Source organism: Neopsephotus bourkii, unplaced genomic scaffold (genome assembly GCF_033783945.1).
Source record: "Neopsephotus bourkii isolate Nb327-2 ecotype Australia unplaced genomic scaffold, CSIRO-AGI_Nbou_v1 NB_565, whole genome shotgun sequence".
Classification (NCBI taxonomy): Eukaryota; Metazoa; Chordata; class Aves; order Psittaciformes; family Psittacidae; genus Neopsephotus; species Neopsephotus bourkii.
Window position 1 is genome coordinate 886,217 of NW_026901066.1, and position 115,737 is coordinate 1,001,953.

The 115,737-nt window shown below is 39.3% G+C and overlaps 2 protein-coding genes and 1 long non-coding RNA gene across 4 annotated transcripts in view; 2 read left to right on the top strand and 1 right to left on the bottom strand.

The window, feature by feature from the left end:
• Nucleotides 1–7,510, bottom strand: part of RAD51AP2 (RAD51 associated protein 2) — a 10,440-nt gene extending 2,930 nt beyond the window's left edge. The window contains exons 1-3 of the mRNA XM_061351227.1: nt 7,190–7,510; nt 2,106–6,091; nt 547–648 (exon numbers count right to left, since the gene is read on the bottom strand). Of these exons, the coding sequence (XP_061207211.1) occupies nt 547–648; nt 2,106–6,075 (4,072 nt within the window). The 5' untranslated portion in view covers nt 6,076–6,091; nt 7,190–7,510. The remainder of the gene's footprint in view (nt 1–546; nt 649–2,105; nt 6,092–7,189) is intronic.
• Nucleotides 7,511–31,146: 23,636 nt separating this feature from the next.
• On the top strand, nt 31,147–114,112 carry VSNL1 (visinin like 1). Of its 2 annotated transcripts, none has more exons than XM_061351184.1 (4): nt 31,147–31,399; nt 69,372–69,538; nt 111,982–112,197; nt 113,139–114,112. In XM_061351184.1, exons 1-4 carry the CDS (start codon nt 31,147–31,149, stop codon nt 113,334–113,336), a joined length of 834 nt encoding a protein of 277 aa, XP_061207168.1. In that variant the 3' UTR covers nt 113,337–114,112. The 2 variants fall into 2 exon arrangements, with proteins under 2 accessions (XP_061207168.1, XP_061207169.1); XM_061351185.1 differs by having other exon boundaries at nt 31,266–31,399; nt 69,376–69,538.
• Nucleotides 34,194–64,041, top strand: LOC133211079 (uncharacterized). Its single transcript, XR_009725103.1, has 3 exons — nt 34,194–34,370; nt 60,459–60,557; nt 62,767–64,041. It is a non-coding gene; the product is annotated as an uncharacterized LOC133211079 (long non-coding RNA).
• Nucleotides 114,113–115,737: the final 1,625 nt, after the last annotated feature.

Genomic DNA, 115,737 nt, shown 5'->3' on the forward strand with positions numbered 1-115,737 from the left:
CAATGTTTTAGTATTTCATTGCAAAATAAACCAATAGCCTTGTTTTACTAAACATTTTCAAGTGTTAGGGAAAAAAAAAAAAAAAAAGAAAATCATGCTTTCTGAAGTACTAATAAATTGATTGGCAATATCCTTCTGAATTTCTTTCTATGGTATATCCAAAAGTGCAAATCTTCCAAGAAAGGTATATCAAATCACATTCTCCTGGTAGTGTATCTTCACTATATCACAATGACTGAAGGCCCAAAGAGGTTTGTTCAAAATGGCTCAAAAAAAAACCAAAACAAAACAAAACAAAACAAACAAGGAACACCACATTGTTAGGAGTTCTTTTCTTCTATCCAAAGGACAAAACCTCTCATCTGCATGACTTGCTCTGTGACCCAAGCCAAAGATAGGACAGTTTCCTAGTAACCTACAATTAAACAAAATGCGATTGCTATAAAGAGAAAGTTATAAAGAGGAGTCACAAATACAAATGTTTGAGAAACAAGTTTATTAGCACTGGTATTTGTGGTATAAAGAGCAGTGTAATATTACTCTTACCTCCCTCTTTCTGTAAATTACAGGTTTGGTCCTTAAGATGCATGCAGGATAAAAAAGCAGGGTCCCATGTGTATGGCTTTCTATAAGCTGTATCATAATAGCCTTAAAACAGAAACAGAAATACATTTAAGATTGTAACTATTTTCCATAAACAAATAATTGTTTGTTTCATTTAGTTAGCAATTTGTGTTTCTTGTTGATGTAAAAGGTGTATGTGCATCTTACAGGAAATATTAATGAAGCTAGGAAGCCTTACACTGAGGTGCTTGTCAAAAGCTATCCAAGCATCCCAGGAAGATCTCTGCATAGATTAAATGATGCAGTTTTAATCCTCTGATGACATGTACTTTTCTCCACTTGGATCTTTATTCCACACTTCAGCAGGAAAGCAATCACTGAGAGAGCAACTTATCCAGTATCTGTTAGGTTTTCATTCTCTGGGACAAGGCACTCAGGTGTAACTTGCAGCACATTCTACTGTGAAAACTCCATTGAAGAGAACTCCCTCTAGGGCTTTTCTGTGACACTTTTCCAATCATTTCACAAACACTAATTACCTTCATAAACCCCCTGCAATCCGCACCTAATACATTTAGAGCCAACTCCCTGAGAAATTTATTTCGATGCCAAATCTGAGATGGCTGTATTTTAATCAGGTATTTCACCAAATATGACCAAAGCATATCTCTTATTGATTTTATCTGCAGCTGTGAGAACCCATCACTTCTGCAAACTGAATTTCACGTACAAAATCTAATACGAGCACTGTTGGAAAAGCACTTGAATAATTTATTTATCATACAGGAGCCATCTGTAAAAGAAGGTACAGCATTCAACTGGTTCTTGGAAGTGTTCAAGGTTAGTTTGGACAAGGCTTTGAGCAACACTGCAGCGGGGGGTTGGACAAGGTGAAATTCAAAAGTGCCTTCCAACTCAAATTATTCTATGACTCTATTATTTGATTACATCAGTTGTAAGGAAACAGTTGTCTCCTTTGTGAATACTATATCAGGTTTTAATGGAGTCTTTTCTCTCTATGAATGTGCACCCCTGGAGGTGTTCAAGGCCAGGTTGGACAGAGCCTTGGGTGATAGGGTTTAGTGTGAGGTGTCCCCACCCACGGCAGGGGGATTCGAACTAGATGATCTTAAAGCCCTTTCCAACCCTAACTATTCTATGATTCTATGATTCAATGAGCTTACTGAGTCTTTGACTCTTTCAGGGATTTTAGGGCTTATCAGGATGAAATAAAGGACAAAAGAAATAATCTGTAATGGCATTTTTATTAAGATAGGTTTGAGCAAGCCTGAAACTGGCTGACTGAATTCTGAGCTACAACTGCTATGGCACAGTGTGCAGGCATGCAGCAATAGCATAGGCTTTTTGCATTTGGCTATTCACAGACAAGTACCTTTGGTCCAACAAACCTTTTGCATTTCAATGAAAACTCTGTTATTGTCATAGAATTATTTGAGGAACACACCTTTACAGCGAACCAAATATTGCATAAAATTTAAATTTTCTTATTAGCATAATAACCAATAGTTCTTTGTGCTTACCTTCTGCAGCAGGTGAATGTAGCAATTCTTCAGATGACACTGTTGAAATACAACATTCCTCAGATGTTTTCTGATCTTCATTTTCATTTGACATCTTTTCATTTAATGAGCTTCCATTACTGTCAGTTATGTTTTGCCCTTCTATAGCACCACAGATTGTAGGAGAAACACTTGTCACTTTTTCATCTATCCCCTCAGAATTATTTAATTCACAATAATTGTTGTGTGAGTTTGTTTCCAAACTAGATAAAGTGTTTTCATTTCCCTTGCTAATTTCATGAAACATACGTAGCTCTTCTAGCACTAAATCAAATTTTCTCTTCAGTTCAAATTCATATGTTATTTTATTTTCTAAAGGTAAATACTGATCTTTTACATCTTCAAGAGATCCATTGTTTATTACGGATAAATGCATTTCTAATTTCTCTTCTGCAGCAATGAATGTTTTAGCTTCATCTTCTGAATATGAAATAATCAAGTCATTCATTACAGTCTCACATTGACTTTCATTAGTTACATGCATTTGTTCATCATTTATCTTTTCCTGTTCTTTTACATATTCAGGATGTTGTTCCAAAGTTGCTGGCTCTGAACTGGCTGTTTCCTTTGTCTGTGTATACCCTTGCAAGGAAAACTGCACCATTTCTTTAGCCAGTAATGGCAAGTGTGTATCTGCCATGGCAGGACTTTCTATGGTTGGATATTGAGTAGCAGCAGGATTTTTTTCACTTTGTTTTCGTTTGTCTGCACTTGAGGAATTCCTGCAGTGTCCATCTTCACTTACTACTCTGTCATTATTGACAAAACAGCTGCTGTCTAATGGCAAAGTGACAGACAGATAAACATTTGAGGAACTAGGAAATAATTTTTCAAAATTTAAGTAAGTATTTTGGTTTTCTACTTTTTCTTCTTTGTTTGTTAAATGTGGACTATATGTATCTATTTGCTTGCAAGATTCAGGTTGGTTATCTTGTAACAAGAAAGAATTACATTTTTCCATGGCTGGTTTTGACTGCTCAGGTAGAATTAAAACATCATCTAATTTAGCCGGCAAATTATGAACCTTTTCTGAACTGGTGACTGGATTTTCTTCAAATAACCCTTTTTTGGCAGAATTGTCATGGTTTACAACTACAAACTGGTCAAACTCCTCAGAATCAGTTGTAAGGGGAATTTTTTCATATGTGTCAAAAACAGAGAAAGATTTTTTTGAAAGAAAATTATGATAATTTATTTGCAATTCTTCTGACTTAATATATTCTTTTCTGTCAGTATTTATATAACCAGAAGTGTCCAAGTATTTTTTCATAGTATACATGACTTCATCTGTGACCTCATTTGTAGATGTCATGATGGTTCTGTATTCAATTGTTTCATGTTTCTTAGTTTCACATAGAGCAAAAGCGAAAGGTTTAAATACTTTCCTATGAAAAGAAGTATTAAACACTTCACTTGGTTTCTTCTCCTGCTTTACTGGTATTTCCCAATTTGCACAGCTACGATTTACCTTTGTGAATTTTAGTTCTGAATGGGCAGGAAAGTAGCTCCAAAATCCAAGATTTGCTCCTATCAGATGTTGTACTTTTGTGATATTGCAGCAATACATCTTGTCCAGTGAAGAACAATCAAAAGCACCCTTCAACAAGATTACACATTTAGCAACTAAAATTTGCTTTTTCATACCATTTTTGTGACTGACTGACCTCAAATAGGTACTAAGCCTTTCACTCTCCCTGGGTAAGAGGTGGTGCTTTCTGACATGTCTTCTCTTATACAATCCACTTTTTTGGTCATGAAAGAGGGTTCCTCGTTTTAGGATGGTAGACTCTTGTTCACCTAAAGATGTAGAAAAATGTCTTCTCTGGCATTCATTATGAAAGGCAAAACCAATGCTTTCCATGGATTTGGAATTTAAAAAGCCTGGATAAGTTTCTTTTTTTTTATAAAATTCTGTGTTTTCCATCAAAGCATTATCTGTGCATGAGTTTAACTGATTTTGTTTTCTCTCACATAAAGGCTGTTTCTCCACTTGCATGGACTTTTCTTCTAGTGTATTTCTGCTACTAAGAAAGGAAGCAAGAATTGCTTCAACCTTAAAATGCTTTGAAATAATAGCCAGCAAACAAATGAGTATTTTATTGTTGAGGTTCCTATTTATATTGCTCTTTACTAACTTTTGAGCATCACAGTGCTTGTTTAATATTTCATGAAAATGAAACCCAGGTGTAACACTGTAATCCTGACACATGGGCATATCTTTGTATGGAGATTCAGGCCAAGTCCTGACCCATCCAAACAACATGTTTTGAAATGAAAGCTTCAATTTTAACATTTCCTTTCCCCTAAATATATTGCAACTCACTTTCATAACTGGAAAATTCTGTGCAATAGTGCGACAACAATTCCTTTCAAATATCATAGTTTTAGTTGAGTATCTTTTGAAATAAAGTATGTCTTTTGTAGAGAGTTGTGATTTTGCTTCATAGAAACTAACATCAGTGTTGGACTTATGCCCATCACAGTCTATATCCAACTTACTTTTCTCTAACACTTCTGTTATTACTGGAATACTTGTCTGTATATGATGAAATGTTCCCGCATTCTCATTAATGCTCTTCCTCCCTGTTCTTTTCAAAAGATCATTACTGCTAACACATTTCTTATTCTGAACATTTCTAGCACTAATGTAAATGTGAATCTTTGACTTCTGGTCATCATCACCTTCTGAATTCTCCAGCAGTTGATCTTTGAATTCATTTTCAGCAAGTGTCTGATTAAATTCAATATTAGTGCCATCGCCTCTGAAGTAAGTTACAGAGACTCTTCCTCCTTCTGCCAAAGCACTGTGCTCTTGTTTGCTAATTGGTGGGAAATTATTTTCCCCAAGTTCAGAACCAACAGTTGAAGCTTTTACAGTACTTTTATAATTTTTCAGTTCTTGTTTCTCTATTTCAGATATTTTTTGTACACTGTGTATCTGTTTAGACTGTACCAAAGATGGTTGGGCTTGAAAATTCTTCCAGTCTGTCTCCTTTAAGAGAGTTGATATTGTTTCACTATTTGTTTTACTTGAAATGCAAGGAAGTTGAAAACTGGGGATTTCCAGTGGTTGTATACTTTTAAAGGGTTTTAATGTTGGAATGGAGTATGAGGAAAGATTTTTTTCTTTACTCTCTCTTTCTGCAGTGATTTCATTATCACTACTGCAGTAATATTTATCTTCTATAGAACACACTTTTTCCAGAAAATTATTCTTCTCATGTTCTATGTGTGAAAACACAGAACTGGTACCACATAAAAATGGAATTTGCAGGAGCTGGTATTGTTTCCACTTTTTATCGAAGACAGACTTATGATTTAACAATTCCATCTGAAATGAGTCTCTGTTTAAGGGTGTAACTGAAGAATTTTGTTTGAATTCATTTTCACTCTTTCTTGTATTGTTTTGTCCTACATTGCTGTTCCGCTGCACTTGGGGTGGATTTAGTACCTGCAGGCTTTTACAAGTGTTGGCATCACTCCATACACTGAGTGACTCTATTTTGAGAGGCTGTCCACGCACATTCAATGAAATGCCATCTTCTGTAGTACTCTGGTTTTCATTTTCAGAACTGCATTTTTTGAAGGACAGCTTATTTTCTGATACACTACATGGCAGTATTTCATTATTACAAGTTTGAAAATGGACAAAATTTCTCGTACAAGTTTTTCTTGTGTCACAACTTTGCTTCTGTAATGCCCAGTTGTTCTGCCTTTCTGATAAACATACAGGTTCATGTGGTGATGTCTGGTATCTGTTCACACAATGTGTGCTTTGCTCTAGCTTTTGCTGCTCCTCTTTCTCTATGTTTTTTTGATTACTTTCTATTTTAATTCTCTTTGGGTATAGGTAGCATTCAGTTTCATCTGACGTTGCAGAAAAAAATTTTTCAGAACATGTACTTTCCATGCTCACTAATGTAAGCTCCATACTTCCCAAGGCAGTCCTGAAAATTAAAGAAATATTAAAGTATTAGGCATAAATGATCTTGTAATGAATACCAAAGTGTACAGGACACAAAGTCAGTAATACTATAATCTACCCACTATCACACTGATATTTGTTCCGCATACATTCCAGGCCTGAGAAAAAAGCAGGATCACTGAACAACATTTAAAACCAAGATCTAGAATTTAAGATAGAAGTAATTTACTAAAGTTGCAAGGTTATGCAAAATTAAAACGGGTGATAATTTTACTGTGTCGCCAAGTTAAAAGAGATTAAGTGCATTTCTCATGCATTTGTCACACTGGTTTTTTGCCAAAAATTAACACTGTGAACAAATACCAAGAAAATAAAGCCCACTGATGAACTCTTCAGGATCTGGGGAGTGGACTCTTGTTAAAAGCTGAAAGAAATTGACAATCTTGTCTTCACTGTGTGATAATTTGTAATGTGGAAGTGGAGGCAAGTATATCAGAAGTCCCCTGGTATGACAAAACACTGTATCAGATTGTATCCCCATACACAAAGAAACAGCGGTGTCCCAGGCACAGATCTTGATCGTTAAACGTACTGATGCTGAAGCACATGTCTCTTCAAGTCAAGTGCACTCAGCAATTCCATTTAAAAATTGATCTACCCAGTGTGTAGAACATAATTTGCGCAAAATGAGATTTCATAAATTGAGGGAATTTATTATACTTGCAGCAGACTGGTTCACCACTATGTCTGAACAACCCAGTCACCGTGCTGAGGTGACCTCAGCCAGCCAACAGGAAGGCTCTCAAAACGTTTCATGAAGTATGTAATTGACAGAATTAATTTGTTAACCAGGGCTGCATGATTAAAGAATCAAGTGGCATTCCTGATTTGACAGGTTTACTTCTGTAAGTGCACAGGAAAACCCATTTTGGCAAGAAACCCTCCTGCGACTGCGGGATATACTTGTGAAGTGCTGAGAGCAAATGAATCCTGAGGCTTGTGGTGTTTTCGCCTCCCTCCCCCTTGCTGCAGGTGACAGGACCCCTCTGTCCTGCCCCTGAGGTGATTCACCTCTCTGGCAGACAGCAACCCTGCTCTCTCTCTCCTCTCTAAGTTTTACCGGCAGGAAAGCCGTCTCTCCTTCCCGCTTTGTACAACCTCTTGTAGGCTTTTATTTTAAAGGATTTTTAATTCCGTCCCTGCAGCAGGGTGGCTTCCCTCTCTCAGCGCCCCGACCCGCCGTGAGGTACCTCCTCTAGCTGCATTCCCCAGGAGCGCGGAGGTCTCCCTCAGCCCGGCTGCCCGCCCTCTCCGGAGGCTGCCTCCTCCCTGGGCTCTGCCTGCCAGGCACCCCGCTGCCTCCGACCAGGACCCTCTCGTTTGGGAACCCTAAGAAGCAGGGCTCGCCCCTCACACCGACCCGGGGGACAACCACCGAACCCACCGCGCCGACTGCCCCACGGCGAGAAGAGCCCCTGGTGGCGGGAAGAATTCCTCCGCTCCGCTCCGCCCCGCCCAGACCGCCGCACTTCGCACGTACCTCGCAGATCTTTGCGTCGTCCCTAAAGCGATGTGTCCCTCCGCCAGAAAAGAAAGAGGCTGGTGCCTTCTCGCCCCTGCTGTGATTTTTGTGCCAAAAGCTGCAGGCTGAGGCGCATGGCTCCTAAAGAGGCTGTAGAAACTGCACTTCTGTTGGAAAATCCTTTCTTTGGTGCCACCGACCACAGCCAAGCAACCTGCCACCAATTATTTCTACAGTTATTATTTTCCAAATTGCATAACTCCAGAAGCAGGAGATCCTGCATGTGCAAACACTCTTGTCTGCAGCCCTTCTCTGCCATCCCACCAGAAAAGGCATTGCTTCCTTTGATTCCAGAATCTAAGGGGCCCTACAAGTAACTATTCCTGTAGCGATAGAACAAGGGGTAGGACACAGGGAAATGGCATCAAACTGAAAGAGGATAGATTTAGGTTAGCTATAAAGCAGAAATTCTTCCCTGTGAGGGTTGTGAGGCACTGCAGCAGGTTCCCCAGAGAAACTGTGGGCGCCCCATCCCTAGCATTGCTCAAGGCCAGGCTGGACTTGGCTTAAAGCAACCTGGTCTAGTGGAACTTGCTCCTGCCTGTGTCAGGGGTGTTGGAACTGGATGAGCTTTAAGGTCCCTTCCAGCCAAATGATCCTATGATTCCTTTATTTATTTATTTTATTTTTCCTTCACAGTAGCATGCATTGATTCAGCCAAGGCCTTTATTCCAAAAATAACAAGTATTCATGCAGCTTCGTGCTTTTGAAATAGGTGTTTCCTTTTCAACCACTGAAATTTCATGTCAAAAAGGTTCCTTTTTTGAAGTCTGCACTAAACCAGCAGGTTGCTTTAGTACCGTTAAGGACTGGCTATAAAAATAGAAACATCCTTAGGGCCTGTGGCTGCAAATATATTTTTTTAAAGGTTTATCATCCATACTACTGTGAACAAATCCACTGAAGCCCAACAGATCCATTGTTCCTAGTAGTAACGTTACATGCAGGAACCATATAGAACTAAGCCTTAAAATACCTTTCTCTTCAATATTTCTGCTTTTGTTAAGTAAATCTGGCTAATAACTGCCTTCTAAAACTTAAGAAATGTTATTAATTGAATTAATCTTTATTTAACAAGGTACAGTTCCTGTCTATTTTTAAGCAATAAACAATCTGACTGAAATGAATTAGATTGCATTCACATTTTAAAATACTGAAAATGGAATGGAATGACGGTATAAACATATACACAAGAAATAGTTTTATGCATGTAAGAGAGATGCACCATGACACTTACGTTTGATACTCCTCTGCATTGGAATAGCATCTAGGAAGCATTCCTGGAAGACAAATTACTGTATTTTTTCTGAAGGGGAAATGCCGCAGTGTTCACAACTGTTTCTAATGTCTTCTGAATAGAACATTCCCCCATTTGCCTGTCAGTGGGAAGTCCCTTAGTATGCATGGCAGGTTGCAAGTAAAAAGGAGTCAGTTTAAAATTACTCATGCCTTTGAACAGTGAAAACAATCAGAATTAAATGAAAAATAAAGGAAACTGCCTTTTTCTTGCATCTACACAGCTATAGATCAAGATTGTTTATTAAACCCCATCCAGTTGTTTCACATCTATGGTTTACTTTGTTGTTTATAACTTAGACACCTAGCATAAGCTGACAGACTTCCACTGAAGCATATCCTGTATGCTCTGCACTTTTCAATTTGCAGCTCACAAGAAAAGTATACTACTTGTTTACTGATAACACAAAATGAATATAGCATTTTCTACTAATGGAGTGGAAAAAAGACGTAACTGCTTTCTTGCTACTCAGTTCAATAACATTTTAACAGGATTCAGACACCACATTTTGGTTTTTCATAATTTCAATCTCTTTCAATTGATTACATCACCACCACAGTTATCAGGTATATAACTATTGTCTCATATTGCATGTTGGCCAAGTGGGTTGTAGAGCAGCCTTTTGACAAAGTCAGCTAAGAAGTTTTGGGTTCTAATTGAGTAAGCAGTTCTCAGAAATACTCCTTCACTAAGTCTCTCACAAAAAGTCTGTACCTCTCATTCTTCTTTTTTTTTTAACTCAAAAAAGAAAAACATTGCAAAATATTAAAAAAGAAAGGTCAGGAATAAATATTAGGAAATTAAATTAAAAATCAATAAAAACAGCACCAAAAATAATTATGCTAAAATATTATAATCTTGATTGGTCAAGTGAAACAGTGCAATTTGGCTTAAGTCCTTTATCTCAATTTAGCCTTGTCCTTACAATTTATTGTAAGTAAACTGCCTTTTTAGAACATGAAATTTCAAGACTGAAAGTCTGTTGTAATTCATCATGTTTCTATCATGAACTGTAATGCTAAAAACTTTCCACTGTCAAGGTAGCTCATCTTATAACACTGATTCATCAAAGGTTGGAACTAAGATTCCAAAGGGAATTAACTGCTTTACCAGGAAAAGATTAATTTTGATACCTGTTTTATGAGCAGGACATTGGTCCTTAATGTTCTTAAGACTGTATTTTATAAATTAGCTTTTTCTTGTCATCCTACTGTCACATGTCATGCAACCACTACATCATTAAAAGTATTCTTTAAAAAGTTGGTGTGTGAAAATACTTCCTATACTTCTGATCATAGCTGCTGTATCTGCGGCTCTAACTCACATACTTCCTATCTATCCGTGCTTTGAAATAGCTTAAAGGAAAACTTTAGTCCTTCCCTCTGTTCTAGAGCAATCCATATTTTCTACTCTAACTGTTAACCCAGCTAAATGTTCTTATATAATTAAAATAAAACTTCAACTTTACCCAATGTACTTAAAATCACAAGGAAGTTAATGTCCCTCTGTATGCACTGCATACATGTAATTCCATATTCTCAACAGCATGTCCATATTGACTAAGAAAGAAAGAGCATCACGTAGGAGGTACACTATGTTTCTGTCAGCTTTCATGTGTATGCAAGCAACGGTCCTAGTGTGATTTAGTGATGTGTTGGTCCTTCAAAGCTGGACCTGGAATAAAACTGTCCTGAAAATCACAGAGTCCTTGAAAAGTTATTGAGTAAAAGTTTACTAACTGCTCACAGGCATTTCTTCAGATGCCATTATTTTTATATTTCCTCCCACTTTTTATATTCCTTTTTGTTTCTGCCATCATAAATGGTGACACCTCATTCATGATGAATACAGTCCTCAGAAAAGAAAGAAGGTGTTCCAAAAAACATGGTTATTTTCTCTCTTGAAGCCTTATAGAGAGCTAAATTGAAAGGAAAATACTGCTGTAAAACAAGGGGAACAAAGTGTGTGAAGATCCACTGTGAGACATTCAGAAAGCATTTTATTTAAAAGTAATAGAGAAGTACAAGACATAGCCTCTCTTTAGCTCTTGGGAACAGGAGTGCATTTGACACACATCCTCCTGTCCCTGCACTGGTCTCACTACTGCCTGACTGCCATGATGATGACTTGGATTCTTTGAAATTGGTTTGGTGCTCTGATTTCTGCTGGTAACAAACTCTTCTGTTGCTTTCAAAAGGAGTTCTTTTACATCTTGAGGGATATAAAAAGAACATGCTTAAGGGGCGTGTAAGAACTTAAGCTAAACCTATTTAACTGTAGGGTGAATCATACCCCTCTATTTTGTCCACTACAGTGAAGTCACTGTTTGACTGCCTCATGTCCTATGCATTTGACAGCTGTCACTTTGAATAAAAACTGCTGTTTCTTGGACTTGATATTTTGGACACATTCTCTTCCCATTATCTGACGCACTGTTTCATCATACCGCTCCATTGCTGCAACCGTATCATTCTCTATTATATTAACCCCCTGTACAATCCTAAAGATGTTCTCATTTTCCAGATGAAATACCATGTTTGCAGCTTAATTCCAAAACAGAAGTAGCAAAAAAGGAATTTTGTATACACAGCAGTAACCACAGAGATACAAAGGATATTCATCCAATTTTATCGGCCATTATCCATCTTCTTTACAAAGGACAGTGAAAATAGTTCTGTCTGCCAGACAGCTCAAAACCTCTTTGTTGAAAGTTGCTGCTGAATTCAGGTCACAGGCATTCAAAGCACTTGGAATGCAGTGTTGTTCTTTTCATGCTAGCAGGGCAATTAACTAAATCCATATGACCCCTAAGCCTCATTTAGTTTTGCTGAAGATACTGCATAGAGTATACAGGCTTATTCATAGAGCCACAGACAAATTTAGGTTGGAAGGAACCTCTGGAGATCATCTCAATCATCACTGCTCAGAGCAGAGCCAGCTTTCAAATTGCATCTAACTCAAGTCCTTGATCAAGCTGCTCAGGGCTCTTCTAGACAAGATCCAAATATTTCTAAGGTTGGAGATTCCCCAGTGCTTCTAGGGTGCTTGCTACAAAAAGCTAGTTATAGCACTAAATTTTAAGCAATCCATCTTCCCTTTTCCAGTCTTTGTCTTCTTTTAGTCTCTGTGCTTACCAAATGGGAACTAACTAAACCATCTATGTGTAATACATGACTAACAGGCATAGCGATTCACTAAGTCTTACAGTAATACCTATTTCTGATAAAAAGCTAGTTAAGAATAACAGATTACATTTAAATAAACGAGTCTTCTTTAAACACATCATGAAGTTACAAAATACTTACACATCCTGCTTTACTCTTGAATAGTATTTACAGCTAAGAGGCTACATTTCAGAGTCACATAGTTAAGCCAAGTGTTAGCCATATCTGCTTGTCAGTAGATTTTAATTTACTTGGAAATAAGCCTTGTTAACAACAAACACAGCACCCCTTCTGCCATTACTAACTGGGTACAATGCAGAAGTTGCAGTTGGCTGCTCAGGCAGCTTTTCAGTCAAATGAAGCCATTTAAGAGGTGACAAATTATTGCAGAAAATCACAAGAAGTACTGCCTAAGTTGAAAAGTCCACAGTGTAAAAGCTAAGTGTGAGCTGTACACACGTAACATTCTATGTAAAACATCCATGGGTAGTGATAGGACAAGGGGTAATGGGTTAAAACTTAAACAGGGGAAGTTTAGATTGGATATAAGGAGGAAATTCTTTCCTGTTAGGGTGGTGAGGCACTGGAATAGGTTGCCCAAGGAGGTTGTGAAGGCTCTGTCCCTGTCAGTGTTCAAGTCCAGGTTGAACGACGCCTTGGGTGATATGGTTTAGAGCAAGGTGTCCCTGCCCATGGGAGGGGGGTTGGAACTAGATGATCTTAAGGTCCTTTCCAACCCTAACTATTCTATGATTCTATGACATCTGTGAAATTTCACAAGATAGAGTTCCTGTATAAGCAAAAGGACAACAAAATAGGTAGCCTTGTACCTTAAGGCAATACAACCAATACAGATTACTGATTTTGCTTCCTGAACTTTCACACAGAAATAATTGGTAAAGTGCATGATGAATCATTTCATTACAGTTTGGGGATGTATCAGAGGCAGGAAAATAACAAACTCTTCTAGTTCTTTTGTCAGGGGAATTCTAAAGTCTTGTTCAGCAACTTCCCATCTAGTTGCTTGAAGTTATCCAGATTCTAATGGATTTTAGTGTCCTTTTCATTGGCAAGAACAGATGAAAATTAAGTGTACAAGATGAAAGTGCCTTTTGAAGTAGAAAATTAACAACCGAAGTGCACTTTGAATAGAGTGTATTTAGTTTACATATGGCCATCAAACTTCATATGAAAACAAAATGATGGGCTTGACAAAAGTTTTATTTGTTCTCTTTTATTTCTGAAAGACCTGTGGGATCTATGCTGCTTGACATGCCCATAAATTACCTGGAAAACTATGTAAGACATATCACAGTTATTGGAGGTACTCGAAATTATAGCCGATTGTGGAGAATCCCAGAATCATCCTGAAATACTGAATGACTGCAAAGTAAAACTACAGATAAATTTCATTATTGACAAATGAAAGCTAATATGTAGAAGAAAAGTAACCCTAACTGTACGTGCATATTTAGTATGTCTTTACTAGCTATTACTACTCAGACAAAAAGATATAGTGGAATTTGCAGACAGTCTCTGAAAACAGTAATTCAACATTCAACAGCAGTGGAAAAAAAGGAGAAAAAGTAAGAAATTATTGGGAAAACACTACTGATAGTGTATTTCTATAATCCACAGTATGTTCAAATCTTTAATAGTGAGTGGTACTCTGTTCATTCCACCTGTAAACAAATGAAAAAACCCAAACCAACCAATCAAACAAACAAAAAGATAGAACAGAACTGGATAACATAGAAAAAGCATGATCAGTGTGAAAACTTTCATATGAGAAAAACCTCAAACATACTGAGACTTTTAAGTGAAGAAAAGGGATGATTAGTGGGAACGAGATATGAGTCTATAAAGTCAATGGTAGCATAAAACAGGGGAAAAGAAAAGGACTATTCATAGAAATTTCAGAGTGGCTATATTGGTTCATACTCAGGCCACTTCAGTCCAGTGTCCTATCTGACAGCACTGGAAAGCTTGGGCATGTTGCAAAGAGAATAAGAACAGGATAAAACATGTGCATCTCCTAAGTCTCAGTCCACAACGATTTCTTGTTTGGTTACTGTCTAGGTATTCAGTATTTCCATGGATTTCTATATTCACTAGATTTCATTCCAGTCTCCCACTAATTCCACATAAACTTTTAGCACCCACAAAATTTAAGAACAAAGGATTTCACAGTTTTAACTTCAGTAATTTTAAATTTCTATTTATTTGGAGCCAGTGCTCTGTTTTGATGCCTCCCTCTCTTGTATTAAGAAACACAGTGAACACTCAATCCCTATATAACCCTGCCATGCTATTCACGTTTCTCAGACCTCTGTCACAGCTTGATCAGGCATCTGTTTTCCAGGTTGAAGAATCTTATTTGGTTGACCTCACAACAGAAGTAACTCCATACCTCTGATCATCCTTGGTGCCCTTCTCTGAGCCTTTTTTAATTCCACCATATCCTCCATAAGATAAAGGATCAGGAGTGCATGCAGTGGTCAAGTTGGTTCACATATTTATGCAGCAATGTATTTGTTTTTTATTTCTTTCCTAATAATTTTAACATTCAGCTTGGGTTTTTGACTTCTGCTGATCACTCATATTTTCACTGAACCATCTATCATATCTTGAAGAGCTGGCTTCTCTGCAATAACAGTCATTTCAGAGCCCATAATTTTAAATGTGAAGCTAGGACTATATTTTTCCCCCTCTGCAGCAGTTTATGTTACTTCAAATCGAATTTCAACTGCCAGTTTATTGACCCATCTCACAAGGTCCTTCTACAGTTCTTCAGCTGTGGTTCTCATTTTTACAACTCTAAGTAAGTCACTTTCATTGGTAAAGTTTGTCACCGTGCTATGCATTCCCTTTTCCAGATCATTTTCAGATGTGTCATGTAAGATATGTGTGTATATATCACATTTCATATGTGATATAAGAAACTCCTTGCAGGACAAGAATTGAGGTGTATCACTAAAATGAATGCTCCAGAAGAATAGCACAAACAAAATATAGTCTTTTTCATGTATAATTAAATTGTGCAACTAATGGTAGCATGTACTGATGAGGCTCAAAGGCTTCAAGACTAAGATAAGATTCAGAAAGGCTACCTCCACATCCTATTAAGCACAGTGCCTTGATTGCAAACCAAGAACCAAAAACCTGCAAAATGTTGTTGTCAGAAACTAGAGAGAACAAAGGACTATTTAACATTTGCAGTGTTTCTTATACACTTTCTCTAAGCAACAAATACTGGCCACTGTTGGAGACAATATACTGTGCCCATTTGTAAACAGATCAGACATACACATCCAGTACACTAATTTTTCCATTCTTTGATTAGATGTATATTTCAGATTATTATTAATGCTTTAAAAATATGCTGTATTTTTACATTTTCAAGAAGATACTGGATTCTGAAATGTGCTACTAATGAAAAATAATCAAATCTAAATATTACTGAAATAATAAACAACTGGCCCTAAAAACTCTATGGATGAATATCCTCTTTAAATCTGTCAAAGATTTTTGAATGAGTTCATCCTTTCATTTTTATTATTCCTGTTTGAACTAATTAAAAAAATGTATACCTGTCCAGTGACAAAAAAAAGAAGGTATGCTGATCTTTCAGGAGGCAGAACAGCATAATGGTGTGCTTTGTTCTAATGATACCACTTTTGATTATGAGAGCAATAGGCTGGACTTTGAAGAAGACATTATTCCACGGCAGTTACATCCCATAAGTTTTTTAAAACTATAATGTCTTATTTGGACATCAGAAACTGTTTCCTGTAATGGCATTGCAATCGAAGACATTATACTTGTTAGCAAAATATCTACTCCCAATTATTCAAATATGCAGTCAATGACTAAATCTCTCTTCCAGACACATGTTCCTCTGTTCATATATATGAGCCATGATAAATATCTTCTGAATTCTTTAATTTAGTATGATTGTAACAAATTTGGCAACCATTAAGCAAGATTTTCATATCAAGAAATAAAATGTATTGCTTACACTGTAAGCACTGGGAATTAGCACATTACAATTGACAGATGCATTATTTTTTCTTTTTTATTCTCCCCCACCATCCTGATCTAATAAATAGTATTAGTTGTATGCATGAAATGTGGGCATAAACTACAATTGTTTAATCAAGTGTCAAAATCTGTTTGTTGGGGGTTCACTTTTGGCAGGCAGATAGAACTAAAAATAAGTAGCTGAAGTGTGTCACCAAGCATGTGGGCAACTTATGTGTTCCCTGTTAATTTTGTAAAGTCTCCAGATGTCATGGCTGTTAATATAAATACTGTGGGTGAAAGCTGTTCCTGTTTTCTCAAACACTGGAAAAGATTAAGCTTCTGAACTACAGGAAAAACTCTTATCCTAGGTCTTAGCTGTCACTCCAAAATACGATTTACTATCATCAAAAAAGTGAAAACTTTTTTATAATGTATGCATCACATCTGTAGAAGCCTTCTATTTTGGAAACTGAAATTCTTATGTTTCTTTTATTCTAGGTTGCAAAACATCTGACAAAAGTGCATCTAGGAAATCTAGATGAGGTATATCTAGTACAGCTAGATCAGAACAGTGAGTAACGTCCTGATTTAATGTACTGAACTTCACTTTTTCTGACATAGTTTGCATAACTGAGCTTTTAAAAACTGTCTTTTCATGCATTTATTATAGAACCATTGGGAGCTGATTATGACATATTGTGAATAAATTATCGACTATATTTAAAATGATTGCTAAAAGACAAATGATGTAAACAAAGTTGACAAAGCTAAAACCTGAAGAATTACAAAAGCAGGAATACTGTTGCTAGTATTTGAGGAAACTGTAGGCTATAATGATGAAATACTCTAAATGGCTCAGATTCAAAATCCAAATATTTTTCCCTGCAGAAGCACAATTCACAAATCTGTTGATTTTGCAGTATTCAATAGTAATACTTGGAACATCTTGTGCAGTATTTTTAAGTGAAACCAAGTAAACCTAAAATGTTTTATCCAAATTAATTTTAAACATAATGGATGGCACTTTCCTCTTACTATCTTTTAATGTTATCTTAGTCTGAATGAGATTCTGTAGTTACAAGATATATAAAATACTGTAAATTGAGATGCGTATTTTAATTTGTTAGCATGTAAGACTGTGAAGTGTAGGAAAAACAAATAACGTGGTATGTGAAAGAATGGGGGTGATGATAAAAAATGTTATAAGACCATTAATATGAGCAATCCTCTACTTGTCAAAAATAAATACAGTAAAAATAAATAATATCTATTCTTATTTTTAGGAAGCCAACAGCATAGAATGCTTCTGTTAGGCAATGGTTCTACACCATAGGAGCGATATAGAATTCTTTTTATTTCTTTAAAGCTGCAACAGACAATAGGTTGTTATGATAACAATCACTGGCCATTTTCTCATTTTCTTGGAAAAAAATACTGGCTCTTTAAGTAGTTTTATGTATAAGATGCTTTCTGACATGAAGTTACAGTGTCGCTACAGTGTTAATTTATATACATATATTTCTTTACAAAAATCTTCTTCACAGACACAGGGAAACACTTGAAGAAAGGAAAAGTACCTTATGTAGGCAGACATAAATATAAAACATACATTCATCATACATTCATCATACATTCATCAGCCCTCAGTTCTGCACATTGAATGGTCTGGATGGGGGTATAATTTCCTGTGATCCCAAGTTTTCCTGACAGTGCTGTAAATAGCAAGAGCATTGTATCTGTCTTCAGCAAGCCCCAGGAATCAGGCATAGAATACAGGTAGCCAGGCTATTCCTCTCCACTATTGCACAGCATGTAGTGATTTGATATAGCTGAAGGTCAACACTATAAACGAGACATCCTAGCAACTGGTAAGTGGTTTCCACACTGACTGCTTGCTAAAACAAGTGCTAGACTATGTTGATTTAATAAGCAGTTTGCTTTTGAATTCAGCAATTATTCTTTCTAATCTACTTTACTATATTCCAGTGTTGCTAGTTTGGAAGAGAGATGGAATTTCAGTAATATTCACGGTAGGAATAAAGATCAGTTAGTCGTTTTTATCAAATCTCCCTTTTAAAAGTTTTCCTTAAGACAGCCTTAGGTGAAAAAAAAAGGGGGGGAAATTATGGCCATGAAAAAGAAATTGAATAAGGCCTATAGGTCCATAAATTCAGGAAGAACTTAATGTGCTTTTTTCAAGCATATGAATCAGAAATTTATGCTCAATAAAAGCATTAGGGAGAAAAAACTTCTTTAAGAACATGGAACTTTTTCTTGAGGTTCATGGTGAACACTAAAAAATTAGACAGCTTCCAGCTCCTGCTCGGTCCAGTCTCAAACATGGTCAACTACCAACGTATGACACAAGGAAGACTGCAGGCATTTTTTTATACAAAGTAACTTGCAAACTAATTGCATCATTCTCACATAAAAGATACACCAATTATATATATACTTGGATAAATTTATTGTGTGTATGACAGTTATGTACATTTATATACATTTTAGATAAAATGCATTCTTATGGGTAGATACAAGTATACATTAAAAATGACAGTTATGTAGGTCTTTAGAAAATTCCTGCATTCAAATCCCATTTCAACTATGGATAGAAATTTAGAATAGACTCAAGATAAGCAAAGCAAGTTGATTAAACATCTATGAAATAGCTCTGATGTCCTGTTAAACATCAACAAATTGGTGAAACAGACCAAGCCACAGAAAGGCTAAAAAAAATCAAACCACCCAACTGCCTAAAAAAGCAAATTAAGAAGCAGATAAGTAACAGCCTAAAAATTTTATAAACTAATTTTGTAAAGACAATAAATCATTTAACACATGAGACTGGGGAGTAAATAATGTAGGTTTAACGTTTTCATGTGTGTCTGCAGTTGCATATACATACACGAATTACGTATATACTAACTCACATTTAAACAACACACATAGACCATAACATAAATTTCTTAAGAGAAATAACAACCTCAGTTATGCAACTGTTCACATTAAATTAAGTGGGACAAAACACTTGATAGTCTATCATTAGTTCGAAATGGCATCAGAATGAAGTATCGTGAATTACAAGTTGTTTTACAAAGGCAAGGAATCTAGAACACATTATGACATTAAAACCTAAACCACTGCTTTCTCAGGATATTGTGCCTGAAAGAGATCATCCAGTGATAAACAAATGAGGTCTAAACTCTTTGCCCCTTCACTGTGGAGCTAATTATCACCTCACTTCTGTAATTTAAAAGTTGCATGTCCAGCATGGGAAACGCTCATCTAGACAGTGATTGATGTTAAGTCTCTAAGACAGAAAAGATGTGTTGCCATGCAGTGGTATCTCCCCAGCTATAGAGAGACTGTAAAATGATTTGCAGTATATTACTTTTTTATAATAATGATTAGATTAGGTAGACTTATTTCCCTCTAAACTGCTGAAAGATCAACATGCTGCAGGTCCAAGAGGTAAACCTCCAATTAACCTATTACCCATTTCTTACCAAGCTTATCTAAAAGATAAGATTAAAACCAGAGTACTGATTAACAGACTGTTAGAGTCAAATGATGGCACATGGACTGGATCTCCCGATGTTTTCTAAAACACATTACGTGCAGAAAAGGGAATAAAACCTAAATTAATGCAAATTCAACAGTGAAGCAACTGGGTCAGCAATACAGGTCCCACAGATTTGAGCACCAGGACTGCCACTTTCACAATTAGCGATTTTTCTTATCAGTCTGAAAACTACAGGGTGCTTTTCATGTAACCTAATTTAGGACATCTGCATCTGAGCTAACCACTTAAAGTTCCCTTTATATACAGCAGAGAAAATAGGCACTTCTGGGCTGACATTAAATTTTATTTTAGATGTTTAGGAAGAGATAAACGATTAAAAATGTCTATTTGTTTCAACTGACTATACTGGCAACATAGTGCAACTAACTCAAATGTAGAGGGCTACTCCAATGTCTAAATTTCATTAAGTGAATCTTAGCCCATGTGTTTGCAATTACATGCTAATCATTTGAGAAGTTATGAAATATTGCTTCTAAAAAGCCTGGAGACAAAATAAAGCAACAAAAGATTGTGTAATGAACTGCATTGCAGCATGCAAGGTCGTGAACTTTAAAATATTTGTGTATAGGAAGCAGTTGGACCTGGGGGTAAATAAATCCAGACTCAGGGATGCATTAGCTTTTACTATCCCAAGTAAGCTTGTTCAGGATTAGGAGTCTCTATCTGGAATAGTATTAAGAAATAGAGACATGTCTTTTGACCAACCCTATCCTTTTACTGACTGTTAACCAGTAGTTAGGCTGCCAGTTTTCCACTAGGGCAAGCTCAGCGGGATCACAGGGAGAAACTTTATCTTCACTGAGACTGATGCTTGCAACAGGCGTTTAGTCTGAGCCATCTGGGCTTCCTCTTGAGTGTCTATATTGTGCATGCCTGCAGAATTGCTCCACTCAGAAATGAAAAAGCAGAACATGCTCTGCATTTATTAGCAGACAGCTCTTCATGGCAAAAGGAATAAGGAACTACATCCCTCCTCTGACTCCTCCATTCATAAAACAAGTTAAGAGCACAGGAATTGTATGTTGTAATTGGCTTCAGGAAACCTCATAGTTAAGGTACTGAAGAAATGTAAAGAAATGTCTGTCTTACCTATATACATCACAAAAGCACATACACATCCTAGTATATGTGTACAGCATGTGATGAAACTGTCTAAATATGTATGCCAAAGTGCAGTAAATGAAAGGGAACAGGTCTAAATAGGTTTGCTGTGCTCAATACCCAGTTCCTGTTTAGTTATTTGAAAATTATTTGTGCATACAAATTTTTCAACTGGGAAAATATTCTCTCTTTTGACTTAAAATAGCCTTCAGAATAAAGCATTTTCCTTATAAAATTATTTTTTTACATTACCCAAAGGCAATGGATAACAGGTATTATATAGGACTTTGGGTCTAAGGAACCTGAAAGTGCACAAGTCCATGGGACCTGATGAGATGCATGCATGGGTCCTGAGAGAACTGGAAGAGAGAACTGGCAGATGAAGTGGCATTATTTTGAGAAGTTGTGGCAGCCCAGTGAAGTTCTCACTGACTAAAAAAGGGAAAATATAAGACCCATTTTTTAAGAGATAAATAAAAAAACAGGGAACTACATGCTAGTTAGGCTCACCTCTTGGCAAGTTCACAGTCCTGAATGTGAATTGGGGCAATCCAAGCACAAATACAGGCTGAGTAGAGAATGGATTGAGAGCAGCCCCGAGGAGAAGGATGGGAGATTAGCAAGACCCGGCAGTGTGTACTCACAACCCAGAAAGCCAACTGTGAGATGTGCTGCATCAAAAGAAGCATGAGCAGCAGGTCAAAGGAGGTGATCCTGCCCCTCTGCTTCTCTGAGACCCCACCTGGAGTATTTCCTTAACCTCTGGTGTGATTCGGAGAAAACTCCAGGAACAAACTTGCCAACAAAGTTTTCAAGCTGACAAGCAGGTATTCTTTATTGCGACACGGGGTATAAATCCTCCTAACGTGTGTCCCCGTATTGCTATACAAGCCACCCTTATATAGTCCCTGGGCATACATACATATTCATGAGGCTACGTATGGATTACATCATTTTCCAGAGAGTTCCCCGCATGCGTACAGAATTGTGGTGGTGGTCTCTGAGGGTCGTTTACTTCTTCCAACAATCTTCATCACTTCTGGCAGCCTTTGAAGCACGCGCAGTAGATGCTCATACCAGTTTAATTGGTTCGTTAGCACCAGAGACATAATAATCCTCCTATCCTCCTACTTATCAGTTAGTTTAACTATAGCCCATCCTGGACACCTGCCATTCCCAGATACTCCTTATCCCTGTGTCCTGTTCTTCTAGACTGTTTTTCTTAAAACTAGGCCAACTATAACGATTTATCTTGTGAGAATTCTCAGTATGTTCTCTAGTTGTACTCTATTTTTTTTCTCTATGTATCATGCACCTCAGTAATTTTCCATTGCTACTGTTACAAAGCCATCAAACTTAACATTACTTAAAATTACTTATAAAAGTTTCTATATGCCATTTTGTGATTTTGTGCCCCTTTGTCTCAGGTGTCCCCAGCACAACAGGGACATTAACCCGTTGGAGCGAGTCCAGGGGAGGTCACAAAGATGATCAGAGGGCAGGAGCATCCCTTCTGCAATGACAGACTGAGAGAGTTGGGCTTACTCAACCTGGGGAAGAGAAGGGTCCAGGGAGACCTTAGAGCAGCTTCCAGTACCTAAAGGGGACTACAAGAAAGCTGGAGAGGCAGGTTTCACAAGGACATGCAGTGACAGAACAAGGGGGAATGGCTTTAAGCTGAAAGACAGTAGATGTAGATTAGGTATCAGGAAGAAATTCTTCACTACGAGGTTAGTGAGACACTGGTGGCACAGGCTGCCCAGAGAGGCTGTGGCTGCGCCATCCCTGGCAGTGTTCAAGGCCAGGTTGGATGGGGCTTTGAGCAACCTGACCTAGTAGAATGTGTCCCTGCCTGTGGCAGGGGGATTGGAACTGCGCGATCTTCAAGGTCCCTTCTAACCCCAAACATTCTACAGTTCTGTCATTATATGGAGTAAAATATATTCAGCATTTATAGAATAGAATCATAGAATCATAGAAGCATCATAGAATCATAGAAGCATAGAATAGTTACGGTTGGAAAGGACCTTAAGATCTTCTCGTTCCAACCCCCCTACCATGGGCAGGGACAACTCACACTAAACCATGCCACCCAAGGCTTCGTCCAACCTAGCCTTGAATGCTGCCAGGGATGTAGAATTCACAACCTCCCTGGGCAACCCATTCCAGTGCCTCACCAACCTAACAGGAAAGAATTTCCTCTTTATATCCAATCTAAACTTCCCCTGTTTAAGTTTTAACCCATTACCCCTTGTCCTGTCACTACCGTCCCTAATGAACAGTCCCTCCCCAGCATCCGTATAGGTCCCCTTCAGATACTGGAAGGCTGCTATGAGGTCTCCACAGAGCCTTCTCTTCTCCAGGCTGAACAGCCCCGACTTTCTCAGCCTATCTTCATACGAGAGGTGCTCCAGTCCCCTGATCATCATTGTAGCCCTTCTCTGGACTTGTTCCAACAGTTCCATGTCCTTTTTGTGTTGAGGACACCAGAACTGCACACAATACTCCAAGTGAGGGAGGTCTCATGAGAGTGGAGTAGAAGGGCAGGATCACCTCCTTCTACCTGCTGGTCACGCTCCTTTTGATGCAGCCCAGGATATGGTTGGCTTTATGGGCTGCAAGCACACACTGACAGCTCATGTTCATTTTTTCATTGACCAACACCCCCAAGTCCTTCTCCGCAGGGCTGCTCTGAATCTCTTTTCTGCCCAACCTGCAGCTGTGCCTGGGATTGCTCTGACCCAGGTGTAAGACCTTGCACTTGGCATGGTTAAACTTCATAAGGTTGGCATCAGCCCACCTCACAAGCATGTCAAGGTCCCTCTGGATGGCATTTCTTCCCTCCAGCATATCAGCCGAACCACACAGCTTGGTGTCATCGGCAAACTTGCTGAGGGCGCACTCAATCCCACTGTCCATGTCAGCGACAAAAATGTTGAACAAGACTGATCCCAACACCAGTCCCTGAGGGACACCACTCGTTTCTCCAGTCCTTGTTAAATCTGATTAGAGGAGATTATAAATAATGGTAAGTTAAAATACCTAAGGCCTCTATTAGTCTCAGGGTTTATTAAAACTCATCCAACTCCACATTGCTTTCATTTCTTTGTTGTTCATGCTGTTGTACAGTGTTACAATATACTACTGAGTTAGCAGCATCCTGCAGTCTTCTAACAATGAGCTAGGGGCTATCCTTTTTTTCACAGTGAGTTGATTTTAAATTAATTTAAACTTACTGCATGATTTTTGGTTCACCTCCACTGAATGTCTCATTATTGAATAAAACAGCACCAGGGAATGACTTGAATTGTGATGACCAGCAATTTAGACATCATGTAGAACATGGGTACAAAAATCATGATCAGTAAAGAATATGAAAATTAAAGGCAGATTAATGACACAGTGTACAGTACTGTATAATATGAAATAAACTACCAAATTATTAAAAATGAAATAGAAATCTATGTTGAAGTTGAAAAATTATTTTATACACATAGCAAACAGTTGTCATTGCTATATAATATCTAATTTGGATAAGCTAACAGGAGCATGGAATAATGCATTAATTTTTTTCATTCATCCCCAGATACATCAAGCAACCACAGAATAATAGCTAGAAAAGTTGATAACACTTATTTGAGACAACAGTATTGCAAAGGATCTGCTGCATTTGTCTGAAGTATTCTGGCTTGCTACAGAATGATGTTTATGACAGCAACATGAGACTGTTCCCCCTTTTGCTTGGCTTACTTTGCTACCAGTGATAAACAAATCACAAGAGCAACTAAAAATATTAAAGTTCCCTTTCTCCTATATAAGATAACGAGCCACATTTGAACTTTAAAATATCATATGCAAACAGCTACCCTCTATTTTGGTAAACCCCTCGTCTGGGAGCAGCCAGCCATTCTGGAAGAGGGCTTGTGCCTCAGGTAACAGGCTATTAGATGCAGCAGACAGCATGGTAGATTCCAGGGCTGAAGGAATAAAGAGTGATGCAGCATGATCACAGGACCCTAAGAGTCTTACTCATTGAATATAATAATCTGTTAGCACATGGATACCCCAGGTGCTCCCTGAGGTCTGACTTTGGGTGATGGCTCTTGAATTCTGCAGCAAGCACAGATGGTGATGGGATATACTTGTTTACAAGCTTAGAAAGTGGTTGTTTGTTTTCTTTTTCATTTTTATCAGAAAAGAATGAAAATCTTTACAGTCATTTCAGTATGAATATTTTTCATATTTTTATATTATGTCTTAATATTTATAAATTCATATTTTCAAACTTACTTGAAATTACTATGCTGGTACTGCACAGCTTGTTTTCAGTGTGGCACTACCTTTTTCACCACTGAATATGAAAAATGGGGTCTGTATTAATACTATGGGTCAGTATTTTTTCATGTATCTAAAGCCCTGTTAACTATGGAAATCATTGTAATGGGAAGTTACAGAAACCACAGATATAAATTACTTAATAATGACAAATTCATGCCTAAGAAGCTCATCAGTGCCTGTTAAGTATCCTTCAAGTGTCCTGATCCAAATATACACTCCAGCTCTGCATGTTCCTAAACCTGAAACTACTAGAAAATGAGGTGTTTTTGCAAAAGAAACATTGGCTTTTGATAAGCCTTTCTTAATCTGACATCTCTGATACCAGGTACCAGACTAGATGCTGTATGATGTATTTCGGGGAGAGAAGCAGAAATGTGATCTTGACAAACAGAGATCTTGGCAATAGAAAAAAATGACCTAGTATTAGATGTGAAAAGCCTTGCTCTCATTGCAAATGGAATTATGAAATAATTTTTCAACGTTTTATTTAACATCTCTTTTCTCTGATTAGCACGTCTGTCTGTTGGGTTTGAACTTATTTTATGTCCAGTAGCTTAGTTTCTGAGATGTATCTCCACTTTTAGCAGTAAATCCTGCTTTTGCGATTATGGGCAAAGAGTGCTGATTCACTGCTGTTTTCTTAAATCAAATTATATTTAAAAGTATTACTTATGAAATACAGACTGTTATGAGAAGCCATTGTGTCCCACAGTGCAGTTTCATTATATAAAGATAACTACCTACATGTCCACCCAGATCTGAGTACATTTTGTCCATAAGCAAGTAAACAGTCCTGCTGCAACTTTTATCATAGAATCATATCATAGCATCATAGAATCATAGAATGGTTTGGGTTGGAAAGGACCTTAAAGATCACCTAGTTCCAACTGCCCTGCCACAGGCAGGGACACCTTCCACTAGACCATGTTGCTCAAAACCCCATCTACCCTCCCCACCATTTTTTAGTAGAAAGTACATTCACATGACACAGCATGGAAGTGTATTATAAACCATACAAAACTGTATGAGAAACATTATTAATAAAAATTATGTCAAAGATGCAAGAAAATGGAGTAAAATAATCTGATGTCCAAAAAAAGATTAGGTAGCATCTTGTTTGTTTTGATTCATGATGGTAAGATTAAGTATTTCTTAATAAATCTGCTAACCTTGTGAAATTTGTGGCGTTTTCCTTTATTTTTATATTCTTTATTATTTACTATTATTTCTATAGCTGCATTCCAATGTTTTACTTGTCACCAATATAATATTTTCACAAAGGACAATCACTCATGGATCAAATAAGCAAGGAAAGCCCTCTTGGAACATCTCAAGACTGCATGACCATTTTGACTTCACAGGAATTATTCTGTACATGTAAGAGTTCTGACTTGAGCAAAATGGCAGAGGAAAGCACAATGCTATGTTTAGGACATCTGTAGAAACTGAAATGCTTCTAAGTTTTGTCATTCCTATCCTTCTAAATCATTATTTACTTGAATCTTCTCGAATTTCTAAGCCACTTGAATCTTCTGTTTCTCAGATCCAGAATGTCAACCTTTTATTTCCACTTGAGAAAACGCCTAACTTAAAAAGAGCAACTGGAGCAGCTTCTCTGGGAAACAGCCCTACTGAAGGGAAATCTGGGCTTGTGCCATTTAGCTTTAGACTCTTCATTTAGGTGCCTAAACTCCAATATATTTTTTTCTTGGCTTTTGGTAGCCAGGTTCCAAGTCTGAATCACCCTGTCAGGGTTTCTTTGTGTTTTCACTGACAGCAGAGGCAATGCAAGGAAACAGGCAAGTAATTTAGCTATCATTAATTGTAGGTATCTAAAGTTAGGCACTGCATGTGCTCCCCAGTTGACTGCATTATCCCACATCAGAGATGATGTTACATAAATGGTATTTTCTTTACATTTCATTCCATGAGACTCAGAAACTGAAGACTAATAAATAATCTCATTAATAAAAAGACTGAAGTATAAATTATTTGGTTTGACACATACAAAAGGGATGTATATACATAAAATCATTACATTTCATAAAGAAGAAAAATTGGATTTATTTGTAAAGTAAGTCCATTTTGGTTTATCTGCCTTATTAGGGGAATTATTTAGAAATGAATGACAGATGAATGTGAAGGATAACACATATACTTAAAATGTAATATTTAATATAATTTTATATAGCACATTAAAGCAGCAAGACAATCTACAGTCACTTTGAAACTGATAATCTCAGCCACGCTTATCGTTTGCTTTTGAATATCAAGAATCTTACCCTTTTCCAACTGCAGCGTGTTGCAGCAGCTTTATTTAATCATAGAGCCTTGAAGCAGCTCCCTTCTGCCAGTCCTTGCAGCCGCATTGCTGCTTTCAGTTCCCCATGTAACAGACAAGTGTATTTCAGCGTGTAGAAACTGCATGAAGGGAACACAGAAGGCAGAAAGGAAATAATTCCTTCAAAAGGCCTAGCAGAACATAAAGTATACGGCTACAGAGGTAGATACAGATATTTATTCTGGTGTTGATTCTCATAAAATATATTTGCAAATATATTCCTAGCAACTATTGAGCATAAAAGGGAAAGAGGAAAAGGGAGCCTCCGAAATAGTATTCTGCAATTAAACTGGTGTCTGTAAAACAGGAGGTCATGCTAAATAAATAAATAAATACCTAATTACCACTAATCCACCTACTGAGACAGTGATTCCTCTCAGAGACTACTGTGTCTTTCCATATTGAACTCTCAGCTCTGGAGCAAAGAACAGAGAGAGAAAAAAGGACAGGAAGAGCCTCGATTTTGTTTGATTTTGAATTTCCCTCTGGAGATGCCTATCTATCTCCCTTGACAAGATCAGAGGTTTAGGGCATCACTTGGCTTCTTTCAAAGGCATAAACAGAATGTTTAGGATTCAAAGCCTAAAGGAGACCCATGTAAGTCATGGTAGACTGTAAAATGATTATGTTCATTTTTGTTCCTATATTCATTCATAAGCTAAGAATTCTTATATTTACATTTACTAAATAGAAAATTTGGGCAAGATCCTCATTTGGTTTAAATTGCTGTAGCTCTGTTACAAGCTTTAGGTATAAAAGCTTTTAGATATAAGCTTTATATCTGTGCTTTAGGTTCAAAAACCACTTAAAGTTGCTACATGTCAACAATTAGTTTCATTTGCAAAATCCAAAGAACCATTTAGCAGGAAAACAAAAAGTCCTAAAACTACATGTATGATAGAGAAGTGCCACAGATTTAATTTCCCACAGTCCAAAATACATTATTGTCATTTACATAGATTAAAAATGAACATTAAGTAGCTGAAGATGCCAGCAGTCTGAACTGGTAAACTCGTACACCCAAGTTACAAAAGCCTCCAGTGATTGCTTATGGTGTAGGACAGCACAGTATAAGGAACATCACAAGAGAACAACTGTTGACAATGCCATTCTTACCTTTTAAATGATAACCCTATGCATGGTTTAATAGGCAACATTAATTAAATTGTTGATTTACAGAGAAATGAAGGGTTTTTGTGGGCATTTTGGACTAAGCAGTAATACTGCAAATGGTGAGGTTTTATATATATTTACTTTTCAAATGGCATTTTGTATTGCATTGTTACTGTACCAGAGTACATGAAGAAAAAAAAAAAAAAAAGCCAAAGTTTTCTGGAATAATACCTCAGAGTACTTCTTTTTTTGAATGAGCATTATGTTTTCAAATGCATTTGAAAACATAATACATGCAATCTGAATTTACCCAGAATTACCTCATCCTCAGCTAGGATGGTTATACATGAAAACGTGACAGTATCTTCTGCTTTTTAGAGTAGACAGAAATTCTGCCACTGGATTCAATGGGGAAAAAAAAACACCAAAAAACAAACCCCAAAAAACACAGACATAAGAAAAATCCCTTTTAAATGTGCTTTAGCCACAATGTCTTAAAATTCAACCTATAATTTTTGCTTTTTGCTGACAAGCAAATGGTCAGCACCTTTTTGAAAAGGATGACCCCCAATGATATTGAAAGGCACGTCATCAATAAGCACCAGTCTCTTAGTAGACGACCCCAAGCTAGCTTTCAACCAGCTGACTGAGATACTTGCTGTGAAGCAGCAGCAAAACCCATCTAAGGCACCAAGGAAATACCTGGTTTTACAGCTGACACGGAGCTCTGCACTGCCATAGCTACCACTCCTGCCACTAGAAGAGTTACCAAGATGAGATGAAGTCATGCAGTAAGTGCTATGTGGACACAATCAAAATGGGTCACACAGAATTAATGTTGCACTGTGATGCTAAAAAGACAAACTTACAGAGAACTGAACGAGAGACAGAAAATATGAGGGAACAACATGGTTCAAACTCATCAAGCAGATGCCATAGCACTCTAACTTTCATTATGCTAAAGATGATTATTAATGATCTGGCAGGCCAAGCAAGCAATGAGGTAGCAAAATATGAAGATGACAGGAAATTATTGATATTAATCAGAACATGTAAGGCAGGGATTTTGGAGATACTCAGTGAAGTTAATCACCTCCTAACTGTTTGTTTGTGCCAGGTCTGGAATCAGCATAAATTCTTAGCATTTTCAGGCTGCATTTTTGCACACAGAGAAAATAAAAAAACATGAACTGAGGGAGAGGAAAGCACTGGGAAATTAAAAAAAAAAAAGTGTAAAACTTTAAAATTATTGGCTTACACACAAAAAGTAGTTCTGGGTGCAAAATTGGTGATTTTTAATATCACATAAGGATAAATTATGAGTTCACTTGTCTGCATTAGCAAGCTGAAAATACTGTAGCTTCCTGTAAATGTGTATAGTAACTAACACATCAGTTTGTGTTCTAATTGAAATTTTCAGGCGTTTCAACAATAAACTTACTACCATCATGTACCATACAGTCTTCATGTTTTTATATTTTTCCTAAAATTATGAGTAGCAAGATAAAAATGGACATGGTTTGGTCTAAGTCCTCTTTCTTATGCATGTGATTATTTTGCCTGCCCTGATGCATCCACCCATTTTCCCCAGTGTTGTGCTTAAGACATGCTAAATATGCTTAATTTGTGTAAATGGTCAGCCAGAGAACTTGCCATGCATGACAGTGAACATTTACCTATGTCTTTGCCATAGAAGCGTCCTACCAACTGCTGTGCAATGTCTAGTGAAAGAGCCTTAATCTTCACTCCTAACAGAAACTACTATGAGGACAGTGACCACAGCAAGGGAAGGGCAACATTAGTTGCATTCTATATTGAAGGGTGATACTGGTTTCATTTTATATGAAAGGGTTGAATAACACCATACAAATTAAACCGTCTAATAACTTCCTTGCTATTGTAAGAAGCTTATAGAGAAGTGCCACCAAGGAAACCGTGACTTGTCACACAAGATGATGCTTCCACACATCCAAGAAATTCTTCCATGTGAGGGTGGTGAGACACAGGTTGCCCAGAGAAGCTGTGGCTGCCCCATCCCTGGCAGTGTTCAAGGCCAGGTTGGACGGGGCTTTGAGCAACCTGGTGTAGTAGAAGGTGTCCCTGCCCGTGGCACAAGACTGGAACTGGATGAGTTTTAAGAGTCCCTCCAACTCAAACCATGCTGTGATTCTATGACAGCTACAGGCGGCTCCATACGTGGGACCCAAGTGCCATCAGCCGGGAGCAGCCCACACCGTGAAGCCTTCTCCCCGCATAAACGACGGCTACGGATGGCTCCACGCATTGGGTGGAAGAGCCACCAAATGAAGCTCAGCGGCAGGGCAAGGCCGCGCCCCTGCCCATGCACGATGAGTTTTGCTCGGGTCCCTGGCAGTGACACTGCGGCCGCCGCGGCTCCGCGGAGGGACACGCACTTGGCGCCGCTGCCCGCCCCCCGCTCTGCCCCCAGCCCTCCCGCCGCCAACGCGAGGTCTCCTCCTGTCGCGCGCGCGCTCCCCCTCCCTCACGCCCGCGGCGGCGGCGGCGGCCTCGCGCATGCTCGGGCGGCTGGGCGGCGCGTGCGCGCGGGGCGGCGGTCTGCAGTGCGGGGCGGGAGGGCGGGCGGCTCGCGGGGCGGGGCGGGGGCGGGGGCGCGCGGCGGCGGTGGTGCGAGGTGCTGCGCGAGGTGCGGCGGCGCAAGCGGCTGGCGGGCGCGCAGCGAGGCGCCGTCCCTCCGGCCCCAGCACCCCGGCGGGACCCAGCGGCCCAGCGCCCTCCTCCGCACCGCGGACAGCTCTCGGCGCCCTCTGTAAGTGCGCCACGGTGGTCAGGCTGGGGTGGGGGGTCCGGGCTCCGCACCCCCCGCCGGGCTTCGGGGCGTGCGGGAAGCTTCGTCGGGGCGCCGTCAGCAGGGCTGCCCGCCGGGCGGAGAGATTGGAGCCGGGGACGCGCTGGCTCGGGCTGCCCCGCGCGGTGTTCTCTTCTCGGGAGGACAGCGGGGGCCGGGGCGGGGGCTGCCGGGTCGACGCGGCCGCTCCCCATCGCTCGGGGGTCCTCCGCCCCGGGAGCAGGGAAGTGGATACGAGCGAGTGGTCCTCCCTGCTGCGGGCGCGGGGGTGTAGCCTCATGGGCGGGATGAAGGGCAGTCGCGCCCGAGGCTATTTGCCGTCAACTGTTGCGAGATAGGAGACCGAACCCCCGCCTTCGATCCGGATATCGATACCGGCAGCATCAAACGGACGCATCGATCTCTCGCTTCACAGTTTGCGCCTGGAAATTGTTTCGGGGAAAGTGAAGTCTTTGGCGTTCTTGGGCGTTTGGAAAGAGCCAGTAAGGAAAAAGATAATAAACCCTAAAGACCGTGCGAAAGCGAAGAGCAGGAGCAGTCCTCGCAAGGTCATCACACCCGCGGGGAAGGCAGGAGTGCTCCCGGCCCTTGTGGCCGCCCTATCGCCGTTGTTACTGCTCGTGAGAGGGGGTTTATTTCGTTATTTCGTTTTATTCGGCACACGGGGCGGGCGCAGGGCGAGCCCCGGGCGCGGCGGGAGGTGCAGGCGCGGAGGTGCCGCGCTGCTACCGCGCTCTCGGGCACTGCTCGGAGTGAAATGGAGGTGGGAGGAGATGACACAGGCTGGTGTACGGTCCCAGCCATCATCTCCCACACGAAGGCGTGAGGAGGAGGAGAAGGAGACGACGGGGAGAGAATTCATATCCAGAGAGCAACACAAAAGGAGGAAGGAGCAGGTTGAGGCAGATCGTGAGCAGCCGTGGGGAAAAGGGAGGCGTTTTCCGCTCTGAACCGCGCGGAGAGGAGTGGCGGGGCTCCGCGAGGTGCGCGGCCGCGGAGGGACGGACAGTAGGTGTGGAGGGGGGGGTCAGCCCGCCCGTCGCAACTTTGCGCGCAAGCCCCGCTTGGAAACGAGTTGTACGCGGGGGGTGATGTGCCGTGTGTGCGGTGCCGGGGCCGCTCCCCTAGCCCACGGGGATGCCGCACCGGGACACGGGGCTCTGCGCTGGGCGGGATTCCCGCCGCCGGCTCCGGCGGGGTCGCTGGAAGGGCCCCAATAGCTCTGCCTTGCCCCCTGCAGCTCAGGTCCCCGCACCCCCGGTGGAAGGGTCCACCACCATCACCCCGGGGTGTCCCGTCCTTCCCCGGAGTTCTGCACTCGCCCCACTGCTCCCACTGGTGACCACCCCCTAGACGGGCAATGCCTTCCGTGCATGAAGCCACCTGCAAGGTCACCCCACAGCCCCTCTTCTGCATCTTGTCCCCAGCCCCACTGAGCTCTTCATCTGCTTGGGTGTTGTGTGTGTCCGTACTCCCCCAGCGCTCCCCAGCCTTGCCCCAGCCTGGGTTGGCAGCTTCGGCCTCCGACGTGGGGAGGAATGGTTGGAGAATGGGGAGGGGGGAAGAGGGAAGGAGCCTGATCTTATGCAACTGCAGCCCCCCCCGCGGTCCCTGGAGGAGCCCGTTCAGGAGTTTTTTTAGGAGGTGGAACGGGGCTCTCTGCCCTTCCAGGGCGAAGGGGAGCCCGAGTTCGGCTGTGCGGAGTTACCGCCGGGGGAACTGCGCTCCCAAATCCTGCATCGCCCGAAACGGTGCAGCGAGGCCGGGGGGTGAGGGTGAGGAGGCGGCGGCGGCGACCACCTCCACCGGCAGGCTTTTCGGCTGAAAAAGCGTGCGGATAACAGGGTAATTAAAAACCTGCCCTTTCGTTAAAACTGAAATGTGATTACTTGCACATATGAACCTCGGCCAATCAGCAAAAGGCCAAATGTAAGAATAAATTCCACGTTCTTGCAAAGAAGATGATAATGTAACAGATACAGGTGCTTCTCCCAACAATTCTAGTGGCAAAATATTTATAGCAGTATTTTGTAGTGACCGTTTCTGTGGATAGGCATTGTCTTCCTTCGTATATTAGAAAGTTCATCTCTCAGAGGTACCACCATCTCTTTATGAAGAAGAAAAAGAGGCACGTATTTACTAACCGGGGTATGATAAGGAACAGATTCCTCACGTTCAAGTAAAACTAAGTATGCACAGCCTTTGTAAAATACATATTCACTGTCCCTTTCAGAAGGCATGCTTACTAGTAGTTTGTTTCTATGACACATTTTCAGACTCGTTAGCTTTCACTGCTACCCACTACTACCCTTTTTCAAAAAAAGAGCAATGTTTATTTAAGACCATTGGTTTACTTGAAGGGTCTTCCAGTTAAGTGTTAGAGCAGCACTATGCATTTTGTGGACTGTGATCAATTTTAATTAATTACATTTCACGTCTTCATTCAAACAAAACATACTGTGGACTAATGCTGCTGTCAAGGAAAAATAAGGAGATACATTCTTGATCCTTGTTATGTATTATTCCTGCCTTTTAATTAAGGACTGGATCCTTATCTTCTTGTTCAGCCACAAACCTCTCTGGCATAGAACTGCAATATTTAATCAGTTTTTTAGGTCGTCCTGTCTTCTTGCCCCATACAAATGCATACCCATACATAGAATTGCGCCAGTGGTTTTTCACCATGCTTCATGTTCTGCAGCATCCAGTTATTGACAGCACAATAGCCGTTTGTCGAGCGACATCTTTGTCAGACTCTTAAGGCATTACATAACCTCACAACTGCAGAGCAGTGCCAGGGATGTCCCCACTGCTGTTGGTTCCATTGTACAGGTCCCGCTGTGCATTCCCCTGATGTACTACACTGACAGAGTTATAGCATATACCATGCCACAGTTCCAACTAGAAGAAAAATTAAGCCCTGGCCAGAATAGTAAGGTAAAGTCTAGGTGGGATGTGATGGGTAGGACAGGGCAGAGCAAAACAGCACAGCTGAGGATTGCTGGTTCAGCCTGCAGGAATCAGGCTGGCTGCGTGGGATAGAAGCAATGGAATGAAGCTGGCATTGGATCTGTTTGGGAAAGCACTGCATGTGTCCCAGGGTACGACACCCTGCTGACTGCAGCATAGCTGGGCTGCACTGGGGATCCCCATGCGCCTTCCAGCACCATCTTGCTCAAGGGCTCAGGGAATGAATGGGCTGCAGCACCAAGCTCCTGCAGTTCCCTTCTCCATGTGTTGGGATGGTATAGCCCTCTTGACTTTTCTGCCTGTACTCAATGCAGCTGCAGGCAAGATCTGAATCTAAGAATCTAGATTCCTTTTAACAAACACATGAATATGGTGAACTTTGTTACGGGAGCTTCCAAAACTGTTTACTTTTCAAGCTGTTGTCCTGGTTCTGTTTTGCACTTTTGGAATTCTAAATTTATGTCTGTCTGCACTGCACATTCCTGAGTTTTTTTCTGTTATATTTGTGCCTCATGCTTGTGTTTTATGTATTCACTTGTGCAAATTTTACAGATTCTTGTGGATTTCTATGATTTCCAGGAGTTTATGTCACTTGGGCACACAACGCTGGCTCATCCTCCAGCTGTGAATTAAACAGCAGTTGAAATTAGAAACTAAACGCTAATTGAGATTAGAGTTAGAGCATTTTAAATACAATAGGCAAATTTCTTTTTAAAGTGCCTGGAATTGAAACACGTAGCACTTAACATGAAAAACTGTGCTCCTTGTCTGTGATGTCAAACATTTTCAGCATTGGCCTTCATCCCTTTATTTTTAATTTGTTTAACCAGCATGGGTTGGAGCTAAATTTCCTTTGTTGTTAGAATGGTCTAAAAAGAATCGTGTTTCAGAATTTAATTGCCAGTAGATTTTGCACTTTCCTTTAATTTTGTATTACACTAGGAAAGAAGAGCAGCCGTGTGGTCTTCACACATTATTCCTCAAGCCTAATTTTGACTCAGACTTCACTGTAATGAGCCTAGACTGTGTTATCTGTCCCCCTTTTCTTGTGGGTCCCCATTACTTGCATTTGCGTACTTTTTAATATTCTGCACATCTTTAACCTTTTTTGTTCTTCCTTTGGAGTGTAATTTTGTTTTTTCTGTTTGTGTACCTTCATTGCATCTTTGAATTGCTTTTCTCTTCACCAGTTATGTTCTTCACTGTTTATTTCCTTTATTCTGTTTATTCCCACTTTTTATTTCACACACTGTTTATTCCCACTTCCTTGGGAAAGATCATGTCTTACTCTATAGCTTCTCTGCGTGCCATCGCTGAAAGCATTTCTGATACCAGAATACAGCAGACAGGGAAGACCATAAGCATATATAGTGCTCTAAGATGTAAGGGTCCAGATGGGCTTCCATCACGGGGAGGCACTTGCTTACTTCAGTTCTGACTCTTATCTTTATTCATAGAAAGAGAGAATCTTATCTTTTGAATTTTATACTATTGCTCTGAGAGTAATATCTATAATCCCTTTCAAAGATACAGAAACAGATGATAAAAAGGATACTTGTTTGTGAAATACAAAATCCCTGGGTAGTGCTTCAAATCCTACTGCTTTTTAAGTTATAAGTTGCTAAGACTATTGATGTGTTTTTTCAAATTTGTGTTTTAAACTTTATGCGGACATAATCCACAGGGTTTCTGCTTTCAGGAGCTTTTCCACATCTAGATATGAATATGACCCAAAGGACAATAACACACATGTAGGAAATTAAAGCAGATTATTAGAGATGGTCTCATAGCTGAAGGTTGTAAAAAGTAAGTAGTTTCAGGGAGCCAATTGAAGGAGAGGAAGAGATAGAAATCACTTGATATTCCATTTCACTAATGTGTTTGTTAAAAATATCAAGCTGGTTTTCTTTGTGATTATTCCCCTGAGGAGGCTAAGGAACAGAATATGTTTCATAAAGTAACTTGTAAAACCACAGTTAATTGAAATAAACAGTGTTCATTGGGTTTGTGATGACAAATGCCTAAGTAACTTAAACATGATATGTTCTAAAATGCTGATATCGAGGACAAAGAAAGAAGTATTAAAGAGATTGGAGATTCTCTGCCTGGAATTGGAGATTCTCTGCCTGGAACAAATCCCAGAGTCACTTTTTCAATCCCAGGTTGCACAAATTTAACAGAATGTATTATAGCTTCCCCAGTTTCACTGTTTTGAAGAAGCAAGGGTTTGCTACATTCTTGAGTTTGTCAACAACCTACGATTTTTAAAGCCGTGAGAAGCGATAATTTGAGGTTATCAAGTGAGTTTTTTACTAGGAAAATAAAGAATTTAAAAATCACTTTATGATCAGAAAGCCATTTGGGGAAGAATATCTACACAATCAACATTACAAGAATCTAAATTGATGTGCGGGAAAAATCCAAGCTGTAATGGTGATTTGTATAGCTTTAACACTAATATATATGAGACACTAAACTTCTTTATTAAAATGATCTTTAATCACTTTTGGCTTAAAGCAGATGTAGTTTTAAATAATTGATGATTTTGGAAAAGCATCATTGTTTTTATGCAGCTACACTGTATACTTTACTAAATACCAGAAAGAATCATTTTACCTGTTTCTTGTTCACTAAATTGACTTTCTCAAAGTTCATTGGTGAGAAGATGTGAAACTGACATCCATAATGGTATGATGTATAAATGGCTTTTTAACTGTTTTGTTTTCATTTGATCCTACCACGGTATTTTCATATCATAGTTAGTCATAACAAAGTAATGAGATATTGTTTACCTCTGAATGACTTGAATCCACCATTATAATAACAACCAGTGGGATTACCTTGGTTGTTCAAACTTTGATAAGGAATATACTGTCAGCAATGTACAAGCCATAATCTGTACTCAGGAAAAAAAAAACAAACTCTGATGGTAATTTACAGAGCTTTTAGGCAAATACAAGGTTTTAAACTTTTTGATGAAAGCTACTTTACTTGTAGCTAAGTAGAAAGGCGTGTTTTAGAAAGCTTTTAGATTCATACATGTTTAACTCTGCAAGGGCAAATAACATGAACCTTAACCAACTGTCTGGCGGAATCCGCAACATTTGACTCAGCAATGCTTGTCTAGTCTTCTGTTCATGAAGCACATACCTTTTTGTTTTTATTGAAAAACAAACAAACAAAAAGCCAAAAACCAACCAAAAAAACCACCAAAACCAAACAATCCCAACCAACCCAAGATCAGAGGTAATGGCTTTTACAAGATCAGAGGTAATGGCTTTTTTTTTTTTTGGCAGTTCTCCCTAGTATTTTGTAGTAGTTAATTATCCTTAGTGTTAAAACATGCGCTTTGGTTCTTGTCTTCTTTACCAGTTCTTGAGCCAATCAATCTATGAAGTAGTTGAAAGAATATTAATCTTAAATAGGTAAGCTATTGAGCCAGGTGCTTGTAAAATACCTATGACTTTATTTTAGTATCTAAAAAATAATTTCTCTTTTTCAATAAAAGATTAGTCTTCCACCTAGTGAAAAACATTTTTATTCAAAAGTGGATATTAAATCACTCACTACAAGATGGAATTAAATGGAAGTGAGGAGAGCCGAACGTTACGCTTTTTGTGGACTGCATTTGAGAATATCTGTGTATTTAATTAGACCTTGTTCAGAATGGAGTCCTCTAAAATTAGAACATCTTGTTTATAAAAGCTCTTAGAATACAGCATATTTCTGTGTACTCTTATCTGCTATATTTAGGAATACAAAGTAACTGAAGACTCATATTTGGCATATTAGCAGTTTGAATTAAAATGCTTTTGTTTTTGTAATAGAAGTTCGTATATCTAGGAAAAAAATGTGATTTTGAAAAGTTGGTAAAAGTGAACATTTTTACGAGGTCTTAACACTGAAAATAAAATCAGCTTATGTAATGGATAACACTCAAAAAGTTATTTCTGCAGGTATTGCTGATGCCCAGCACATACACAGTTGATGTTCTTATATACTGTACTTTTTTAAAGTCAATTTTCATTTGAATGTTTTTGCTTTTTTTTTCAAATGACACAAATGAGTACCTGCATTCAAGGATGGTGTTGAAATACCTGTTTTGAACTGCATAAAAGGCTTTCAGTTTGAAAGTATGATAGCCTGAAAAGGAATTTTAGTTTGATGCATAAGACATTGGATTGTACTGTCACTTTTTGCAAATCAGCCTGATTTATATGAAATGACTGTTTCTTCAGATGCCTTCTAATGAAGTTTGACCTGTATTTTTCACCTGTTTTGGGGTTTTTCGTCTGACTTGGATATATTAGTACTCTTGTATCTGATCACATTAGCCACATCGTAAGGTCAAAGGATGTTCTGCAGTGTGCTCCAGTGAGCTTGGAATCTGTTCCTTCATAGCCATTCAAAATGAGAAATTTCAGAAGATTAGCATCCTTTTTGGTCTTCAGAACATTAGGTGGTTTACCTTGTTAACACTTACATATAACACATCCTTAAATTAAGAGAGTCAAAGAAATCACAAATTGTTTTTCCAATATAAGTACATAAAATATGCCTGCTGCCTTCTGACAGTGAATTTCTAATGATTCAGCTGTATTACTCAAATGCCAGAGTGCTTGAGAGAGGTAGTTTCTAAGGCTTCATTTTCCTCCTCAGGTATGGTAAGTAGATCACAAAGTAGCCTTCATCATTTTTCATTAACTAGTTTTGCTTACAAGAGCTGTCTCTTGCTGTGGTACACATTGGGTGAGTGCTTACCTATTGAATTCAATGGCTGTTTTTTATTGATATTAATTCTTGTCTGGGGAAATAGGGTTGGAAGGGGTTATGAGATTTTAGATTTTTCTCAAATGTCTGCCACAAAGAGGTGCTACTGGAACACAGATCCATAAGTAATATAAGTTTCTACATGGTTTAAGTGGTGAACATTACTCATTCAGGCTTCCCACTCTGTTATGAGAATTTAATCCTGAAGTGTCAGCAGTTACTAACTCTGCTGCATGTCTTATCTCATCCCTTAGCCTTCACTGATCCCTTTTCCCCCCCCTCTCTGTCTCTGCTTCCTTTCTTCTTCGATTCTGCTCCAACAGTCTCCTGCTGCCCGTCTCCCTCTCCCTAATGATACCTGTGTTTCACCATAGGGGATGCCTCCCTCATCTTGCATTTTAACTGTGGTTTTGTGTTTGGTTTTTAAACTGTTAGCTTTATAAAACAAGGATCTGTTCTAGGAAGTGCAGCTGCAATGTACAGTGATGTTTATACAACATATAAAAGATCTTGTAACTGCAGCCTGTGCACAAAGATGCATGTTCAGGGGTTTCACAGAGTGACATTGAACCAATCCATGTCTGATAGCAGCAACTGGGTCCTTCTCCTGCAAAGCTAATTAGGATATATTTATTCTGCAGTCACTAGGTTGTGAATAATTAGGATATATTTATTCTGCAGTCACTAGGTTGTGAATGAAATATGCTGACATACTCAACCTATCCCTAAACCAAATATATGATGTATCTGCAGCAAGCCAGACACAGCAGTACAGAGCTTAGCTGTACTCAAGTCTTCATCCTGCTCTTGAGCAGGTTATGCGGACTGCAGCACGTTCTGCTTTGTCCTGGTGGGGCTGGTTAGAGTGGCAAAGCCAGGAAGATAAAAGCTGGCTCAGGCACGCATCTACTCCAGCTGCAGGGGCTGTGGTGTAGTCACACCTAGAGCATGTTCTGAACAGCTGGGTTTGTATGCAGGTATCTCTAGATATAGATAGGTATTTTCAGGGAGAAGTCTGTAAGAAGTCATGGTACAATGCAAACAGATGTTGAATACGGCTGTGTTCTTTCTGTGTATCTCTCCTCTTTGTTGAATCACTCTCTTCAGTGCCCTGCCTCCCCGTACCTCAGTGTAAGGCCCAAGGGAGCTGCTTGTAAATCTGCATAGTAGGAGCACAGCCTATGTAGTTATTCTTCTTTTATTTTTTTATTTTGGTTGTGTGATGTTGGAGTGGGAAGATGTGATACAGAAGACCAAAAATGTTACAATAATTTAGCATAACATATAATGCATTTTTTATTTCTACATACTGTTATCAATGGTCCCCTTCTCAGTATGTGCATATCACTTAATGCCATAACATCCACGTTGTTAATTAGCTTAACAAAATCTATTCATACAAGTTCTTCAGTCACAAAGTAGTTTGCTTTCTTTAGACAAGAATGAGCTAGAGAATTGTTTGCTAGTTAAATGCTATTCCTTGTGAGATACATTACATTAGTACCTCCAAATATTTTTCACTGAATATAATTTTTTTTTTCATGATATGCAACTGTAAATACATGAAAACAGTTTGACAGGGTTCTGAATTGTTGTATGAGAAACTCATGGTAAATATAAAATAATAAAGTAATTTGTATTTTGGTATCAAACAGTCCTATCGTTACTTTGTATTGCTGGTTTAATGTTGATGAAATGCAGGTAGTCAATTTAAAATCTAAAAAAAAAGCGCCAAACCCTGCAACTTCATGCACTTCAAATATGTGAAAAAAATCCCTGTGTCTAACTATAGCTTGAGTTTTAGTGGGTGTCTTATATTCCATAGTTGGCTGAGGAGCAGACAGAAAGATACCTTGAAAATTCCACTTTCTTCCGTATAAATTGGAAGGTCTTGCAATATGTGACTCACTTCAGCTGTATGCATCTCCCTGTCACCAGTAGAAGTGTATTAGTGATGACCAATAACAATATATCAATGTCAGCTCATCTCCAGATAAAAGGAAGAGTTCATGAAACGTTCAAGGTTGCTCTGGGATTATATGTTACAGAGATACGGAAATAGTAATTCTCAGCATTGCCTGGTAAACACAACCGTTTACTGTTGTCATCAATACATTCAGAAGGACTTCAACATCCGAAGCTGTGTGAGACAACTAACATACTACCTATTTCTGCAATTTTGCATTTTGTCACTCAGAATGGTAATTTATGAGATTCCTGATTCTAGGAAGACCGACACAGCAGCTAGTGGCCGTTTTAGTCTTGTACTTCTGTTTTCCATTGAAAATCCCTTCAAGAAGTCTGCAGATACAAGCAGTTTTTTGTTTATTCTAATGATCGAAGATAGTGGTATCACTCTGAATGCTTGAGTAATGAGGTACTCTTTTAAATATTGAATCTAGTAGAACAAACAAACTAAGGGATCAATTTCACACAGATTAAAGGGGCAAATTTATGTTGTGTCAACTGTGCTATGAAAATTTGCCATGCTGTAATAATTCAAATTACAGTAACTGTAATTTAGATGTGGCTGTACAGCAAAAGGAAGTGTATGCCATTGGTGGGCAGTGGCATTAGCAGTGCTGTTCACAAGCACAAACATCAGGAAATACTAGGGAGCAAATGGAAGTATGGCTTGATGGTGCTTCATTATTAAATGCTACCATAGAGTTGAATGCCAACTGGAAATTTCCTTTATGAATCAGTCCTATCCTGAAGTAACTGGACCAAAGTCCCAGGTCACACAAATGGGACTCATTCTGTGAGCTGATGCATCAGATCCCTACTGGAAAAACTGGATCAAAGAATGGATTTGAATAGTGCAAAGAACTTCTTGAAGGACCAAAACACTTCCGTGAGTGATTAGATTTAAATACATGGGAAAATCTGTTGAACAGAGTTGACTAGAAATGTAGGTGTAAGTATTTAGCTAGCTCGTAGCCTAAAGGAGATGAGACTTGCGGAAAAGGAGAAGGTGTGATCATGAATCATGTTAGAGATGTAGGCAGGATCAGACCTGTGAGGATTTCAGTGCTAGGGAGAAGACATTTTAAGTGAATCAAAAAGGCAGGGGGAAGTGAGGAAAAGGAGTAGAATAGCATTTGAAGGTACCAGAAGGCGAAGGTGTCAACATGTAGGAAAGACAGAAGAGTGGAGACCCTCTCACGAAAAGGGTAATTAATTAGAAAATCACCAACGGATTCACCACTTCTCACATTTTTTTTTTATGTGTTATGAGAAAACTTTGCAGGGAAAAGCCTGGATATCCAGGAAACACTGAATTTAGTGATAAATCCAGCTGATTCTTGCAACTTTTCTTTGAACTGCATCTTCAGATGTAACGATAGCCAGGCTGTATCAGAACCATACTAGGACAAAAGCGTGACAGGTGCTTAGAGGAAGACTTAACTGAGATGCCACTAGCTAGCTAGGTGAGCTGTGGTGACTACTTATATGTATGTGTGAGACGGGTGATAGATGTAGCAGTTGGGGAAGAAGAAGAGGAATTGAAATAGTTTTAAGTCACATGCAAGTAAGTCCTAAAAATGACCAGAGGAATACCCCTAGTGCAGACTCCCTCTGGCAGTGAGTTCTGTGTGGGCGCAGGGGAATTTGCTCATCTAGAGGCATTTGAGACATGAAAGTAAGTGGGGAGAAGGATTGAAAAATAAAATGTGAAGCATTTGCATAAGACTTTAAATTTACTCTCATTGTATGATTCATTGATCTTATGATTGAGCTACTGCTTTTAAAAGTCATGTTTTTTTCTGTAAAAAGCTGTTAGTTTGAGGGTCCTGATTTTGAAGTATTTAAATGACAAGTTGCTCATTGTTTTGCAGTTGTATTTATGTGCTATGTAGTTTTTCACCGCTGATGTCAGTTTTCAATGGGATATGACACCTACAGTATTGGCAAATTTATAGAATTTGATGTGATTTCATTCACACTGTATTACATGATGATGCTGAAGACAGAAACGTGACTTGTGCAAGAGCTCTTAGAAAACTGAAGGCAAAGCGGAGGGTGGAATCCAAGACACTGCTTCTCATAGTGAATTGTAGACCATGTTTTGCCTATCTGATCACGTGTTACAGTGAGGTTCCTTTCATGGAAGGAACTTAGTTTGCGCTGCTGATAGGAAAGAGCTTGACTAAAACCTCAAAACCCCTGCTTCTAGTTGGAAGACAAAGTAGAAAAATGTTTGGCATTTGCGTAAATTTTTCACTCTTAAGCCACAAATGTTTTGGTCCCACTCATCAGTAGAAGCCAGTCTCTTCCTCAAAAGACCTGTCTATAAAGTTCAGGTATCATTCCTACATTGGTGATTGTTTTCTGCATCTAGCAGTGAGATGAGTAGTAGAGGATTTGCTGGTGTGGTGACCACGTTTGGTATTTGGAAGGAATGAGGATGCAGACCTAGAAATTCGGATGAAAGCAGTTTCCCATTGGACTTTTGGTGTGATACTGGTCTGTCTTGACTGAAGTGAAATGCAGTGCCTGATTACCCCAGCACCAGGTGATCTATGGTCCTGACAGTGGGAGGGTTAATGGTGGCACCAGCTTGGGCTGATGCTCTTTATGCAGCCCAACCTTTCCTGGCTGGGTTGACATGGTCACCGAATCACATGCATCTGTTAGAAAGGGAAGCTTTTCCTGTTGCCTTGCTTTGTTATTACCACCTGTTCTTTTGCAGGTTTAGCTCACTCGAAAGATTGTTTTTTCTTTTCTTGGTGAAGAAACATGGCCAGTATTTTTTTTTTGCCCTACCTTGCATGTGCCATGCAAGTCCTAGAATATACACAAGACACTAAGCAAGGAGCTGTTTCCAAAAATGAGAGAGGTTTTCTTTGGAGGGTGTAACTTTCTGGCAATGGAACTGGACTGTCAGATTAAAATTGCCATGTAATCCTTTCCTGGAGTAATGGGACCAATACAGAGTTGTTACTGTTGTCTGCCTGTGACCTGTTCATGAGGCTTGTCTTTCCTCTTGGCTCCCTGAGGTACTTGTTTTGAAGCTAAACAGTGCAGTTTACAAATACTGGCTATACTTATAAATTCTTACAGAAGCAAGTGCTTGTGTGTCACTCATGAACTAAAAATGAAATAAAAGTATTAATGAACTAAAAGTAATAACTGTTTTAAATCTTAAATTTAAATGACTAGGCCACCATCACTCTAACTTTGGAATAGTTATACAATGGCAATTTGTTGTCTACAGTGGTATTTACATCTCTCCTGCGTTCCTGTACTTTTGGTGCTGATACCTCAGTCAGGTGGTGGTGTGATAATAAGGACCCACTTGGGCTAGAGCTAATGAGGAAGTGGGCTGCAGAGCATGGATTGGGCTTTTTTAGTAGGCAGTGAGGAGATGCATGTCTCTGTTATTTTTATGTTTTAATTACATTGGATTAATTACAGAGTACATTTACATACAATTATTACATCAATTCTATCAGTTTAGCTGTGGTCCTTAACATATTTTCTTCTTAGGTTTTTGCATAATAAAACACAGGTGTCAGGTCTCCACTACACACATGAAAATTGTTCGTGCATGCAGAGTTGTCAACATGCTATGAAAGAATAAGGTCCCAGATCAGTTTCTCTTTTGGATTTGAAGTTATCTTTTAGAAAGAAGCATATGACTTACTTTTTGTCAGTTGTATGCTTTATGGCAGACTAAAAAGTGTTAGATCTCGCCTATAATACATAGTTGTATTTCATTTTAAATAGGCTTTGTGGCTTTTTTCCTTGAACATGGTAAAGCATTTCCCAGAAGTCAGTTTGTGAATAAACTGGAATGTAAGGATTTCTCAGTGCAGTGAAGTAAACAGGTATAACCAGTCGCATTCTGCTAGTCTCCGGTTGGGCCGATGATTTGTTGTTACAGTAAGAGTTGGCAGCAGTAGCTATTTGTTCTTGCTTGTTTCAGAGGGGAATGGGTGTGAAAATGTAAAGACTGAGACCTGGTGAAAGTAGGGCTTTGTTAAAGTACTAGAGCAGAAGAAAATGAAAGGTACCTATTTTATGTGGAATGGTCCAGAAATTGTGTGTTCCCTGTTTTTCCTTTGAAAAATCTCTATTTCTTTGGCCAACTGTAGGTTATCATTACTTCCCATTTCTTATTGTGGCAAAATATTTAAAAGTGGAGTTATTTGAGCACCAGTCACACTGGATATGAGCCAATTCAACTCCATCAGGCTCCATTAAGTTGTTACTAAGTGCTGTCAGCCAAGTTCAGATTATGTAAGACAGAAGATTAAAATCTGCCATATATGAGTTGGTTGTACAATTTTTTTTTCAGCATAGCAAGACTCCGGAGCTGGTACAGCAAACTTTTCAGCTTAGGTGTGTATTCTGAAGGTAGAACTTCACAGTCTGGTTGTAAATAGCTTGCCAGTTTTATTCTATTGTTGTAGTTTCAGACCATTCAACAGGACTTTTTATCATTCTAAATGAAAAATTGAAATGTATGGTTTAACTGGAGCGGGACTTTGCTTTGGCTGGAACACCCCTGCATCCCATGGGTAGCTCAGAGGGCTCAGTTACTTGATACTTTGCTTATTTTTCTGCCTGAGGCACTTGGACAGCACATGCCTTAATGTGTCACTGCAGTTTTGCTCTTTCCCAGGGGGACAGATGAACAGGCAGGCAGGAAACAGTGCTCATCCTGTCTCTTTTCCTGGGCAGCATTCATTGATTAGTAGGCAAGGCAGCTGCCTGCACTCTGCCATTCCTGCAAGGATTTCTCTAAATCCGCTTCCCCTCAGCCAAAATAAAACCAAGCCTCAAGGAGTGGAAAAGCAGAATATGGCTAGTGAGAAGCATCAAAGAGCCCTTCCTGTGGTGAGCAGATGAAGTAGCTGTTGGAAAAGGAGATTATCATAGGAATATATTCACTAGCATGAAGCTTACTCAACCTATTTTCTTTTTTCTCTTTATCAGATGCTTTCTTCTGGTTTTATGTCAGGTAGTAATCTCTGCATCTGTGATGTATATATATATATTAGCTCATGTCTAGACTGCTTTGGAGTGAAGTAAGTACTTCCTTGGTTGGAGAATGAATGGTGTGAAGTAAAGCACAGAGGGTGCTGCTGGGGTCCTGCTTCTGCATCTGGTGTGGGCACAGCCAGCTAGCACCTGGTGTCTGCCTTAGGTGGGCTGGGGAGAGCTGACCTGGGAGCTGGGGGCACTTTGGCAGTCCAGTGCACAACTCATCTCAGCACCCACTGGTTTGATGTGACAGTTGGCACCAACCATGAAGACTGTCCAAACGAATAAAGGCATAAGATGCCACAGAAAGCTTGAATGATAACGCATTTTTCCTAAGAAATAGGCTGCATCAGTTATGCCACGGTCACAAGTTTACATTTCCCCAAGGTCTGTGTGAAGCTTTGAGGAAGTTTCTTACTCAGCTGTTTCACACACTCAAGATATTGTGCCATTACCTCTGCTTTGTCAGTTGGCTTCAGAAGAGCCTAGATTATTTTTCTCTACATTATTCATGAAGAAATTTGCAAAGCTACCTTCTACCTCCATGCAGAACCTCTGTATGGTATAGTACGGAGTATAGAAAATTTATGAAGTATTCAACACAGTGTGCATAGCTTGTGTGGGGATCTCAGGATCTGTGGGGAATCTTTTAAAATAGATATAACTAAATTTATTTTTAAAAGAATTCTACAGCTTACTGCAGAATCTGCATAATTTTGATTATTTTAATGTAGTAATTCTCCTTCCAGTGCAGTTCTTATAAAATCCTGTAACAATCAATTTACTATTGATTCAGTTTACTATTGATTATCCATTGAAATCAATAATAATATGAAATTTCTTTCTGTAAGTATATAGGCCCATTGGTCTTATACATTCTACGTAAAATGAGAGATCATGTTTGTGTAGTGAAGCAAATAGCAAAGAGGAGCTCTCCTGTTTCTTATGTTCTTTGGGAAAAGCTATTCCAAAATAGTTCTTTGTATATGTGCTCTTAGTCTATATAGAATTGTTATTCTCTGGAAACATAACTGTGTTAATAGATGATTTACTGAAGGTTAACAAGGGGATGAGAGTGTTATTACCTTGCATTTCTCAGCAATACCTTTTGTAGTTCATATGCATTCCTGATTTCAGTCTGAACTAATACTCAAGTATAAGCATGTCCATAGTGATTGAGTCATTAGAAGAGTTTGAAAGAGTTACAGAAACTTCAAAGATTGCAGTTATCAAGGCAGTAAAAGCAACTCTCTATATGTAAGAATAGAAAGCTAAGCTTGAGACTGAAACCACAGCCCCATAAATGGACTTACTGCACATCATGTTCCTACCCACAAAATCCAGGAGGTAATTACCTGGCTTAATGAGGCACAAAAGAAGGGCTGTCCTAGGAAGAAATTACCTCATCCTCGGGTTGGAACTAGGACAAAATTTACCGGTCCTGGGAAAGGTATGTTTACCTTTCTCAGGGTTTCCATGCTGCTCATGAGGCAGTTGGTGGTTAATATCTCCATTTTGTCTCAGTGACACAACCAGCCTCAGTTTTTTTCCAAAAGCTCAACATAGTCTGAAATGCCACCGTGTGACCCGTGAAGATTGCTACTTGGTTAAGTGGAGCTTGAAGGACAGCCTACGAAGTTTCCAGGGTGTAGGAAACTTTAGGAAATACTGACAAAATCAGTGTGTTGAAATAAATAGTATTCTCTGGCTCTTTGTCTTAGTTTGAAAACATTACTTTTTATGGCCACACATTTTCCAGTGGGAAACACTGCAGTTCAGGGCAAGCTTTGTCTAGACTTCCCCTGGTCTTAACTCCAAGAAACTATTTGGCTCCTTGTTCACTGTAACAATGCTAGAATTAAATTCTCTTTTTCTGAAAGAAAATCGCCCCCTGATTTGGTGCCTTAAGCTCTTAATGCTAGTGCAGTCAGAGATCCACATCAGCATTTTTTGATGGATAAATAACTTGCATTGTTTCTCTCTGTAGCTAATATCCTAACTCAAGTATTTTATCTGTAGCACATTCGATGGTATTTAGTTACCTAAAAAGTGCTCTGTCTGAGCATACCACAGGTATCTAGATAGTGGATGTAGTTTTGCTATTTATATCGTAGTGTTCTACAAGTAACACCATGGTGGTTCAGAGTGATCTATGGCCGTAAAGCTGTAAAATAACTCTCAACAGTTCATCTTGATAGTCTGTTGAAATTGGACTGCTGTGGCTATACCCCCTTCATGTTCACTGCCAAGTTATATTTTATCCTGAAATTCCACAAGGAGACACTCAAAATAAACACTACGCTAGCAACAGCTTGCATTATCTTTAAGGCAGTAGCTAGCATTGTCTTCACTTTAGCCTGTCTATGGCTTTCTTCATTTGAAAATCCATGAAGTTTGACCTTTTGGATACATTTTGCTCTTACTTATTCCCCCTGTTGACTACAGTGGAACTGGATGAATGTGAGTGAGAAGAGAATGGGTATATCATAGATGCTGGCCTGTTATGACTGAATTATCCCTGTTAGTCCCATGTTGCCCAGCACCAGCCACATTATAGAATGTGTATATCTTCATTAGCTTGCTTTCAGGATAGAAAAAGTACAGCTATTAAATTTGTGTTTCAGTTTTCTTAGGAGGGAGAAAAAAAAAAAGCAGCCTGGAAATTACAAGATTATTCCAGGCACCATTTCAGAGATGTTCAGCCTTTTTGTTCTGCAAATGCTTTTTCTTTGCAACTGCTTTTGAAAATGGTCTGATCTTGTAATTCACTGTTAAAACCTAAAGGTGAATGTGATCAAAATAGCCAGTCACCAAGGTCAGAATACCCTTAAATCAGAGAGGTTTGCTAATTTTAAGCTTTATTGTTTTTCAGAAAGTAGTGTCTTTAGAAAGAATAGGTAGAATGTAAGATTGGGACAATATGAATGCACACACGTCGCTGCCAATGAAAGCAAAGCTCGCAGGTCTAATTTTAGGCTTTTCAGCCTTGGTATTGTTCCTTACAGCACAGTTATTTTCCATATGATACAAAGGAGTCCTTTTTTCAAGTTTTATAAACTGCTTTAGAAGGCAAAAGCAAGGACAAAGTGAGTACATGTCATGGTCGAAAGAAAATCAAAGAAGCTTAACTAGGTTAATGATGATTGCAGTGCCATTTCTATATGGAAAGGACAATTCTCCAAGAAAAGCAGGAATCTAGAGAAACATGAGACCTGGAAGTAAAGCGAGTTACACAGTATCTGAACTGGGACTCTTGGGTGTGACTGGATTTGCTTCAACCTGTTTAATTAACTGACACTATGCTTAGGTGCGTAGTAACTTGCTCCTCTTAAAATGTCAAAAGACCTGTGCTGTTTGGAGAAGTGGGACTTACAGCGTATCTACGTATATCTGGGTGCTTGAAACTAAGCATTATAGATGCAGTGGGATATTACAACTAATTCGTTATGTAACACCAGAGAGATGCTATTTTCTAAAGGTATCTTTTACTTACACATTCATATAAAACAAGTTTATAGAATTAAAGAAATACAATACTGTAGAAGTGCTTGTATTCTTTCCTTTATATTAATTACCAAGGATTGGAGCTAGTTGGTACTAAGTCATTCCGCATGGAAGTGTCAGGAAGTCAGTGGTACTAACCTGTCACAACTACTAAAAATATCTTTAAAATTGTTAGCATAGTCCCCATCTTTCATCCAAGGGAAGCTTATTAACTCATTGAGTGTATGACAATGGCCATAGAAAGACCAGAGAAATCAGAGAACATAAAGCTGTATGATTTTTTGTTAATAAATCTGGACCCCCCCAAAAGAGCAGTTTGAAACAGGTTGGTAAGAGGCTGCATGGGCAGAAAGACAATTTCTTGGAAAGTCTGCACAGGGGCTTGCTGTAATGTCGATCTGGTGTTTTGTCGCACAAGTTCAGCCAAGATCCAGTGCCTCCTCTGGACTTCACCAGCCATGTAGTACTTATGTTCGGGTGATGAGGGTTGAAACACAGTTTAGCTGTAGGCTCTGCAGTTGTCCCCAGACCAGGAGAGTCAGCTCAGCCTGAGCTCAAGGGGTGGTATTTCTTATTCATGCCATTCTAGTTGTCTAGAAGTTAAATGTTTAGTCTAAACTAATTGTGTAGGCTTTCTTGTTAGGCAAACAAAAGCAGGCATCTCCAGAGAGCAATTAATCCTACTTATCTTGTATGCATATTTTTAGCATGGGATGAATTGCCTCTTGTTGAATTGGGTTCCTGTTTCTCTCCATTGCACATTGGAGCCTCGATGACTTATTTAGATTAGATATCCAGCTTCTAATGGCTACCACCCAGGTAAAAATAACCTGGATTAATCAAGTTCTCTGCTACTGACTACGTAATAACTTCCCTGTTACTATTCTGTGCATGATTTGAGGATGCTGTGGTGAAGAAGAAAAGTCTTCTCTCAGTTTTCTTTGCAATAGTTTCAGATCATTTGGCATTAACAGTATAATTGCTCATTCTTCTGTGGTCCCTAGTCATATGAAAGTTTTAAAAATTGCAACTGATTTTTTGTTATTTATTTTCATCAATAATAATAAAAACAAAAGCCAAAACATTTTCATTCTGTCTCTTGAGGAAACTGATTAAGCTACAGACTGGCAGTTTGATGTCATTCTGGATTCTGGCCAGGTTCTCAGGGTCGTAAATCAACCTAGCTCCTTTCAAGTAACAGACAAATGATGTTTCTAAGAAAGTTTGGAGGACTGATAATGGAATACAGTGGAAATACTACATTAGCAAAGCATGAGCAGGCCATTGAGTGGCTTTATTTAGTGGCAGGCACCAGCTGTATGGCAAGTAACTTCAAGACAGTAACTGTTTGGTGGTTTGAGGATTGCAGTTCCTCAGGGCTTTCCCGGGGCTTTCCCAGGCCTGTCAGATATAAGATTTTTTTATTTTTTTTTTAGCAACGGATCTACATGACGAGCCAAACGGGAGCAGACTGACCATTCCTCTTAGCCTTACAAGTTTTTTCTAGATGTTCTGAACAGTTTCTTTGAGAAATATAGGTAGTTTTTAAAAGAGAAAGTAGAAATGCAAGTGACATCTCTGACCCCAATGCCTTCTCCATTTCCATTTTATCCTTTTATCAGGGCAGACTGGCAGCAGCAAGAGTTAGGTTCATTTCTGTATTTGTTCTGGGAAAAACAAACAAACAAAACCAGTTCAGGTCTCCACCTAGACACCTAGATGAGTTGACAGTGATCTCTGCTTCCCTGCTTACACATGTCAAGCAAATAGGTTTGCTCAACACTACTTTGTTAGGAGTAAGGAGGGGAGAAGGGATATAGAATAACATGCAGAAAATGTAAGTAACAACTTGTCTGCCTGGTAGTTTGAATTCTTTTTTTCTACATGAGGATATCAGCTCGCCCCCCATTTCTTCCTCCTATCCCACTTTTTAGGTGATTAGATTCACCAAAACCCTTTGGGATCTGAAAATGCTGTATTGCATGTCTCACTTGCCATTACTGCTCTTGAACATAGCTGTCTCTCCTGCTCTTCCTGCCCACAGACGACTCCTGACTGTACGTGTTTCCTCCTCCAACCAGCCTGTGGTGATTTTGGATAGTTGGAGGAGTACACATAGACAAACAAACCCCGTGCATTTGCACATGTGAGGGAGACACTTGTATCCCTGTTGCCTTCCTCCCTGCAGCTGCATCTCATGCCTGTAAATCATGGCGTTTCTCAAGTGGCTGCCTTAGGTTGTTTGAGCTTTATGTAACGTAAGCTGCATAATTTACTTAGCTTTACAACCTGTTTTTTAACATAAAATGCTCTCAAACATTTTATAAAGTGTACATCATTTAAACATGCTGAGGCCTGCCCCCTCTCCCTGCTGTTCAGGGCTGCCTCTCTGAGAGATGCTGGCAGCTCTGCTGGCAGCCTGCGCATCCATCCCTCTCTGCTCTTTGGGAGTGGTTGTATTGTGCCCGAAGGTGCCAAGATTGTTTAAATGTCAGTAAGATGAATTCTCTGTATCTTATACAAGAAAAGCTCTCTTTTTTTGCCTTATGTGTACACCTTGCATGCTGTGAACATCACTGCTCTCACTGCTTTTGCTGATGAAAAGCCAAAACAGGAAATGTGCAGATAAAACACCGAGGTGATGAGAATTGGAATTGGATAGGGAATGATAGCCAGGTAGGAAGAAAGGAGGGAAGGAAAGTGGGAGTAAGCATCAGAATGAGCTGGTACAGGTTTACTGGGACTGGTTTGACAAGCGTGTTGCCAGAAGCCAGAAGTACAGGGAAAAGACTGGACAAGGAAGAAGAGGGACAACTTGGGGGTGAGGTTCACAATCAAAGTACTGTTACCTAACTGTCTGTATGCTAGCAGAGCCATGGTAATACTGCGTAGACACCGGTAAGCACGTCTGCATAATAAACCCAGCTTAGCCTATATTTATTGTGTGGGTACATCTATATTAGATGTCAGTGTTTCTCAGCAACCTTGTAGTCAGTAATTTCATTGGACTATTCAGGCACGTTCCTTACTGCACTCTTAATGTGCGCTCACTGCTTGGCACTCACAGCTCCCCAGGACTAATGATAATATGATGTGTCATTATTCATGTGCCTGGCTATTTTTATGAAGAATCAGATGCCAACTTGAATGTTTCACAGTGGCAGTGTGTGGGGAATGGGGACCTTCAAAATGCTAAGAAGTGGTACCAGGTAAAACAAGGTATGTATGCACAGGCTAGCATAATGAAGTTCAGTGCCTGACCTGCTTTGTATGCTAGTGTCCTGTTCTTAGAAAGTAGAGGTGACAGAGTTGCATTTTGAGGAGGGAAAGCACAGCTAATACTTTAGATGATATTTGCATAGTTATGTAAGTACTTGCTGAGATTTTGTAAGAGAACTCAAGCTGCTGGAGAGACAGTTGATACTGAACGTCACCTTGACTTGGAAAGAAACAAAGCAAGGCAATTTGGTAGCAACACCTACATTAACCAGTAGTCCAGAGCCGTAGAAGTGCTTACATGTCTTTGTAAATCTGGCTCCTTATACCATGTGCCTTGAAGTCTACATTTTCTTGTTCCGAGATGCACACATTTTCCCACAGAATATAGTACAGTGTTTTATAAGCAAGAAAAGAGATTTCTGCTCCTTTTCCCTGAATTTATTTCCTGACATACATTCACTCCCTTCCCCTTTTACTTGGCTTCAGTAATGGGGCTGCTCTGGTCAGGAAAGATAATATTTTTTTTCCACCATGAACAAGCAGGCAGATTTCCTGAATATCATTTGTTCTGTATTCTGTTTTGTCTTGGAGACTGAAAAATACCACTGCCAAAAGTCCATCGTTTGGAGTCTTGCTCAGTTCCAGAGGGGATTCTGAAACAGGTTCTCTTTGTGCCAAGTCTTTTTGGAGTAATTTAGGGGGAAAAAATGAAGGGGGGGGGGGGGGGAACTGCTGCAGCCATAACCAGCTCAAACAATTCTTTGCCTTGTGGCAGTCAACAGTTTTTATATTGCATCCTCTGATTTGAGCTACTAGCTGTTCAAAGCTCCTGGCAAGTGCCACAATAGGTTTTAAGATTACTGTTTCTTGCTGCTGTTTGGGAAAGGGTGCCTTTTGTTATTATTTTATTTTATTCCACTGTTTAGCTTATTGCTAAACTGTAGCCTTCTTTTCCTTTAACTTTTCCCCTCTATTGTCACACCAGAGAGAGTGAACTGCTCTATCAGTGCAGCATTTAGCACAACCAGGGCCTGATCGAACTATAGACGTGGTAGATTATCTGTTGGTTTACAGCTTTAAATCAAGAACAGGTGCCTATCTAAAAACTGTACTCTTGCTTAATGACAAAGATTGGAGATAAACCAGGAATTTGTGTGTGAAATTCTACTGTTTCCATCCTAAGTGATCACAACACCTCTTCCCAGGTTGTTAAAATACATTAATTATGAAATTTTATCAAGTTTTTAACCTTTAATGATAGCAGCATATTTAAGTCATCTTCCATCCAGTTTTGAATTTTCTAAGTAATTTGTAGTATTCATACATTCATATATACATAGCATAAAAACAGTTACCACACGGTTTTAGAATTCATGTAGGGTGGGGGAAGAAATAAAATATATTCATAAATGACTTGCGGAATTGACTAGGAAAGTGAGAAAGTTTGCATGTGATTTGACATTACCCATAACAGTCCGATTTAAATCTGGCTCTAAAGTCCTGCAGCATGATTATGTAGTACTGAATATTGGGAAGATAAAACAGCAAGTGAATGTGTTGACAATAAGAATAAGGTTATGCGTGTGGGACAAAGTATGTTGACAACTATAGATTACCTAGTAGAAAATAAGAATGGATCTGAGCATTAATGAGGATAGATCTCTGAAATTAGCAGTTCATGACAAGTAGTAGTTAAAATGGTTAGGAATTACTAGGACAAAAGTAGGAAAAATACTGTATAAGCATGTGGAGCATCCTGTCTGTAGTTATAGTCACCTGCATGATAATGAGTAGTGAAATTGATAAAAGTCTAGAAAAAGGGGATAAAGCTGATTAGGAGCATGGAGCATAGACTAGGCAGTCTGGGTGTTTCACAACTGATGAGGAGCAGGTGAACAAGAAATAGTCACTGTTTCTCACAGTACAAGAAATAGGGTCACCAATGAGATTATTGTTCAACGTTGAATTAAATTCTGAAACTGATTTCCACAGGATGTTGTGGAGACCAAGATATAAGTGTGGTCAAAAAGGGACCAGGCAAATCCAGGAAAGCTAATTTAATCAATGGTTATTAGACATTATAATCTGGAGAGTCTATGGAGAGAGAACAGCACCTCCAACGTATGATTCATTCCACCCTAGGAGAAATGTCTTAGATCAACTTGCTGAATCGCTATCTGGCTATGACTCTCTCTGTTGACTGAAATGACTGTGTTAGTGTATTTGAAAGTGCTGAAGCCAGGTGATTTCAATCACACTGTACATGTTACATTCATAAACTCAAGTTGTGGGGTGTTTTTGCAATTAAGAAAGCTGTGGATGCAATTAAATGGTGAAGATGGCTTTGAGTATAAAGAAAGGTTATTCTTCTGCTTGCCATCTAAGATACTTTTGTTCATTCTTAGCAGTTTAATTTGTGTAACTTATTACAGAAATACAAAATATTGTAAGACATACCATCCTCAGTCACTCACAGCCTCTGGAATCATTAGAGGAAGCAACAGCAATTTGTTATCATTTATCTTTTCACCTGCGCATTCTCCAGCGATGAGTGAAGTAATCATGAGGTAATGCCAAGGAAGGTAGTGTTTGGTATTTCTAGCTTTCCAGATCCTACAGACTTAAATAGTCCAGGGTAGCTGTCAATGCAACTGCAGCTGCTTGATATCATGATTGGGAATACAAGTATTTCACACACTGCTGTCTCCTGTTACCTGGGAGCAGCAGTTACTGTGGAAGTCACAGTCATTTGAATGCTGCCCAAGCTGTTTCTCCTTACCTGTTACCTCCAACAATTCCTCCTTTGATCACAGTGATAATCCCCGATTGGCCTTGTCAGAATCCACAAGGCTGTCTCAGCAACTCTGCTTTAAAATGGAAATGTCTGTTCATGGTTACTTTTCTGTCCGGCACCTTTTTAGTTGTGGTTCCGTAGGTCTGAACTATTCCCATGGGCAATTCAGCGACAGACAGCCCTAAATTAGGAAAAGATATCCTGCCCTTTGAGAATGAGAGTTACACGTCATGCTTTCCAGGATTCATAGTCTATAATAATGTCTTTTTTCTTGCTAGGTTTTCTGAAGCAGTTTTCCACAGGGTCTTTATGTACCAGAGGTGGGCAGTGAGTCAGAGCAAAACTTTATTTTCCTAGACAGTTTAATGGAACTGCAGGCTGGTATTTTAGATTGCAATTTTGAGACCTTGGAAAAGATTTCTGAGTCAGCTTATTTGTGCTTAGCAACCTCTATCAGTTGCTTTATCCTGGTGGATGATAAACTCAATGAATTCAGACAGTATTTTTCATATTTTTATATTTCATATTTTTATCTGCATCACCATTGTTGTTTTTTTTCTTTTTTGGATGTATTGCTACAGCTTGTTCCAGAGATTTAGACTCTCTCTTCTACTTTTTGTCTATCTTTTATTAGTTCTCAAAAAAAAAAGCAAAGCATGTGCACATACACATGGATGCAGCTGATCAGCCAGTTGTTATAAAAATTTATTCCAGTAGAGTTCTACTGAAAAATAGTTGGAAGGAATTGTTCCAATTATTTTTAATGTATAAAATGATAAAATTGTGTAGTCCTTTAGCATGAGAGGCTTTCTGTCTTTGATTTTCTCTCTTTCCCTGCCTCCCTCTGGCTTATCTCTTAACAGAAAGACCATTTGCTGTGATTCATGTTTGGGACTTATGAAAAGTTGTATGTTTTACTTAGCTGTCTCTCCAGACTATTGTTTGTATAAACGAAGTCAAACCTAGGAGAAATACTTTACAGATTTCAGTTATTGCATATCCAAGATTTTCTGGTTTGTGTTTGTAATTAATTTTTTGTTAGGAAAGACGTACATGAGGCTTAGAGGCTTGCCATTAAGGTCATGAAATAATAATGAAGTTCCTGTACTGGGGACATAGAGTCTCCTCAGAGACAGACAGCTTTTCCTTTGCTTTGTCCTTTTTGTTCATTTTGCAGTTTCTATCAATATTAATGTCAGAGTGCATTCTTCTTTTCCCTCAATATATAACCTTGCTGGGAGCTCTGTCATCTGTAAGAACACTTGTATTTTCCAGGAAGAAGGGTTTTTGAGACTCAGCTATATTATCTGTGTATCTGATTTCAAATAGCAATATTACTAGCATGTGCTAATTAATGAGGAAATACTAGCTAATGGTTATGTGTGTTATGGCTTTTTGATGCTGGGTTTTCGTGTGTAACAGATACTGTGTACTGAAGAAATCATGTTCTCAATCTGCATAAAAGCCATTTTTACATTTTTAATTAATTGCATGCTTTATGACAGCAGTTGGATTGGCAGCTCTGGAGAAGTAAAACTCCTAAAGGAGGAAGGAAGCACAATGAACACTTATAAGGTCAGTCCTGGTGGGTTTCACACTTTCTCAGCCTTGGTATTTTTGCTCCATTGTTCATCAAGGGTACTAGTCAAGGCCAAAAAATGACTTGGAGGTGAGCTACGACTTGGTCCTCCTGTGCATTATTCTATAAAATAGTGAAGGGGATGTTATAGTGGTGGACTTGGCAGTATTAGATTAACAGGTGGACTCAATGATCTTAAAAGTGTTTTCCAACCTAAATGATTCTGTGGTTCTGTGATTCTGTATATGGACAGCCTGTTAATCTAGGTTGGAAACATCTTATTTCCCACTTAATCTTCAGGTGCATAACAAAGCTGTCTTCCTAGCTTAAGTGTGGAATAAGGCAGGCATTTTTTATGGACTCCAGGGCCAGCCTGTTGGTGTAAGCTTGATGCGGTAATTTAGGTGAGCAGGGTTTCTCTGTGATGGCTTTTCCCTGTTGCCAAAGCCGGGTGCTTTGGCACTTAGCTGGTTTGCTAGGCTCAAGTTAGCTGTCTAAGGTAGGCGGGCAAGATCTCATTCAGCTGATTCAGCTGCTTCAGCAGAGGTGTTAAGTGCATTCTGAAAGTCCTTAAGGTGTCTGGGACATCCATATGGAGTTAGCAGATACTAATGCAGGGACCAGCTGGGACACCCTATGTCTGGGCAGATGAGTTGACCTGAATGGCTTAAGGCATACCGACAGCACTCACTAGGGCATTTCATGCACTTACTGCTGTGAGATGGTTACCGGCCTTCCTGCTTAAACTAGATTGAAGGAACTGAAATGTTATTTCAAGTGAGCCATCAGACCACTGTAATTAGAATTACTACATTTATTCCAAACCATAAAAATCAAAAGGGATGGAAATAAAACTTTGCATTTCATAGTAGTATGATGGAGGAATTTTTACTTGAAAATTCTACCTTAAGAAAACATTTTCAAGTTTTTTTTCTGTGTTTCTTTGATAGTCAGTGTTACTGACAGTTTGTTTTTCCTGTTTAAGCTGTTTATGCGATTAATTTGCTCGCTTCTTTGTATAAGTAACATCTTTTACTGTCCCTCAGTGTCCAACTCAAAAGTGTAAAGCCATTGATTTTGTTTTGCAGAATCATGATTCATCTTCTCAGTAATGCATTTCCTCTGCATTTAATCATGCTCCATCTGAAGCAGTCACAAGGGATAGTTCTGACGATGTGTTTATAATGAATTTGGGGTGAGCGTTGCACCAATGGATCACTAGCCACAATGATGTAAAAGCTTTGTTTTGATTTTGAAAGGGTTTTAGTAAAATAAAAAGCTGTGATCTGCTTTCCTGCTAACCACTTCTGTTAATAACTGTCACAGTCTAGTCATGTGGTTTTTAGTTGTAGTTGTTTAGCACACAGGTCAAAATCATCAGTTGAAATCAGCTGATTCACAGCCATCATAGATACATGTGCAAAAGCAAGCTAACTCCATAGGCTTAAGTGTTCCTTTTTAATGAAGAAATTGAATGGAAACAAAATTTTTAAAATGTATCTGCGTGTGTTATCTTATATATATATTTCTGTTACTGCAACACTATTTACAGACTATAAGCTGGTACCGGCACTCAGAGTTTTACTCCATCCTTTGTCAGTCATAGTTGTAATTACACCACACAGGAGCATCAACAAGATAAAAAGAGACCCTATCACTGCTTTGTGAGCTGGGAATAGAGAGAAGACGATCTAGGCACTGATCTTGCTGCTGTTAATCCCAGCTGACACTGGGGGAGGGCCATACAGTGCTCACCATTCCCACTTCTTGTGAATCCAGAACAATGACACAGTGTCTTGTGCTGCTGCATATAGCTGCTAAAGAGACTGGTGGAGAGCTGGATTTTAGAAATTGGGTGGGGAAGACCAAGCTTTCATATAGCATTTAGATGGTCAGAATGAAATTTCTTACAAAATAATACTGCATTTAATAATAATAAAAATATATTATTCGTATTCTTTGAGGCCAGGACTTTACTTGGCTAGGGACTGTACTGAGGAAAAAAACATGGGATGACAATAGCTTAATGGAGCAATCTTCAGCAACCCAATCTCTGCAGTTTAGCTACTTAAAACTGTTTTGGTTTGGGGGGAGCCTGGTAGAGGGTGGAAAAAAGTTATTTTTTTCACTGGTTTGATGGAAGGAAATTTAGGAAAGACTCTGTTTGGTACACCAGCATTTGTATTTGGAATGGCATTAATGACATCTGAATAAAGATTGCAGTACATGGGATTAACAATCAACCTTGGCAAATCTGTGTTTCCTAGTGAGATCAGGAATGGCATTTTGATTCTAGGTTATCCACTGTAAATTAGCAAGGTAGGATTTTTCTTGCTTCACTTTAAGCATTTAGAAGTCCAGTCAGATCTAAGCAAGTACAATGCTGCCTTTACAAGCAGCAGAAAGAAAGAGACATTTGTAGAAGGTGATTCATCCTGTCTTAAAATAAGTATGCATGTATTCATCCTGCCTCTTCCAGGCATCTCTCTCTGCACAGGGTGAATCACTCTGAAATCACTTCTGCCATCTCCATTGGCTGCAGAAGGACCAAAGACAAACGACTTTTGAAACAGCTAATGTTTGATGTGGTTAATCCACCTTTTCAGAAAAGTAGGGCAGTGTTAAGTGCTGTGATGAGGAATATAGATAAAAATGAAGAGTGAATTTTGTACCATTAAGTATAGCCCCGGTGACTTATGGTCATAAAAAGGGGATGTGATGGATTCAAACTCAGAATAAGGCTGGAAGGTGAGCAATAAAAGGACCTCTTGGTAAACACAGCAAATTTGGCTTTTCACATATCAAACATAAGAGTACTGTGACATTTCAGACTAACAATAGAACAAACTGATAGCAAATAAGACCTCCTGTAATATAAGTAGAGAGAAAGTATGTATTACTTTTTATAGGCAATTACAACAGAATAAATGAATATTTAAAATCAAAGAAAAACTAAAAAAAAAAAAAAAAGTGCGTATATGTAAATGTGGTCAAGGCAATGGCTAAAGTCTAAAAACTCTTATCTCCAAGCATGACCATCTCAAAGAAAAACAACATTTTAATTAACTTTAGTCTCTACAACTGGTTATGTACAAAAAAAATATATATCGCAGGCAGAGGAAATAATATTGTATGGCATTAAAAACCCTAGCTGGATGTTTACAGTCTACATAAACGTTATCGTATTGTTCCAGAAGAAGATTGGAACCCATTCAGGGAAACTGTAATGTTCAGGCATGCCTTGTCAATCTTCCCTCTCAAAAAAGGTGTTTGCAGCAGCTGCCCCAGAAGAGGTGAAATACTGAAATACCTAGAATTGAATAAGCCACTCTTTTGATATGCAAGGCTTGGAAAGTGACTGTTAGTGCTGCTGTGTAACTTGTTGCACTGGCCACCCTGAACTAGAGTGAACATCACTGGAGTGATGTCCAGGAGGTTTTGGATTTCTCTGTTAACACATCAGAGCATCTCATGAGGGAAAGCCTATTGGAAACCATATTCTAGAATATAATCTTAGAAAAAAAAACGAAACCTGTTTTACTGGGTGAAGTTATACAGCAAAGTAGTCCCTGGAATCAAGGCTCTGGTGCTGGAGCATTCTGGATAATCGGGTGATTGGAATGGTATTCAGCATATGAATTATTACAAAAAGGTACAGTAAATATTCTGCATGCATTTTAAAATCTTTATGAGGACAGCATTGAAGAAAATAGACTGGTGAAGAAAATACTCATTTCACTGCTGAAAAATAAGGCTTCTTCCTCATCCCACACCTCCTTGTTACCTACTGATCGCCACAGCTGATAGAAGCTTGGCCAATAGTAAAATGAAACTATGGCACCAGAGGTACTTTCATGTTTGTCTGACACTTAGCATTAACAAGCATATTGTTCTCTTCAGAAATTAGTCACTAAATTCTCCAGAGCATGTAAGTCACCAAATTCTGTCAAAATATTAGAGAAGTGGACATAAAAAAATCAAAACAACCTAAACCAAAGCCAAACAACTTTGAGTTGTGGCATGCAACAAAACCAAGTAACAGAGTGAAGGAGAAAGCAAAAATTTCCTTAAGGACTCTGATCATTCAGAGCCTAAGCTGTCTGTCGCAATATGGATACTCTCCTTGTAGTCTAAAAACAGACTGAGAGAAAGAGCAAGCAAAAGAGGGAATTTTCCCTGTCTCTCAAAGTCTAAAGCTAAGTGACAGAGCCTCAAAGCTCTTCCGAGCAGTTGGGTCTTGTTGGACAACCCAGATAAGTCTCTGCTTTATGCTGCGTACCTCCTCTCTGTCTACTTTCAAAGAAGGAAAACCAGCTATGACATGTTGTAAGCAAATGAGCAGAGTGGGCAGAAATAAGACCCCGTGATGTACTTCCGGCCACATTTCTGCAAATCAGCTTTTACCCAAGCTGTCATCTTCAGTACTGGGCTTTGAATAGAGCCCTACTACTATGACCCACAGGGGTGCATCAGCAGTGAAGATACTCATGAGTCTGGCATGTTTTTTCATGTTGAAAAAATCTGGCATTGATTTTCATGTTGAAACTGTGGAGAACTCCGTTTTCATTCCAGACTCAACAGAAAACAAATCCTCACTTTTAATGAAATAAGTCCAATTTTTGCTTCTTAGTCACCTAGAGAAAAAAAAAAACCCTACATACCAGTCGTTGTTATGTAGATCATCCTCCTACACAGCTTTTACCCTTTCAAATGTTTTTTTATTGCTTGAATCTAATTGAATATCCATCTCATTGCAAATAAAATTTAAAAATATATCTTTCTTCTTTTGCTTAAACCTCTTTTCTCCATTTATTATTCAATTCAGTTGGATAATTGCATTCCTTAATGTTATTACTCTCTATTTTTCCCCATTTCTTTTACACAGAGAGATTGCAGGCCTGAATCTGATCTTTGGTAAAGCCGGTAAAGTATCTGAAATCACTGGATTTCTTCCAGGTTTTTTCTGTGGTGTAATATAAATCAGAACCTAGCCTGTTTGTTTCACCCTTAATTTGAGGTTTATGATGTCAGCAATAAATTATGACTGCTTCTAACTTCAGTATGGTGTTACCCAAACATACACACAAAAATTCTTATCTTAGAATCACAGAATGGTTTGGGTTGGAAGGGACTTTTAAAAATCATCTCATCCTGTCTCCCTGCCGTGGTCAGGTATGTCTTTCACTAGATCAGGTTACTCAGAGCCCCATCCAATCTGGCCTTGAACACTTCCAGGGATGGAGCATCTCTCTGGGCAACCTGTGTCAGTGTCTCACCACCCTTACTGTAAAAAATGTGCTCCGTGTATTCAATATAAACCTACTTTTTTTTTAGTTTAAAAACATTGCCCCTTGTCCTATCAGTGTAGCCCATGGTGAAAACTCTCTTTCCATCTTTTTTTTAAGTGCTCTTTACTAAAAGTCTTTCTCAGCCTTCCTTAAAAGCTCACTTTAAGTATTGAAAGGCCTCAACAGGATCTCCCTGGAGCTTTCTCTTCTCCAGGCTGAAAAACCCCAACTCTCACCCTGTCTTCGTATCAGAAGTGCTCCAGCCCTTCTATGAAACAGTAAGTGTATTTGAAGGAATGAGGCATCTGTGTGGGTTAATAGCCTGCTTCTAGTTATCCTTCATGCTCACATTAGTAGAGAAAAGCAGTGTCAGAAGTAGCCTGAGGAGAAAGGAACAATACTGGGAGCTGTCAGGAGTTACAGTTATCAGCACATAGCTGGAAATTTGATAAAAGAGCCTGCTCAAAAATAGCATGAAAATTATTCTGGTTTTATAGATTATAGACATAGTTGTCTGCTTTCCCAGCATTTAATTGTTTGGGGGTTTGTTACCCCTATATATGTATCTATGTCACAGTCTATACAGTGTTTAATGTACTGTTTATAGATTTGTGTTGTGTCAAAGATTGGAAAGACACCCACCACGTGGCTGCTCAGCGCCTGGATTTCACATGTTGTCCCCAGGCCTCAGCACGTTCTTGTGGGAGCTTGTAGGCTGGGAGTGGGCAGAGGGGTGGAGATGAACCACAGCTTTCCTTCCAACCTAATGAGTGCCTGCCAGCACAGCTGAGCTGGCAGAGTGAGTGTTGTCAATTGCTTCTGGCATAGTCCACATGACTCGTTCCCATTTCCCAGAGCCAAGGAAGAGCAAGAAAAACATGCACCATACAAGCAAACTCATTTAATGCAGAGACCTCATGAGGCTGCAAAAATGTTGGTTGGCTACCCCCTGCAGCTCATGCAGGATTGCTGCGAAAACGAGCGTGAACATGGGCAGGTGTCAAAGCAACCAAAATATACTGAGATAAATAGTCTCTTACCTATCTGTAATGGTAGCCCTATACAGTTAGGTGCCTGTGTGTGGGAACATAGGGTGAATGTCCCTGCACTCTTGGAGTCAGTGATGAGAGGGAGGTGACTGCAGTCACCAGCGTATCTTTTTCAAGTGGCCCTTGGGATAAGCCCTTTTTCTCTGATACCCATGGAGTGAATTTAATGAAACTAGGCAGCTACTGCAGGTGCAAACATTAGGTGGTATGACTGCCACATTTTCTTCCCCTGCATGTTTCATGGAGTCACTGAGGTTGGAGGGAGCCTCCAGAGATGCTCTAGTTTAACCCCTTGATCAAGCAGGGGCAGCTGGAGATGGTTGCTGAGAGCTGTGTCCAGTTGGACATTGAGTATCTTCAAGGATGGCAAGTACACAACATTTCTGGATAACCTGTTCCAGTGTTTCATCACCTGCATGATAAAAAAGTGTTTACTCACAATCAGATACAGTTTCCTGAATTTAAGTTCATGCCTCTTGTCTCCATATACCACTGGCTCTGCGGTCTTTGTCTACCCTGTCTGGTATTTAGACACACATTGGTAAGACCTCTCGAGTCTTTCCAGGCTGAACAGCCTCAGTCTCTCAGTCTTTCCTTGTGTGATAGATGCTTCAGTCCCTTCATCACCTCTGTGGTGAACTCCAGATGTGTTTCAGCAGTGCTGAGCAGAGGGGAAGGATCACAACCTGGCAGCACATTTTCTAATGCAACTTGAAAATAAAATGGTTTTATGTCATTGAGTTTAAGGAAAGCAAGCAAAATGACAAAACTGGATTTTAGGTGTATGGTTGGTCGTTGTTGGTGCTGTCTTCTCAAAGGAATATGCTTCCTTTTTCAGCACAAATAATGTGATCTTCAGCAGCACTCAGTTTACTTCCTTAGGAACAGCTGGAGTTATATTTGCACTTGGTCCCTTTGAACACTGAACACTTGCTGAGGAGGGCAAAGTAGAACAGAGGGAAGGGAAGAAGGAAAGAGCTGGGAATGGAGCTGCATTAGCAGCATTTTGGGGGTGTTTTGAAATCGTTAAACAGCAAACAAGCTTCTGTGTCATGTTTTGCTATTGAAATTTAACTTCTCCCTGTGTCCCTCCTTGTTATGTCTTAAATTCTGATTTGTAGAACTGTACTCACACTGCCAGTTTAGTACTGGCAACCCAAGTGGGAGAGGCAGACCTAATAAACCTGTGCAGGAACTGCTTTCAAATATTCCAGGTAAAAAACCTTCCCATTGGCCAGGAAGTTTGGATGAAGATTGTGTGGAGAGTGAAGAGCTTTTGAAACAGCATGTGTGGGACACGTGATGGCATTGCAGGAAGGGTATCAAACAAACAGGGAAAACTGGCTTTAAAACTTGGTGTGGTCTTAAAACTGGAGGAACTGTCTTCTGCATGTGACTTAATGCCCCTTACCTCCAGAGTCCCCAGTAAATCATATAAAATCTGCTTGCTTAGCCATGCTGCTGAGTCATTTTAGAGTGACTTTCAGTAGCTGCTGGAGCCCTTTCCTGCATCCCGGGAGGGCTGGCATGGACCTCCTGAGGCCCAGCAGGGCAAAGAGCAAGCAAATATGGCCTCATACTGTCCATGCTTGCTGCTGGCACAGCCTGGACTGCTGCAGGCTGGGGGTCGGTTGTTTAATGAAACTCCATCTTTTAAATCTTATCTTCCTGTGAGTGTGTAAAAGCAGCAATTAAGGTGTTACTTAATGAAGTATTGAAGTACTACTGTACTGAGCGTTTCTGAAGAGCTTATTTCTTTGGGTAGCTGACAGCCCCTTTGCAGCATTTCAGCCAAAAGGATGTGTTTTAAAACTAAACCTTCATTGCTGTTGCTACTTGTGGCACATCAATAGAGTTTTACTGGGTTTCTTAATCTCTAATTTGGATTCTGTTCCCCTTTCTAGTATTAGTAAGCATTCTCCTGCCAGCGTATGCTCATTTGGAACAGATTGACACCTTTACTGGTTCCAAGTGCAACCCATGTACTATGGCTCCTTGTTTATCATGGATCTCTTCCCCATGGTGGTTTGGAATCAAAGTATGCTGCTATTTGGTGGGGCGTGTTCCCTTTCATGATTTTTGTCAACCAGAAAACACAACAGATCAATAACAGTGCTTGGATTGTCACATTGTATGGTAGGAAAAATGGAAGTTGGAAGCAAATTTATAGTTTAAAAAAATAAAATTTATTAAACAAAGAAATGCTTGCAGAGTGACCTTTCCTCCTCTTGAAAAGTGATTGTGATTTAGTGAATTAGTGAATCACTAAGTGAATTAGTGATTGTGCAGCTGTTCTCTCCTGTCTTTTCCTAATGCATATTCATAGATTTTTCACAAGGAAAAAACATGTTTGGGAAACCATGATTATAAGTTAATTAAAAATATTTTTAATTTTAGAAAATTAAATGTGTTGGCAGTGGCATACTCATTGCTAATGGGTGATTGTACTTTTTCAATAATAATAAGAGATTCAATGAAACTCTAGAAGATGTTAGAATACGATTAACTAGATAATCTATGTATTTGTGTTTTTATTCCCAAATAAGACAGATTTCCCAATGCTAGATGTGTGAGTTTATATTTGATAATTATATGACACTCTTGAGCTTTCTTGCAGATTGTAATTCAATTCCATGAGAAAAGAACTTTAAAGCGAGACGAAAGAATGAGTGCCTCTAATTACAGGAAGTCATTGTGACCAGCTTGGTCAGTTTGTTCAGTCCCTTGTCTCAAACAGATCCTGACAGATTATGCACCATACTGTGCTGGAGCAGCGAGTAAGGAATCGAGCAGTCCCAAATTATACCTTCCTCAAATACTGGTTTGGTTCTGTGGAAAAAAATTAGTTTCTCAAAGTGTTTATCAAGATGTGAGCTGCGGTTTTCATTTACTGGAGGCTATTATATGGTGAGGTGCATCAGGGCTGGCTGGAAGCTGTATTTTATTGGACAACCCACGGCAGAACAAGCAGCTGACCAAAAGTACGGACCTGTATCACAGAGGCAGAAAATTTGTGTCTTATTTCTCCAGATCTGATAATAGAAAAGGTTATGCGTGGATATGTTTGCCCAGTTCTTTATTCATGCATTCTTGCATTTGTGCAGACTCACTCCATTTTCTATGATGTTTTGTGTCCACACTACTGAAAACAGCATAGGTACCTTTGGAGGGTGGTGCTGAGACTGTAGGTTCCTTCTCCTTCCACATCTGTGTAGTGCCAAGTCCAAGGGCTGTAAAGCTGACATGATAAATACAGGAAGAGTTGCTATTACAGAAAATTTGTCAGTCAAAACCACTGGATTTTTGCCCATTGAAGATGCTGCTTTTCATGTGCAAGTGTTGTTGAGTTAGATATTAATGGGGATAAGAATCCAGGTGAAAAGAGTCAAGTAAAAGCACACTTGGCTAAATTAAGACAGCCAGAAGATGCCTTATGAATCTACCTAAGGTAGTTACTATAATTGCTGAGAATCTTTAAGGGTCCTCTGGGTTCTAAGTAAAGCACCTTATGACTGCAAATGGCAACACAGTTTAAAGTAGAAAAAAGAAAAAAGGGAAAATAAACAGACCCCGTAAAGATCAGAACAAATAAAATAGTCTATTGAAATAGTCTATTGTTTACTTAAAAAGCCATCTGAGTTAGAGCTAAAGAAATAACTAAGTATACCTTAGTCTCCATGAAACTTAAATTCAGATTATGCCAAATTAGGCTAGTGCCATACATGAGAAGATGGGGATTCCAAGGATAAAACTGGGGCAATTTTATAAATACTATAAATTGCAAACTCAAGTCAAAGTGGCTTATTTCTGGACATCTGTGTTTACAATTAGGCAATGGAAATTACCTGAAAGGTTGGACTCCCCCATATTTGTACTAAGTTTGCCAAAACATGGATGGGAGCTTGGCAAAGCTTCAAAGTTCAGAGCAAGTAGTGTGTTGCCATTAATTAGCAGCTGGGTGAGTCCTTGCAGCGGGTTCAGAGAAGATACAGGGCCTTGAACAAGAAAGCACTGCAGCATTCCGCAGTATTGGTAAAAGGAGTATGTGCAGAGCCTGGTGAAGGAAGATCTGCTTGCTGGAAGCACCTCAGGTAATGGTGGCTGACTCCCACCTCCAGTTACTTCTGCGCGCAGCACAGTGCACTTGTCTAACAGCAGTGTCCCAAAGGCATGGACACATATCTGGCTGGAGTTCCTAGCCCGATGGTTTGTGGCATTTTGTACTTCCAATGATCGAATCTCCCAGATTTGTGCCAGTGAACGCTTTGATGAAAGACACCTTCCTTCTGGATGTCGGGGGTGCTTGTGTGGCCAAGTTGTGTGCTGTCTTGGCAAAGAGGCTTGCTGCCAGCCCTGGTTGTCTTGATGGGCTGGGGGGTGTGGGAGGGGGTGAGGACAGACTGGAGAGGACCATAGCCAAAAGAGAGGGGGGGCCATGACACTTTTCAGGAGATGTGATGCTGCTGGTGGTATGGCATCAGAGGATGTGTTGGCCACACACAGACCAGAAAGAATGTTTAACTTTGCACTTGCTCAAGTGCAAAGGAAAAAATAAGGAAATTACATAAATACATTGATTTGTTGGAGCAGAGCAAAGCATGTCCTTTTGAGAAGAGAAAAGCTTCCCCTTCAAAATAGGGGAATGTGACAAAAGCAGTAAATTAATATCAGAAATGGGTGGTGATATGGACTAAAAATCAGTGCATTCAGTGTGATGCTGTCATTAGAGACATACTATACTGGGAGATAAAAATGGAAATGATAAGCTAGCCTTAGGAAAGAAATTATTCATCGTCTTGCAGTTCTGTACAGGACAAGTTAAGTACTGTCTGTCATCTGGTTAAAAAACAACTGAAAGACATCTCCTGTTGTGAAACAAACTGTAGTAAAGTAGAAAAAGTTAAAGAAAAGGGTTTCTCAGAAATCCTCTGAAAAGACATACTTGATCAGACAACCTGGAAATATCTCAAAGGGCCAACATGAACAGTACTGAAATTACTGTACATATCTATACACACATGCGTATTTTGTATTTCCTTGTGATTTATTTATAAGTGTGAATACAAAGTGTAAATAACAAATGTAGTGGATATCTTCAGAGTTAGCAATGTTTAAATATAAACCATTTATTGTGTATCATTATGCAGTAAATATATGCATACACATACATCGACGTACACATACATATACATGTCTGCATATATACATATGTGCATATGTATAAGAATTACATTTATTTTTCCAGTTTGGTTTAACCATTTTTTGAGATCAAGTGTGTGGCCTCTCACTTGCCTTCCTCCCAGTGGAACACCTAGTACTGACATTACAAGCCTATCTGTCCACTTGTGAGAAATAGCTGCTAACATAGATGTCATATCAGAAGAGATTTGCAAGACAAAGTGTAATAGGAAATCGTGGACATGCCTAAATCTGTGAAAAACTTTTGCTAAATTCAAATAAAAAGTTAAATAATCTTTTTCAGCCTTAGGGTGAAGAAAAGCTAGAAATTACATAATTTCAAGGCAAATGAGCAGTCTGTCTAGGCATTAAAACTTCTAAGGGAAGGAAGAATGATATCTTTTACATTGTTTTTAGCCTCTAATATACAAGCATAGCTTAGGTTCCTGTTCACTATTGAATTGTCAAGTTGTGTTTGACTAAAAGCAGCAGTGAGTATGAAATAAGTGATGAGTTCAAGCTTTGTCACTAATTCCAGTTTAAAATGTACACAGCAATTTGGCTAATTGTATTATTTTTTTTTCTTCTTAAGGCAGAATGGGGAAACAGAATAGCAAGCTGGCCCCTGAGGTGATGGAAGATCTGGTGAAGAGCACGGAGTTCAATGAACATGAGCTAAAACAGTGGTACAAAGGATTTCTAAAGGACTGTCCAAGTGGTAGACTGAACCTTGAGGAGTTTCAACAGCTCTACGTAAAAGTAAGTTGTTTATTAATAAAGTTCCTATTATTTGGCTGTAGAAGGTTGCTAAGTAATGTGGTCGAGAGCTGCTAGTCACTTAGACTAAAGAGTACCTTTGCTAGAAGAAGCAATGATGAAGACCAGGAGATAAATAGAAAGTGCTCATCACACCAATAATTCATGTAGCTCCAGTGGTCAGAACCAAAAGTTTAGAGAAGCTGTGATTTACTCACAAGAAACATATTCTCTGCATTCTGTAGTTTATGATCCTCTTTCACCTTTAAAGATGGTCCTGTTCAATAAACAGCACTGTACCTGTGTAATACTGCTGGAATATAATCCTGTTATTGCTTTACCTACTCATATGAAAAGCTGCCCTTTTGGTTTCAGAAAAAGTGTTGAGATTTCATGACAGTATGTCCTGCAGATACATTATGCACTGTGCAGAAAGGATTTCTTTCTGTAAATTCTAAGTATTGCTTTTATTTTTTCCCTGCTGTCTCTTTGTTATATAGGAAAGGAAAACCAGGCTTCTCAGTCTATTTTCTTCTTATTTTTCATTATTTTATCAAGTTCAGTGTAGTCTTTTCCTACACACACAAGAGCATGGGGGTAGCATAAGGAGTGTATTTATGTTACAAATATAATTATATTTTAATTCAGAATCGACTGTCTGCTTAAAGGTCAGAGACTTCAAAGTAGTTTTAATTAGTTAAAATATTGGATGGCAGTGATGAACAGCAGGATCAGAACAGTTCATAAATACAATGTGAGGCTGAATAAAAATTAAGCAGCCTTTCAAATGCAGCAGTTAATATTAAACCCACTGACAATTTCTGCAGACAAATGGGACTGTCTTTTCCCTTAAATGCATGCTGCAGTCCTTTCCTAAATTTCTTCAGCCTTGAACCAGATCCCTCTGCAAATTATTACCTACCCCCATTTTCCTTCTATTGAATGGTCTAACAAAGCCTGCTGACTCCAGCTTACATAAATAAGCTTCTGTCTTAATGTTTATGGTTCAAGATACTGCCTCATGATTCTTTTTTTAAGAAATGGCTGACTTTGTAATGAGTGTTATTTTCAGATGAAAGAATTTTTAGTGCCTGAAGGCACTGTGTTTTTTATTGACCGACAACGTATAGCTTCCGTTTCAAACAGGGCACATCCAGCAAGATCAGACATCTAATCATTTCTTGTATATGTTTCTGTGGAAAGTAAATGCTCTTCACAAAATACGGGTTCCTAATGAGATAGATCAAGTGTTTAACTTAGAAATCATTATATTCTTTTTGGCAAATCACAGTAAATGACTTATTTTATTTTTTTTTTTTATGATTTTGTTTGTTGTGGGAAACATATCTTCTTACAGCTTGAAAATGTTAGGACTTTCTCCTTTCAAAGGGGTGTTTGAAGTGTTCCCAGGTATTTCACAAAACACTTTCCTCATAAAGAAATAGAGTGTAAATTCAATATCCTGTTTACAAAAATGGTAGTGCAAAAAATACTCTGAAGAGCACAGCAGTATTTTGATCTTGAAATTTGGAGACAGCTCTGTAGTGTTACTAATCTGCAATATCAAGCTTTTAGTCTTATGGCCTCACACATTTTTAGATGTACACATCAAATAAGATTTTCTCCCTTGCTTTGGTAGCTATGGGTTTTGAGGTTTACTCTGTAATGGCACTGTCATATATTCAGTCCAGTTTATTGTCATTCTTCATATAATGTCTATATGCAGAGCAAAGTACTAATTTTGCAGAGGACAAATACAATTAGCTGTAGTACATCCAAAGCTTTACTTCTTATTCTGTCATAGAAATGCTTGTGAAATAATGGCCCTAGGCTCTTTGAGGAGCTGATAGCCTGAGAGTTGGCTCTGGTGGTGACCTCTCCTATGAGGACGTTCTGCCTGCCTTGGCTTCAGGCTGCAGACAAAACCCCACATGAGAAATCTGATCTTTCAAGGAGAAGCCACCAGCAGGAGACCCAAATCATTACAATTACTTTTACAGCATTTCAGTTCCTTTAATGCCTATTCAGGAGGGAAATGTATGAAGCATGTATTCATTAGTCATTCCTCTATGTGAACTTAGAGTTGGGAGGGATGACATTTATCTGTTGGTCTAAATTGGGTTTTATTGAAGAAGATTTCCATAAATCAGGATATTTGGAAAACAAATATAGAACTTACCTTCAATTCAGATTTACATTTTATTAAGATGACATTGTTTCTTTGTTCATGAGATTTGTGTAGTGTACTTTCATGTGTATTCATAAAAGGGTGTTGGTCATCTAACTAAGATGCAAAGAAAGCTCTTCTTTTACTCACACACAGTAGAAAACATGTTTGGCTTAAGGAGAAAAAACATTTTTAGATTATATCAGGAGCAATATTGTGAGGTGAATTTCCTCGTTACCTCCACTTCTCCTCCATTATAATTACAGAGTGGCGTGCACAATCTTAGGGCACAGAAGCTGCCTTTTTTTTTTTTAATTAAATTCACACCTAATGTATCACTGTATTTAATGTCAGCTAATTAGCTGGAGTTGGTCTGAACTAAAATACCCAGAACATATGATGTGGATGTCAAGTCCTCAACACTAACTCTTCCACTCCACGTATTTGCATCAATTGTGCTGTGCTGTTTACTGACGTAGATGAAGGCTGTATTGACTGAAGGGGAAATCACTCTAGCTTGGCTTGGAAGCCTTTGCTATTGAAGTTTCCATTATTCAAATCATTCAGCGCTTAAAATAATGGCAGTTACACAATCAGGCTCTACAGAATAATTATTTGCAGCACCTTTATGGCAAGTGTCTATAAAAACATTTAGCCAAGAACACCTCTTTTAAATAAGCAGCCAATAGGCAGGAATATATGTTATACTGCTTCATATTTATCATTGTCTGCAATCAATTCTTGGGATCCAGAATCTGTGGCAAGCTGTTAGTGCTCATGTTTCCCTCCATGGTGCTGAACGAGGTGAATGCTTCAGCAGTTTTTGAAAGTTTAGTGAAGAATTGTTTATGTACTGTAAACCCAGAGCCAAAATGAGACCTAAATGCTGAAACACTGAGTTAGCTGTCTCAACAGTCCACACAGAGTATGGGAGGCGGAGAAATTTGTGGATACCATTGTGGGGAAGCTGGAACTCCAGCCAGCATGTTGTAAACAAATATGCCAATGCAAACCCATCAGGTGATGCTCAGGACAAGAATTTATATTAAATTCTACATTTCTCCAGGGTATATAAACATGTATTTTCATACTGGGAGTTGCATGTTCCAAACCTCTCCTGCAGAGAACTATCTAGGGCATTAGAAGTCAAAGCAAGCCCAAGTGACTCAAGTCCTTTTACTTTCTCTCTTAAGTAACAAAGACAACGTTTGTGCATTACCGTTACCACAGTGGTTTAAGTACTCATCAAGCTGTAGAAAACTCTGAATCCATTATTATGTCCCTGTAAGGAGTCTGAGTCTGCACTGGTCACCCTCTCATTGCTCTACCTGTAATGAGAGATGCCCACCTGCGCTGCTGGCAATATCCCAATTGACCTCTTTTTCTTTAGGAAATATCATTGGACAGGCTGGAACCTACAGTTTCCATCTTCAAAGAGAATATCGTAACCATTAAGCTTAATCCTTGCTTGCTGTCTTCATTTTCCTTATTTCTATCCTACAAAGCCCTTAATTCTTTTAGCTTACATATAACATCATTCATATTGCGGACAGAGAGCTGAAGGAGTTAATATTCAGAAGTGTCATTAAAATAAAATATGCCAATAAAGCATTCTGGACTGTTCCTATCATTCTTTAGGGTTTCTTGCAGCCTAGAGGGCCAAATACATTTTCCTTCAGTTCTTTTCAATTCACTGAGTTTGGATGAATATGCCCTAGAGTGTGTAAGTGTGCATAATCAATGCTAATATTCACAGGAATTATGCATGTTTATTAAGGGGAAAATAGAGTTCTATATTGTGATACTTCTTGGAACTGGGTCACTGAGCATGAGAAGCATATCTCTGGATTAATGACAAAAACAAGCACCAATGGTCCTTTAACTGGAAGGGTAGGGTTAGGAGTGATCAAGATGTAATGCTAGCATTAAATAAAGTCATTGACTTTGTGAATTTATTGCACATCTATTATTTAGGTATGTTTTGTTATTTTATATATAACGTTTAAATGAAAAAAGTAGTAACACTATTTGATGAATTACAATTAAATGGTCTGTCATATTTTTGGCTTCTATCTCACATTTCCTGCCTTGAAGGGAATTGATTTTTAGTCTTTCATTTTAATATGCATAGAACAAAAGAATCTAAAAAATCCATTGAAATTTAAGTGTGTATATTTGCAGCCTCTTTTTCTCTATCCAGATTTTCAAGGCAGACTAGCATTTTTCTAAAGATGGCACAGAGCTCCTCAGAATGTTAGGTTAGAACTGGATTTCAGGCTTTCAGTGGCTGTGAAGAACTGGGATTCCAGAACAGCACAGCTGTGTTTACATATGCCTCTAATATAGATGCAGTTGCACTGGCAGAAACTGATTTTCCTGGGATCATTTCTATTAACTGGAAGAGCTGTGCTGGTTTTATGAGCGTGGTTTGGCCACTGAAGTTCTCCTTATAATAGTGCTTTTTAGGAATATTATACCAATTAATAGTTATATTATACCAAACCTGTATTGCTAAAGGACTACAGCATGTTTTGAAATCATGCAGATTATCAGAAATATTGACATATCTACTCATACAGTGATTTTAGCCCATGCTGTTGATGCCTTCCAGAAGGTGACATCTGGGGTGCTAGCAGTCTTTCTGGACAACATGACAGTATGTTTGTTGGATGCACCACCTAAATTTGAGCGCAGCACAGAAAACATCATATACATCTATTTATAAACATGCCTCTAAAAATCCTTAAACAGGTCAATAGTGCTGCTATGTTACTGAATTTTTAAGACTGATTCAGAATAATGAAGCTATTATAGTTAGGTTGGAGACAATCAGACAAAAAAAAAAAAAGCGACAAATAGCTCTGATCCAGGGACATTACAAGGTGTCTACAAGAAGCAGCATATATGTAGATAGGCAGATAGAGGCTAGAAAAAACTAACAGTAACGTTATTGGCACAGTGGAAGTTCTGCTTTTGGGGGAGTTTGTAGAACTATGTATGAGAATGACAATGCATTCCTTAAGCACTTAATGCAAATCTGCACATTTGAGACAGTTACAGTAAAATCATTAACAACAAATGCTCTTAAGGAATAAAAAAACCTTTCACCAGAAGTGCAGTGAAAGTTCCTGTGAAAGGAAAATTAATAGAGTAGAATCCAAAAGGCAGTATGCTGAAAAGCAAATGTATTTGCGGTCCATCATTATCACAAGGGAGTGCTTTTCAGGATATTTAGTGCTCCAAAGCTGTATTAAAATTGGGTTCTGATAACTTTAAAAACAAAAGAGATTGCAATTGCTTTTAATGCAGGGCTTGGTTAAAAAAAAAAGAAAAAAAAAAAAGGCTTTGTTGTCTTGTCTGGATGTTTTCTGTGAAAAACTGCTTTTGCCATTATTCCTCCTTCTCCTCATAAACATGAATAGGCAGGTGCTTTGCTAAAATGCAGGTCTACTAGAAAACCACATAAGAGGCTTATTTTATGTTTCAAACAGACGCTGAGATTGTGCTGCATGAATTTTAAAACAAAGGGTCAGAATGTTTCTTAAATATAAAACCAAAATCAAAGAAACCCCTAAGGCATTGTTAACTTTGAATCTGATTTTGAATAATTTGAGGAAGGGGAGAGTAGTGGTAACATGCCCTTCTACTGCATTTTCGTCTTCGTGCTGATACCAGAAAAAATAATGGCTGAACTTAATATCATTTTAAGAAACATCTTTAAAAACCTTTTAGCAAACAGATCAGCAACTGTACTGAAAAATAAAATTCAGTAAATAAACATGGATTCTCATTTAAGCTACAAAGTAAAATGAAACCTGATTTTTAGAGGGGGGCCAGCACAGTGGGTAGCAAACTGTTCTGAAACTCTGGTTGTAAATCACAGCACTGCGTACTAAGAGCCTTTAACAAGGTAAAATGGAGTCAGTTTAGATTGAAATCATAATCTCACTGAAGCTAATGAGAGTTTTATTCCTGATCCTTATTTAAGCACTTAGGACTGTATTGGGCTCTTGAAATTGTTTATCATCAGGAGACCTTAATCCTGTGAAGTCTGGGGCAAACTCCATTAATGTCCAGTCCTACCAGCTGGATCTAGAGTCTGAAGAGCTTCTCTCATCACGTGTAAAGAACATGCACATTGCTAGCTGTCATTTAAAGGCAGCAGTTCCTCAAAACCTAAGTCTGTATTGGATGAGTGGTGAAAAGTTAGTAAAAAATCAGTATCAGAGGCAAAGAAGGACAAGTCCTTTTGTTTTTTCAGCATTATGGCTAGTGGCTAATTTTAAAGGCTAAAATATGTTTTTGTTTGCTTCTGTTGCGGAGCACATAATGGCCCATATCCTCCAGACGATCTCTGGAGACTAAATCTAGAGAATGAGGAGGTCAGGCAATTCTGAGAGATGAAATCTAAATAGCTGAATCTTAATTGCTACAAATAGCAGCCTGCAGAGTGTCCAGGCTAGGGGGATGAATCTTCCTGATGCTTGTACAATTCAGTAACATATGCTGACACCCTCTCTGTGAGAGGCAGGAATGATGGTCACATCAATCCAGAAAGCAGACCAACTATTCAAGGGCATCTCCACGGCTTACAGCATCAGCAGATGTGTGGGGATGTGAAGGTTTAGTCCAAACCTCTAATTATTATTAAGTATTGAGTAGTTCTGTAATTCTGTGGTTATATGTGGTTCCTGGAGGCATTCTAACATCAAGTCCAAAGCGTTGAAGAGAGTATGTGCAGCCAGGGCAAGATGATCCATCCTGGAATGCTCAAAAATCTTACCATGTACGTGCCTGCCCTAGTTTCCAACATAGTCTGATCAAAGATTCTGGGCTGTGTAAATTTTCCAACAATAATATGCAAATTACTTTTACTTCATCTTTTATTTTGAAGGATACTTACCAGTTCCAAAACCTGTTATGTATTTTATAGATCTTGTTCAAAGCAAAACAATGAATTTGGGATCACAAAATCACAGAATGGTTGAGATTGGAAGGGACCACTGGGGCTCATTCAGTCCAACCTTCCAAGATCGAGGGACATTGTAATTATTTCTGTAGCAAAACACTGGATTCACTAATACAGTTATGATTTCTCTGAAGGGTAATGCAGGGGGAAGAGAGCCATTGTTAACCCAAGTCCCATGGCTGTTACAGTTTTCAGGTCTACTGTTTGTTCCAACAATGCTTATTTTACCAATTTAGTCCTCAGAGCAGTTGTCAAAACTGATTGGTGGTTCATACGCTTTACCCAACCTGTTGTAAAAAGTGTTTTGGGCTGGTTTTTCCCTGAAACTTTGTATTTCCCAGTTCCCTTCACACCACCTCAGTGCATCCCATCACAAAAAAAAGGTGCTCTCAAAGCCAGTGAAAGTCATTGAGGATGTACAGTGGAGTGGAGGAGCGATGATACCGACTGTGCTTTTTTCAGAGGTATTCCCTTCCCTTGCAATCTAAATAAAATAACCATGAATGGAGCATATAAAGTTTCTATATTATGTATAGACAGTTGAGATACAAAAAGGTTAAACCACTTGCTTGATGTTTTTGGCAGGGTCAGGGTTGAAATTCTTTCATAGGTCAAGATATAAATGACCCTCATTTTACTTCTTTTGAGTGAGAGGGGTTTTTTTTCCTACAGAATGGCTTGGGAATGACTTCCTGAGGTCACACATACACACTATAGAATGGCACTTTTGGCCAGATTTTAATCAAATGTCTACTCTAGATCTACACTGTGATTTATCTGCACTCTATAGTTAAACTGTGACTGTGTCTTAGTGGAAACCTGTATTTTAGGACTTCAGTAACTTTGATTTGGAAAAATGCATCATCCTAAAAGTTTTTCTGAAGGGTTGTAAGCATGTGTTTTTGTTACTTGAGACAAAGTCAAATAAGGTCTTTCAGGGACTTCAGTTTGTCTCATTTCTTGAATTATAAATATTTCTGTTTGTTTAAAATATAAAAGCTGTTTGGTATTACAAAGCTCCTGAAGGAACCTTTGAAACCAGGGTACTTCGTTCCAGGACTTGTAGTGCTGTTTTAAAGTATTTTGTCTTAAAACGTTAAGTGTTTTCCTCTAGTATCAAAGTCTGCTTCCAATATCTCACTTGTATCCACATCTGAAAACGGCATTCTTGTTTCATAAAGTGTGGATGGGAACCTGGTGCTCTGAAACAAGTCACTTCACCCGGATGTGATGTCTCTGACTCCATGCTTCAGCTCTCCCCCTCTTCTTCCAGGGAATTCATCTGTCCTTCAGAAAATTAAATTACCTGATACGTACTTCTAGATCTTCCAAGATGGACAGCTGTGAGTCACTGTAGCTGTGTATGAATACTCCAAAAATTAAAGGGGTCTGATTAATCTGGACCGTGGCTCTTACAGCCATGCACTGCATCTCAGTCTGTTCCATCTACCTGTGGTACTTTGAGATGGCAGATTGCTATTGCCAGTGTCAGGCATGCTGCTGTACATAGCTATGGCTGTGCAGGTAATGAAGCATAGGTGGTTTTCAGGGTTCTGTGGTATAGAGAGACATTTCGGAGCTCGTTTTGTTGCCAAGTTAAACGCAGTTTTTATTATCATGTACACATTAGTTGAGATTCTTGTCAGGTTTCTACTAATCATAGCCTGAATGTTTCCAGTACCTTGGGATACAACTTTATTTTTCTTCAATGAGAGTAAATTTCCATATTTTCATGTTTAATTAAGGCTCATAGGAATAGACTATTTGCACCAACAAACCGATTGCTGAATTGAGATGACTTACTGCTAGTTGGCATGACAGTCATCTAGTTATCTTAATTTTATATTCAATCACAAACAAAAAATGAGAAAAAACATATGGTTTAGAAGATAAAGTAAACAAAACAAGGAGATTCAGACTGACTGGAGGGTATTTTGCCATTTTGCTGAATTACACATGAAACATTCTCAGAAGAGGTTAGTGTGAAATCCACCTGTATAAGAAGTTGTGAAGTTGTCTGTCTGGTTGCATGGAACTGAAAATGCAGCTTTAAATAAAATCTCCTTATAGTCCAGAGAATCAGCAGTGTAAGCAGAAGTGTATATCAGCACTACAGTTCACCTTAAAGTGCTTATCAAAGTTAATTGAGGATTATTTCCATGTTAACAAAGCTATTAAAAATAACTAAAAATTCTTAGTTCATTAATTGAAGTAAGTTTTTATTTGGACCTTGTTAGCAGCTTTCAACAGAAGTATATTCAAATGCAAAGGTATTTCTGGATGCCTGTGTCCCCTTTCACTTGAAAAGATATGCTCTAAAATTGCTGTCAGCCCTTACTAGGAAATCACACCTGTATGAATACTCATGACTCTTCACAGCTTTCTTTGACAGATACTCACTAATTTGATCCTCCTTGCCCAACTGATCAGACCAGATTGCCTTAAAAAAGTTAAAGCCCTAACCCAAGACACATGAGTTTCAGCTGTCATTCCTGTCTTAGTGCCAATACGAAATACAGAACTGATTAAAAGGAGCAGTCCTCGAATTTGCTATGATGTTCACAGGCTTCATCTACCACTGTTTCTTGTGTCCATGTTGACTAGATCTGTGTCCCTCTTCTAAATACTGTTTTGGTACTGGAAACACTTTTAATTGTGTTGGTGTTTATTAATGCAGCAATTGCAGTGCCTAATTTTATAATGTATGTCAGTGCAGATAATTATGTAATTAAACCATGTAACTGAAAAGATGGCATTGTCTAAGAATAGACCAGTTGTTTAAACAAGAAACTGTGCTGTGAAAGCCTCCCAGGACACCACAGGTAAAGCCAGCAGATGACTTCAGGAGACGTCCTACCTTCTAGCAAGGATCTGTTTTCACCAGAATAAACTCCAGCCAACTGCATTTGAGCCAGCTGCTAAACATGGGTAGCTGGAAGTGATGCTCTTTGGATGTGGTCCCAGTGAAATGCAGATGTCCTCAGTTCCTTTCAGAGTCTCCCTATCCACACAAACATGCCTTAGCCCCAGCAGGAAAGGATGCAGTTATTCCCCCCACTAAATCTCTGTTTCCCGCTCTCCCTCTCACAGGTGCTAGTGGCAATTTGGCAGGTCGGGTGCCTTCCCCTGCACCCCATTAACACTTCTAGGTTAATTCAGGAGTAAGATACATTTCCTTTCCTCAGGGTCCTGTTTCTACATTTCAGTACAAAGCATCTTCAGCACATTGAGTCTTAAATTACACATGGGCTGGTAAACTTGGTACAAACATTATATAAACACATTAAACTTCTCTTGGTTTCTTAATTAGAACAAGTCACTTATGTGGTGAAACACCACTCTGAGTTCACAGTTGTTTAGTAGTGACCAGATCCTAGTTTTCTTGGAGGAATACAGTCATACCACTTCATGTATATCTAAAGCCACAGGAGGGTACTGCTCAGCATCAGCTTCATAGTAATGGTACTGCACACATAATTTTCATCTTATCTCTTCTGTTGTTCATTTGTATAGAACAATGTATGCCTTAACACTCCACTTGTTATTTAGGAAGTTACAGTTTCTAGTATTTGACTTTTTAGACTATAATGTCAGTACATAGCATTTGTTTGTTTAGAAAAGAAAAGTAATACTTCAGATAACACTTGTCCTGAGAAAGGTACATTTTCTGAGTTATAATATTTGGTGGTTCTTAAAAAGCCAGCAAGAAAATTGTGGCTAAAATCTAGAACAGCTTTTTTAAGCATACCTAATGTCTCCTTTTTTTCTTTTTTTTTTTAAGCTGGAAAAAATACTGATCTACAACATAGGATTCTGAAAATGGAAATTTATAATAGTAATAATTATATTTAAAGGTCTTATATGAGTCTTGGTTTGAAGAAGCAATTATTTATCTATCAGTTAGTTGTTGCAACAGTTAAATATGGTATATGACAAGGGAAGCCTAACAAATTAGTGGCCTTGTGTTAGAATTGTGAAATCCGTGCCACAAATTAGCCCCTGTGGTGTATTGGTCTATCTGCTCATTTATTTTTAAGGTTCTTTTCCCCTGGAGTGTTTCTATAACAGGAAAGTGGTGTTTAGTGGACCTGATGTTATTTTCACAGAGACATAAATTCTAGGTTTGTTGTAATATACAGCCAAGGGTAGGTAGAATAATGACAGTTTCTGCTTCCTGCATCTACTACTTACCCTGGGGTATCTTTGAAGTATGAAAAATAAAAAAGGGCACATCCTCTAAAACAACATGTAAGGAAACGCTGTTTTCACTCTCAGAAAATTAAGTTGCTCATACAGAGAATTACCAGCAGGTTCAGTGCAATAAAACCCAAAAAAAAAAAAAAAAATAAAATGATGCTAACAAAAGGTAAATGCTGGTATTCAGCAGTTTCTTTTGATGAGGTGTACCTCTTTGTTACCTCTCAGTAGGAATAATGACATTTTCCCGAAGAAATCAAATCCATTTCCAAAGACTGAATTTAACACAGTCAGTATATAATTTACATTGACACGTACTCAAATTTATTAAAGACTTTTGAAAATGATTGATTTGGCACACAAACTTCTAATAGGCACCCTATAGAAGTGGACTTCCAGTGGGAAATCAGCTCTTGAGCTCTATCCAGGGGGCATTTGTCAGTGTGAGATAAAAGAACTGCATTCTGGTTATCCAAGGGTAGAACTTTTCTAGCACAGGCACAATAAATAGTTTTTGCTAGCAATACAGAGGCTGCCAAATCAACCTATCTGAATAAAAAGCATGTTGTGCTTTTCACATGGGAAAAATGCTCCAGCACAGTTAATCCCTATGAAAACGTTATCCCTGCATTATCACCAATAGTACTTGCCTTCAGGCAGTTTTCAGTTATTTGTTTCTATTTTCTATACATGTACCCAATGTTCTTTATTTCCATGTGATTGTTCATCTCAATCATTTTCTTTGCTCTGAATCTATTCTGGGCTCATGCACATGCATTTTACATATTGCCAGAACACTATGGGCTATATTTAAGTTTCCAAATTCATAGAAATTTTCTTCTTGCTATGAAAGCAAGTGTGCAGTCCTGAGAGGACCACTGATTTCTGTGGGATGGCCCATGTTACTGTGAAGTGCACCAGTGGGCAAGAAACTTTTCTGCTTCTTTTTTATGTAGATTAAAAGCCTGAAATACTACAAAAATTCCTTGGAAGTCCTGTATATGTGTGGTGTGAGTGAGTTCATGTGGCTTGCTGGCTGAAGAAGTCTCTCCCAGGTTTTATTGCAGCACATTGGTGTAGTAGGTGCATCAAGGGACAGATGAAGTCATGTTACTATGCAGACAAGATGTCTGGGAGCCAAAAGAACAGCAAGGTGGGTGGGGGGGGGGGGGGATGTCTTTTCAAGAAAAGCAATCCCTAGTTCCTTTTAATCTTTGAATGCATGCATTTCTAATTTACTGTGTCAGAAGTTTGGGGTTTTTTCCTTTGTCATTTTCTTATTTAATTGGGGGGGGGGGGGCACTAATGCCAATTATATGAATGGTGTGGTGTCAATCAGTACAGGTTTGAGGAGTGAAAGGAAATTAAAAAGAGGAAAAACTGAAGCTGTGGAAGTGTAAACTTGGAAGATTTAAAATTATTTATATTTTTCTAAACCTAATTGATTTAAAAACCAAGATAGATGGTGAAGAGGATGTTAGCAGTGGGGACATTATCTAGGCAATCCATTCCATGTTTAATGTTATACATCTGTAATAAAAGATATGGTTCTGAGAAGAACTGTACTGCAGTCTTTAAATGAAGTTATAAGATAGCACACTTACTAGCCAGTGGTCCTGTTCAAATTCATAGGAGATTTGACACCTTTTGTGGGACCAAGACTTGGGTTGCATTTTACCAGGTTCTTGGTTTATAACATATGATATACTTTGCAAAAAAATGACAGATGGCCTTACAACTGTATTTTTTTTATTTATAATAATATGCTCATAAAAAAATGTTTGTCTTTTGTATGGAAATTCTTTCTCTCTTGGAAGCTTCCACAGCAAATCTGTTACAAGCTCATCCTGAAGTGACAAAATATAGTATCTGGAAGTGCACAGGATGCTGGACTGGGCACTCCTGGGAACTCCCATTCAAATCATTGTGGGGTTTTTCAGTTCATTGGCCAAACAAATCAGATTACCACATCTCTGTAACCAGATGGTCTTTCTAGTGTCATGAGACAAGTACAGATGAAATACTATCTACAACTAGCACAAGGATTATTGACAATTTACTGCAGAAAAAGGAGCTATAGTATGGAAAACCACTATTGATGGTGATTTCCTTTGCTAATAGGCAAATGAACTGAGCACCATGTTGTCCTGGGTTAAACACATGTCCAACAATGTTTGGGGTGTGTAGGTACTAGGTAGCAGCTCAAGAACTGTGGTTGGTTCCTGGATTGTAATTATGAACATTAATTTTCTCTCAGTCTTGGCCTGACCTGCTTGATAGTATCAGATCTTTTTACTTCTTTCCTCATTTTTCCAGTAGCTCTCAGCAAAATAGCATTGTGTGTATTTTGGGTTCATTAGACTACTACTTTCTTCTGCTGGATTCTCTGTACATACATTAATACTGTTAGGTCTATACTACATAATTAAAAAAGACAATGAAAGAAATTTTCACAACTGCTGTGCTTCCAGCTAAAAGAAACTACCCGAGATCTTTTTCCAACTTATCATTCAGTTGATTATGACCTTCTAAGGAATCTTCTCCCAAATGCTCATCCAGCAGTAGTTAAATCCTAAAAAATTGCAGTGACTGGCTATTACGATGGAGTCAGTTGAAAGTTCAAAAGTTGTATGACACTTTGTGTATTAAATAAAGTGGATTTTGTCCCCATAGACCTTGAAAATTCCATTATTATAGGAGAAACACATGGAACTATATTATTACTGAAGTAACAGTAAAGGCATCTCCAGTTCAAATGGGCAAGCCATCGTTACAAGATAGATGTATGAGAGAAATGACAGAAACTGTTCTTTGAAAGAACCAATCTATGTGTATGTGAAAGGTGCCAGTGAGCTGTTAGAAGGCTAGAATTGGGAAGAGGAACCCAAACACTGGTGAGAGGTATTTGAAAGAAAAACGATTTTACAAGATCTGATAGAGTCTTCATAGTGTTGCTTGGAATCTATAAGGATGTTTTATACCAGAATCTTAATTTTTTTCTGAGCAGATAGCAAAAATCAAAGAGGCAATTTCTCTTCACACACTTCTTTTTTTAATTGTTCTTAAAATCAAGAATCCACTGTGGTCTTTAGCAAGATTTTCATCTCCTTTGGTGGAAGCAAGATCAAGTCCTGTGGACTTAGATGGACAGAGGGAAAATACAAGCTGAAATGCATGAAGAAAAAGTGTGCTTTTAGGCTTGTGTAAGCTCTTCTTTGTTTAGCTTAGTTTTCTTTGCTTTGCTTTGCTTAGCTTCCCCTCCATTGATACCGGGGGGGGTGGGGGGGAGGGGAAGGTTCTTTCTGACTTTTTATTAGTTTTATGATAATTATAATAATTACTTTAAAAGTCACAAGCCAGGAAATTCTAAATGAGACAGTGTAATTATAATATATAACCGTAATAATGCTTCCTTCCATTCCTCACTTGGGTATTGTGAGGCTTAATTAGTTAATGTTTGTACAGCAGTAAAATGCAAAACACCATAAAAGCATTAAGCATTTTTCCTGTTTTGGTTCTTTAGTGTAACTGATTATCCTTCACAAGGTTCATAAAGGGGATAATTTAAAAAGATCTATATAAACCAAACTGTGTTTTATATCTGTCCTGTTGGTAGTTGGAGTGGCAAATCAGCGTTTAATTGCATCAGTATTTCTCATGAACATGCTGACACTGTGACAATGGATTTGGGCTAGAAATATTTGTTGATTATTATATTTCTGGGCCTTGCAACAGAATAGAAGTGTTCTCATGGGAGCCAGAGACACAGCTGATGGAAATTAGTAGAGAATGAGTGGCACAAGCTGACAAACCATCGTACTTAGAAGGGAGAAAAAATCACAAATAAATTGTGTTCAGTTGGAATAAATAAAACCTTTTGTCATATACTCAGAATAGGAAAATCTCTTATTTCTTCCTTTCTGCTTTACAGAGTTCAGTGAAGAAAAAAAACCTTGTGCAATGCATAAATCTGCAATGTATAAACAACAGATAGTTAGAGCTCGGGGAATGAGGCACTGTAGACTACAAATTGAGATTTTTAATTATCTTTAAGTCAGTCCCTAACAAGGCCTATGTATCAAAATAACTGCTTTCCAGACTGTAAGGGTCAGTCAGGGTTAGAGGTTGAAATGGACTTAAATTAATTTTCAGGAGATTATTAGCGCCTTTGTGGATAGCACTCAGACCTGTGAGTCAAAATCCAGGACATTGTCCACTAGATTATTGCTTATTTAGTCACCCTTACCCTGCCATTGAGCTTCAGCAGAGATGCAAGGGCTGGGATTAATTTTACCAACTGAAGGCTAGTTGGTAATTTAGACTGCAGTAGAGTCAGTGGGAAGAAAGATATTTCCATCCACTTTGTCTGCCTTATACAAAACTGCTTTTGTTTCTTTAATAGCTAACATACTTAAGGAGAGTTCTCAAAGGAATTAATCTGATCTTAAACATTTGTTTTTGGAAGAAGTTAATGATGCTATGGAAATTACGTTCTCCATTCTTTATAAAGGGATTCTCAAGTTGCACAGTTGTCTTTTTGATTTGGACAATTTAGATGCCTAAGATGTATTGCATCCTACATGTGCAAAGTATTAAGCCTTAAGCCTAATGATGAGCGTGGGCATAACCCTCCCGCATGCTACACACCAGCAAAGCAGAAGATACTTAATCAGTTGTAGAAAGGGACAATGCTCATCACTGACTGGGGTCATTCTCAAGTGTATTTGTTACAGTTTGAAGACCATTCTTGCTGATGGTACCATAGAATTAGGACTGTTGTAATCCACACATTTCTGCGAGTATATGGACCTGTCAAATACAGATTAAAACAGGTATTTTTATTTTTTTTTTTTTTGCAAAGATTGAGTGCTAAGCAGTTTGGCTTTTGATTGATTCTCATGACACTTGGATCAATGCTTTTAAAAATAAGTTTTAATGAAAAAAACTGAAATAATATGAAATACCAGTTCTGTAAAGGCAGCAAAAGTTTTGCAGTTGGCTTTCATGAATCTATTATTTCACCCATTAAATGAAATGGAGTGTGGTCTGTTTTACTGGTGATCATATGATGGATAAATGCTAGAGTAATCAATACATAAAAACAATCATAATTAGATATTGACTCTTGCTTTTTTGACCCCAGTCTCTTTATTATGTGGGTTGTGTCAGGCTGGTTGGTTTTGTGTTCTAGAATATATTTTATTTGGAAAGAATTTTTCTAATCTAATATTGCCACTTACTCTGCTTCCAGCTGGTCTATAAACATCCGCTTTCAGCAGGCAAGAGCTTTCCACTTTTGTAACCGCGAGAATTTCCATTATTGCATTTACATGTGCCTCAGCCGCTGCTAAGCAACAGGGCTAAGTTACCTGCCAAAGCTCTGATTTAAATCCCAGGTCTGTAAAAAGAATAGAATATATGGATATGTAATAGAATATGGATAGAAATATAGATATGTAATATACTTAAAATAGCAAGTGGGTAATGTGGTTTTGGAAATACATAGAAATGTGGAGGTATAAGAGGAATATAATTCCATTCTAGAAACGTGTAAATAAGGGTAATATAATGCGTTAGAAAAATTTAGTCAATCAGTGGTTATATTTAGGTGATTTGTTCTTGAAAATAAACTATTGTCAGATTGGTTTTGCTTTGCCAAATCTTACCATGAATTGTTAGGTCTTGATAATGGGAAGCAAGGAGTAGGGAGAACATCAAGAAGAAAATCTGAATGCATATAGTATTCCTAAATAGACCAACTTTATAGTGGCTTTGCTTTTAAAGACAAATTTATTTGTATTTGGAAAACAAATGAGTCAGGCTCAAGTGCTTTTCAAAGACTTGATTGACTTCCTGTTTGGGTTTTTGGTTTCATGCCTTTGGCTTGACAGGGTAGGACTATTTCTAAGAAATCGTTTGGATGTTAGAAATGCTGTTGCAATTAAGAGCATTAGCATTTATTCTATAAGAGTGCATGATGAGTGGTGTACCAACACAAGGCATGGAGATAGTCTTTACCCTGCAGACCATATAGTCTGCATTTAAGGAGGAGCTGGTAGATGGGGAGAAACAGGCCATAAATGTGAATAGTCAAATAATACCAAGAGCCCCGGAAGTCACAGCCCAAATGACAGCTGACCATCGTCAAGCCTTAGGTAGCTAAAGACATTTCAAGACGACATTTTGAATACGCTGAAATACCTGCAGTGGGCATGCACTGCAAGAATGGGTAATGCTGCTTGCTCCAAAACTATAGATAGTTACAGGCAACGTCACTGCTTGAAGATCTGTTCTACATTTATGCCTTGGTACAGTGAAGAAAAGTACCACGAAGGCTGCAGGTTGAAGTGACAGGGCAGGTAAATGAATTTTGCAGCAGTGTTGGCATGGTATTAACAGTGGGAAGATAAATTTTTGTAGAATGAGCAAGTTCAAACTGTTTGGACAGAGAAAATACCAGATTTTCGCTATGTACAACAGAAGCAGAAATTTTTATTCTCCTTCTTTTGAAGGCAATTTATAATTCTTTAAGGCATTCCCTGCTTTGTAATTAATTTACAAGCCAAGTAACCCATTTAACTGTCATTATTAAATCATTTAAGAGAAGATGCCTACAAAATGGTTACGGTTTCTTGCACTTCAAGACATGGTCTGGTGAGAATGTAACGTCATAGAATATCATTTTAAACACGCAGTTTATGCAATAAATTCCTAATGCTTTTTTTAGTTTCCCTGGTTGGCTTGGAAATGATGTGTATACATGTCATCCCTTAACACAAAAGTCATGAGAAACAAAACATTTTCACATGTTTAGTGTTTTACTAACAAAACTACTGAAATGAGGCAACAAAACTGTTGTGACATTTGGGGCAAAATACTTAGGCTGTGAAAAAAAATGAAACAAAATACTACACAGAAAAAATTATACACCTTTACTGCTGTGGAAAACAAGAACAGAACAACTGAATTTGTGCCATAGTTTAAAAGATTTAGAACTAGTTTATGGAATAAATTTGCTGTATTTTTTAGAAAGAAAAATTGGCAAGTGACATGGAAAAAGTGACATACAAGAAATCAGATTAAATCAATGGTCCAGTCTAATTGAATGTAGAATTTTTTTTCTTCAGCACTTAGGAACCTATGTCCAGTTCAGCTCGATTTCCCCTGTCAGCATCGCCTGTATGAAGTCCGCAATTTAAGCATTGGTATTTATATATTTACAGTCTGCTGGGGAAGAGTCAACACCATGTATTCCTTCACTACCTCTCAGAGATCTCTGAAGGGGTAGTTGGGTATGTGTATGAAGATAACCTGGCTGATACTGTTTACTTGACTTTCCAAAGAATTTGACAAAGCCCTTCACCAAATGAGATATTAGTGTCTCCTAGATTTTTTTAAGTTACAGGAAAGAGATGAGCTCTTCCCCAGGATCACCCAGAACAAGGATCTCATTTACTTTCTCTGATTTGACCCTATGTGAAACCTGTCACTCTCAGCTGATTCACAAGAGGACCTTCAGGAAACAAGTCCCCCTTGGATAACCTCACCCTTTGCAACTGCTTCCTTTAATATCCATGCTGGGGCTTTAACTGGATTTTCTGGATTCCTGTGTCTGACAATGCTTTATTGTTTTTGTTAAATATAATACGCTAATGCTGTTCTAAAGGGCACTGTATTCTTAGCCTTAACTGTCTTGTCTTCTGGGATATATTAAAGCTGTGGAGAAAAGCAATGGTTATCTCATTTGAAAATCTTTCTGCTGTTCTCAGAGCAGTAATTGATACCTCGCAGAGTATGGCTACCTTTTTCTTTTCTCATGTGTATTATGATTCATAAAGGGGGATCTTATTACCTCTTGAATAGCAGTGCCTGAAGGTGCCAACCTGAAGTGCTTAGAATAAAGAGATTGTGTCATTGGCACCAGTGGAGAAAAGCCATGGGAAGAAAAATAAACCTCTAAATAACTTGATTACTTCTCATGCCAGCACTTCCATTAAAGCTCTCACCTGGGCTCATGTGTTTTAACTTAACTGAAAGAATTTGAGCTAATGTACCCAGGGAGAAATTGAAATGGAAGATAAGACTAAAAATAAATGGCATCATGGATCACAAATAAAAGGCTTCTAAGTAAAACTAAAAGCAGCCCAAAAAGATGTGTAGATGTGGTGCTTAGAGACATAGTTTAGTCATGGTGTTTACAGTTGGACTCCATGATCTTAAAGGTCTTTTCAAACCTAAATGATTTCATGTTTCTATAAAAAACACATCTGCATGACATTGGTTAAGGCAACCCCATTATTCTTTTCAGTAGCCCTGTTGAGAATGGAGGAACTGTGTCCCTGGGTTAACTAACCAAGAGAATGAGCCCCTTAATCCCACTGATTCTAGGTCATCTGCTCCCATCTGATCATTCTGTCCCATCAGCAGGGACTTGTGTTTGCCGGTGACTGGGCTGGAAGCTGTGCTCGCAGTGACCCCAGCTGTGATTCCCTAGGGGACAGGGATTATGTTATCACTCCTGAACCAGCAGCTTTTGAAGCTGGGTCTTTAGGGCATATCCAGAAAAAGAGGGTAGTCTTTATTCCTGTCCTTTTCAAACCATCACCCAAAAGTGTTCTTACAAATTGCTGTGTTGAAGGTGTAAGAAACAGTGCTGGAAGCTCTTTCACTTACAGGTAAAATAGGGCCAGTCTGTTGCTAAAATAGCCTACTGGTAAAATAGTAACAGTATACTAATAGAGGGATAAGTCAGAGTCAGATGGACAGTTCTGGTAATGGACAGGTAGGAGGGAAAAAAGAGTCCAAAAGCTGTGATAGTTTTAGTTGTCTGGTAAAACAATCTTTAATTCCTCTGGAGAACCACCCATCACTAAATTAAGAAGAAATAAATCAGTGACTGGTCTTGTGAGGCAATTTTCAAACTCATTAAGGACATACTTTCCGCTCATTGTCTTCATCTTTAAAGGACATCTTCCTTTTGTATATATAAGCACTTTTGGAGAAAGAAGGCTTACTGATGTCAGTGAGCCATCTGATGTTGTGCAACCAAGAACATGTGGTTTTTATTTTCCCCTCTGTTGCTAACGGAGGGCTCAACATGTGATTTGTATAATCAATAGACTGTGAGCAGTGGCTGTTCTGCATGGCAAGCCTTAGTTTTTACAAGTCAGGGTCCTGTTTATTAGACCGTGTTTGCTTGGATTTGATCTCGGTTTCTCTGTGCCAACATGAGAGAAGATCATACTTTATCTACCTTTGCCAAGGAAGAAGGACCTGGGATAGATGATGTTGTGCCATGTCTTAAGCTTCCCTATGTTACAGTCTGGCTTCAGAAGTGAAATCCATGTGCAAATGAGCTACATGAAGGAGACAAAGTACTTCCCAAGCAAGAGCTGTTACTTGCTTGTGAGTGGTATGATTTGGAAAAAGGAGCATCAACATTTTGCATAGAAGTGCTACTGGGGGTTGTTTCTGCACATGGCATGTGCACAAGAGATCCTGGGTGTAGTAGCCCAATATAAATGTTAAAGAAACAATTGACCTAACTAGACAGATTCAACAGGAAATGAGTTTTCTTTTTTTCTTCACACAAGGTGTGTGTCCAGGTGCCTGCTCAATGGGTCAAGCAAGCTGAGACACTTCTACATATTTTCAGGGAAGAGCTGATTCTCTGATGAGAAATGTCCAGGAGGGGGAGTTAGGTTAAGTCCTGCTCTCAGGAAACATTGCACCCCATGACCTGGGCTGAAGACATTTGTGTCCCTCAGTTCTTGATTCCCAGAATGGAGACCCCTTCTTGAAGCAGGGCACCAAGTCAAATTCAAGCCTTTCCACAAAAGTAAAGTTTCGCCTCCTTTATAACCCCCAGTGTAGTGCCTCAGAGTATTCTGGGGTTTAAAGGGTAATCTTACCTCTACTTGAGAGTATTTAAACTTAGTTTTCCAAACTCCCATCAAGGTCCCCTTGACATTTGACTGTCAAATCTGTCTGGACAATATTTGCTGTCTCTTCTCTTAAGGAAATAAAGATGATGTAGTTGAATTGTGTGCATGTTTGCATCTGTCTTTCTAATTTCCCCTAAGGAGTTTTGGATCTATATCCGTGATTCATACAATTTGGTCAGAGGGATAAAAGTCTCAAGGGAAAAAAAAATCCTACAAGTTCTATATAACAAATATACACATAAGGCCATAATACCCTTGCAAAGAAACCAACATGGACTGAAACAGTCTTAGATACTAGAGGATTCTCATGGGCACTTGATAGTGAGATACAGTGATGAGTCTGCTGCTCAAGAGGTTATCTGTCTCCCATTTAACAAGTTTAATAGCTTGTTCAATATTGTACTTAATAATGAAACTCAATTATTAAAGAGCTCAATAAAGTATTTTATATTAACCAGTTAAGATTATGAATCAAATTCTTGTTTCTCTCCCATTAATAATTTAAAATAAGATAAAATGTATTACATTATTTTTTATCTTATTATTCTGAATTCAAATTTATTGCTTAAAACCTAGTAGATTGTAATTAGCAGCCTTGCATACAGATCTTGATAAATCTCCTTGTCTATTATAAGTATGTGAATCAGGGCTTCAGGTATGCACTACAGACTATTTGCATGGCTTTTTAGTTGTCATACATCCCTTAGCACTCCAGTGATGTGATGTGGTGATTGTGTGTGCAAGAGGACACGCAATTATTTATTCATAATGGTAGTAGTCCTTTTAGTAACTGAATTTGCTCAAATGCCCCACATTATAGAAGCATTATTTGACTGACATTTATCTGGGGTTCATGCCTGATTTTCAAGGAATGGCCAATTCAGTGCTCCACACAGTATCATGTGTGTTCATTCTTCCAGTCATGAATCAACAGATGAAATCTTGTGACTCCCCTCACAAGTGTTCCCCATCAGCAATATTTTGAGCGGCATGACCCAGTTCGCTACCTGATGAACTGTATAGCTTGTATTATTTATAAAAACAATATAGCTAGGGCTTAAATAGAAATAATATTTGACAGGAATATCTTATGATCATTAGAAACCATGAGCTTGCTAAATGAGTTTTGATTGCATGATAGCTGAGTTTAATAGGTGATTCACTGCAGCACATCTGTCCTTTAGTAGAGACTAATCCCTATCCCTTGCACTGCCAGACATCAAGTCTGGTAGTCCCCATGTAAACTCAAGTGTTTGAAAGATTTCTCCAAAGGAGACTGACCCATTTTCTGCATCATTTGTCCATCACTGTCATGTCATAAATGTATTTCCCTCTGTGTAAAACTACCCAAATGATCTTTTCTCAGGTTGGATCATTAAAATAATCTTCTTTCTTTCTAATCTGGGATGATCAGTTTTGAATGAGGTTTTGGGGGTAGGGCTTTCCATTTGCCTGCTGTTATCAGCTAGCAGTGATTGTATTGAAATTAAAAGTCTCTAGAGCTAAGCTGTTAATGCCATAAATGGTTGATTTATTATCACTCCTTGGAAATGAATTTGTCATGGAGGGGGGCTCGAGCAATCAGAAATCTCTCTGTTGCAGACCGAAGGGGACAGGTTCACAGTTAAAAAAATAAGCAATAAATAAGAAGCTAAGTGTGGCTGTTGCAGTTGGTAGACTGGTAATTGCAGGGAGCACTTGAGAGGCTGGGGCTCTGTATGTGCCTTTGCAACCCTCTCACAGGCGGGGGAATGAGCAGGAGGGTCCTGCAGATGTGCTTAGCACTGGGTGTTGAGAGCGATGTCTCAGTTGCTTGCATGGGGCAGGTGCCAGTGAGGGTGATGCACTGAAGGGTGATGCCCCTCTCCGTGCCCTTGTCCTTATGGAAACATGAGGGAGGAATGATGCCAGTTCTCCGTACAGCTGAGAGAACTGCTGTTGGGACAACTGAAGCTGCCTCAAGTGGTCACACAGGAGCAAAGTTCCCAGCTGCTCCCTGTGGGAAGGTGTTCCTTCCTCCCTGTTCCCTCAGCGTTCTTCGTGTTGGCTGTGCAAGACAGTGTAATATCCCTTTAACATCCAAAATTCCTTTAACAAAGGCTGTTGTTTCAGATCAGGTTGGGCTGGGGATATTTGAGGAAGATAAATCCATTTCAGTAAAAACCCTTCCAACATGGAAGAGCTCTTGACTACAGAGCTTCCCTCTGCTCAGAGCCTGGATACCCTGGGGACCATGGTTTGCAGAATGAGTTGTATAATCTAGGTATACATCAGCAGCAGAGCTCAGAACTGGGCTGCCAAATGTAGCACCTTTCAAAATGAAGAGCTTTTAAAATGCAAAGTGCAAGAAATTGCTGTACAGTAGGCTCTAGATTACAGTATGGGTGAAGAAATAGTTTCGCTTTGTGCTGAGAAAGCCTTTGGGATACAATCTCATTTCATCCAACCTGTTTGCAAGTTAATTATGCTAAACAGGTTCTTGTAATTACATTGCTGGAAGGAAGAGCAGCAAAACACGTAAATTCCATGAGAGAGAAAGCAAAGATTTCCACTGCCAATTATGGAGCTAAATTCAACAGAGTCAGCTGTAGCATCGTGATTATTTTAAATGAAGCGTAGAGAAACTCCTGAATCCCCCATTTTTGTTTTCATCAATGTCCTGCAGCACTCAATTGTATCACACTGGGCATTACATTTTCCAAAGTAGTAAGACTTTCCGTTATGCAGCTTTTGTAACACAACAGCCTGTAGCAAGTTAAAGCACTTGGTTCTTGCTTGGGAAGGATGAAGGATGCTGTTTGACCTACATCATAGTGGAGGCCTGTACAGTGTGTGGAAGTTTCTTCTTCCTCGAGATTTCTGAGAAAGCCAAGCAAAAAGTGTCAGGTACCACGTGTGTAGTATACACCACCCCCATCTAGTGGTTGCCTTGTAGCCTGATGAATAGCTGGCTGGAAAGTATTGGGCAGAATTATCCTCGAAACTGGGAAAAGCCTCAGCTGGGCCTGTTCTAACTCAGGACATTTCCGTATCATTTATTCATTTAGTTAGGGACAGCATTCAAAGGAAACAATAATTCTGTTGATAATTCTGTCCCTGTGTAACAGCTGGAGAGGCCATTTGAATGGAGTACAGAATCTGCACAATCCTAAAATGCATTGTGGAAGGGCATTGTTTTTTTATGAGAAATTGCTAAGCATGAAATACTTGGAGTGTGACTCTTGCGTGTCACTTGCACACTTCCAAAAGCAAGTGGAGGCGTTTTAAAAGGAAGTTTAAAAACCCCATAAGCATGACTCCCTTTTTAGCATGTTTCTTATGCTGAGCAAATAGAACAACACTAGTCGTTGTGAGGAAGGACTTAAACACATCTTTGTTAAGCTATTATTTTATGCACATACTTGATTTGTCATTTTTGCAAACAAATATCTTCAGATAATTGGACTCATGCAAGTAAAAATGTTGTGCTTTATGTAATAGCATCGAGTGGATTGCTCAAGGCAGAATCCAAAATACCCATCCAAAACGTTCATAAAATTCTTGAAGAGTCACTCTGGTTACAAAATACTGTGTTCAACTCACCCACTTAACCTGTGCCACATTGGAGTCCAAGCTGCATTAGCCACCTCCAGCAACTACCTCTTGATACGAGTTTTCAGCCTACCTATTCCAAGCATCCAAGACAGACAAGTGTCCTGTTGCAGGCGATTGCTTTTCTTCAGTCACTGTTAAGGGAACCTTGGTAAGTAGCTTAGATGGAATACTTGGGTGTGGGACAGATAAAGTGAGGTAAATCTCATAATAAAAAACTAAAGGCACAGCTATTAAGAAGAAGAAATCACCATTTGATATTACAAATCAAAGTTGAATCTTTAAATTTAGCCTTTTTTTTTTTTTTTTTTGCTAAGTATAAAATCGGAGCTCCCTGCTCTGATCAGCAATGGGAAGAATCTGTCTTGCAAGCTGTAAAATCATCTTTTCTTTCATTTCCTGATATGAATTGTTAGATATTTCTGTTAGATATTTCACATGAGCTTTGGGAATTCAGGCCTTTCCCTTATTGTGAAGAAAAGGTTTTGAAAAGTCAGCAGTAATGAGCTCTGTTTCTTATTCATCATTTCTGGGCAGACCCTTTGTTCTGATTATGTGAATTACAACTTCAGGCTCTCCCCACACCTTACTCTGCAGCTGGTATATTGCTGTGGCTCTTCAGAGGACCCTGGGCTGAGGGACAGCACGAATTAGAGAGACGTGGCCATGTGGGCTGTTCCTGCACTCTGTGATGTCTGCTGTGACCCACTTCAGAGACAGTAGCGGAGCCAACAGTGTACATAATAATCCTGGACCAGGATGTGAAAAACAGGGAGCTCTGTGTGGGGAAGGACCCATGCTAAGGTCTGTGTTGTCATGCTCTGAGCTTGCTCCTTCTTCCCTCTCTGTCTCTTCTTTCCTGACCTTGGTCTGCTCTTCCTTTCCTTCCATGGCGCCATGTCTTCATGTGTCTGCACTCGCATCTTCTGGGCCTGCGCTGCTGGTGTTGAATGTACCAGGGAGAAGCCCTGGGGCATTGTGAACTGGTGCAGCACGAGCACTTCAGTGGAATCACCAACTGGGGAGCTGGGTTCAAGGCAGCAGAGTTTCCACAGCTCTCTTTGAACTGTGTTTTCCTTTCTTTATCCTCTGTTCCCTCACAAAGACTTATTACCCTTGAGATATCTCAAGTTGACACTAATAGAAAATGAAGCTTTCAGTAAGGGAGTAGAGATCCTCTCTCAATGCCCAGTCAGTCCTTGACCTCCCTGCCTAGACTTTTAACAGCATTACAGTTCTGCTGATACGCTTCATTCTGGAGATATCACTAGCAATTAAACCAGGACTAACATCTCATTCTGACAGCTGTTAGATACTAATGACCAGAGTTTGCTATGACCAGAGTTGGATTAAAACTGGTGACCTACATGTGAAAGACTTTGTATCTCGTTACCTCAAGCTATTCCCCCCTAGATTTCTTTGAAATATAATGCTGTTTTCTGGCTTGCTCTTATTAGTCATGTTTGCTGGTGTCTGCCTGCTTTATTCAGTGAAATGTCTGGGGATCAGTATTCCATGTTCCTCTCCCTCATATCACACACTATTTCCACCCATCCCAACTTTTGTTCACTCTAACTGACCTTAAAGAGACCTAAAAACTGAATAATAACCAGGGAGTAAGAAGATGAGAGCTTTTTACATCTAGGTTACTACTAATAATCCAGTGGTGATCATTAGAGCATGTTTAGCAGCTGATGCAAATTCTTTCAAGCCCCTTCTTTGTTGACACAAAATAAAATTTGTGCCTTTGTTTCATTGGCCCTTTAGGTTTCTTTAGTGGGTCTTCGGCTAATTAAGAACAAATCTGCACTTAAGTCATCTATTCAGCATTTGATCCCGGTTCAGTAAGCTTCTTGTTGACTGAAGTTGTTTCTATAAGTTGAAAACCAAATGAAGGTGCAGTGTTGGAAAGTTAAGATGTTTCACCAGGCTGTCAACATGGTTTCAACCCTGCCTTGCCATGTGCTTCCATTCTGGTTGGTTTGGGGGTCCTACAAAAAGCCTGCAGCTGCTGTGTGTTTTCAGAGAACACTGAATATGAAGAAAAAAGGTTCTAGTCAGAGATCCAAAGCAGGGATGTTGCCAGGGTTCAGTCTGTATTTTAATCCACTAGCATACAAATTTTCCAGACAGACTGGTTCAGCAATTCAGATGTTCCCACCCCAACTCCTGGACAAAGAAAGTGAGACACATGACACATACACGTGTAAGAGGGAGCTCTGTGTGCTGCAGAGCTACTGCCAGATACAAAATACCATGAAGGAACAGAGAAATACTTTGAATTCTGTCATGCATGCTTTTGGAAGGAGAGTGATGTTATTAGCAGTGAAATTGTCTCCTGAAATGGAAATACATAATTCAGTTTGTGGTTCAGTTAGTTCTATTAAAACTTTGTCTTTATTTCTGCTGTCAAAATACATTTAGAACAAAACCTTCAAGTCAAAGGTAGGAAAGATTAAATTGCTCTTATCTTTTTTCAAGTGAAACTGAAAAGAGATGTTGGTGGAAGCGGGTTCTGGAGGCAGAGCAGTGCCGGAGTGTGTCTGTGTGCTCTGCAGGCAGTGGGAGGACAAACCTACAGGATCTCAATGCAAGCTAAGGAATGTGGGAGAATCTTTATTCCAATGTCATAAATGTTTCCAGTGAAAACTGTCACTATTTCAGGGCCCCAAAGCTCTGCCAATTCCCTAAGGTTTACTTGGATGCAGCAGAGCTTTTACCAGCCCAGAATGTTAAGCTGCATTAGACACAGGGGCAGTATGAAACTGGCCCCCACTGTGGAAGCTCCTACTAGGTCCTTCATGCTTCAAACTGTCCCTCAGCTTTAGACTGTCTTTTAAGTAAAGCTGAAAACTTGGCTTTAAAAAGTGCAGTGTATAGCAGTGAACTATGTGAATGGTTTGGACTTGTTTGGGAGCATAACAGACATAAAAGCCTCATCTTAGTTCAGTGGTTGGCCTTGGCATTTGTTTCTAATGCCTAAAACCAAACCCAACCTTTCCATGGAGGATTTGGAAGAAGATCAGATTCTCAATCCAAGGTATTTAGAAACCAAGATCTCACCTGCTTTACATGGAAACTAATTCCTGGGGTTTATGGAACAGCCTGAAATTTGTCTGCCCTCTCAGCATTACACTGCTTGCTCTCATGGCTCGAGAGCTGTAGATGGTTCAGGCGTGCAAATTCTTGCCAACATCTAAAATCCAAAATACGCTGTTTCTCCTAGTTGTGTCTGGACTTCTTGGTAGTCTTCCTAGGGACAGTTACATGCTTCCACACCATGAATAGCAAGTCAACACTTCCTGTTGTTTGTGTGTTGTATAACTAACATTTCTATGTTGTGTAACTAATTTGCACTGAAACAATGAGCTTTGCACCTCTGGTGTCAGCCCTGGGTGTGTTGTACATGCTCGGATTGACTCTGCAGTGCATGGGCAGCCACTGTGATGCTCCTGGTACATGTCAGACTTGCTGTGCTTCACTGGGGACTCAGTCTGCAAACACGGAGTAGCCCTTTATCTGGGAATTTGAGTTTTTCTACAGGCTACTTAAAGCAAATATTCCACCCTATTTTCCACCACAAAGTCCCAGCAGATGGACCCGAATCATAATAATGTGATAGGTCATGTATAAAAGGGGTAGAGTTGGTAGGTGGCTTACATATGTACAATCTTGCAAGCGCGTTTGTTTTGTTGTCTTGCTCTGCTGGTACTTTGGTGTCCATCTGTGTGGGCAGGTTGTGTTATTAGACTGATGCTAGCAAAGCACTTTGGGATCACTCAGGTTTCTGTAGGTGTGAAAACAGCTCTTTTTAAAGTTAAAAACCTGATATTAACCACGTCTGACAAATTAGTATAGCTAGCTAAAATCTAGACTTTGTTACCTCTTCTGAGGTGACGGGATCATTGATATCCGTCAGAGGAAAAACACCGAGTTTGCTGTGACTAGGAAATGTACATTGCTCTCTTGTGAAAACACAGCTCTGCTGCAGCAATAGAAATATCCAAAGATACATTTTAGTTGAAAAGTCAACATATTCTGCCATTCTGTAAAGGCAGCACAGGTCAGTCATTGCTTTAGATTGACATCTCAGAGAATGTGCTCACAGGACAACAGAACCAAATCTTTCCTATTTAAGTACACGGGGTAGTGAATAAACAGCTTTTTTTCCCTTGGCTCTGCAGTCACTCTGGATTTTAGTCACTTCATCAGCATGCTGGACTGGATTGTCATTGTATCATTGTGACAGCTTCACTTGTGTTTCAGCTTCATGACGGGTCTCAAACACATGATACCGTGACCTCAAATTTGCATCACATTCAAGCTTCAGTGCCATACCATTTCTTTTCCTCCCTGTCATTTCATGAGGAAATAGCACTTTATATTTCAATTGAGAATTAAAATCTTATTTTTCATTTAGCCTGTAGTCATGCAGTCCTTTATAACCCAAGAAATTACAAAGTACTCACCTGGAATAGGATTCAGGTCATGCCTGCTGTTGGGATGTATGACCCATCTTGGAATAGATTACCCCATCATGATGCAGCATCTCTTTCCATTGATGGAAGAAGAATTAGCAATGAGCTTTGAACTGGTGTTTGTCGGGCTGACTCTTGTACTAAATGTGACAGATCATTTAAATACCTTAGCTCACAAAAAAACCCAGTTTTTCAGCAGTGTTATTAGAAGATAAATATATTCACAGATATGTAGGTACAGTGGAACTGATCAGATATCAGGACTGTCCATGGCTGAGAGGCAGTCAGGAATCTAGTGAATAAAGAAGCCAAACCTAAACATTTTTCTGGGGTGTAGCTGTAAGAAAGTATTGATGCTGACAGCCAGTAGAAATGAGTAAATTTATGACCTTTCTCTGCCAGGAGGGCTTTGTTTAAATGGTTTTCTCCATGAATAACCTGGGCAGCTATGAAAAATCTACCTTTTTGTGTGTTTGCTTTGGGTGTACACTCACTTTTACTCAAATGAAGAGAACCAAAACACAGGGAGTCTCCAACTGTCCAACTTCTGTGAAAATACCATTGAGCTCTGGGACTTCCCTAAGAGTTGATAAGTCTACTTATACTCTACGAGGAGAGAGTGAGCTGGCAGAGCTACAGACTTGGTGACAGTTCTGTAAGAAAGGAAGAACAGCTACCTCAGAACGCAGTTTCTGGTTGACCTTCACAGACTTTGGTGCTTTCGGAGTTCTTTCATACTCAGACAACCCAAAATACTGCTGCTAAGTGCTAATGGTGTTTGCTTGAGTGAGTCCTTAAAGTGCTCAGTTTGAGAGCTCTGGTGCTGTGCTTTAGGATTTTGCCGTCTTCCTCATGAGCTGTCTCTGCCCAGGGTCATAGCAGGTGATGCTGCTAAATCTGCACTGGCAGCTGGACTAGGTATCCTCTGTGCTCCATCCCAATTGCAGAAAGAAATATCAGTGTTGCGTTTTCTAGTTGGACCCTAGACCCCAGCCTGGAAGAGAAGCTTCTCCATATTTTGGCTAAAAAGCGCTGGTACCCATTAGCTTGGTAGGCTGTTACTGTTCTTTTGACATGTCCTGTCTAAGGCATAGTTCAAGTTTCTTCTCTGCTATTGTTTAACAAAGACTATATACGATTCTCCTGTGTTTCTTGTTCTGTAAGTGTTTTCACATCCTCAGAAACTGAATTCTCTGGCTAGTTTGTTGCCGTCTTTGCCTGGGCAGTATTATCACCTTTAGGTATTTGGCTGTCATCAGGAAAAGATGCAAAGAATTTCAAGACTTTTTTACAAGGAAATCTGGTGCTGACCTTGGTTATGGAGATGCTGCCACCTCTCCATAAAGATCTCACACAATCAGAAGTGGGGGATTACACAATTTTTGTAAGTGCATGATCTCTAAAACAGAAGAAATGGCAACTCCGTCATATGATTTTAAGTAGGAGGCTAAATATTATGTGTTACATATTATATAGCATATACAGAGTCTCTGTGAAAATAGTTGCATTTTAGAGACAGCTGCCTTTAAAAGAGAGTGGTTGTGAATTGAGTATCTCTTGCACATCATTTATGAAGTGTTTAGAGGCTTGAAAATCCTTTGACCATCAAGAAGTCAGGAGTGTGTTGCAAAATTAATGCAATAGGAGAGCAAATTCAGAAAATCCCCCATGCTGGAGAAGATTGTTTACCTGCTGCTTCAGTGATAATAGCAATCAATCGAGAAAATGCTTTCTTGTTGTATTCTCATCTTTCTGTAACCTTGGTTTTGATTTGTTTGTTTGAGAATTTAACATCTTACTAGAATTAGGTCATTATTTTTCATCCTCAATTTCATCTGGTATGAAATGTAAGTCTATCAAATAAATGTGAAATATATGTCATTACTGTTTCAGTAGAAAGAACTTGTCTCTAAAGAGCATTATATGCAGTCAACTCATAGAGGAGATATGAAAGAGCTTGGGGATGTCAGGAACTGGGCTGTGTATCCAAGCTGTAAACTTTGAAAGGACGTTTGAGAACTGGCATCACCAACAACAGTGTTCCTGGGAGGCTCACTCTTAGCAAACATAAACCGGCATCATTCTGGAAAGCTGTTGGTAGCATAATAGTTTGATCATGATTACATAGTTTGTTGTTCAACTGTTAATGTCTATAGGTTTTTTTTTTATCTTTGTTGACTCTGGGGTAAGGGGATATTAGAAAGGATGTAATCTGCTGCTCTTATAAGATACAAGAACAAACTTACCTGAAAGCAGAAGAATTCAAATAGATCTGATATTGAAATGAAATTGCATTCTCTACAATGAAGACACCAGTTTTACATTGGTCACACTCAGAATTTTGTGTTGAACTGAAGTGGTAAGGGTATCTTCAGTTGGTCTGGGGCACAGAGGGTGACTTAATCCAAAGGAGAATGCACTAAGCTTGTGTGATAAATAAAGCAGCAAGGAGCGCTTTTTATTGTCTTCTTTTCAGCTGACTCCTAATCGAGTTATTGAAACTTCACTTGTTATAATGGTGTCAAACAGTGCATGCAATGAGATATCCTGGCATTGGAAGAATTGCATAGATAGTAGCTTTCTTTTAGGCACGCATCTTTTGTTAGTATAGCTTTGTTCACCCTTTTAGATAAAAATCATTTATTGTTTTTAATTAAAGGTAGCTTGTTCTCTGCAGATTTTAGAATTGATTTTATACTATCCCTTTGTATGATCTTATTGCATTCTAGTGTTAAGTCGTTCATAGACAAGTACATGAATAATTCTAAGATCTTAAAGGAAGCAAGTGGCAGGTAAGCTCTTCGCCAGTTGATTTATCTGTAACAGAAGAGGCTGCTCCACCCATTATAGCTTTTAGCCGCAGTGGTGGTTTTCTCATAGCAGAAAGGAGCTGAAATTCAAAGGTAACATGTGCTGAAGACTTCAAGTCACTTCAGCCGGCAAATGCAGGAGAGAAGGCAACTCTGTTTCTCACTTGCAATGCTTTAAATCAACAAGCAGCATGTTCCAATTTTTTTCTAATAGATTTACAGATTTCTCTAAAATGAACCCTTGAGATCATGTCTGGTATCTGGAACAGTGAATAAAACCACAAAAAAAACACTACAAGATGATAATGCAAAGTTAGAGTATTGAGAGGACAGAATCTGTGGGTAATTTTCTCCCTTCAAGCATTCTGGTTTACTTATGATAATCTCATACAAGTCTGCATCCCCCACAAGTTGATTGGAGTAGGAGGGGTGAAACACAGGAGAAGCACTACTACATGTGGGGTGATACTGCCTTCTTTAGGTGGCCAGTTGTCTAAAAAGGAGACACCTTTGGGAACCATCTAGTACTGATTATCACAATATACACATTTTGTCTGCATTGGCTCATGAGCACAGTCAGTACTAGCACAGTAGCAGCATATCTAGGGAGATGCCATGTCTGTGAAAGCAGTGATCCATATGGCCTACAGGGAGGATTTCTACATCTCTTTCTACAGATGGCAAAGAACATAAGTGATGGGGAAAAGATGATTTATATACCGTGAGGATTTTCCCTTCTTGCACCATTTTAGACAAGGAACAAGAATGTAATGCTCCTTTACATCCTTGCATTCATCCTTCGAAAGTCTTTGTTCAAGATCCCTTCCCCTTAGGGGGGTTGATCTGTGAAGCTAATGATGAGGAGACAGCGTTGCTGAGAGCTGTCTTTGCATATCTGTGGTTTATTCTAGACCTGCCCATACATCTTAATTCCCAGAAAGTGACACAATGAGTTGTGTCATTCCTTTCTCCTTTCCCACTCTTGGGAAGATCAATTGGAATCAAGTCACAAAGAAAAGTCTTCCAGGCTCCTTTGCACTGACTTTACCTCTTTCCTCTTTATTTCTCTTGTATGCTGAGCTTTAGGTTTTATCTAAGAAGTGCTGCTCAACCAACATTCCTAGATATCATGACTATCAGTAACAACAGTAATAATACTTCTACTCACATGGGACTACAAATGTGCACAATAGTTCACACAAATAAAACTGGGTTTTTTTGAAACGTCAGTGAGTTTAAGAGTGTTTTCCTCCGAGACATTTTTCCTAAGCAAGAACCGATTTAGTCCACATCGATGCATATAGATGCGCTATCCTTTGCACCAGAACGATGATATTTCAAAGGTTTTGTATACAACTGGGCTTGTAGGTCTTGGCATCGACCTTCGAAAGAACTTATGGCATAAGAGAAAGTGTAGATATGGGAGAAAATACATTACTTGCAAAGCTGGAATCTTAAACTGCACTGTATTAAAAGAGTCCTTTTTTATTATCTATTCACCATAAGAACAGAACTGACAGGGTTACAGAAGATGGATCTTCAAAACAGGGCTGTACGTTTCAGAAGGATACCTGAAAACCCGTCTGCTCACAGCTTCATTGCAAAGGAAAAGCAGCATTAACATAGGGACCCATTTCCAATTTCAAATTATTAGAAACTTCATTGTAGTACAGTTTCTCTGTGAGTAGTTGAATTACTCTCAAACTCAATACCGAAAATAAATGTCAACAGGATATGCCAAGGGGAAAAAGGATGATGCAAAGTCATTGCCTTCCTGCCCCTTGGCTATTATGCTAACTCCTACTGCTGCCACTGCTGCCATCCTTCCTGCCTCTCACCTCTAACTTTAGGGTCCTTTCCATTCCGTTAACTCTTCCCCATTTTGTCCTGCATGGAAACCTTATTCTTCTGTTACCAGCTCCAACCAGACACGTGTTTGTGTGACAAGACCATGGGAGATAAGGGGCAGATGTTGCGTGGTCTCCAAGCAGGAGATTTACCCAGCCGGGTTCCCATGTGCCCTGTGTCATTAACACTGCCTGGCCCTTAGGCATTGTTGAACATTTTGAGTACAACACAGAAAACACTGCCTGCCCACTGCTTGTGGCTGGCTGGGCCCAAAGGGACAAAGTGCACAGCGCTCCAAACTGACTGACCTAGGGACTGTGGCTGTCATGCAGTTACTTATACTGTTGAATGTGTTCCTACTAGGACCAAGCTTCCTGGAAGTGCTGATTGTAGTTCCCATTTCTAGCCTGTGATGGCAGGGAGCAGCAGGAAACACCATTCTGGGGGGCAGCCCTTCCCATTTTCTCTCCTTGAGCACTCAGTGATTTTCCAAGCACTTTATTTTTCTCTCAAGGTGCTTGTGGTACCATACAGCTTTCCTCTTTTCTGCTCCTTTGGTATTTCTGGACTTCAGGTTGTATTTTCCTTCTTTGGATGGAAAGGTTTATGGACTGCTGTATTACCACAGGTTTTATGAACCGAAAAAGATACCTGAGTCCACCAGTTCCCAGCTCAGTGAGCTGTGCTTAAGGGAATTGATAGTTCTCCCCAGAAGTTAAAGCTAGTTGTTGGTAATTACTGAATTAGCGGGTTTTGCACTCAATATCAAGAAAAGGGATTGTGTAGTTTAGCAGACACTGGGATCTTGAGGTTCAGATTCTCAGTTCTCCAACACTCCCTGCTTATAGCCATTTTCCTTCTCTTTCTGCAGTTTCCTTTCTGCAGTACTGAGCTACAACAACTCCATATGTATAGGAATTTTAGGAGGACATATTACATAAGTACATGAGACAGTCAGATATTTCAGGCACGAGCATTTTTTCTGCAGCTCCATCTGTGTATTCATGAGATGGTTGTCTCAGACTTCAGTGACTTGTGTTTCAAATCCCTTTCTGGCTGGAAATAGCACTTACTGATGCTTCTATAGCCCTGTTCTTTTGTGAAATTTGCACTAAGGACTTCACAGCACAGCAGGCCCAGCATTCAGGTTAATGCTCTGAACATTTGGAGCCAAAACTCACTGGGAAAATAAAGCGTTTTTCAGAGATGAAAAGGAGTCAGGTGATCAGTACTGGGGTGGAGGGAAAGAGGAAGAGGGGGAGAAGGAATGTCGCAGATCAGTGTATCCTCCATCTGGTACATTCCCAGATTCCTAAAGAGATAACATGATGTCAAGAAAAAGGATGCTGTAATTAGGTTGGGGGATAGCTACAGCACAGCAGGATCGTGACATTGCCATAGCCCTGTGCTGTCGCTGACCTTGGGGTAGTGGAAGACTGTGCCAAACTCTTTATTTTGAGTTCCAGTGCTGCTGCTCAGTTAAGGAAGATCAAAGGGAAATAACATTTAATCAACAGTCATCATGGCGTTCAGCACTGGCAATACTAATTGTTTTGACAATACACTCTGAATTCCGATTTTTTGTTAGCACTGAGTAATAGCTGATGTGCTGGTGTATTGACCTATAGCACTGCGACAGCTCAATTAAGTGTCTTATTGTCCAAATCTAATCAGAGAAAACCTGAGATTGAAAATCGATTCATTTCCTGGTAGTTAATGACTAATTCCCCACAAATGTGAATATAGAGATTAACTTCTCAGGTTGAAAAGGTTTTTTAGAGGTAGACCCTGTGAGATGGATGTTTGAGAAGCAGCACCATGGCTTCTCTTTTGCTATCCATCTTCCTCCAACCTCTTGTAGATCTTACTTTATCATAGCCTATAGAGTGTGCTTACTCTACGGTCTCTTAACCTGTGTCTGACATAATTGCAGGAACTGGTATTGATAATTCAAGGTTAGCTCCTAAATTCTCAAGTATTTCTTCTCCATATCCCTGAAATGAGCATTTCTGCAGTGGCTAAAAACGTCTGCAAGATCACATGACTTGGTCCTTAATAATGTGAGAGTGAGGCACGGTCCTTGGAGGTCTGGGTAAGAAACAGATTCTTCTCTGATCCCACTTCAGCCTGTACAAGTTGTGATTTTTTTCCTGTGAAGAGTGAAAATTACATTTCTTGGGTCTTGTATTTCTTCTTTATGTGAAGAACTAACAGCTGCATATGAGCCTCCCCATATGTCTGTGCATGCATACATGTTCACAGCATGAAAGATGCTAAGCAGAGACATAAGCAGTAAACATCCATGAATTTGGCAGTTTTCCCCAGTCCTTGCTGCTTGTATGACTCCCACTGCAGCAGCATTTGAAAGAGTCACAATTCTCTGTTGTATTTATCCTCGCAGAGCACTTCTGAGGTAGGGACATCTCACAGATGGAGAGAGAACTGAGGTCTGGATCTAAATAGACATTAAGACTCTGGTCTTTGATGGTCCTCAAGATTGTCCTTTCCAAAGGCTCAGCCCCGTGGCTTAGGGGCTGCTAAAACCTACATACCTGTGGCTGTGGATGGACCCTCCAGCAAGCTGGAGGCAGTTTTCCCATGTGGGATAGTTCTACCTTACCCTGCAGATGTGCTTAAGAGTGCAGCTATACCAGATTCAGCATCTGTGCAGACTGGAGAGCTTTTACTGTGAAGTTTAGGTCTGGACAGTCTATACATTTGTTTGGGTTTTTTTTTTTCTCATGTTGCTGTATCATTTCAGCTCTGCAACTGATGCTTTATCCCTGATGTCTTTTTTTTATTCACCTTGCTGCAGAAAATATGCTGTTTTCTGCTTTGCAGCAATGAATTTTGCCAGTGTTGAAAGGCTTAGGTCTGTATCCTGTCAGCCTGAAGCCCAGATTTGTATGTATCAATCCACTGTAATCCCATGGAGTAACCTTCTCCCTGATACTCAGCAAAACATAATCCAACTCATGTTTTTGTCTGACTAAAGAGAATTTGATCCCTCTGAAGGCATCTGTCTGGTAAAAGCCATGCACACCTGCAGTACTGGCTTGTGGCATTGCATGCTTTGCTTCTGCATTTTTCCTGTGGGTCAGCCCAGTGGACCTTTTGTCTGTGTAAAGCACAATAAAAGGGCTATAGCTCAGCATGAAAATGGCCTTTCTCCCAGATACTGAGCAGGGACTCACATGTTTTGGGGGTGAGTGCTTTGGTATGTGTATGACAAACTGGAAAGAGTTAGCCCCTCAAAGGCTGAGTGGGAGAAGTCAGAAAACTGATAATGCTTTGCTCCCAGTAGAGGCAGCTGTAGGAGGAACACAAAATGAATCTGCCTTCTGGAGCGGTGTAGCTATATTAACATGCGACAGAGAAAAATACATTGGTGCCATTGCTTTGTTGCATATTCCATCAGCATCAGCCCTACACATTGACAGGCTAAATATCATTGTCTGCTTTGATAATCTTCCTTTTACATTGCAGGAATACACTGAGCTGGGACTTCAAAAGGTGTGGACTCTGACACAGTAGTACCATTTTTATCCGTTTATTTGTACTTTGGAAGGCAGAGGAAATACAGTTTACTAACCATGAACAGAGTATGCTTGCTCTTTCCAGTTTCATCTGCAAAATAAAAATAGCTTACAGAAAGACATTTTTTAGCTAACCAGCTTGGTAATACACAAAAAATGTTGTTGGGCAAGGCTTTCAGCTTTGAAAAGTACTCCACAGAACCCTGCTGCTGTTCCAGGCAGTTTTACATGCATCACTGCCCCACAACACCCAACGAACCTGCCCATTTTCCTCTGGCTGTATGTGTGGTGAAGCAGAGATTGGGGATCCCCATCATTCTCATTAGTGCAGCATGTGCTTCAGCTTATATGGAGATCTGTGACATCAGTGCTGTAGCTGGGGGTGAGTTATTGCAAGAGCTTTTAGACCTATCGTAGAATCAGAGAATACATAGGGTTGGAAAGACCTTAAGATCATCTAGTTCCAACCCCCTTGCCATGGGCAGGGACATATCCTAGGATGTCTCTATGTAATGGAGGGATAATGCAGAGGGGACAGCAACAGAGGATAAGGAGAAGGTAGAGAAGAGGGTTCCCATTGGTACCACAATTTTGAATATCATGTCTGGATTTGTTACAGCATCCCACCTCTAGTGCAGTGCAGAGCAGAAACATCATCCAATTCCATACCCTGAAATTTCAGTAAAGAAATTAAATCCTTGTAACCCTCACTTCATTTCCAATGCATATGGACAAGACAACCCAGACCTTTCAAAGGCATATGATGTGCCTTTGATGATGTGCCTGTGCTGATGTGCTGCTACTCTGTGGCTGAGGGCTGGGAACAAGACAGGAACATCTGTATCTCTGGGATACAAATCCCTTAACTTTCAATTAAGTTGTTAATGGAAGCATGCTGAGCTGCTGAAATTACTTCTGCTTCTGTGGAGCCAGATTCTTGGGTGCTCATTCATTGCCTATAATGCCTCTGCAGTAAACTTCTGCCTCTGAAAGCTCTGAGGCTGAAATCCTCAGTGGTTATCTAAATGCATCTAAATGCTTTTAATTTAAAGGGCAGCTGGGGATAGGAACCACAGGACTTCAGCAGAGTAAGGTGTGCTTAACTGCCTCTGGAAACAGGATCTCCAAAGTTTAGAGGGAATATCTGTGTGAGAAAAGGCCTTGGAAATCAACAGCCAAAACGTGTACACCTTAGAGTGATGGAAGACCTGGCTAAGGAGGCAGCTGCTCAGAGCCCTTCATTGCATGTGTCCCTTTGTGGATTTTGCCTTGGTTGCCTAAAGGCCCTTGGGGGTCTGGACTTGAGTAAGAACATTTGGATATGTTTTGGTTCCTTAAAGATCTCATAGTAACTCAGGGAAAACCTTTGACAGAACTAGAAAGTGGCAAGGAAAGGCTTTCAGATTTAACATGGTCATAGGCTCCATTCAAAACCCACTGTAGTAACTGGATCATTTCATTGGCCCATACTGCTGATAGTATACATTCTGCTCAGTATCATAGCAGTTAAGATGCAGATGAAGTGAGAATTGTGAAAATTACCTGAGTTAAAGTAGATTTTTTAACAGGATACAGAAGCACTGTACCACCTCCTGCTCACCCGCACCCCGTTCTGCACTCCAGCTCCTGCCTCAGTGCTCAAAGCTCTGATGTTATATGAGTGCCGGAGTTGTCACCGGGCATGTGCAGGCAGTGTGTACAGCTCTTTGTACACCAATTCTGGCTTTCTCCGTTTTATAGTAGAATTTCCCTTTTAATAGAAATGAATCTCAAAACGTGATAGAACATTGCATGAAAATTGAAGAACCACTCAGGCCAGTGTGTAGATTCACCCCACTGAACCCGACAAATGAAGGAGACACCCTTCTTTTTTTAACCTACCACATCACTGCGGAATTTGGAGAAATACACTGCTTTGGGTTGTTTTTTTTCTTTCCATATGCTAAACCTTGAGCCACATGCTTTATATGCTTTATGCATATTCTCTAGTATATGCATTATGCTTTTTCAGTAACTCGCTCCCAGAGGTCATCTGAATAGAGCTGGTCACAGAGTTGTCTGTGAGCATCATCACTTCAAAGATGCTAAAGCATCTGCAGCCAAGCAGAGAAATATTCCTACATATTTGATCAGTTTCCCCAAGACTTAAGTTACGTACAATTTGCAGATGCTGTTCACTAGATACTTCTACTCCAGGACCCTAGAAAAGCCCCCATATACCATAAGAGTGTCCAGAAACACTCTAGGAGCTAAGAATCTGCAAGACAATCTTCTCCACTATGTAGAAGCAGAATAAGGGATCTTTTTTCTCTCCCTTTTTCCTTTCCTAATTGATAGTTGTCTGTAGAGAAAACACTTTCTTCACATGCCAGCACGTTCATCTAACTGGTCAGGAAAGGCACAGTCCAAGAAAGAGATGAGACTAGAGGAGCAGAAACAAAGGAATGATCAGTGTTTGGTCACCCTTGGAATTCAACTGCTGTAAAAATCCCAGGCAGGTATTGTTTGTCTTGGGTTTTGGATGAAAAGGTATAAAACAGGAGACAATGCTGGTGTGTAGAGTGCACTTTTCAGTGGTACCATTGCAGCAGAAGGGAACTAATTACTCTCGTAAGTTGATTGATCACCTGGACAAGGGTTTGGAAGGGAATGCTGAAACCACTGGCCTGCACAGTAGCTGTAGCCTCTGAAAATCCTCCCTGTGTTCTTTACTTATTTCTGAGGCTTTCACTGAGCTCACGCCAGAGTGCTATCCTCCCTCCTTATATTCCCCCTGCCAAGTATGGGTGTTTCTCTTCTAAAGATCCCTGTCTCCCACTGCTACTAGACTAGTCTTAAAGTAGTTAAAGTCTGTGTCTTTACACTTAGCTAAGGCCTCCCATGGAGGCTTTGACAGAAGGATAAGGTTTTCACCATAAGAACAATCCAGGAAGGTCTGGTAGGTGCAGTCAATGCAGGCCTGAGCTGTATCAGAGAATCCGTATCTCTTCGTGTGTGTTTACAAGTCCAGTCATGCTTACAAAAAAAAGATTAAAGGTCAAAAATCAGAAAGTACAGAAAGAGCTGGAACAGAACCTTGAGGTATTTAAGGCACCATCAGTTTGGATTATCAGAACATAACAGGGGCTGGGTTGAGCACAACCCCGTAAGTTATATTTTAAGGAGCAGGCAATATCAAATACCTCTTTCAGCTGTCGGAAAAGGGGCATAGAAGCTGTGGGTGGACTCTGATCCATACAAAGTTAACTAAGAAAATCACAATTTTAACAGCAATGCTAACCTAGACAAACCACCACTGGAACGGGTACACGCCAGATGCCTCCACACCATGTTCAGGTATCTTCCTGAAAATATACTTGGGAATTGAGATGGACCTTTTCTGGGGTAACACTGCGATTTGCAACCCTTTAGGGTTAATTTACAACAGGACAATATTCTGAATGGATGGAGGGGGGCAAAGTTTAACCCTGTGCTCTTCTGTGGGCAAGAGGAAGATCTTACACTGACTGTAATGCCACTGAGCCAGAGAAGTGATCGTATTGTACCTCTTCCACAATGCAAAGGTTATCCAGAATGGGGTCTGAAAAAACTGGTATCAGAGACAACAGTTTTGAAGAAAACTCTCAGGTTAGGACCCCTTTGGCCATGCAGCAATGACATGACCCACACAGCCACATAGTAAAAGCAGCTGGCTGCACCTGAAGTTTTGTGTTTTTAGGGCAAGATACAGTATCCAAATGGTCACTGGGCCTCCTCAAAGGAAAAGCAGCAAAGGCTTGCCATGTTCTACAGATGTGTTTACCCAGACAGTTAGTAGCACCCAGTTCTGTATATGCTGTGAGATCTCCAAGATCCCCCATGAAATCTGAGTGTGCTGTTCAAGAGCTTTCACGGCTGACCACAGCAACCACCAGCCTGCAGTGAAAGCTCTGGATGGGGAAATGGAAAACTGAAAATTGCAGATCCACTTCCTTGGCTGCTACAGAAGTTTCCTCCAAAGTTACATTACTAAATGCAATACTTACTAAGAATTGGAGTTTCAGAAAGCACAAAATGAGACGGCCCCACATTGGGATAATTCAGGTTTGTATTTATTTTAAGAGCATGAAAACCTCCACAAAATTGTGCTGGAAATAATAGAAACAAACATTATTTGTGTATAGACCCTGCACTGCAGTGGGACTTCAGTGGCAGTTTGAAACTTCCATTCTTAAGAGGTATATTTTCTTGCACCTGGGCCACAGAAAGAACAACTACTGTCTCAAGTGTCTTAAATCACAGGTTTCTTGAGGGGAAAATAGCAGCTAAAAACCTACATGGTACGGTCATGTAAAATATTTTGTGAAGCTACAGCCAGTTGCAGTGTTCACTAATAACGGATATTAAACATGAAAGCATTGCTCTATATTGTTTATCTCAGCTCTCATCTTTTGCACTTGTATTAATGTTCATTGGCAGAACATATGTCCCTGTTTTCCTATGCTATGTGTAGATTCTTCTTTTTGAATAAATGAAGTTCTGTAACAACAAGCCCACACTTTTGCTTGGTTGCAACATGTCAAGGGCAGAAAAAAAGAGTGCTAAAAGGCACCTTGGTCACTATTTTTCATAATCAGAGACTATTAAATACAATCTCCCATTTGCACCCAACTTCAGTTTCAGGGTCATCTCATTAATTTAGCTTTAAATTAGGATTGAATATATTTGTAATGTTGTTTGCTGTAGAGAAAACTTCTGACTAATCATTGCATTGTTACTGTTACAGAAGTTTACATTGTGTAGCTTCCATTTCACACAAAGCCCACCAGCAACTCCCAGTAAATGCCTCACTTCAGTGTTTTGCAGGCAGGTAGAGAACTTGTTCTTTTGCACTGCCCACAGTTCTAGCCATTTTTTTATTTTGCAGTTCTTTCCGTATGGAGACGCTTCAAAGTTTGCCCAGCACGCCTTCCGCACCTTTGATAAGAATGGAGATGGGACCATCGACTTCAGAGAGTTCATTTGTGCACTGTCCATCACCTCACGGGGCAGTTTTGAGCAAAAGCTAAACTGGGCCTTCAACATGTACGACTTGGATGGTGATGGTAAAATTACAAGAGTGGAAATGCTGGAAATCATAGAGGTGAGTCCAGTGTGGCACTTAAAAATAACCTGTCTGAACATTAACAGAAATTGATTAATTGTTCCCATACCCTTTAGCTTTTAAGCACACGAATAGCTGTACCTATCTTTAAAAACACAGATTACATACATTCGTTCTACACTGACTCATGTGTCAGTGGTGCAAGCAGACTGAGACTTTTATAGATGTAATTTTTTAGCATTGCAGAGAGTACGTACAAGCTTTTAAATACCAGAGGTAATTGGTTTTTTTTCTCCGATGAACAGATTAACCATACAAATAGCACAGCAAAGGATTTACAAAGCCCATCTCAAAATCACTTACCACCCATGAAATTACTGGTTTGTAGCTCAAGTAGCTGAAGCCCCACTGGCGATTAACTTCAGATGATTATGAAAATGTACAGGGAAAACAGCACCCTATTTTCAGTGAGGTCACACAGATGGGCATTAAGATGCCCACAGTGCATAATACAGATGAAGTTTACTGCCATCGTTATCTACCAGCTACTCACCACAATAGTTAATACCAGATTTTGCTCCCATGAACCCAGAGAAAGCTGTTAAAGGGTGATAATTTCCAACACTGATTATTCAGAATTCCTGTGAAATATTTCAGTGGAGTAATTACAAGCCAAATAAACAGTTGATCCAGAGAATAGGTTACAACAGTTTTGCACTCTGAAACAGAAAGCCACAGAAATTCATTCTAGAATGCAAAATGTAACCACTGAAATAATCTACATGTAAAGAAAGTAAAACACATTCTTCCTTGTTTTAAATGTATGGACACCGGATTCTAATGAAAAGAGGAAAAAATCGCTTAATCCTTTGGGAAACTGACAATCCTGTTATAGCTGGAGTATCTTTCCAGAATTTGATCACATCAAGAAATCAGGTTAGTTTGTAAGTTGAGTTTTCCATTTTGGTTTCTTTCCAAAGGCCATCTACAAAATGGTGGGCACTGTGATCATGATGAAAATGAATGAGGATGGTCTGACGCCTGAGCAACGGGTAGACAAGATCTTCAGTAAGATGGATAAGAACAAAGATGACCAGATCACACTGGATGAATTCAAAGAAGCTGCAAAGAGTGATCCTTCCATTGTATTACTCCTGCAGTGTGACATTCAAAAATGAGCTTGTGTACAATGCGCCATAGACTGCACAGAAGTTTAATGTTCCATTCAGTTTGCAGCTATTTCCACACACACAAAAATTTGCTTGGACTACCTATAAATGGACTTGCTTCTTGTGTTTGAAACACTTGTGTGCATGAGAATGTCATTTGCTAAAGAATTTTAAAAGTATATATTATAAAAATAAACTGCCACAACGTGAGGTGTGCAATGTCATTTCACAACAACCCTATTCCTCTGAAGCCTGTGCAGCAGTCGTGTGCTGCAGTGAATTATATTATTTATTGTTCATGTTTTACTGATGCTAGCTCTGTGTCTCCTAGACTGAGTAATGTTAGTGACACTGAATTCCCACGGTAATGTTAACTGTTTACTAGAAATCATGTCACCATGCTGCTGTAAAGTAGTACTGGACAGACAAGAGGGTAAGAGTTCTTCAGCTCTTAAGTCTGATCCACAAATGTGCTTGTATTGTCAGTGGATATAAATGTACTTCATTTGCATGCCTTTTAGGTTTGCCTTAATTCTTACCTCATTTGCATCCCTTCAATCTGGAAAGAGCTATGTCAGAGGAATGCAATATAAAAAGAAAAAAAAATCCTGCTAAACTGATCCCTTTAATTAAAAAAATATATAAATATATATATAATGTTTAAAATATTGTTTTATTGGAAATTTAAAGGTTTTATTGGAAGTGTATTGATCTTTGCCTGAATTTTCAAAAGCTTCCACAGAGGTTGCAATATATATGTCCCAAAATAAATTTATAACATTTGACCTTTTCCCCTAATTCTTATTTCACGTCTTCAGCCTGGTAATAGACAAAAAATATCAATTTTGAATTCTCTGTCACTGTACTACTGAGAAGTATGTATTTCATTCTGAAAGCATGAAGAAAACCTCTTTGCACTCACTCACCTGAAGAGTCATATTTTAAGAAACCAACATTTGTATTTGTATTTACCAGCAGAGCAGCTATTCATCCTGTAAGATGCTAATGCTAAGATTTAACAGTAAACTTGCCAGACCTGTGCTTATGTAGCTTTTTGAGCTAGCTGGAATTCAAATACGGTTTATTTGCTTGGACCTAAACCTGGTCTTCTAATGTTTTTCCCCTCACTTAAGTGTTATTTCTTCTTATCATGTGACACTAACCTACCCTTGGTTTAATATAAATAGACATGTTGTTAAAAATCATTACTGGCAAATTCACCATAAAGTACGATGATGTGAAGTGATAGTGAAGAGAACCACTTTCCTTCTCAATTCAATGTATATCAGTCAAGTTTATACTGTGGCAAGTACAGGTCTGCACAGCTGTGGGAAAGCACCAAGAACCGGCAGACTGCAGAAATTGCAGATAAAACTCTTTTCTACACCACATTTCCTAGCTGCATACAGGATTACAGCAAAACAAGAGTGAACATCTCACAGTTGCATGTTTGGTATTTCTTCTTTACCTTATGAAGAAACAAGCTGGTACTCTTAATAGTTAAACAATAAATATGACACAAACCAAATCATTCTCTGTATTTTCAGATTTTAAAAGTGAAGCTCATATTAAAATTGAGGGCAAAAACCCCAACAAAAAAGTTTTACATGTTTTGCTAATAAACATGGGGGGCAGGGGGCATGGGACACACACAGAATCAGTTGTTGCCACAACCACAGCCATCCGTGCTTAAGTTTCTTCATACTCCAAGCAAACAGCAAAAGACAGAAATTTCAACTGTGTTTTTTAATACCAGGATTTCACTTAGACTATACAGGAGGGTGGTGCTGTGTACATTTGGCTGTAACTTAAAAAACCCCTACAGTCTGAAAACATTCCATACTTCTGAGAATGATACGCCCATTGTTTCCCCTTAAATGTAAATTACTAGTTGTTGAATATTTCTGGGAATTTATGCCTTTCCACTTTATGTATACTTACTAGAGCAGCAGTACCTCTTTCTGCGTTTTCCTGTACCTCAAATTAATGTAGCTGGACAGGCTCCATTTACTTTAATGCAGCATTAAGCAATGCATTGCCATCCAAAATGGCCAACAAGTCAAACAAAGTCACAAAATGTAGTATCAGTACTGCGATCCTCCTTCTAGGTAGATGGTATAGTGAAATTTGTATTTAAAGTACCAACAATGAGATAGTTTTGAGACCTTAGTAGGATCACTGCAAAAATAAGTGCATCCAAGAAAGTGCTTCAATAATCATTTATTCAGAATTAATCTTCTGCCATGAAAACAGTTGCTTATAATTACAGTCAGCACATATTTGCATCCAAGTACTGTGGTATATCAGAATAAATACAATACATTGCTTTGAACCAAAGACCGGAATTGTTGCCAATTGCTCCGATATTTAAAGTACAGAAAACACGGGAGAAAGCTGAAGTGTGAGCTCA

Excerpts from the sequence above, each read along its gene's own strand:
- VSNL1 (XM_061351184.1), top strand. The coding sequence starts at position 31,147 with ATGCTCGGGCGGCTGGGCGGCGCGTGCGCGCGGGGCGGCGGTCTGCAG. Across the intron at positions 69,539-111,981 it reads TTCAACAGCTCTACGTAAAA|TTCTTTCCGTATGGAGACGC; the intron begins GTAAGTTGTTTA and ends TTTATTTTGCAG. Across the intron at positions 112,198-113,138 it reads AAATGCTGGAAATCATAGAG|GCCATCTACAAAATGGTGGG; the intron begins GTGAGTCCAGTG and ends TTCTTTCCAAAG.